The sequence below is a fragment of the Pseudopipra pipra genome, chromosome 26 (assembly GCF_036250125.1).
Source record: "Pseudopipra pipra isolate bDixPip1 chromosome 26, bDixPip1.hap1, whole genome shotgun sequence".
In the NCBI taxonomy this organism is placed as follows: Eukaryota; Metazoa; Chordata; class Aves; order Passeriformes; family Pipridae; genus Pseudopipra; species Pseudopipra pipra.
The window spans coordinates 1,766,513-1,901,158 of NC_087574.1; the positions used below are offsets into that span (position 1 = coordinate 1,766,513).

Genomic DNA, 134,646 nt, shown 5'->3' on the forward strand with positions numbered 1-134,646 from the left:
GCCGGGGGTGTCACAGCCTGGCATCCCCATCCCCCAGCCTGTCCCGGAGGTGCTTTGTGTCCCCCTCAGGGCTGGAGGGGTGTCCGGGGAGGGGGGTGTTTTTCCTGGAGCCGGAGGGTGGCACTGCGGCCCCTGCACAGGCACCGACACCGGATCAGGGTGTCAGCGCTGGAGCGCGGTGTCCCCGCACGGAGCACGGGCACAGCCGGGGGGGACCCGGCCCATCCCGGGGTGCCAACGCCCGGTGGCTCCAGCCTGCTGGAAGAACCCAGGGATTAAGGTAAGACAGCACACTGCTTTGGGGGAATGCGCATCCCAAGGCTTTGGAAAGAGCTGGGACCCCCCAGGATCGCTCCCGACAGCCCTGGCCAGGAGAGGTTACCCCGCGGCGGGGATGGGAACAGGGCTGAGGGCTGGGAGCGCTGTGCCTCTGCCTGATGCTTCGTTCCCTGCCTGCACCCCCTGCTCCTCCCGGGACTGCCAGGCCACCCTGGCTGGGTGCAGAGGCTGCCCTGTGCTTGCATCCCCTCTTTCATCCCCGCTCTGGGATGTTCCCGGCTCTGCAGCTTGGGGAATTCACCCTCCCCGTGCCCCGGCTCGCTGGGGCAGCTTGTTTCCTCCCTTTCTGTGCAGGCAGCTCCAACTCTGCCCAGCTCCTGCCTGCACAGACACCGGCAGAGGCTGGTCCCACAGAGTCCTGGGGATGCTGCCAGTCCCACGGTTCTGGCAGTGAAGGAGAGCTGGGGAGGGACTTTGGACAAGGCCCTGGAACGACAGGACAAGAGAGAATGGCTTCCTACTGACAGAGGGCAGGTTAGATGGGATATTGGGAAGGGATCCTTCCCTGGGAGGGTGGGAAGGCCCTGGCACAGGTTGCCCAGAGAAGCTGTGGCTGCCCCTGGATCCCTGGAAGTGTCCAAGGCCAGGCTGGACGGGGCTTGGAGCAACCTGGGCTAGTGGGAGGTGTCCCTGCCCATGGCAGGAGGGTGGAATGAGATGGTCTTTAAGGTCTCTTCCAACCCAAACCATTCTGGGATTCTGGGATTCCATGATGCATCCAGCATCACAAGCCCAGGTACCTCAAACACTCCAGGGTCCCTCAGGCTGGACCAAGCACTGCCCTTATCCCACCCTGTCACACCAAGAACCCATTTTTCCCACCCAAATTCATGTTGTGAGTACCTCTGGGTACTCCAAGCTCCCATTCCTGTGCAGGGGGACAGGAGCAGTGCCCTTGTGCCCCCTCAGTTCTGGGCTGAGCACCCTGCAGTGCCCCCAGAAGGGCAGGAGCCACATCCCAGAGTTTCCACACTCATGTGCCTCATTCCAGATTTCTCTGGGCTCTAGGCAAAGTAAAAACAGGCATGTGCAGCTATCACAGGCTTCCCAGTGGTGACAAGGCTGGGCTTGGGGCAGCTGCAGCTGCTGGAACCCCCCAAACTTCCTCTGAATTTCCTGCTGCAGCCAACGGAACAAGTGGAAAGTCCCCACAGTCACAGCAGGGGACGTTCCCTGTCCCTTCTCTCCTCACCAGCCAAAACCACTGACCCCTGGATGTACAGGGGGTGTTCTTTTCTCATGGATAGGGGCTGTTGCTTTGCTGCTGAGCTCCCAACAGGCTCCTGGTGCAATCTCTGCCTTGCAGCAATCCCCTGGGAGCTGACATGGGGCTCTTCACTCTCTCCTTCCCTTGCCTTTATCCACTCTGAGCCTGGCTGAGGCTCCAAGTCAGCAAGAAGAGCCCTGGGGTTGGTTTTTAGCTGAAGAAATCAAAGTTACACCTCCCAAAGCACACCTTTGGCATCTCCTGTGCAGAGCTAATTCTGCACCACCTCTCTTCCATAAGCCAACCCCGGGCTCCTGCACTGCCTCATTCACACGGTCTGGAATAGAAAAGGAAAATTATTTTGAGAAGCAGAATTGAGCTAAAACTTCACTTCCCAGCACCCTGGGTGCTCAGGTCTGCAGTCTTGGCCCTGGTTTTATGGATTGTGTAGGATGCTGGTGATGACAAAGAGCCCCAGGGTGAGGGGCTGGAGGCAGGGAAGGGGATTGCTGTGGGAAATCACCAGGGAGGGATGCCAGGCTAGGGAGGAGAGGTGCTGCAGCTCCACTAAAGCCCACACCAACACTGGAAAGTCCCTATGGAGTGTTTTGGGACAGCAGAAGGGACAGAGACGGTGGTGTTGGAGAGATGATGAGCCCCTTTTGACCAGGCTGAGCGCTGGGGTGGTTGGTCCACCCTCAACACAGCCCTGAGTACCCCAAAAGGGGTGAGCCCTGCAAGCTGGGTCCCCCTCTGTGCTCTCCTCCTAATCCTGGGTGCCTACCAAGCACCCTGTGTACCTACCAAGCACCCTGTGTACCCCCAGAACTGCTTGGGCATGTCAGGAGCACCCAAAAGCATCAGGAAGGGCATGAGGGGAGACAACCCCATGGCAAACCCCTATTTCTGTGACACCCTGGTTCTGGTTCAGCTCCCCATGGGCAGGATGTGCAGTGAGGGCACAGAGTGAGGTGTGTTGGTGTCCCAGCAGGGTGACCCCGTGTGGCTCTGGCCATGCCGGCCACGGGATGCTCCTGGTGTGCAAAGGAACACGGTGCTGGTGCAAGAGGGTGGGTGTGGGGGGATGGAGAAAAAACTGCCAGACACCCCTCGCGTGTAAGGAGGAGCCACGGTCAGCGCTGGGTGCTGCACAATGGGAATACCGTTCCCAAAGAGCCACGGGCTTGGAGACAACATTGGCAGCGGGGTTGGCACCGACTGTCCCCCAACCCCGCCCTCGCAGTTGTCCCGCTGCTCTTTCCAGTTGCCTGTCACTGCTGGGAGAGACCGGCGGGGAGGTGCTGGCCAGGGTCGCCTCCACCTCCCCTCCAGCTCCCCCACGTCCCGTGTGGTGCCGAAGCCAGCCCAGAGCCACCTCCACCTCTGGGACACCGCGTCCCCGGCCGGGAGCATGGCCAGGGCGGGGGGGTCCCGTCGGGCAGGACCCCCCGAGCTGCGGGAGATGCGGCTGCGGGGGCTGCGGGCGCCGCCGGCCCCGGGACCGGCGCGGGGGGGGGACACACGAACGCCACAGCTGAGACGGGCCGAGGCTACCTGAAGGACCCCGCATGTCCTCAGGTTTCACTCATGACCATCTGACAGCAGCGGCAGCTGCTCTGCCAACAGGCACTCGCGGAGCCAAAGCCTCCTCCAGGAGTCGAAGGGAGAAGGAAATTCTGGCCCCAAAAAGTCTCTTCCTTGGGATTTCGCTCTCTCTCCACCCAACAGTAAGTACTGGGTTAGGCCCTGGGCTGCTGCCCGCTCACCTGGGCAGGGTCTGCGGGGTCTTGGATGTCCCCAGCTTTGCCATTCTCGCTGTGCCTGCAGTGTATAAGCAATGCCTGGGGTGTGCAGTCTTGGTGCTGGAGGTGGATGGGAGCAGGACACCCCCCAGAGTCACTGGGGTGGTATTTAGGGCTGTAGGCACCTGCTGGACCCCCCTGCATGGAAAACAACCCGTGAGAGGGGAGAAAGTCCCCGCAAAGGTGCAGGCAGGGCACGGGGAGGAGTGTGCCAGCAGCCAGGGGACCCTCAGTGGCCACTGACCTGTGCTGGGACAAGAGGGGACGGTCAGGGACGTGACGGGCGACTGGTTTCTGAGCCACCTTCCCACCCGAGCAAGGGAGCTACAGGCAGGGCTTAAAAGTCGCAAGTCTCCTTTCTCCTGGCTTCTCCTCCTGGAGGTCTAAATATAAACCTCGGCTTGGCCAAGCCAAGGTTGCAGGAAAGGTCTGCGGGTGCTTCTCAGTGTCTCCTTCTGGGAAGGCACCTGTCCCTGCAGAGCCACTGTCCCCCGTGGGGCAGCAGGGAGGGACCCCCGTGGGGAGAAGGGGAGGACATGGGACCCCTCTGCCGTGCTGGAATGGCAGTGATGGGATGGCACAGGGGTGGGAGGCCTTTCACAGGCGGGGGCCACGGGAGCACAGGCACAGCCCAAAGCTTCGGGGTGCTGGGGAGGCAGGATGAGCCCAGTGTGGGGTTCAGGGCTCACATCCTCCTGCCATGGGAAGCAGAAAAACAGGCAGTGCCAGGGTGGGAGTCAGATCATTTTTGGGTGCTGTATTCCCCCATGTGCCTGTGGCTGTGCCAGCTTCCATCACTCGCTGCGTGGGCAGGACCCACCGTGCACCTTGTGACGTTCTGGGGTTTATCCAGGGGCAATCACCCCCCTGGCCCCCCATCCCTGACTGCTTCCTCACTCCCCACAGCCGGGGCTCAGTTGCAGAGTGAAGTTTGCAGACAAGCAGGAGCATTTCCTCCCCTGCCCACACTGCCGCTGATGGAGTTGTCAGGGATCAGCCTGGGAATGTGGCAGGCAAAGGATTGAACTTCAGGGAGGCAACAACTCCATAAAACCCTGGGAACAGCAGGAAATCCCAGTCGGCCCCGTCACACAGGAGACATCCTGAGTGGGTTGATGCCGTGAGGGCCGGAACTGCCTCCTCCAGCCCTTGCCAGGAAAATGCCTGATTGAAAATGGTTTTGGGGCCAAAAGAGAGTATTTCCAGGAACTGGTTAAATAGCACAAAGTCCTGACTTGATTCTATAGTGCTAATATTTGAACAGAATGTTCTGTTTTCTGGTGTGGGCAGAAGGTCAGGACAGAAGGGCTCTGTGGAGCTTTTTGGTCAGCTCCAGCTTCATTTGGAGATTTGCTGGATTTGGGGTAGGAGAGCAAGCAGCAGCGGGTCATGAAGAGAAATCCATCATCATTTCTGTTTCCAGGTTAGACTAATGAGGTTGTTTCTGTGCAGGGGAGGAAGGGGGAGAAAGTGGTGGATGCTTTGGGGAATTATGAGGGCAAAGATCCCAGCTGTAGCTGCGGAGATAGTGGGAAGGGTGCCCAGGCTCTGTGCCTGTCCAGCTGCCTCCTTCCTTGGTTACTCACGCAGCCCTTGGAATATCTCATCTTTGGGTCCTCATTCTCCATCTCCATGTGGATTTGAATGGCATCCCTTGGGAGCTGGAGGGCAAGAGTGGTGGTGTGGGGGTCAGCACCCAGAGGGCTGTGACAGCTGCAGGTGCCCCGTGCGGGTCCTGATTTCCAGGGTGTCTGGTCCGAGGTATTGGGGTACAGAGGCTGCGATGGGAAAACGGGCATCCTTCAGCCCTGGGATGCTGCAGGGATATTGCAAATCCCACTGGAGCAGCAGGTCTGGGACCTGCTGCCAGTGCTGTGTTGGTGATCCCTGTGGGAGCCGGTGTCAATTCTGGCATCCCTTGGAGGTGCTGCGTCCCTGCCCCCCGTGCTCCCCGAGTGTGGGGGACCCCGGGGGGATAGCAGGTCATTCCAGCCCCACGCCATCCTCCCTTCCACCACGCTGTCCCCTCGCTGCCTTCGCGGCACAGCTCAGATCTTTTCCAAGCCCGACACGAGAGCTGCCGGCAGGGAGGAGCAGGAGCTCGGGATGACACCCGAGTGCCGGCAGTGGGCAGTGGGCAAGCGCAGGGTCCCCTCTTTAACCCTTCCCCGCCTGCTCGAGCCTCCACCTCTGCCAATCCCCCCCCAAAATAAACCCAAATCGCCCTCCACCCCGGTGTCCCCTTTGCAGCGATCCCCTCCCGGGGGTCACAGGGATAGCGGGATGGCGGGAGGGGGGGATGGGGTGGCATCCCCCGCTCCGGGCAGGAGGGGGTTAGTGCGTTGCTACAGAGTGTTGCAACCTCCTATTTCCATCTGCGGCCGGGGAGAGTATCCCAGGACTTCACAGCTCCCGGTCTGTGTGTGCCACCCCCGCCCCCAGCACAGCAGGTACCCTGGGGTGGGCCGTGGGCACACGGGCATCGAGTGCCACAGTCCCCGGCAACTCCAGGACAGCAAAACTCAGGGAATCGTATGAAATTAATTTCCACGTGGCTTATGATGCTGGTGGCACCTGCAGGACTCAGGATTTCGGGGGGGACAGTGGTTTATGTCCCAGGGGCGCTGGTGCCCCCTCAGCACGTTGAGCATTAAGGATTTGACTCCCTGTCAAATCCTCCAGGGACAGGACAGGCTCAGCTGTGTCTTTCCAAGGAGCTGGGGCCGGGGAGCAGCACCTTGTTTGGCAGGTGCAGAGCAGTCGTGGTGGTGGGGACCCCGTGGAAGGTGCTGCTGCAATGGGCTGTGACACTCAGGGTTGTGCATCGTGTCCTTCTCCTCCCTGTAAATCCCCCAGCGCTGGCACAGCCCTCAGCTCACTGGTGTCCTTGTCCCAAGATGGAGTGGGTTGGCTGCTGCCAGGAAAGGGGCTGGAGAGTGCTAGGAGGTCTCCTCTTGGTTTGCTCAAGACAGGCAGTCTCCAGCAGGCAGAAAACAGCAGAGCAGCATCACTCCCTTAGCAAGGGAACTCATTCACCGTGTGCTTAAAAGCACAGTCATGGGATAATTGGGGTTGGAAGAGACCCTAAAGATCATCTTGTTTCACTCCCCTGCCATGGGCAGAGACACCTTCCACTAGCCCAGGTTGCTCCAAGCCCCATCCAACCTGGCCTTGGACACTTCCAGGGATGGTGCAGCCACAGCTTCTCTGGGCAACTTGTGCCAGGGCCTCCCCACCCTCCCAGGGAACAATTCCTTCCCAATATCCCATCTAAACCTACTCTCTGTCAGTGGGAAGCCATTCCCCCTTGCCCTGGCACTCCAGATCTGTGTCTAAAGTCCCTCTCCACCTCTCGAATTAGGCCCAGGCAGCCACACCACGGGTGTGTGACCTGTGGTAGCACAGGTCTGGTCTGGACCCCCCTGAGGGACTGTGGTGGCACGTGGGGAGCAGGAACCTGCTGCAGCATCTCAGTGCCCCTGTTCTGGCTGGGGAAAGGCACCTCCTGTTGCTGGGCTCGCTCTGGAATTCCTTTCCAAAGGCTTTCAGGCCATCCCTTTCGCTGGGGGCTAAGGGGGGTTGCAGCAGCACAGCTTCACCCGGCGCCTCGGGATGACGGATGCTGTTGGAAGCATCCCACATTCCTACTGGCACACTTGGCTTGGGCCACGCTTCAGGCACAGGAACAAACCACACCCAGAGGAGGGTAAAAAGCCACGGTGGTGACAGGAGGCAGCACAGGGGACGTGTCACTGAGGGCAGCCAGAGGTGCCTGAGCCACCCAGGCCACGGGGCTGCCCCGCCCAGCGCTTTATAACCCCAGGAATTCAAAGGATAATGCTGAAAAATGAAAAACTAATTTTTTTTTTTCTCATTCTCTAGCTCTTCTGAGCCAACTACTATTTGATAACACAGTGGGAAAAGGCTTGGGGCAACTCCTGATTTCCTCATTTGTGTTGTTTTCTCCTTGTGAAAACTGAGCCCCCTCTGCTTTTACAGCAAAGCAGCCTGAAAATACAGTGAATTTCTAGAACTGCCACAGTGGTGGAGACCCAGCATCCCACAGCAGTGTTGTAGGAGCCATTTGTTCGCAGAAGAAAATTTTGGAGACTTCACTTATCTTTCCAGATGGTGTTTGTAACGTAGTCACAGCAAGGCACTAAGGGATGACAATTTACCCGGGGATGGTAAACATCAGACTCCTAAATGGCTCATTATCGTGTTACAGAAAGGGGTGTAAACTTGTTTATAAAATGGCTCGTTTTGTCTGGCACAACTGAGGGTGTTTATCTGAGTTACTGACAGAAATACATATAATCCTGAAAACAGTAATGTGGCTCCAGGCCCTGCTCAGCAGCCAGTAAATCCCCCACCTGCAGGACTTAGCATGAACCTCTCCACCCCCAGTGCTATTTGTGGACAGAAAAAAACCCATTTTACATTAGAGTTTTTCAGTTTTCCCACATTTTTCCCCCCCAAACTTATGGAAATTACATAAGGAAATAAACAAATAAACACACCAGGGGACTTTTTCAAGCCATGACACCCCCTAGGACCACGCTGGAAGGTTTTTTTTTTTCTTCAACCATCAGACCTTACAGCCAAGTTTTTTGTCACCCTGTACATTTGTGCTGTCCTGACCATACCAAGTGTCTGTGCCCTTGGCTGGGTTTCAAACAAATGCATGTTCTCCTGGCAGTGGCCTCCTAGTCCATGGGATTTGGGGTTTTTCAAACCTGTTTAATGTGTGTAGGGGTGGAGAGGGGACCCACTAAGGAGGATTCATGGGTTGGGAGAGCAAGACCCAAGGCATGGCTCAGGGGTCTTGGAATCAAGGAATGGTTTGGGTTGAAAGGGACTTTAAAGACCATCTCATTCCACCCCCTGCCATGGGCAGGGACACCTTCCACCAGCCCAGGTTGCTCCAAGCCCCATCCAACCTGGCCTTGGACACTTCCAGGGATCCAGGGGCAGCCACAGCTTCTCTGGGCAACCTGGGCCAGGGCCTCCCCACCCTCACAGGGAGGAATTTCTTCCCAATATCCCATCTATCCCTGCCCTCTGGCACTGGGAAGCCATTCCCTGTGTCCTGTCCCCCTATCCCTTGTCCCCAGTCCCTCTCCAGCTCTCCTGGAGCCCCTTTAGGCCCTGGAAGGGGCTCTCAGGTCTCCCTGGAGCCTTCTCTTCTCCAGGTGACCCCCCAGCTCTCCCAGTCTTTCTCCAGAGCAGAGGGGCTCCGGCCCTTGGAGCAGCTCCGGGGCCTCCTCTGGACTCTCTCCAGCAGCTCCACATCCCTCTTACGTTGGGGGCCCCAGAGTTGGATGCAGAATCCCCCCCTCACCTGCTGCCCACACTGCTGGGGGTCAGCCCAGGACACAGTTGGCTTTTTGGGCTGCAAGTCTCCTCCTGGGCCGGTGGGGATGTGCAGCAGGGAGTGTGGACAGTGTTTGTGGCAGCCCTTGGGACACATGTCACCCATGGCTGAGCTGTGACTCATCCCCAGACCTCTCAGGGCCAGCTGGTCCCCGTTGCACCGTCCTGCCCCACCCCGGGGTGTCCCCATGGGGATAAATAAACGGGGTGCAGAGGGTTGGGTTATCCCGTGTGCTTCAGCCTCTGGGTGCTGGTGGGGTGGCAGTGGTGCCTCCCAGCAGGGTCTGGGCTGCAGGTAACAAAGGAGGGGGTGCTGCAGGATTGGGCTTTGCTTGTGCTGGGATGGGTTTGGACTGTGTGTGGGTCTGGTTTCCTGAGCTGCTGGGTGCTGGCTCATCTCCCCTGGTGCTAACACAACTCCAAGAGTGTGGGCCAGCCCTGGGCTCACTTGGCACCATCTGTCCCCTGCTCATTTCCTTTGTCACACGAGCCCCTTGTTCCTCACTAATCCCTGCTCCAGGGCCCCCGTGCCGGGCACTGGGAGCACTTGGCTGAGCATCACCTGGCTCTGCTGGTTCTTGCTGAGTGAAGCTGATTTACACTTGCTGGTGGCCATTCTGATTGTCTTCTCACTTGGATTTATGTCCCTGTTGGTCTCTCTGGTGTTTTTACAGTGTGACCTGTTATGTGGCTGAATCTTGCAGGGCAGGTTTATGGGTAAACTTAACTTATAGCTCCTTGAGCTGTGTTTGAATGCTGCAGATGGTCAGGGGGTCCCACTGCTGCCTCCCAAGTTCTGGGTATCCGTAGGGCTGAGATCTCTCAGGAGCAACTTGTCTTCACTTGAAACACCCCCAGTTGTACCTGTCCTTGTTAACCCAGCCCTGAGTATGGTGGGGAAACAGCTGCATCCCTCTGGACTGATTCCCCAGGAGACTCCAGGTTTGCAGATGCTCTCCCAAAGCAGAGGGAGGGGCAGAGCCCCAGGGCCAGGGTGACCCCAGCCACTCTTTGTCCTCCCCACCACGTGTCTGTATGCAACAGCCAAGAACATCCTTCCCCCTCTTCCTCAGCCCACGGGAGGTTATTTTCTGTGCAGGGATGAAGTGCCAGCTCTGGGTGAGGTGACTGTCCCAGCAGTCTTAGACAGGACCCTGCCACCCTCCCATCTGTGCTGGTTAAACAGAACCAGCACCTCTGGTACCTCCCAAACCACCCCTGTTATTTCGGAGGCTGATTCATTTACGTGTTGCCTCAGAGCACCAAAAATATCAGAGGAAACTGAATTTTTTTCCAAGTCAAGGCCAGGCACTTCTGAGCAAGAAGCTGCTCCCATTTGCTTGCTGGTAATTGCTGATGCTGGACTGGGGGGTGAGATGCTCATCCATGGTGTGTCACAGGAGGTGTGTCCAAAAGCTGCAGCTCACGTGTGTCACAGCATAAAGGAGTTACTCAGCTTAGCTGGGCTGCCAAAATTTAAGAAGGCAATAAATAGCAGATCAGAGCTTTATGACTGATTTCTCACCAGGATAATCAATGGGCAGGAGTCTGCCTTTAATTCAGAACCCTCAGAGGTCTCAGGTCTTGGAGAGCTGGGGCAGAGCCCTGTGGGACCATGGGGGTGATTCGTGCCCAGGGCAGCTCCTGTCTCTGGGCCTGAACTGCTTTTACCTGTTGGAGAGGCAAAGAGTTTGATCTGGGTTATTTATAGGAGCTGCTACAAATGTGCCAGGATGTGCCAGGCCGGGAGCAGGGGCTGCTCACCCCATCCCCATGGCCAGGGAGGCTGGTCCCAGGGTGAGACACCTCTCATGGGGTGGTGGGACTGGGCTGTCTGTGTCCCACCCCCTCTGGTGTGGGAACTGGGAGAGACAGAGGGGCTGGGCTAAGCCCCTCACACAGCCTGTGTTCAGCTCTTGGCTCCTCTTTTTGGGAGCAACAATCGACCAGAGACGCTGGTGGCTGCAGGGCTGTGGTGTGTGGGAGCTGGGCATGGGCTTAAGTCCTGTGTTTGATCCCTGGAGTCACCCCACTATCTCTGTGTGGACACAAAGGGGTCAGAGCAGGACCAGGTGCTGCAAAAGACCCCGAAAAGCCAGGAAGCATTTTCATACTCAGGGCAACATCCCCTTTGAGGCCTCCCAGTGTAGCCTTGTGGGATGGTGCCCACCCCCAGCACCTCCCTCCACGGCCCTGCTGGCACCTTCCCTTCCTTTCTGCTCCCCTTCCCAGATCCACAGCGCTGGCTCTGCCTCCTTTCTCGCCCCCTGTCCTCCCTCCTCTCCATCACCCGAGGACAGAGCTTTCCCTGTCTCTCTGACCCCTCAGCAGCCAAGCCTGTCTCTGCTCCATCAGCCACCGGCACGACACGATGGCTTCGAAACAGCGAGAGGAAGAGCAGACACGGGCAGGAGCAAAGCCGGTGCTGCTCCCTCCAGCTCCCCTCCTGCTCCCTCTCCCGCCGGGACAGGAATGAGCAGAGTCATGGGGCTGCAGAAACCTGAGCCCGGAGCTGATCGCTGGTGGCAGCTGGAGGCAGAGCCGGGCACAGCGAGGGGACACGGCGGTGCTGCCCGTGGGAGGCTCCAGGGAAAGCGTGGACCAGGCAGCACCCCCTGCACTGAAGGGCTGGACAGCAGCGTTGCTGCTGGAGGGGCTGGAGCCCCACTACACATCCCGTAGCACAGGCTTGTCCTAACAGCTCTGCAAAACCCTGTTCCCAGGGAAACTGAGGCCACCTCGAGCAACAAGCTCCTGTGAGTCCTCAGAGCTGCCAGAAGGTGAGGTGGGAAGGACCCCCACGGGTGCTGTGGGTCCTGCATGTCTGAAGGATGCTCCAGGGAGTCAGACTCAGTGATCCCGATGGGTCCCTTCCAACTGGAGGTGTTCTGTGACCCCATGCACCAGTGCATCCCTGCTGGGACTTGGGGTGATAGAGCCAGACACAGCTCCAGTTTCTGGCTTGAGCTTTGAGGCCACTGGTATCGAGGAGCAAGTTTCTAGAGCTGCTCAAGTAGAGCATGAAATGGGTGTAAATCCAGAATAATTCCATGAGGAGCAGCAGTGGTGGCACCTGCTGCCCCAAAAATTCTCTTCTTGCTGGCTTTGATAAGGTCTCACCTTTGGGTCCAGCTGGAGTGGGGGGAGATGGGCTGTGCCCTTCTATAGTGGCTGCTCTGGGCTCTGATTTGCATCAGTTTGGGCCACAAGCTGGGTTGGAGCTGGACTCTGCTTTGCAGTGATGTGACTCAGTCCATGCTATTAAATAACCTTGTACAGCAATGGCAAAAGCCTCCCTAAAACAGAATCACAGAATCCTTCGGCTTGGAAAACCCCTCTGAGATCATCCAGTCCAACCATTCCCCAGCACTGCCAAGGCCACCACTAACCCATGTGTCACATCTACATATACATCCCCCAGGGATGGGGACTCCACCACTGCCCTGGGCAGCTCTGCCAGGACTGGACAACCCTTTCTTGTAGAGAAATGTTCCCAATATCCAATCTAAACTTCCCCTGGCACAACTTGAGGCTATTTTCTCTCCTCCTGTCCCTTGTTCCCTGGGAGCAGAGCCCGACCCCCCCCCGGCTCCCCCCTCCTGCCAGGGAGTTGCAGAGAGTGAGAAAGTCCCTCCTGAGCCTCCTTTTCTCCAGACTGAGCCCCCCCAGCTCCCCTGTGCTCCAGACCACAGATTTAAATACAAAAATTGACGCTCTGTCCACTTGATTTTGTTTTTAAAAGTTGCCCTTTCTGAAAGGCAGCAGGTTGCTGCCATCCCTGCAGCAGCTGCATTTTGAATGAGCACCAAAGCCATGGTGCCAAAATTCAATTCAGCAGCGACAGCAAGGGACTGTGGTGGTTTCTAAAATGCAGTTACACTGTTCTTCTCAAAACCAAAACCTCCCTGTGTCATTGCTTTATCCCCTGGCTTTACCATCACCACAGGAACATCGTGATACCATTACACACCCAGAGTCTCTCTTCCCATCAGGGCTGTAAATGTCCAGTTCTCCCCAGCCACAAAGGGTTGAGGGTTTGCAGCTCTCAGCACGGCAGAGCTGGGCTCTGAGGAGTATTGATCCTAAAGCTTTTCAGGGTCAGGTGCTTGGCAGCATCACAGAAAGTTTTGGTTTGCCAGAGGGATGCTTGTTTTGGGGAGGGTGAGGCACAGAGGTCCAGTGATCCCGGTACCCCTGCAAAGCAAGACTGAGCATTAAGGAATATTGGGCTCATCTCCTGCACAAGCTGGGGGTTATGGGTCAACATCAAGGCAAATCAAGGTGAACCAAGGTACAGGGGCTCAAAGCAAGAACCTTCCTGGTGTTGAGGAACTCTGTGTCAGGTGTCTCAGCCTCTCTCGGGCCATGGCAGACGCATCCTCTGGGTGCAGCCACCCCTCCCCTCCCCACTTTCCCCTTTCCAACCATTTTTGTTGTTCTGCTGCAGAGGAGCCATCCTTAGCTGTCCTGAACCACCCAGCCTGTTCCTGTCTGGGGATTCCTCCCTGTAACATTAGGAAGTGCCATTATTGCTTTGCTTTTTGGCTCAAGGTAAGACTTTAACCCCTTCCTGTCGGGAGCAGAGCCACCCAGCACTGCAGGTTCCTTGTGTTCCCCGTGGCTGGGTGCTGTGACATGGCCATGACCCTGCAGGACTCGGATCCTCTGGCTGAGCAACCTCTTCCTTTGGGCACCACACATCCCTTGTGTGAGGAGCAGGAGGGAAGCTGTTGCTGCCCTGCCAAGGGGAGGCAGCTGGAGCAGTGCCACTGCTGCCCAAGGTGTTTTGTTTTGTTGAACAGCCGTGCTCTAGGTTGTGAAATCTCATGTCTAACACATCCAGCTGGTGCCAGGGACACCAACTGCTCAGCTCATATGGTGCTCGGCTTCACAGGGCCTTCTGATCAGAGGTGGAATGGGGTCTGGGAGGAGAAAAGCTCACTTGGTGCTCTAACCAACCCTAACCTCGCCCCAGCGGGTGAGGGAGGGGATTGTCCCACTCTGCTCTGCACTGGGGTGGCCTCCCCTGCAATACTGTGGCAGTTTTGGGCACTTGGTGTGTTCAGCTGGAGGAGACTGAGGGAAGACCTCACTACAGTTCCAGCTTCCTCAGGAGGGGCAGAGGAGGGGCAGAGGAGGGGCAGGCCCTGAGCTCTGCCCTGGGGGGATCAGGGATGGGACCCAGGGAATGGCCTGGAGCTGCGTCAGGGCAGGGTCAGGTTGGGTATTAGAAAGAGATTCTTTCCCCAGAGGGTGGTTGGGCACTGACCAGGCTCCCCAGGGCAGTGGGCACAGCCCCAAGGCTGCCAGAGCTCCAGGAGGGTTTGGATGATCCTCTGGGGCACAGGGGGTGACTCTTGGGGATGGGCCTGTGCAGGGCTAAGGGTTGATCCTTGTGGGTCCCTTCCAACTCAGCACATTCTGTGATCCTGAGGAGAAACACATGGGATGCTCTATCCGTGAGCGATCCACACATAATAACCCTTCACGCCAGCCCAACATTCCTGCCACAAACCCACTCGCAAAAACCCCACTGAGATCCTCCACCACCTGGGCAGAAACACCCCCAAACCCATTGGCAAAACCCCACCGAGACCCTGCCACCACCTGGGCAGAAAGGCCCCAAAGCCCCGCTGTCCCCCCAGGCTGGGCGCGGCCGGCCCGGAAGCAGAATGCGAGGATGGCCAGCCTGCCCTTCATCCCGGGCCCCGAGAACCTGCGCCCCTTCACCCCGGCCTCGCTGGCCGCCATCGAGCAGCGCATGGCCGAGGCCGAGGCGCTCCGGATAAAGAGGCAGCATGTGGAGATGCCCGAGGAAGAGGAGGTCAAGCCCAGCAGCGACCTGGAAGCCGGCAAGAACCTGCCCCTCATCTACGGCGACCCCCCCCCGGAGCTCATCGGGACCCCGCTGGAGGACCTGGACCCTTTCTACAAGGACAAGAAGGTGAGGGGCAAAGCTCAGCCCATGGGTGGGCTTGGTGTTAGGTGTAAGTCCCAAGGAAAAGACCAAAGCAGGGACCTTCTCTCCCTTTTACCGTGCCCCAGGGTCTCCTCTTGATCATCCACTGCCCTAGACTGTGGTTGCTTCTCCCTGTTCCTTGGGAAAGCCCCAAGCCTTTGGAGTTGCAAACACACGTAGAGGTCTCTCGTCTAACAGCAGCTCTTGGTCTGTGGGTGTGTCAGGGGTGTGCAGAAGGGTTAACCCATCTCCTTCCCCTCTTTTCTCCACAGACATTCATAGTCCTCAACAAAGGGAAGTCCATCTTCCGCTTCTCAGCCACCCCTGCCCTCTACATGCTGGGGCCCTTCCACCCCATCCGCAGAGGAGCCATCAAAGTGCTCGTCCATTCATATCCTTGATCTCTGGGATGCTGCTCTGCTGCTCAAACCCTGGTGCTCAGAGTGCAAACAGACCTGGGAGAGGGCTGAGAGAAGGGTTTCATGATGGTGTGGTGAGGAAACCTCTTGGGTTGCCCCCCAGCATGGCCAGGACCCACTGACCAGCCAACCAGTCCTTTAGGAGTGGGGGCTTGAAGGCTTTGGGCACCTTGGTGGCACCAAGAGCTCGGCCTTGGTTGGAGAAGGGAGGAATCTGTTTGGTTGAAGAAGGGAAGAAATCTAAATGGTGGAGCTTCCTAGGAAGAGGTTGAAGGTGTTTGAGGCCTGGAGAGACTCAGAAAGGAAGGGAAATGTTTACGGGTCAGGGGATCCTGTCCCACCTGGGAAGTGGGTGAGTTGGGGAGCTCAAAGGATTATTTGGGAGAGGGAAGGGAGAGGAACTGGGACACTGCAGTGCAGGGGAGGAGACACCTTGGGCAGTGCTGGGGCTTTTGGTGTGAGACAAGCAGAGATGGAAAGGCAGGAAAGGACCCCAAGAGCAGGAGGGGTGCTAGGGTGGGTGGGAAGTGATCCCAGCAGAGCTCTGGTGGCAGCAGGGGTTGGTGGCCAGGAGTGGGGCAGAAAAAGAGGAGGTGTTTGTGGCAGAGGGGTCAGAGAGGCAGGGAAAGCTCTGTCCTGGGGTGATGGAGAGCAAGGAGCACAGGGGGCAAGAAGGGAGGCAGAGCCAGCACCAGGGAGCTGGGAAGGGGAGCAGAAAGGAAGGAAGAGGCCAGGATCACACATGGGAGCAGAGGGTCCAAGGGAAAAGTGTGGGCACAGGAGGAGCAGGTCAGGGGGAGGGAGCAGGTCAGGTGGGAGCCAGGACAGGAGGAGCAGGGATGCTTGGCTTCATAACCGTGGGAAGGGGATGACCCAGGCAACAGCCACAGCATTTCTCCTTGACCAGGTTTTAAATTATTCAGCATGTTCATCATGATCACCATTTTAACCAACTGTGTGTTTATGACCATGAACAACCCCCCGCCGTGGTCCAAGAATGTGGAGTAAGTCCCTGTGACCTCCCCCGGCCATGGGGGCCACCCCAGCTTGACAGGACCAAGGCTGAGAGAGGGGTGTTGAGTTCCAGGCACCCTTCAGAGCAGGAGGGGTGTCACTGGAAAATGCTGGTGACCCTCTTGGTCTCAGGAGGAATCTATGTCAGGCATTGCAAAGAGTGTTTCAGAGCTACCCAAAACGTGGTGGGGGTCCCATGACAGGAGTCCACTGTAGAGCAGGTTGGGTTGGGTCGGGTCATTGGTGACATTCTGGAGAGGGTGAGCAGATCGACCTGTCCAAGGGTCATGGACAACCTGTCCCAGGTGAGAGGGGGATATCCAGCATTTCCTGCTGTGGTTCTGCACAGTCAGGTCTCAGCGGGGTTTTACAGAGAGCATGGTGGTGTTGGGACATGAGCAGGGATCAGAGGTGTTGCAGAATAGTCCCCAGAGGGATGGGTACCTCAAAATGTCCCAACTTACCTTATGAGGTGAGGTGAAAAGCTCCCCCAGTGCTGAAGCACCCCAGAAACTGAGCAGCCCTCCAGACTCCGCTCCCCAGGGTGGTCCCATTGTCAGGGGTGGACAAAACCTCATCCTGAGCCGGCCCTTGGACCTTGGGGAGCATCCCCCGAGTCACTGCTCCCGTTCCAGATACGCCTTCACTGGGATATACACCTTTGAGTCCCTCATCAAGATCCTGTCGAGAGGTTTCTGCATCGACGACTTCACATTCCTGCGCGACCCGTGGAACTGGCTGGACTTCATGGTCATCTCCATGGCGTGAGTTTGGTGGGATGGGGGATGACGGGAGGTGTGCACACTGCTGAGTGCCTGGCAGAGACCCTGAAGCCCTTTCCTCTCCTGTCCTGCAGCTACATCACTGAGTTTGTGGACCTGGGGAACATCTCTGCTCTCAGGACCTTCCGCGTCCTCCGCGCCTTGAAAACCATCACTGTCATACCAGGTGGGACTTAACGAAGGGCTCTCCCCTCTGTGTCCTCCCCTGAGCTCAGATGGTCCCACCTTTCACAGCAATTCCTTGTTCTTTTGACAGCTCTAGGAGAAAACAGAGGAAATAAGGTATTCCATGCTTACAATTTTCCACAAAATTCAGCTTTTGGGTCGTTTGGCAGGAAAAGCCCCTGATGAGCCAGACATTATTTTTAGGGCTCCTTGGAGATGCCTTAAGGGGGTTTGTGCTCACAGTGGGTTTATGGGCTCGATAAACCAAATAGCTCAATTCTTGGAGCCACAAACTCAGTTTTATCCCCACTGCTGAGCTTGCTTGGATTGAGATATTTAATGGCTATTGGTGCAAGAGCCACGTGGTGAGTGTTTAGTATCACCCCAAACCTCCTGCCTGTGGTGTGAGGAGCACGTTACCAATTATCTCTGATGGCTGTTCCCCAAATCTGATACCACCCTGCTTTGGTACCAGCTGATGCAACCAGTGATCCCACAGAAGGGATCACTCAGACCCCTTGAAGAAGCACGAGACTGAACTGGAACTGATAATCCCTTGTGGTGAATAAATTCTCGTGTCCCTGCAGCCTCCAGATCTTTAGGGTTCACATTTGAACATTTTTTGCCTTCATCAAACAGGCTAAAAATTGCGTTTAGCAAAATGTAAACTGCTGCTTTTTTAGGGAATGACATCCCCCAGAGGCTCTGCAGAAATAGCAGTTGCAAAAATAAGCTGGTTTGAGAATGGCTGACCTTGGCCATTTCCCAACCAGACAAACCCTTGAAGAACAGGGTTTTACCTCAATAGTTTGGGGAACAAGGAGCAGGCGTGATGAGAGGGCTGAAAATCATGTCTTTGGAGAACTGCCTCCACATGAGAAAGCTCTGTGCCCAGAGATGCTTTTAGGATCAATGCTGGGATGTCCCAGCATCACCCATCACCCGTGCAGACCTTGGGTGATGGGAACACCATCCTCCCTGGCAAAAGCCCACCAAGGATCCGTGGATGAGCCTCCTCTGTGGAGGAAGCAGCGATGCTGGGAGGGGGAGATGAATTAGTCCAGATGCTTAATGCAGATGTCACTTTGTCACCTTCACTTGGACACACTGGGGATTCTCCAGCTTGAAGGATCAGGATGGAGGGTCTGGCTGGGTTTCTGACCACCCAAGGGACAGCAACACATGTGGTGTTGGACCACACAGGCTTTCCTGGAGCTGAGGGAGGTGCTCAGCATCGTGCAGCTGGGCCAGCAAGAGCTTTTCCATGTGCCACTGTAGTGGTTTGGGCCAAAAAAGGCCAGATTGTGACATTTGGGGGAAACAGAAAGTCCAAAGGCTGGGGTGAGCTTTGGCTCATGATGTCTCAAGGTTGGGATGGGGAGCCTTGACCAGCACCAGTCCAAGGGGGAGAGTTTTGGGGGAAGGGTTTTTACTGCTCAGCAATGTGTGGGGACAGAGGGACAGCTGGGATGTGACATGGGACACGGAGCTGGGGGTCTGAGCCCATGGAAGGGGAACTTGGTGACGCCACATATCCCCACCAGATCCAGCAGCTTTTGGGAACACCACAGCACGTTCCCCCACAATTAGCAAAGGAGCAATTAGCTCAGTGGTGACACGACTTCTCCTCAGGGCTGAAGACGATCGTTGGGGCTCTGATCCAGTCGGTGAAGAAGCTCTCAGATGTCATGATCCTCACGGTTTTCTGCCTGAGCGTGTTCGCCCTGATCGGCCTCCAGCTCTTCATGGGCAACCTGCGCCAGAAGTGCGTGCGGTGGCCCCCTCCCAACATCACCTTCCTGGGGGACTTGGAGCTGGACAACGACACGTTGGTCAACTCAACATTTTACGACTTCGTGGATGACTTTGCCAGCAACTTCACCGGCAACTTCACCGGCAACTTCACCGGCAACAGCACCTTTGATTTCGAGGCCTACATCAGTGATGAAGGTAAGTAAATGCTCATGCAGCCCCTTCTCTCCACACCCATCACCCTGGTGGGCTCCTCTGTTTCCCTGCTCTTCCTGTGCCAGAACAAGATGGTTTGCTCACTTGGATCTTCCTGCCAGGGTGCTTTGCAAGGAGATGTGGCTGATGGGTGAAACGGGTTGTGCACACACACAGGAGGCACAGATGGGATCAAATCCACCTTGACAGGGAAAATGTGGTCCTCCTGGACAAGCTAAACTCCTCCAGAAGTGTTTCACCATTGGAAAAACCAGTGTCTCCATCTCTCACTGGCTCGTGAGGGCACAATCTCCCACTGGAGTGGTCAAAGCAGGGAGACCAAACCCTGCAGGAGCAGATGGGGCCTCAGGTGGAAATAGAGAGGGAAGGATGCAGGAATGACATTTCTCACCCACTTTCACAGCTGCATCATAGCTGGGTCCTTCCCCAGGTCCACAGTGCCCCGTGAGCATTGCAACACCACGACAGCCACAGGAGGGGAAGGAGGGAGAGGTGGGACCAGCACAGTCTTCAGGCAGTCATCCAAAACTGCTACTTTCCTATCCCTTCTTTGAAAATTTGGTCCCAAAGTGTGGGATTTTGTTTGTTCTTTGGTTTTGAGTTTTTGAGTCTGCACTGGAGTTCTAAGGAGGAGCTTTAAGGAGCCCTGGTCTGTGAGCAGGGCGAGCTTCTCCACTGGGCAGGGGATGGGAGTAACAGGAGGAAGGCAAAAGCCATGGAGCAGTAGCAGTTTCACAAGGTTTTTCTGGGACTCCTGCAGTCCCCCATGCTCACTGTTCCCGGGGAATGTCCTGCTTTTCCCAGCAGAACAGGCCAGCCCTGATCCTTTGACCACATGTTAACCCACTTTCCCAGGAGCGCTGACCCTGGCCAGCTCCAAAGCTGTTCATGGGCTTGGGAGTCCTCTGATTAAACACTGCCATGAACTGGCACCAACACAAAGAGTAAAGTCAGAAGAGATACCCCAATGTCCAATGCCGGGATTCAGTGACATTCCCTGGGACTCAAGGAATTTCCCTGACAGCAAGTTGCTACCAAGAATTTGAAAATCAATAAAATTTATTTATGTATTTATTTATTGTTATGTCTTGCTCTTTCCCCAACTCCAAAGCCAATTTCTACTTCCTGGAGGGAGCCCTCGACGCCCTGCTCTGCGGGAACAGCAGCGATGCCGGGTGAGTGCAGTCCCTGCTGGGGGCTGAGGGCCCCTCTGGATCCCTGGGAGGGGATGAGGGAGGTGGTGCAGCCAGTTTGGGATGGGACGGGTCTGGGAATGTTGCTCTGCAGGCGAGCAGTCTGGGCATCCCAATGGATCAGCCTGGGAGGGATATCAGTCTGGGCATCCCAATGGTATCAGCTTGAGGGGGGATATCTGTTTGAGCATCCCAATGGATCAGCTTGAGGGGGGATATCTGTTTGAGCATCCCAATGAATCAGCTTGAGGGGGGATATCTGTTTGAGCATCCCAATGAATCAGCTTGAGGGGGGATATCTGTTTGAGCATCCCAATGGTATCAGCTTGAGCAGATATGGACCCAGGCATCCTGACTGTATCAGCCTGGAGGGGGTATCAGCCCAAGCATCCCAACTGCATCAGCTTGGGCGGGTATGGGTTGGAACATCCTGCTGGTATCAGTTTGGGGGAGTATCAGTCTGGCCATCCTGACTGTATCACCCTGGGGGGAATTTGGTCCAGGTACCCTGGTGGTGTCAGCTTTGGGGAAGGTGGTATCAGTCCAGACATCCAACTGTATCACATTTGGGGGGCATCACTCCGGGCACCCCAACTGTATCAGCTGGGGGGGTTGTTGATGGGAACATACCGATGGTGTCAGCTTGAGATGGTGTCTCTCAGGGCATCCTGACTCTATCAGCTGTGGGGAGGGTGATATCAGTCCAGGCATCCAAACTGTATCAGCCTGGTGGGAAGGGTCCCCCCAGTGCATCTCCACGTCCCCAGGGCTGGAGGGTTTGGCTGTGGGTGCCAGAAGGGGCAGTTTGGGGGGCTCACACCAGCTGCCCCCGTGGCTCCTTTGGCAGGAAGTGCCCCGAAGGGTACGAGTGCATGAAGGCAGGGAGGAACCCCAACTACGGCTACACCAGCTACGACACCTTCAGCTGGGCCTTCCTGGCCCTCTTCCGCCTCATGACACAGGACTACTGGGAGAACCTCTTCCAGCTGGTAGGCACCACATTTCTGTCCTTGTGCAAGAGCTCCTCTTGTTTCAGTGCTGCCCCTGGTCTGAGACAGGTGAAAAGTCATTGACTGGAAATTTGTGGGTCCTTGTCTTGTGGTTTATGGATCCAGAGGTGGTGCCTGGTCCCATCCAGTTCCCTGACCTGAGAGTTCAGTTTATTTTCCAGGGCAAAGCCCGGGTGTGCTGCAGTGGTGCTGTCAGCTCTGTCATGGAAATCAGGGATTTATAAGGGTATTTATTGCAGCTCTGGCTTGAGCTGAGGGAGAGGGTAAGGAGGGCAAGACATGTCACTTGTCCCCTCATTGAGTCATCCTCTAGGGAGACACCACAAAACCTGGGTCCAGAGGTTGTTCAGGCTGTTCTATGTCCTCTGGAAAGGATTATACCCAGATCCAGAGTGAGAAAAGGACCACTTTGTCCCAAGGGTGAGACCTGAGAAGCTGGGGGCTGAGGGACATCAGCCCCTCCCAGCACAGCGAGTCACTGATGAAATGCTGTCCCACCTCCACACGTGCTCACAGCCCTGGGAACAAGAGGGCTGTGCTGAGACTTATGGCTGCTTCCCACAGTTCCTAACCCAGTGCTGCAGGAAGGTCCACTGGGCAATGACCAGCCCTTGGGGAAGCTGGGAGCAAAGTATTTTCCTCCTCCCACAAATGGGAGGGTGTCCCAGTGCAGGACATTTCCTTGGAATCGTCGCCAAAGCGATGCCATGACAGCCCTGCCTCCTCTTCCCACAGACACTGCGTTCAGCAGGGAAAACCTACATGATCTTCTTCGTGGTGGTCATATTTCTTGGTTCCTTCTACCTCATCAACCTCATCCTGGCAGTGGTGGCCATGGCTTACGCTGAACAGAACGATGCCACGCTGCTGGAGGAGCAGCAGAAGGAGGAGGAATTCCAGCAGCTCTTGGAGCAGCTGAAGAAGCAACAAGAGGAGCAAGAAAAGATGGTTGGTGGGAAGTGTGGAGGCCGAAATCTCAGGAATGGGGGAGAAAAGGGAGTGTGGTGGTGCATCAATTTATGTAAAATCCAAGCATGAGGCCCATTTGGTTCATAGGAAGGGAAGATAATCACTGAGTAACTATTCTGTGGGTCACAGATGAATCAAAAAGTTGAGATACAATCCTGTGGGGTAAAAAAAAAAAGGCTGAAAATATTTAATTTCCACATCCAAATCCCAGGACAGGGAGCACTGGGAGGCAGCAGAGAGGAGCAGCATGGAGGGGGAGTGGTGTTTGAGAGGAGGAGGTGAGGGACAAGGCATGAATGTCACCAGAACTAACACTGAATCTCCCTGGAGCACATCAGGAGCCTGGCAGGGAGCTCGGGCACAGAGTCATCAGGGTACAAGGGTGGTGCCCAAGGAAGATGGGGCAGCTGCAGCAAAGCTCAATGTGTTTGCAAACCGTTTGCTTTGGCCTGGAGACAGAAGAAAGGGCTTGAGAGACCCTGAGTCTCACTGGGGAAGTTCTGGTGCCCTCGTGGGAGCCAAGGAAACCGGGTATGGTGGAAGATGAACCTGCTCATTGCAGGAGGGTTGGAAATGAATGCTCTTTGAGGTCCCTTTTTCAAACCATTCTGGGATTCCATAAATGCCAGGTTGGGAGAGTCCTCCAGGATCATCTGTTCCAACCTCTCTTGGCAAAAGCATGACCTAGACAAGAGACATTTGCTCTGTTGTGATCCCAGGGTGTTACCTTAGCCCCTTTTTGGTCCTTGGGTGTGTTTTTTCAGCACAATGTGCCTGTAAAAACATGGCCAAAAGCCTCTGTGATGTCTGGGACCATCTCTAATCATCATTTTGATCTATGTCAGCAACATCCACGGGAGCCATCCCTGCCAATCTGTTAGTTTGGGCAAAACACCAGCTCCCTTGCATGCAGAGAGACACAAAACAATGTTTGACTGTCTCTAGAGCTTATCTGTGCTGAGCCACAACATCCTCTGAGGAAGTGGCTTGTTTTTATCTGGCTGCTCCTGTTTGCAGGATGGGGCTGAGCAAGCCCTGCCCGAGGGACTCCAGGGTTGGAGGGTCAGGCTGAGCAAACTAACCGGGAGTTGGCCAGAGGCTTTATTAAGGGATGTTACTCCTTTCTAGGCCCATAGACAAATTAAAAAGACAGAGAGAATAAGGCTGAGTGTGAGGGTAAAGCACCTACGAGAAATGGGGGCTCGGGTCTGTTTAATATGCCATGACTGAGTGTGGAAACTGTGTTGGGTCTCAGCGATGTGCAGTGGGAATAGGGATGTTCCCAATCCTCTGTGGCATCCTTAGGGTGTAGTAAACTTCAGATGTTAATAGCAGTGTCAGAAAGAAAAAAAATAAAAATAATTTGTTGTGCAATAATACAACACCTGGGGGGGGAAAAGTAATTAAATTTTGATCCAAACATTCACAAATTCAGTGCAAGTCCAAAAATCTTGGAGATCACACTTCAGAATTATCTTTGAAGATTTTTCCTCTTTCCCATTTGGAATGAAAGCATGTTTCAAAGGCTAAATTTTCCTGCAAGACAGAACTGAGGTTCTGCATAGTTTTGTCCTTATGAATTATTCCTCTTGACCAAATTTGAACAGATTTAATTCCTCAGTGCAAGTGAAAGGGAAAGGCTTGGAACTGCTGGTGAGCTACTGCAAAGATGTGTAGAATTCCTGAATGGTTTGGGTGGGAAGGGACCTTAAAGCCCATCCAGTCCCATGGGCAGACCTTCCACCAGCCCAGGTTGCTCCAAGCCCCATCCAACCTGGCCTTGGACACTTCCAGGGATGGTTTTCCCAAGCCCTCCCCAGCCTGGTGCCCGCTGTGGGATGGTCCCAGGGCCGTGGGCAGGGGGTGATGGGGCTGTGGGTTGTTGTGCAGTTGCAGGACCGGCGGTCCAGCAGTGGTTCCCTGCCCAGCACTGTGGCCGAGAAGGAGCAGAAGGAGCACGACTCGGACCTCAACAGTGACCAGGACAAGGCCAAGGACTGCAACGGGCAGGTGATCCCCAAGATCACCCTGCAGAGATCTGATACAGTGATTGATGTACGTGCTTGGCTCTCCCTCTGCCATCCCCGAGGGTGCCCACCCTGACAAACCCCCCTGGAGGGATGGGCCTGTGCCCAGCTCATTGTGGGTTGGGTCCTACGAGCCTCCAGCCCACCTGGGGCTCCCACCTTGCACCCCGAGGTCTCTCCACACCGTGCCCTTTTCTCTGCCTGCTGTCCTTCAGTGCATTAAACAGCTTCTCCCCTTCCATCCCTTCTCTCCTTCTAGTTCAACCCAACTTTTGAGCCAGAGAAACAGGACCACAACCACCTCACTGTGGGCAACCAAGACGGGCCAGGACTCGAGAAGAGGGTGGGAAGTGCCATCAGTGTCATCTCCAACGCTGTAGAAGGTACATTTCCCCCAGCCTGGGTGAGGGCTGTGGGTGCCCTGTGGTGTGTTGGTAGGTTTGGGTTGGTGACAGTGGCTGTCCCAAATCCCCAGCCCCACGCAAGGGATGACTCTGAGCCTGAGGTCTCCATACAGGGTCAGGGCACTGCAGTGATGCCCAAGCAAGGCTTTTCATCCTAGCTCACTTGGATGATGCCTGGAGGCAATAATCCAATATCTCACACAAATTAGGGATTACAGTTGATTAGAGAAGTCTCCAGAGCCAATTTCCCAGGAGCTGCTGCCTCAGCTTCAGCAAAATATGCCATGAACTCAGCAACAGCAGGCTCTGTCCTCCCTGGGAACGGGAACAAAACCCTCTGGCCACCCCAGAGGAGTTCCCTTGGATGTCCCTCCAATCTCAGTGTGGCAGGGACACCTCAAATCCTGCCCAGGGGCTGAGAGCAGGATGAGACCAGCAGCTCCCTGACTGATCTACCTTTCCATCCCTCTCCAGCTGGGAGGGTAAAGTCTGCAATGTCGCTGTGCCTGGGCATGGGAGGGCTCCTCCTTTTGGGAGCCCCCATATTAAACTCATAGGTGGTCTAGGGCTGGTTCAGGGCCTCAGGAGAAGTCACTTCTAGAGGGCACTTGCCCACCAGGGTGAGGACAGGATAACCCTGCACTGACATCATCATCCTTTCCTGCCCTCAGAGCTGGAGGAAGCTCACCAGAAGTGCCCGCCCTGGTGGTACAAATTTGCCCACACCTTCCTGGTCTGGAACTGCTGTTTGCCGTGGGTGAAGTTGAAGGAGTTTGTCAAGATGGTGGTGATGGACCCCTTCGTGGACCTGGGCATCACCATCTGCATCGTGCTCAACACACTCTTCATGGCCATGGAGCATTACCCCATGACAGAGGAGTTTGAGAACGTGCTGTCTGTGGGCAACCTGGTAGGCAGCTCTGGGCAATCCATCCTTCCCATTTAGGGGCACAGCAGCCCCATCTCCCACCCCGTGGGCAGATCCCCCCCTCTGCTGCTGTTGTGATATTCAAACAGTGTGGATTCCTGCCTGAAAACACATCCCTGAGAAAGCACTGCAGGGGTCTGACCACAGCATCCCCGCTCAGGGCTGGACCCCAGGATGGTCCAGATCAAGGGAACTGGTGTGGGGGGGATCCATCATTCCCTGCTCTCCTCCTGCTGCAGCCTCTGCCTGCCTTGGTGCATCTCCAGTGTGGCCACGGCCTTGCAGAGCTCTCCTGAGCCATCCTCTACATCACAACCCAGGGTCAGGCACGAGCTGCTGCCAGCCCTGGCTGACACCACGCTGTCCTCGTGATGCTGGGTGGCCACGGGGCAGAGAGGGGGAATTCCATACTGTGGGAGCAAACCAGTCCCCACTGAGCAGGAAGAAACAACGCTGGCAGCACTAAAAATAATAATAATCAGGGCTTTTCCATGTGAAATCACTGCAAATCTGAGCTGTCCTGATTTTATAGGTGTATTTAACACCCAGCTGTGGTTGCTCCTGCTCTGAGCTCAGGGCAAGTGGCTTTGAGCTGCATGGAATCTGCTGGTGGGACAAGACCAGGAGGCCCCTGATAGCAGGGGGAAATGCATTAAGGGATGGGAGAGCTCCCATCTCTTCTCCTCTCACCTTGCCCTGCTCCAGCACTTGCTGAGACCTCTCTGAGCACAGGCCCTGGAGTGACAGATGCCAGTGGCTGTGCCCAGGCGGGCAGGACGCCGTGCAGCACATTTCTGCTTTGTCTCTGATTTCAGGCAGGAAATACAAGGGGATTAATGGGCTGGTGCTCAAGGCACGGTCGCGCTGCAGGATGGCTCCAGCCCTTCCTTTGGGCCAGCAGCTTTTCTGGCTGGGCATGATTTGCTGGGAAAGGGCCAGGTAGGGATGGGAGCAGGAGAAGTAGCTCCCACTGAGATGTGGTTTCCCCCCAAATTTCTTGTCTGTGCCAGAATTAAAGCTGCAGTGCTGCTGCCTGTCCCATGTAGGCTGTAAAGGGCAAGAGCAGGGGTCAGCTGGCAGGAGCAGAACAGGGGGTGTTTGTGAGCTGGCATTCAAAGGGCATGTGGGGGCCATCCCTTGGGATACTGGAACAGGAGCAGAACAGGGGGCATTTGTGGGCTGGCATTCAAAGGGCACACAAGGGCCATCCCGTGGGATGCTGGAGCATGAACAGAGCAGGGGACATTTGTGGGCTGGCATGCAAGGGCCATGTGAGGACCATCCCCTGGGATGCTGGAGCAGAAGCTGGGATGTTGCAGCCTCTCCTCCCTGCCCAGTGGAGGCACAGACCTGTGTGTCCCAACACTATCCACATCCAGGCCAAATCTGTCCCCGGGCCCCTCTGCACGTGCTGTGTCATGGAATTGCATCGAGGATGGTAATTGTCACATCGCTGAGCCCTCTCTGGAGTAACGTGATAATACACAGAGCTGTTGTAGTCCCAGGGAAGGAGTAATGTGTAAAATCCAGATCAGCTGTCACAAGGCTCAGGGAGGGACAGGGGCATCCCAGTAGCAGCCCAGTTCCCAGTGCTGGGTGTCTGTGATTCACCAGTTATTCAGAAGGGGTCCCTTTGCCAGTGAAACTTTTATTTTTAATTTCCAGCAGCTAACTCACACCTCTGTGTCCCTCCAGAAGCAATCAGTCACCAGTACTCCCAGTCTGGCTTTACCAGCCACACTGGGCAGCAGCTGGGGAGCTTGTTCCCAGCTGGGACTGGACCTAAAGGGGCAAAATTCTTTGGGAATACACCAAAAAAGAGAGGTGCTGCCCACCCCCACCCCAAGGCTCTGCACTGCTCTACAACCAAAGTGACAGGGTGCTGCTTCCCACAGGTCTTTACAGGGATCTTCACGGCGGAGATGGTCCTGAAGCTCATTGCTCTGGATCCCTACGAGTACTTCCAGCAGGGCTGGAACATCTTTGACAGCTTCATCGTCACCCTGAGCCTGGTGGAGCTGGGCTTGGCCAACGTGCAGGGGCTCTCCGTGCTCCGCTCCTTCCGCTTGGTAGGTGCCAGGGAGGACTCAGTGCCTGGGGGCTGTGGCTGTGATTGGCACCCGGGTGGAGATGGCTCGTTCAGCCTCCTCTAGAGTGGTCACCAACTAAAGATAACACTGAGAGTCAAGCTAAATATTTAGGAAAGTCAGAGCCTGTGCTCTTCCCAGAGTGTTTGACCCCTCCTGCCTTCATAAAACAGCCACGTGGAGGTGTGACCGCAGCGTCACAGCCTTGCTGACACCCTGTGGCAACGGCAGCCCCAAGCCAAACCAACACCCCCCCAGCCAAACCAACACCCCCCAAGCCAAACCAACACCTCCCCTCCTTGCTCCCCACAGCTGAGGGTCTTCAAGCTCGCCAAGTCCTGGCCCACCCTCAACATGCTCATCAAGATCATCGGCAACTCCGTGGGCGCCCTGGGGAACCTCACGCTGGTTCTGGCCATCATCGTCTTCATCTTCGCCGTGGTGGGGATGCAGCTCTTCGGGAAGAGCTACATTGAGTGCGTGTGCAAGATCTCCGTGGACTGCACCCTGCCCCGCTGGCACATGAACGACTTCTTCCACTCCTTCCTCATCGTCTTCCGCATCCTGTGCGGGGAGTGGATCGAGACCATGTGGGACTGCATGGAGGTGGCCGGCCAGACCATGTGCCTCATCGTCTTCATGATGGTCATGGTCATCGGGAACCTCGTGGTGAGTTCTTAGGGCTGGGGTGGAAGGTGGGGGGCAGGGGCAGAGGGTGTGGTGGGGTGGGGACAGAGTCACAGAACCACAGACTCACAGGATCAGCCAGGTTGGAAAAGACCTCTGAGGTCATTGAGTCCAACCCATGACCCAACCCCACCTTGTCAACTAGACCAGAGCACTGATGCCACATCCAGTCTCTTCTTAGACACCTCCAGGGTCGGTGACTGCTCCCTGGGGAGCCCATTCCAATCCCAATCACTCTTTCTTCCTACTGTCCAACCTAAACCTCCCCTGGCACGGCTTAGGACTGTCCAGCTCAGCTCATCTACAGGGCTGGTTGGAGCTGGACAGGAGCACTGGAACAGGGCTCTACCTCCCTCCCATGGGCCTGGTGGGACGTGCTGTGTGTCAGCCCTGTGTGAAACAGGGTGAGAAGCGATTTCTGAGGGACCTTCAGCTGAAACCAGATCAGGGACTGAGGGGGAAACTGAGGCACGGAAAACAACAACGGGCTTTAGACAGAGCCAGGAGCAACTCTGGGACAAAAGAGGGCTCAGCTTCAAGCTGCCTTTCTTCTCCACTTGGTTTTTCAGGCTTTCCTCCCTGTTTGCCCCCCTCCTGCAGTGAGGGATGGAGGCAGTGCTCTATCCAGCACATCCCAAGGCTGGCCCTTTGCTTTCGGCAGCAGCCCCCTCCCAAGGCTCTTGCAGATTCCCAACATTCCCAGTCCTCACCTCAGTGCAGGAGGTGATACCCTGGACCCCTCTGCACCTCCTTCCATGGGTCCTGGTCCTCATCACCCCCTCCCTGCCTCCCTCCCTCCCCACTAATCCAAGCTGCTCACTGACTGTCCTGCAGGTTTGCAAGTTCCAGGAGAGCATGAAATCCTTTCTAAACTTGGTAACCCTCTCGCTGGCAGCTTTGGAGCTTGTTTTCCAGCCTGTGTGGGCCCTGCTCTCCCTTCTTGAGGAGCAGGGCAGGGGAGGGAAGCGGCCGCCTGCCCGAGTCGCTCCTGTTACTTGCCGGGGTTGTGTAAGCCTTTTGGAATTTGCTTTGAAAAACTATCTGCCCGGGGAGCTGCTGACGCCTCCGTCCCCAGGGCGGCTGGCAAAGCCCTCCAGAGGGGTGAAAAGAGCCCCAGGGAGAAACACAGAGCACCCCATGGCTTGGGTCAGGGACCGGGCAGCCTGGAGTGTCCCACTTCCAGGACAGAAAGTTGGGATTTGGGTGCTGCTTGGTTTCCCTGGCTAATGAAAAGTATTGAGGCTTTGAACTGGTCCCCAGAGCAGGACAGAGCTCGCCCCAGGGTGTCCTGGTGTGCTGGACAGACAAAGGGAGCAGCCCTGTGCACCCCTTGAGCTGCCCATCACCCACCATTCAGCAATGGTTTGTGATGCCACCTTTGGAGGGGCACCCATTCATTTGGATTGTAATGCTGAATGAGGCTGAAAATCACCCATAAACAGCTGGAGCCTCTGCAGAACCATCTGCAGAGAGTCCAGGAGACTGGGAATCACAGCTGGGCCTGTGGAAATATTTCTTCTTCTGGAGCTTGTTTTTGGAATAGGACAGCCCATACACCCCTCCAAGACACTCTCCTGGAAAAGACAGGGGGGCAGTAGTATTTTCAGCTGGTGGGGCCAGCAACAGCCCTTCCAGAGGTGCAGGGGTTCCCCTCTCTGAACTGCACCCCAGCCCTGGCAGCTCCTGCAGGGAAACATGGAGCACAAACACGTAGAGAGCCGTCTCTGCCCCCTTCATCCCCTCTGCCAGGCTCTCCTGGCCCTGTCTCAGGTATTTCCAAGTCCTGGAGCCTGTCCCAAGTATGCCAGAGCCTCCCAAGTATCCCAGAGCAGGGAGGTGTGTGTTTCTCTCCGCTTCCCCTGCAGGAGGAATAAGGTGACGGGTTGGTCGTCCTTTACTGTTAATGACACTTTGAGCATTTCCTTTGGGGTTATTAAGGGAAAAGGGAGGAAGTCAGTCGGGTGACAAGGTAAGGGACTCCTGTCCAACAAAGCCAGAGCCAACGGCAGCTATTAGCTGTAATTGGTACTTAACGTAAGCATTAAACTGATGGGCCTGGGGGATTTATTTAAAGACGAGGTTTAAGGCATATGGTATGAGCCATGTGAAAGCAGCAGTGACCTTGGATAGCAGCTAATTCCCGGCTCAGATACTCTGCTGGCACAACAGGGCACAAACATCAACAGCTGTGGGCTGGGCCCATCTCTGCTCCAGGCAGTGGGTGCCTGGCTGGGTGCTGGGGTGCCTGTCCCAATCCTCTTCCCATGGGCTGCTCCAGATTTCTGGCATGCAGTGAGTCAAACTGTGCCAGGGGAGGCTGTGGAGGGGCCCAGTCATGTTTTGGGCATGGTGAAGTAGGAGAGATCTAAAGGAAGCAGAAGAGCCCGTGTTTGGAGCTGTACAGAGCATTTGCATCCCATGAGCTGAGATGAAATCCCACTTTCCATGGAGCAGAGCAGTTTCTGGGAGACAGGGATGAGGGGGGGGGGCTCAGGCTCCTCTGTGGCACCGGGGTGTGGGAGACCCTCAGGAGCATGCTGGGCATCTGAACTACCAGGGAAGAGGAGAGGAAGAGTTGCAGCAGGGAGGACAACGAGCAGGAGCTTTCTGCCTGGGGAGAGAAATGACATAACCATAGAATCAGAGAATCCCAGAATGGTTTGGGTTGGAAGGGAACTTAAAGATCTTCGCATTCCAACCCCCTGCCATAGGCAGGAACACCTTCCACTAGCCCAGGTTGCTCCAAGCCCCGTCCAACCTGGCCTTGGACACTTCCAGGGATGGGGCTTCCCCACCAGAGCTGAGTTGCATCCCTGTGGGTGGTGGGGAGTCCCACATGGGGACCAGCCAGGCCAAGAGCTCCAAGAGACCAAAGGGAGGGACATGGTGAAGCTGGTTTGAGAGGGGCTGAAGCCATGACTGGTATCACTTACAAATGGATCAGCAGGACCCAGGCAGCTGGGGGTGATGCTGAGGGCATCAGAGCCCAGGAGGAAGTGAGGAGGAGCATGTCCATGTCCTCCAGGAGATGAGGTTGGCACCCCTGCAGTCCCCAGAGCTGGGTGAGGGGAGGACAGAGCCCACGACACGCTCAGCGAAGGGGTTTCTCCACAGCCCCTTTGGGTGGTCCCTGCGGAGCTGAGGCTGGCGCTGGATGTCAAGGCTGGTGTTTTTGGGGTTTTGTGTCCCCCCCCCAGGTGCTGAACCTCTTCTTGGCTTTGCTGCTGAGCTCCTTCAGCGCCGACAGCCTGGCGGCGTCGGACGACGACGGCGAGCTGAACAACCTGCAGATCGCCATCGGCAGGATCAGCCGCGGCATCGCCTTCGCCAAGGCCGCGCTCCTCACGCTGCTCCGGCGGCTCTGCAAGGGCAAGAAGGTGGCCCCGGAGGAGGAGCAGGAGCCCAGCAAGAGGGAAAACTCCGTGCTGAACCACGTGGACACCACCCAGGAGACCAAGTCGGGGGGGTACCTGGACGGGATCGCCGGCAAGGAGCACATCTTCATGGACGAGCTGGATCACATGAACTTCATCAACAACCCCAACCTGACGGTGCAGGTCCCCATCGCCTCGGAGGAGTCTGACCTCTACGAGGAGACCAGCACCCAGTCTGAGACCGAGGACACCACCAAGGTAAGGAAGGCAGGTGGAAAGGTCTCACCCCAAACCAGGGCTTGCCCCGTTCTTGCTCTGCTGCTTAAAGAACGATGCTCGTTTGAGTTACTTTTAGATTTTCCACAGTGTGTGGCAGGAGCCAAACTTGGGGTTTCCCAACCTGGCATTTCCCAGTGTAACCTGGAGTTGGGGGTCGGGTCCAAGCAGAGGTTTGGCCTGTTTGGGGTCAGATTATGGGGTTATTGCTAATGCCAGAGGGGCCCTCACACCCCAGGGATGGTGCAGGGACCAGAGCGCTCAGTTTGGGGTTAAAGATGTTCCAGAGGAATCTGATGCCAGGAAATCTGCTGATGGCACTATCATTGGATCCACTGCTAATGCCTCCAAAAGCATCACCAGGGGGGTATGAAACCAGATGGAGGAGCTTAGCAGGAGTGAACATGAAGCGATGCAGGTTGGATCCAAAGCTGATCAGACAGCTGAGATCAGCACTGAGGTGTGGGGGGAGCTGTCAGGGTTCATGGGACGCTGATCACCTCACTGGGAGGGTGGCAGGGGGACAAGAAACTCAGGAATAGTGGACACAGAAAGGAGGGTGATGGGCTGGTGGGAAATTGCTGCTCACCCCGAGGTCCTGGGGAAATGTGGGGAGGCTGAGGGTGCTGGGGTGGAGAGGGCAGATAAATCAATCTGGAGAGGGGTTTCATAGGAATAAAAAGCAGTTCTGATGGGGGGTTTGTCATGACTGTCAATGGCAAATGTGCCTGCCCAGGAGCTGGGGGGCCTGTGGGAAGCTCTGTCCCAACTAGTCCTGTTGTGTGCCAGGGTAGAAGGCAGCATGGTGCTGCTGAGCCCCTGGATGTGACTGCATAGGGAGCCCAGGAAGAATGAACCAGAGTTCCCAAAACCCTGGAGCCACTCGCCTCCCCCCCTTCTGCAGGATCCTCACAGCTCAGCGCAGTGACAGCGGCTCTGCAAAAAGAGGAGACTATCCTGATTCTTTGTTTTTAGCTGGGAAAACTGTTTTCAGCAGCTGGGGCTGCAGGAGGGGACAGAAGGAAAGGTGGTGGCTGGCTGTGACCCACTGTGACCGTGCTGCTAAGCTGTACTCAGAGGGGACGTGTGTGCCTGGAGCACCTTGGTCAAAGCAATGGGCAAGGAGGGGTTGTGCTGTCATTCCCTTTATTGTTGCCAGCAGGAGGGCTGAGAGTTGGCATTTTCCCCCAAATTTTTCCTACTACAACTGCAGTCCCGTGGCACTAATCCCCTGCACACCCAGCCCGTGCCAGAGCACACTGCACAGAAGTGATGCTAATGCCAACCTGGCCACCACAGGGGGACACACCCAGCCTGGGCTGTGAGGTCCCCAGGGACCTCAGTTCACTGCCACCATTATGTGCTTCCTTTAGGCCCTGGAAGGGGCTCTCAGGTCTCCCTGGAATCTTCTGCCTTTTAGCCAGGCAGAAAAGGGCCTGGGAGTTTGGATTGACAGAAAGCTGAACAGGAGCCAGAGTGTGCCCAGGGGGACAAGAGGGCCAATGGATCCTGGCCTGGCTCAGGAACAGTGTGGCCAACAGGTCCAGGGAAGTGATTCTTGCCCTGGACTCAGCACTGGTGAGGCCACCCCTGGAGTGCTGTGTCCAGTTCTGGGCCCTCAGCTCAGGAAGGACATGGAGGGGCTGGAGCAGGTCCAGAGAAGAGCAACGAGGCTGGGGAAGGGACTGGAGCATGAGTGCTGTGAGGAGAGGCTGAAGGAGCTGGGGGGGCTCAGCCTGGAGAAGAGGAGGCTCAGGGGAGACCTCCTCACTCTCTGCAACTCCCTGACAGGAGGGGGGAGCCAGGTGGAGGTCGGGCTCTTCTCCCAGGCAACCATCAGCAAGACAAGAGGGCTGGGTCTGCAGCTGTGCCAGGGGAGGTTTAGTTTGGAGAGAGTAATCAGCCATTGCAAAGGGCTGCCCAGGGAGGGAGTGGAATCACTGTCCCTGGAGGTGTTTAAGGTGAGACTGGATGTGGCATCAGTGCCATGGTCCAGGAACCACAGCAGGGTTGGATCAAGGCTTGGACTTGATGATCCAGGAGGTCTTTTCCAACCCAGCTGTTTCTATGATTCTCTTCTCCATGCTGAACACCCCCAGCTCTTCCAGCCCATGTATATATAAGGTGAAATGGTAATTAGAAATCAGGTCTAATTGGTGGGAGCCCTGAGCTGGCCCCCGGGGAGGGTTGGTGCCGGCAGGGTGTGCTCACATGCCGGAGATCAGCTCCAGGTGGAGCCAAAGCCCAGCACACCGCCTGGCACCGAGGACAGCCCACCGTGAGGAGTGAAAACCGGGGGGTTTCTCTGCATGGGCTGCTCAGAAGATGCTGATAAATGCTCTCCTCCTTCCTGAGTAGCTCCTTTGCGAGGCAAAGGTGTTTTCAGGGTGAAACGAGAGCAGCAGGATCCTCGCAGCTGCTCTGCTCCAGCACTTTGGCATCTCATGGTTGTTTCATCCTTTGCAGCTCAAAGCAGTGAGGAGGGGACAGGCTGGTCTGTGGATGTGCAGGATGAGTGCAGGGGCTCAGGGCTCCTCCTGGAGGCTTTTTCCCTGGGGGTCCCATCCTGCTGGGCAGGGTGATGTGTCCTGGGATATGTTCTGGGCTGTGGTGCATCACAGGGATATTGTCAACAGAGCTGAGGGACCTGGGGGGGCTCAGCCTGGAGAAAAGGAGGCTCAGGGGGGACCTTCTGGCTCTGCAACTCCCTGACAGGAGGGGGGAGCCAGGGGGGCATCGGGCTCTGCTCCCAGGGAACAAGGGACAGGAGGAGAGGAAATGGCATCAAGCTCTGCCAGGGGAAGTTTAGGTTGGATATTGGGAAAATTTCTCTGCAGAAAGGGTTGTCCAGCCCTGGCACAGCTGCCCAGGGAGGTGGTGGAGTCCCCATCCCTGGAGGGATTTAAAAGCCATGTGGCACTTGGGGACACGGGTCAGTGGTGGCCTTGGCAGTGCTGAGGGGAGGGTGGGTTCAATGATCTCAGAGGGTTTTTCCAACCTGAAGGACTTTAAGTGCTCTGAATTATGGGGGTCCCGGGGGTATGCAGCACCCGAATGCCAATGCTCAGGGCTGGCAAGGATGCCAAAAGCCCTGGATTTGGGTGGAAACCCCCAGCCAGGGTGGATGTGCTGTACCAGGTCTGTGATGGAAGTTGCTCTGCAAACCTGCTGGTTTGGGGGAGCGTGGGGGGGCTCAGAAGCCCCCAGGGATGGGGCTTGGGGGCTCTTGCCATGGGACCAGCACAGTTATCCCCATCCCCACTCGAAAGGACCTGCCCTGAGCACCAGCCACAGAGCTCCCGGGTTCCATGAGCTGTCCAAGTGCCCCTCTAGGGACACCTTTCCCCCCATCTCCAGCGTGGCTGCTCTGGTTTGTCCCCACCTCATCCCTCTGCAGGATTGTCCTGGAGCAGATGGTCTCTGTGTCCTTCCCCGGGGTCACAGCCTGCCTGGCCCCACGCCGAGGCCTCCTAATCCCCTTGGCCCTCCTCTCCCCTCCTCCAGCCCCAGCAGAGGGTGGTCCCACTGATCCTGGAGAGCCACCAGCTGACAGGTCGTGCCACCCCCAGAGCCGTGTCCTGCTCCTCCGGGCAGTGTCCTGCGCCTTCCCCAAGGCAACATCTGCTCATGGAGATGTGGCTGTGGCCGCTGGAGCTGCAGGCAATGCCGGTGCCTCAGTTCACTCCAGGGGCTCTTCCCTGCTTTTTGGAGGATGGAGCAGCTCTTTTATGCACTTCCAAAAGCACAAGCAGCCTCAGGGGAGGATTTTCTCCTTCCCACGAAAACCAACACCATCCCGTGTTGGAGATACCTATCCAAGATCTTCTGGTTCCTGCTGCTCCCAGGTAGGACAGGCAGGGTTGGGGATCTGCTCTTTATTCAAGTGCTGCAGAAGGTCTTCTCGGAAAGCCAAAAAAAAAAAAAAAAACACAGAGGAAAAAGAATCCCAGGGGCTTGCCAAGGTTTTCTCTTGTCATCAGCCCCTCCGGGCCTTGCTGAGTGGTGTCTGGGAAGTCAGCCAAGCTGAGCTGTGGAGCAGGATGGAGCTGGAGAGAGGTATTTGGGTGAACCTCAGGCAAAGGGCCCTTCGGCACGAGCCGAGCCGGCAGGATGTGAGAGGAGTGCCATGGTGGCTTCTTAGGTTTCTGTAGGTCTTATTGCACCAAAGGGGGTTTGGCAGAGGAATTCCTCAATGGGGACATGCAGAGCAGGAGGAGGAGGTGAGAAAATCAGCCTGAGGTGTTGGTACAAGTAGATGGGAGGTGGACCTGCTGTGCTGGGAGGAAGGTGGGGTGAGGGGACCTTTTGCTCCTCTGAAGCTGGATGAAAAGTGAAGCTTGTGAAAGCTCAGGTACCAACAACCCTCCAAGGTTTGCAGCCCTGGACAATTCAACAGCTTCACTCTGGGCTGTGTTTCCATAGGGGAGGGACTTGGGGCATCCTCCAAGCCATGGGGTCCCACCAGCCAGGTCCCACCAGCTGTCCCAGTACTGCCAGGTCTCTCCAGGGGCAGGAGGAGGGTGGCTGGAGGCAGCCAAAGCCCAGGAGTGTCCCTCCTGCAGGGCAGCCCAGCCTGAATCCTCCTGTCCCTCTGCAGAACCCCCTGTGCAGCGACAACGCCTCGTCCCTGTGCAGCACCGTGGATTACAAACCCCCCGCCCCCGAGGAGGAGGAGGTGGCAGAAGTGGCCGAGGAGAGCAACGAGCCCGAGGAGTGTTTCACCGAAGGTGAGGGGCCAAGCAGGGCAGGAGACCCTGTGGAGAGGGGCAGGGGGGTGTGGAGGGGCCAGTGCCAACCAATTCTTGCAGCATAAGGACCCCCGGCTCACTGAGCTCAGCCCAAACTCCAAATCCTCCTGTACCACCCCAGAGACGATCCCCATGGGGCTCCCCTCTTCCACCCCACCCAAGCCCAGCAGGGTCCTGCTCCAGCCTCCACCACTGACAGTTTGAAATGCCAATAAAAACCATGGATAGTGTCTCCTTGGTGGAAACACCCTGGCCAGGAGGTGACCCCCAGCTCTGTGTCCCACCCCCAGCCTGCGTGAAGCGGTTTCCCTGCCTCTACGTGGACATCACCAGCGAGAAAGGGAGGATATGGTGGAACATCCGGAAAACCTGCTTCCGCATCGTGGAGCACGACTGGTTCGAGACCTTCATCGTCTTCATGATCCTCCTCAGCAGTGGGGCACTGGTAGGTCCCACCTTCCGCCTGGTCCCACTTGCTCTGCAGCAGCTTCCCAGCACGGGGAGCACGGGGAGGTGGGCAGGACCCGGGCTCTGGGCGTGTCCTGGTTGTCTCCTGTGCCGAGTCACACAGCTGTGGGCAGATGTTGGATTGAAAAGCCCGTTTGGCTCAGGTCTGTCCAATGCACAGCCTTGCAAGGGGGTCTAAACATACTCTAAGAGTTGTGGTGTGGCAGCTCCTCCCCAGCATCCAGGGGCTGTTGGTCCATGGGCTCGAGGGATGTGACTGCAGCTCCCACTCCAGTTATTGATGTCAGCCACAAACTACCTTCTGCACCTTCTATTCGGCCTCACGTGGGCACTTGGTGTGTTCAGCTGGAGAAGAGGAGACTGAGGGGAGACCTCACTGCAGTTACAGCTGCCTGGGGAGGGGCAGAGGAGGGGCAGGGACTGAGCTCTGCTCTGGGGGGACCAGGGACAGGCCCCAGGGAATGGCTGGAGCTCTGTCAGGGCAGGGTCAGGTTGGGTATTAGAAAGAGATTCTTCCCCCAGAGGGTGGTTGGGCACTGACCAGGCTCCCCAGGGCAGTGGGCACAGCCCCAAGGCTGACAGAGCTCAAGGACTGTTTGGATGACACTGCCAGGCACAGGGTGTGACTCTTGGGGAAGGTCCTGTGCAGGGCCAGGAGCTGGACTCGATGATCCTTGTGGATCCCTTCCAACCCAGCATATTTTGTGATTCCGTGACCTGGATGTCCGTTTAAATCCACCTCATTAATAAGCTGTGTGTCAGCCCATTGGCCTTCTGAATTTTTGGGCTGGATCAACCCAGAGGCCCCTGGAAAGACCAACCTCTCTGCAGGTTTGGAGGTGAAGAGAGAGGGAGGGAGAACAGAGGGACTGAGGGGGTTTTCAGACATACTTTACATGTCTGCATCGTGCTCTGAGGTGCAGTTTGGGGATGTCTGAGGTTGTAGCTGGTGCCGGAATTGACAGCTGTGCTAAACGAGCTGTGCAACACCTGGTCACCACACCCGTACCTCTGGCTGCTGACACCTCACAAACCCCGGGGGTGGAGCAGTCACCCAAAGTCCTGAGGGCGTTTTCAAAGCATCCAAAGGTGTGGGTTGGTGTCCTGGCTTTTGACTTCAGATGGGTGGGAATCTGATGGAGCTGGACTTTTTTGCTTCAAGTCAAACACCACCCCACAAAGCCAACAGGAACTTGCAAACAAGTTGATTGGGTACATGAATAAATGCCACCCATCATCAGGCTCTCAGCTTCCCAACGCTTCCCCCAGCCCTAGGGAAGCAGGTGGATGTGGCTGCCCTGGGAAGCAGCGGGTCTGATGGCAGAATGACTGTCACGTAGCTCCGTGCCTCTTGCAGGCGTTCGAGGACATCTACATCGAGCAGCGGAAGGTGATCCGGACCATCCTGGAATACGCAGACAAGGTCTTCTCCTACATCTTCGTCATCGAGATGCTGCTCAAGTGGGTGGCCTATGGCTTCAAGGTGTACTTCACCAATGCCTGGTGCTGGCTGGATTTCCTCATCGTTGATGTACGTGATGAGCACCTCTAGAGCCAGAGCCAAGGGGTTTGGGGGCATTAGGGGATTGCAGCAGGCTGTTGGAAATGAACCCACACTGTATTTGAAAGGATAATGGTGTGGCTGTGGAACAAGGGCTGAGAACATTTGTTAAAATAATGGTCTTCCACGGGATGGACCATTTCTTTCCCTGGTTGCAGAAACCCTTTCAAACCACCTCTGTTTTACACCAAAGCCAAGAACAGCCTGTGCTGTTCTACGAGATCCCAGCAGGGATATGAAGGGACATGGGGTCTCCTAAATGCTCCGTGACAGAGCAAGCTGTTCTTCCTGTGCAGTATTTCTGTGTCCCCCATCAGCTCCACCCTCACACTCAAGAGGTGGGGACATCCTGCCCCATCCCTGGAAGTGTCCAAGGCCAAGTTGGACACTGCTTGGAACAACCTGGTCTAGTGGAAGGTGTCCCTGCCCATGGCAGGAGAGTGGAACTGAATGAGCTTTGAGGTCCCTTCCAACCCAAACCATTCTGGGATTCTGTGATCCTTGAGGTGACTGGTCACCACAGACCCCAAGGACTCAATGCCTATGTCCCAAAACTAGAGCATGGCCACCAGCCTGAGGAAGTGTTGGGGAGAGAGGGAAGGCAGGAGCTGGAGGACGTGGCTTAGTTGTGTTTCCACCTGAGATGGTGCTAATCCCTTGGGCTGCTCCTTCCAGGTTTCCCTGGTCAGCCTGACAGCAAACTGGCTGGGATACTCCGAGCTGGGAGCCATCAAGTCCCTGCGGACACTGAGGGCTCTGAGGCCGCTGCGTGCCCTGTCCCGATTCGAAGGCATGAGGGTAAGTGACTGCCCTGTGTGCTGCTGGCTCTGACATGACACGCAACACTGCACCCTTCAGCAGCCACCTGCACCAGGGACACGTCCCAGCTGGTTTTCAGGGGCCTCCAGATCAAAGGGATCGATGCTTTGGTCCAGTCTGAGTGCACTTGGTGCTGCTGGGGCACGGGCACATGAAGGTCCAGGTCATCACTGGCCTGATGCCCCAGCCAGGTTCCTCCAGGGGCTCTTCTCCCCTTGCAGGTGGTGGTGAACGCCTTGCTGGGCGCCATCCCCTCCATCATGAACGTGCTGCTGGTCTGCCTCATCTTCTGGCTGATATTCAGCATCATGGGGGTGAACCTCTTCGCGGGGAAGTACTACAGGTGTGTCAACACCACCACGGGGGAGCTCTTCGACATCAGCGTGGTGAACAACAAGAGCGACTGCATGGCCCTGCTCCACACCAACGAGGTCAGATGGGTCAACGTCAAGGTCAACTTCGACAACGTGGGCTTGGGATACCTCTCCTTGCTGCAGGTGGTACGTACCAAGGGCAGCTGCCACCATCCGAGGTGCAGGGCAGCGTGGTTGGCATCAGGGCTGGAGTGGGATGCTGCCCTGATGCCCACATGGGGTCTGTGAGCTGCTTCTTAGCTCCAAAGCTGGGTTTTAACACCAAAAAACCACTACAGAGCCAAGGAGGAAAGGGGCAGGGTAGAGGATGGGAGGGGAAGGTGTCAGCAGGGAGCTGCTGCAGAGGATCAGTAGCCCCAAGCCTGGAGCTGCAAAGGGACCCCTGCACAGCACAGGATGCAGGAGTGAGGAGGAGAGGCTCTCTCTTACCCCCCTCACCCATTTGGAAAGTCCAGTCTGCCGTAGCTGTGGGCTGTGGAACTTCTGCACAGGGAGGGTGACGACTGGAAAAAGGGGGCACGTGTCCCCTGCAGGTGGTGGGCGAACGCAGCCGAGTTCCACAGAACTCACCCCAGGCAGCAAAGGGGAACTGCTCAGCACAGATTTAGTAAAAATAGAGCTGTGGGCTCCATTATGGGCCGGGCTGGGGCTACTCCCATCAGATCCACTGGCAGCTGCAGAATCGGAGCATGAGCCAGGCTGATTAACCTGCTTTTAAATTCAGCTTCCTCTTCAGTCTTGTTGTTCCATCAGATTCAGGAAACAAGATGTTCAGGCCTTTTGTTTAACAAATCAGCAGCAAAAGGCTGTAACAGACGCAGTGTAGTCCCCGTAAAAGGTGCAGTGCAGACCCCCACCCTGCTGGGATGGAAATCCAGCTGATTATGGAAACAGTGGCACAGAAGTCAGGGCTGTGGAGGTGGCACAGCTTGGGAGTGGGAGGGAGCCAGGGTGCAGCTCTGCTGTTGGGAAAATGTACTTTGGTTTGGGGAGAAGAGTCAATAACTTCTTTTCCCAGCCTGGTTGGCAGCAGTGTTTTGGGAAACACTGGTAATCTCAGCTCCAGAACAGCCCAAGCATGTGCACGGGCAAATCTCCCTGTTTCTGCATTGGGACATTTTTCTTGTGGATTCAAGTCATGTCCCCCTCTCCTGCCAGTCGCATGGAGAAGCTGTAACTCCAGGCTGAGCAGGAGTGCCCAGAGCTAAACCCCAGACACGCACCCATCACACTCCCTCCCCTCCCAGCCCCAAATACCTCCCAGAAAATATGTTCACCACTTTCAGAGAATCATAGAGTCATTTAGGTTGGAAAATACTCTCAGATCATTGAATTGGACCATTCCTGTTCCCTCAGGCAACCTTCAAGGGCTGGATGGACATCATGTACGCTGCCGTGGACTCACGTGAGGTGAGGGGACACACAGGGAGGTCTCACAACCAGCACCAAGTGCCATTCCAGGGGTTGACTCCCCATAGCAGACTGGGAACAGGGTCCTGGAGCTGAGGTTCAGCTCAGCACAGGCTGGGATGGATCCTCAGCTGCAGCATCACCTCTGGCTCTGCCCTTTGGTGCTGGGGGCTGCCTGCATCCCACCCATGGCTTCAGCAGGGACATGGGCTTCAGACTGGGGACACCCACAGAATTTATCATATCATGGAATCCCAGAATGGTTTGGGTTTGAACAGAACTTAGACTGTCCAGTCCCACCCCCTGCCATGGGCAGGGACACCTTCCACTATCCCAGGATGCTCCAAGCCCCATCCAACCTGGCCTTGGACATTCCAGGGATGGGGCAGCCACAACATCCCCCCTGCTGAGGTGCACAGCCTCAAAAAGAGCAGCCAGCTGAGTCCCTGTGCCACCCATGTCACTGTCACCTGCATCCCAGCTGCAGCCTGGCCCCCACACCAGGTTCCCACCCCACCCAGATACAGCTGGGGCTGAGTTCACTCCTTTTGGCTTCAGTTCAGAGTCCAAAATCCCTGCTCAGCCTGGAGGGCTCATCCTTCACCCTGCTGTGAGCTGATGCCCTCCATGTCCCCTCCAGCTGGAAAAGCTTATCCCACCCTGCAGAAAGTGCCTGGCTTGCCTTGAGCAATAAATGGGTTATGAAAACAAAGCAGCCAACATTTAACCTCTGGGTTAAATGGGTTATTAAAAAAAAACAACCATCTGTTCTGAAGAGTGTCATGCAAAGGCTGTTTCTACCATGATCCATCCCCAACAGTGTCCATGTGGACACACACTACCATGAGTTGATGCAGCAACTGTTCCTGCTGTTCTCTAACAAACCAGGGAGGGTCATCCCACACACCCACGGGCCCAATCTCATTGTTTTCATTGCCTTTTTTTAGCACCAGAAACAGCAGCTCTGCTCACCCCAGGGATAGCTGCTGGTGCTCAGCTTCCAGGGCCCTCTGCAAACAGAGCTCAGGCTCCTGCCTCCCAGAGCACCTGGGGCAAAGAGCTGGTTTGGGAGCAAACCCACCCTGTCCTGCCAAGAGCTTTCTTCGAAATGGGGGAAGCCAGTGAGGACAGCTTGGCACATCTCCAGCCAAATGCAGAGCAGAACTAAGGGATGCCCCTTGAGATGAGTGTTGCCCAAGGCTGCCAGGCTGAGCCACCCCCATGTGCTGGCATGGCAAATTAACCCACTTTCTCCTTTCCCCTCTTGGCTGTACTTCAGTCCTTGGAATGCTGACTGTTGGGAGGAAACTCACTTTTGCTCATCGATATCTCTGCACCTGGGCATCCTTTCCTATTCCACAGCCCGTGCTGTGGGATCAGGGGTCAGCATTTCCTTGTCCCACCAGATGGTGTCACATGGGTGTCCCTTCCTGTGGTTGCTCCCACAGGGATCACTCAATCCACAGGGCCAAAAGTTGTGGAGCAGCCACCCCACGGCTCTGTTCCAACACCACGACCCCTTCTCCGGGGTTTTGGGACACATTTTTGGGAGAGGATTAACCTCACATCTCCCCTCTCTCTTGGACAGATTGAAGAGCAGCCACAGTATGAGATCAACATCTACATGTACATCTACTTCGTCATCTTCATCATCTTCGGCGCCTTCTTCACCCTCAACCTCTTCATCGGCGTCATCATCGACAACTTCAACCAGCAGAAGAAAAAGATGAGTATTTTCTGGGTCCTGCAGTGCTGTTCTGTCTGGGGTGCTGCTCCAGGATGGAGGGTGAGGGGACCAGAGCCACCACGCCCAGGGCTCAGATGGATCCCTGGACTCTCATCCATTAGTGGCTCCCTGTGCTGGACAAAGGGCACACAAGGCTTGGTGTCCTGGTCATAGCATTTACACAGGACTTAATTCATGGCTGCAGGGGGTGGAGGCAAATGGAAACTGCATTTTCTTTTTCCTGTGCTATCACTTTTCCCACCCTGTGACCATTTCTCATTAATTTTCTATGCATCAAGTTGATGCTCAAGTCCTGCTTTCGAGCAAGTAGCACAGGACTAACACCTCAGGGGTGCTGGAGCGGGGAAGCAGGAGGAGGGAGGGCAGGACGTTGTTGGTACTGAGTGAGGTCCCAGCAGGACCACTGAGCCAGTGCAGAGAGCAGTGCCTGGCAGGAGCTTGGCTGGGGACACTTGGTGGGCAGGGACATGGTCAGAGATGTTTGGTGGGCAAGGACATGGTCAGAGATGTTTGGTGGGCAGGGACATGGTCAGAGATGTTTGGTGGTGAGAGGTGAATTCCAGAGACTAACAGCAGCGATTCCCTCTATACTTTGGAGGCAAAGACATCTTCATGACAGAAGAGCAGAAGAAATACTACAATGCCATGAAGAAGCTCGGCTCCAAGAAACCCCAGAAGCCCATCCCCAGGCCGTCGGTAGGTTGGGTTAATCCCCCTGGAGTGGAGCATGCAGGGAACACTTCAATCCATCAGCTGTCCCAGAGGGAATGAGAAGGATCTGGGGAAGATCATTTGCAGGGCAAGGAGCCACATCCTGGCTCCCTGTTGCTACTCTTCAGACAGGAGCTCGCTAAGAGCTGGGGCTTCAGAAGAAGTTGACATCAGGCCACCTCCTTTGGGTCTGCCCTTCAGCCCTGGCTTTGCTGGCAAGGGCATTGAGGCCATGTCTTTTGCGAGGACTTGGGTTTTCTCCTAGCTCAGCTCCCAGCTCCTCTGTGGAAGAGAGCTGGGCTTGGGGAAAGCTCAGCTTTCAACCCCCCTGGGAGGGACACTGGTCCAGCCAATGCATTCACAGCTGAAATTTGGGGTTGGGTTTGGTAGCCTTGCACAACTGAGGCCTTTTTTATGTGTTTATTTGTGCCCTGTTAACTGTGGATATAACTAGAAAGTGACTGTTCCCCGTGCCCACACCTCCTGATCATGGTGTTACCAACGGGCTCCATCCTGTGAGGTGCTGGGTATCCTCCCCCCATAACTTCTGGGGCTGTGAGACCGGTACCAGCCACAACCCTGAGGCTTTAAGTGCTCTTTTAAATGCGGTTCCTTCTTCTCTTTCTGTTTGTGTCTTTTATTTTGTGTGTGTCTGTCCTGTGGTCCCACCTCACCTCTGGTGCTCCATCATCACCCTATGGCAGAACAAGTTCCAAGGGAAGGTGTTTGACTTTGTTACCAAGCAAGTGTTCGACATAACCATCATGATCCTGATTTGTCTTAACATGGTGACCATGATGGTGGAAACAGATGATCAAAGCGAGCTCAAAACATCTGTGCTCTACAAGATAAACCTGGTCTTCATCGTCATCTTCACCGGGGAGTGTGTGCTCAAGATGTTTGCCCTGCGTTACTACTTCTTCACCATTGGCTGGAACATCTTTGACTTTGTGGTGGTCATCCTCTCCATCCTAGGTGAGTCCTGCTGGTCCCTCCAGTTCCTCAGGGATCCCACTGGATAATGAAGACTGGAAATGGTCTCACCAATCCACAGCCACTAAGCTGCTACTGGCCCCCTCTTACACCCATGCTTTGAGCAGGGCCAAGCCAGCAGGACCCTGAGACAAGAGGGGTGTGAGGCCACCCCATGCCACCAGCTGGGTGAGGGGCTGGGGATGTCTCTCACTCCTCCTTGGTGTTATTCCCCCTTCTCTCCATGCTGCTGAAATGGAGCAGCCAGTGTTTAACCCTTGTGTCAACCCTGTGCTCTGAGTTTATTTTTTATATGTCCCCTCTGTCCCCAGAGGAGCAGAGTGTTGTGTACCATCAGGGGTGGCCTCACATCCCTGTGTCTGCCCAGCTCTGGCACATGATGGTGGCTGCAGAGCAGGGCAGACTCACCTCTCCTTCATCCCTTCCCAGGTATCGTCCTCTCCGACATCATTGAGAAGTACTTCGTGTCACCCACCCTCTTCAGGGTCATCAGGCTGGCCAGGATCGGCCGTGTCCTCCGGCTGATCCGAGGGGCAAAAGGCATCCGGACTCTCCTCTTTGCTCTGATGATGTCTCTGCCTGCCCTGTTCAACATCGGCCTCCTGCTTTTCCTCGTCATGTTCATCTACTCCATCTTCGGGATGTCCAACTTTGCCTACGTGAAGAAGGAGTCGGGGATCGATGACATCTTCAACTTTGAAACCTTCGGGAACAGCATCATCTGCCTCTTCCAGATCACCACTTCAGCAGGGTGGGACGGGCTCCTCAACCCAATCCTGAACAGCGGCCCCCCGGACTGCGACCCCGAGCTGGAAAACCCTGGAAGTTCGGTGAAAGGGAACTGTGGGAACCCCTCCATCGGCATCTTCTTCTTCTGCAGCTACATCATCATCTCCTTCCTCATCGTGGTGAACATGTACATCGCCATCATCCTGGAGAACTTCAACGTGGCCACGGAGGAGAGCAGCGAGCCCCTCTGCGAGGACGACTTTGAGATGTTTTATGAAACCTGGGAGAAGTTCGACCCGGACGCCACCCAATTCATCGCCTACAGCACCTTGTCTGACTTTGTGGACACCTTACAGGAGCCACTGAAGATTCCCAAGCCAAACAAGATCAAACTAATCACCATGGATCTCCCGATGGTTGCTGGGGACAAGATCCACTGCCTGGACATCCTCTTTGCCCTGACTAAGGAGGTGCTGGGAGACTCGGGAGAGATGGATGCCTTGAAGGCCAGCATGGAGGAGAAGTTCATGGCTGCAAACCCCTCGAAGGTTTCCTATGAGCCCATCACCACCACTCTGAAAAGGAAACACGAGGAAGTGTGTGCCACCAAAATCCAGAGGGCCTTCCGGAGGTACCTCCTGAGGCGCTCGGTGAAACAGGCGTCCTACATGTACAGGCAGAGCAAGGATGAGGACACCCTGGGCGAGGATGCGCCCGAGAAGGAGGGTCTGATTGCCACCAAAATGCAGGAGATCTACGGGAACAGTGGGACAGAGGTGGAGACAACCCCTGCCATTGGCCTCGAGCCCATTCCCAGCTCAGAGACGCGAGGTGCTCCTGAGGAAGCAAAAGCTTGGCAGAAGGAGCGCGTGGTGAAGGAGTCGCTGGTGTAACAGGAGCTTCCACCTCTGGCCCAGCCTGAAAAGGCTTCATTTGTATCTCCTGCCCAAGAGCTCTTCCATGCACAGATCACCAGATCTTATATATTGAGCTAATTTCAGATGTTTCAAGCAGCCACCTTTCGAAGCAGGATCTCCTCCCGGGTTTTCCAGCTCACTGCACTTGCAAAGAGTTTAATTATTTTTCTTATGAGAACTGAATGTGAAAGCTGTTGTTGGTGAAAGAGAAACATGTTAGTTTTGAAATGATCTCATCACGGTAACAATGTTTTTCAGACATTAACAAAAGAGTATGTACATTTAAGGTAATTATTTATTAATGTTATTTCACAATTAAGAGATTTTCTTGTATATTATTCTTCCAGAGTGCAGCCAAGCAACCAGTGAAAGATGAGCCAAGTGAAATAACATTAAGAATAATTACAGAAAACACAAGGTTTTGTGAACAAAAATCTCCAAAGTCTTAAAGTAGCACCTTTCTTTTGAACCTTTGAATAAGCTTGATGATTATTTTTTTGTTACCTACAAAGAAAGTGCAATTATGTCTTAAAAATTGGTTTGCATAGCCAAAACAAAGCATCTGCAGAAATGTTCTCAGGGTTAAATATCAGGTTTTCGAGGTCTCTGAATATGCATTGAAACCATAAATCATTCAGGGCTCTGTGATACGAATGTAAACACTATTCATAGTCATGTTTTTTCTCTGTTTTCCTGTTTCATCCAGATTTTGTGGCAGGAAAGCAATGGGCAAAGGTAGGGTTTGGAAAACCTCCTCCAAGAATCCCCAGTCTCTGTGACAAAACCTTCTAGGGTTTTTTCTAGCCCCGTTGCAAGAGGAAATGTCCTGTTGGAGTGCTCTTGGTTGGCGTTCCCAATGTCCTCTTCGTTAGTGTTAATTAAGGAGATGGACCCCCAGGGATCGGAGCAGGTGTTTGGATGATCCTTTCCATGAGCTGCTTCAATGGGGTCCCTTAAATCCCACACAGGCCCCGGGGGGCTCAATGCAATGAATGCTCCTACCAGGGTGTGAATCCCAAAGTCCTCAAGCAGAGATTCCTTCCCTTGGCTGGGGCTCCAGAGGGGATCCTGAGGCACGTGCTGGGGTCTCTGTAGAGCTGGATGGGGCCATTCAGGTCCTCACCAGGAAATCTCTGGGTAGAGGAGTGTTTTCCTGTGGGGAAAAAGGGTTTTGCTGCTCTTTAAACAGGTGGGCAAAAAGAAAGAAAACCAAGAAAAATGGCACTGGCACAGGTTGCCCAGAGGAGCTGTGGATGCCCCATCCCTGGAAATGTTCAGTTCCAGGTTGGATGGAACTTGGAGCAACCTGGTCTAGTGGAAGGTGTTGACCTTGCCTGGTCTAGTGGAAGGTGTCCTTGCCCATGGCAGGAGGCTGGAACTTTAGATTGAAGATGAGCTTTAAGGTCCTTCCAACCCAAACCGTTCCACGATTCTACGAAAAACACACAAAAGGCCCCGAGTTCACCTCTGACCACCTTCTGCCTTCAAAAGGGAAAAAAAATCCTCATGAGATCAAAACCAACCACGAACCAAAACCTCTTCCACTTAAAACAAGGGCTGCTTCCTGAAACCAAAGGGTCTGTCTTTTTTGTATGATTATAATTAATTTCTTTCCTCGGGCTGATTTGGGCGCTGAGCCGTTCCGGATGCCCCACGTTCAGGCTGGCCAGGAGCGGTGCTGAGCTTGCTTGTACCCACGTGTCATCCCATAGCCTTGTGCCTTCTTTTCTGTGTTGTTGCTCCCTGGAACAGGAGCCTGAGCTGGTGTCAGCGGCGTTTCCGTGGGGAGCATCCCTGGCACGGCGGTTCCCAGCCCGTTGTGGTTCACAATCGATGCTGCTTGTACGTACGTGTCGTCAGTGATGGGAAAAGTGCCACAGAGCAGGATTTGTGTGAGCTAAAGCCGTTTTACTTTGTACATTTCTTAAAATAAACAACTGTAAATGATCTGTTATTACGATACCAAGTGCGTTGGGGTGTGTTAGAGGGGGGAAATGTTCTCCCTGAGCTGGGAGGGGTGAACGGCCCCTCCCTTTGCTCCAGGGCTTGGCCTTGGACCTGCCATCCTCAGCAGAGGCTGGTGGTCTGATCCTGCACTAGAGACCCCCAGGCACGCCCAACCCAGCCCCCAGAGCTTCTGCTCTGCTGACGAATCCATCCCCTGGAGCCCTCAGTGCTCACAGCGATGAACCCAACTCTGGGAGCTACAGGAGATGCTGCTGCAGGTTCCAAGGAGAGGGGTGGGCTTGGAGGAGGTGCAGACCCCCTGAGCTGCCCCACGGCAGGCTCTGTGGGGCCAACCCCCCCCAGCAGCCATGTGGGAGCAGGTCAGCATCACGGGGAGAAGGCAGTGGTGGGCGAAGGAGGTTCCTGCGTCAGCGTGTGGCTGGAGGAGGAGACACCTCTGGGACTCGGTGACACCCCCGAGGGACATGGCATGGCTGTGTTTTTGCTCTTGCTGGAACAGCTCGTCCCAGGGCTGCTGTAATTCAAGTTGGGAGCAGCGTGGTACCAACGCAGCCAGGGGGCTGGAGCGGGGAGGTGGCACAGCCCTGGAAAGGACAGCGGTGAAACCCAAACCCTGATGAACAGGGACGGGCTGGTGAAGGTGCAGCTGCCCAGCAGTGGCTCTGGACTGTGGGTTATGGAGTCAGGGTGGTCCAGGAGCTTCTCCTGGCATGGGGGACACAGGACCCTCCCCACAGGACCACCAGGTCCCTCTGCATCCCATGTCACATGTTACTGCAAACACAGGGGACTTCCAGGGGAGACCAAGCCCCTCCAGCCCAGGTCTGTGCCTGTTCCAGGGTGCCAAGGACCCCCGGGCAGTGCAGTGGGTGATTTGGCCATTGTCACTGCAAACCCTCTTTAGCTTGTGCCCTGCTCCTGGTTTTACCTTCCAGGGCTTTCCCAGGTGCTTCCAGCATCCCAGCTCCCATCTCCAGCCCCAGAGCCTGCTAAAACCCCCTCCAGTGCCCACCAAGCACGTGGGCATCCCAAGGCCTTTGCCTTGCTGGGATGTCATGGCCAGGCTCTGCTCTTCCAGCAGGACCCGGGGGGTGATGGCAGCAGGGACTGAGTGACACAGCCCCTTCTCCTGCAGTGCCAGGAGAAGGCACCCCTCCCATCATCCCTTTTTCCCCCACGGAGCCAGTATTTCTCTGGAAAACTTTATTTCTCTTCTTTTCTGTCCCTTTGCACACAAGGTGAGGCTCAAGCTGGTTCCCAGCATCCGCCGGATGCTCGGGACTGGCAAAAAAACCACCAAACTTGCAGAAGATGAAGGTTTGGGGAGGCCCCAGGCAGTGGCACCCAGACTCTGGGGACCAACACGACTGGCAACAGTACCCAAAGGTGTTTTTCACTTGAAGTCACAGCTCAGTGCTCACCTGCAGCCACTAAAGTGCTGCAGCTCAGGGGGCACAGCACGGAGGGAAACCATGTCATGCATCAAAATTCACCTTGGGGTGCCTCGCTGTGCTTCCCCAGAGTCTGTCTGTCTCCAAAGGATTCTTGGAGAAGGGTCTTGGTCATGGAAAATGGGGTGTGAAGCACCCACAACACCCAGGCATGGCTGGTGGCCAGGGAGGTGAGACCTTATTTTGGCCATCTCTTCCCCCCTTCTCTTCTCCCTGGAAGTGTTTAAAAAACCTGTGGACGTGGCACTTGAGGACATGATTTAGTTGTGAACATGGGTTGACAGCTGGACTTGATATTGAAGGTCTTTTCCAACCTTAACAGTTCCATGATTTTATGACTCTGGATTTCACTTTTCCCTGGAAGGGCAGCTGCAGGGACTCTCTGGGGTGCAGCCATGGCAGTACATCCATAAGTACATCCACAATTAACTCCATAAACATCCTCTGTTCCTACCCCTGCTCCAACTCTTGGCAACTGGGCCAACATCAACCCCTGCCCACCACCCGAAGGACCAAACACCCTGGAGGGGATCTTTGGAGCTTGGGGGAAACACTGGAGGTCACCCCCATCCTCTATCCCCCGGGGATGTGGCCAGGAAGAAGTCACATCCTGCTCCTTGGACTCATCCCCTGTGCTCATCCCAGGGTTGGCATCACCAAGTGCTTTGCAGCCAGGGCTCCTCTCCAGCTCTGCTGCAGATCCACAGCAGTCCTGGTCACCTCCATCAAATATCAGCACCAGGGTGGGCACAGCCTGGGGACACGAGGATGGGCAGTGCCCAGGGACACGGGGCTGGACAGTGCCCAGGGCACAGGCACCTGCTGGCCCAGCGTCTGCACTGCATTCAAAACCAGCCCCGGGGGGAAAGTCCCCAGCAGGAGGATTTACATGAGCAGGAAAGGGGCCGTCTTGCGCAGCAGCAGCTTTGCCATTTTTAGGTGCCGGGGCCGGGCCGGCGGGAGCAGCCGCTGCGTTTTGCAGAAGCAAAGGCTGGATGTGTCTCCCTGCCCCGTGGGGTGAAACATGGCTGATCTGTGCATGAGGCTCTGGGTGCTCCAGGTGAACCTCTGGCTGCTGGCTCTGGTCACAGGTAGGCATCAAAGGGGGTTTGCACTTCAGAGCGAGGAACCGTGTGCCCAGGGGATGCACTGGCATGAACTCTGTGCCCAGGGGATGCACTGGCATGAACTCTGTGCCCAGAGGATGCACTGGCACGTGTTCCCTGCTTGGGGGCTTCACCCAGCTCTGCCTTTCACTGTGTTAAACTTTGCTCTGGCCTCTCTCAGTCCTGCTCTGGGCTGGAAGCCTCCCAGGTGCAGCAGAGCCCGGGGGGACACACAGGGCTCAGGACTCAATGCCCGCCTCAGGTTTTAGGTTTTGCTTCCCCCTGTGGTGTGGAGACAGGGCACGTTTTTGGCTGGTCAGCTGGCTCTGGCAGGAGCCCAGCGCCAAGTGGGTGCAGGGCCTGCCTGGCTGTGGTGGCAGGTGTCAGGAAAGAAGGGTTGTTGTGGTCTTTTTAACCATTTTTTGCTCTCAAAGACCTGAGGATGGGGCTGGCACATCACTGAGGCCATGGCCAAGCCACAGCCCTTTGCTCTGTGGGGTTCAGTGTCTGGGAGCAGAGGAGAAATGGGAGGAAAATGGCTTTTGGGGGAGATTTGTGGGCCCTGTGTGAACATCCCTGTGCGGTTCCCCTTGGCATCCCCATGCAGAAGCAGCAGCTAAACCCAGGACATGACTCCTGTCCCCTTCCATCGCCCCTTGCCTGCTGCAGGGACACCCACGAGAACCTGCAGCAGATCCCACACAGATTCCTTGGCAGGGGAAACTTGAGCCCATGGGAGGAAGGGCATTTAAAGTGTTTCTGTGTTGGCCACACAAGTCCAGTAGGGATTTGAGGTCGCAGGGTTTCAGCGTGGCTCTCATGGTGACTTCAGGGGAGGAAAGGGGAAGCTCAGCCCACCTGTGGCTGCAACAGAACTCCTGGTTTGGAAGGGTGTGAAGGCTTTCAGGGTGAGGAGCCAGCCTGGTCTTCATTTAGAAACACCAACAGAACACGGAGAGCAAAGCCCTGTCTCACTGACTGGTGGCACCACAGGTGACAGGGACACGTACCCAGCACACAGCCTGGTCAAGGCACATCTCCCCATCCTGGAAAAAATGAAATGGGGCTGGAAGGGAGAGTTCACCTGCAGAGATGTCAGTGCTGGAGGTGAACAGGGCAGCACAGACCTGGAAGGGTTTCTGGGGCAGGGAGAGGGGCCCAGGGCCAAGCCAGGATGTGCCTGGGGCAGGGAGTCTGCAACAAGGTGGCATAGGTTGGGGTGAAGCTCGGGCTGGGGAATTGAACCTCTCTTCTTCTTCTTTGTCTTCTTCTTCTTCTTCTTCTGGGGGGTGGTTTGCAGCTGCCCCAGCGTGCTGGGAGGTGGTGCAGCCCCCACCTCCGTGCCGGCTTCTCCACGGCGAGGTTTGGCAAATCTTCACCAGAGGCAGAGTGGGCACTGAAGCGGGGCAGTAAACAGGGCTGGTGCTTCCTGCGCAGCTGCAGCAAGAGGAACCGAGGCACAGGGGCACTGGAGCTGCGGGCAGAGGCACCCATGGGGGCTGGGGGGGTCCCCACCTCACCCCGCTTCCTGCGCTGCATCGCAGGCCCCACAGCTCCAGCCACAGCCCTGGGCCCGAGGGGCCGTGTGGTCACAGGGTCTGAGAACCCCCCTGGCCACCACAGGGCTCCGAATCCAGGGGAAGTGTTTCTGTTTGATTCAGAGTGTAAATAGAGAGGGTGAGTGTCTGGACCCTTCCAGAGAGGCATCAGCCTCGGGATCATTAATAGTGAAGGTGGTTTTCACTGGGGTGTCAACCCAAAAACAACTTGGACAAGATTCAGGAGATAGGATGGAAACAGAAGGGTTTGTACCCAAATCTGCACTGCCCCTTGTCCCCTGAGCAGGGCTCTGTTGATGCTCCCCAGCACTCCCCATATGGAGTGGGCACGAGGGACCCATGGCTCATGCCATTCCATGGGGGACACCCTCCGTGAGCTCCTGGCCATTATCTCAGGGCTCTTCTGTCTTGCAGGTGGGATCTCAGCAGACAAGAACAACACCAGCGACAGCCCAGGTATGGCTCAGACCCACTGGGCTCTTCCCCCACGTGTGTCCCCAGGGTCCCTCCCACCCGCACTGGCCACGGTCCCTGCAGGCTGTGACCTCCTCCATGGCACAGCCCCAGCCCTGCACCTTCCTCTCCCCCCACAAAGCCAGATCTGGTTTGTCTTTCCTAAGCACCCACACATTTTCCCTCTGCATTTGCAGAGGATGTTGCACAAATAAGCCTTTCCTTGGCGTCAGGCACTGGGCTCGTGCCGCAGCACTTGTGCCATTCCCCCCCACGGGGCTCCAAGCATGAAGTTTGCAACCCAAAGGAGCCCTCAAACTCACCACTCTGGGACCAAAACATGGCAAAAAAACAAACAAACAAAAAAAAACCAAAAAAAAAAAACAAACAAAAAAAAACCCCAACAAAATACAGCAAAATGCAAAAACTGTGGAAGTCTGAGAGAAGTCAGATGGGGAGATGGGGTTGTCCCAGCAATGCTCTGTGGTGCCAGCACTGGCTGTAATCTGGGAGCTGGGGTTAACAGGATGTACACAGAGAGTGGTGGGAGCAGCACCAAAGTATTGGAGTGAAGCCATTCCCACAGAAAATGGAGTTTCCATTAAAAGTGTGTTTCCACCAAAAGGCTCCAATTTCAGACAATCACAGAATATCCTGAGCTGGGAGATGATCCTGGGTCCACAAGGATCATCAAGTCCAACTCCTGACCCTGCACACAACACTCCAAATCCCACCATGAGCCTGGGAGCATTGCCCAAGCAATCCTTGAGCTCTGGCAGGTTTGGGGCCATGACCACTACCCCAGACAGAGATAATTCAAAAACAAAGCTGAATGCTCAAGAGCAGTATAATCCATGAAAGTGGGGAGCTCCTGATGTGGGAGATGCTGGGGGCTCTCGTGGGTGCCAGGTCTGTGAGTGCCCCTGTCCCTGCAGGCAGCGTGTGCCCCTCCGTGCACCAGCACCCCCGGTACGTGGCGGTCAAGAAGAACATGCCCATCTACTTCATCTGCTACTCCAACAACTCCAAAATCATGCAGTGGTACAAGACAGCAGAGGACAGTGAGAACATCTGTGGGCTGGATGATAACACCCCCCAGTACACCATCAACAGGACAGACACCTTCATCAACCTCACCATCCTCAGTGCCACCTTTGAGGACAGTGCAATCTACGTGTGTGACAGAAAGAACGTCCTGGAGAAGAAGCACCTGCATGCGTGTGGGACACAGCTCCGAGTCTTGGGTGAGTGGGAGCTCCCAGGGAATGTTCTTTCTCCTCCTCCTCTCACCCTTCCACCTCCATGCGAACCCCACATCAGGTTCCTACACACCCACCTCTGCCTGTGCTGGTGGGACCCCTCAGATACAACCATGGGTTGTTGCTCCATGGCACCACGTGGTTCCTCACTGCCAGCACCAAACAGCAGGACAACCCTCCCTGGTTTGCCCTGGCATGTCCATCCTGCAAAAATACACCCCAGGGACCACGTTTCTCTAATAAATCAGATTTATCCTGCTCCTGGCCAGTGGTGGGTTCTGCCCAAATTGTCTCATCCCAGAGATGGTCCCTGATGCCAATCCTGGGGGCAGTTTACAGTGCTCTGGTCTCTCCCAGTCTGGAGGACATGTCACCCTGGTCCCTCCATCCACCCTTGCTGACACACCAACCTGTGGCCATGGTGAGCTCATCCCCAGTCCCTGGGAGCCTGGCACAGAGGTGAGACCTGGGCTCTCCCCATGATGTTGCTCCCAGGTCACAGCAGCCTCAAGCAGATGCAGAACAGGAACACCCTGAAAGATGCCATCATCATCATCCAGTCCATCCTGCTTGTCATCTTCATCAGCATCCCCATACTCCTCTTGCTGGATAAAGTAAGTGACAGTGTCTCCAGCAGTGGGGATGTCCCCAGCTGTGCCACTGTGGTGCTCACACAGTGTCCTCCATTCTGGGCAGGACAGTGAGGGGGATGGGGATGGACCAGCACCCATTTTGGGGCTAAAGTGGGAAAACAAGCATCTAAAATTCTGGGTGGGACTACGTGGATTTGCCTGTGGAAGTGGTGGGACCTGACCTGGGGGACCAAGGCTGGGGACAGGGGATCCTGGTGGGGGCTGACACCAACCTGTGACTCTCCTCTCCATAGGGTGAAGGCAAGAAAGGCCCAGAGGAGGACCACACCTATGAGGTAATTAATTACAGAAGGACCTTTCTAACATCAACCTGGGCCTTGAAACAGGGAGTTGTGCCCTTGCTGGGTGTCTGCTGGGTGTCACCAGCCCCTGTAGCCTTCCTCCTTGGGAACCTTCCTCTCAAGTTCACATCAGCCATAAAGAGCTGCTCGTAGAACCAAGCCAAGCTCAGAGCACAGCCAGCCATCTGTCTCCATCTTCTCCCTGCCAGAAGCTGCTCCAGTCTTGGGGAGAACAGCCTGGAAATGGATCCCCACTCAGAGGTCCTAAGGGGGGGATGTGCTGTAGATGGAACCATGGTCCTCCTGCCACGTCTCAACCTCCTTCTTATCTGTGCAGGGGCTGGAGGTGGAGCAGATGGCCACCTACGAGGACATCACTCCTTTCCGGGACATGAAGGCCAAGTGGACAGTGGGGGAGCACCCGGGTGAAGAGTGAGGGGTCCTGCACCCACGGCCAGGCTGGCACCAACACCCTGCCAGGACCCTGCCAGGACCTGTGGGGGTGGATCCCCCAGACCACAGCTCTGCCGGGCACCTGGATCCCGGGCTGCAATCCTGGGATTGCAAACCACCTCCAGCAGCCCTGCCCGGGGCTGGGATCCTGCTGCCCTCGGGCACTCGCTTTGCTGTGCACACGAGGCTGCCCTGCCCCGGCTGTCGCTCTCCCTGCCCCACTGATGAACCCCTAAACTAGAAATGAACCCCTGTGTAGAAATTAGGAGCCACCTGTGATCCCCCCAGCACCAAAATGGCCCCACAACCTGGGCAGACCCACCACACCTGAGCAGCCCCGTACCCTGGGCAGCCCCACACCACAGGCAGGCCCATACCCTGGGCAGCCCCACACCTTGGGCAGCCCCACACCTGGGCAGCCCCATACCCTGGGCAGCCCCACACCCTGGGCAGCCCCACACCACAGGCAGGCCAACGGCCCAGCCCTGAGCTCCTGCGTGGTTAATGCAATGGAAGTACCAGGGGAAAGTGAGTGTCCTCCAGTCCCACCATCCCTGGGAAGGAGAGGACCAGGCATGACCCATCTCCAGCTGCAAGGACCCTCCTGGGCTGTGAGCCCCTGCTGCAGCCCTGGCAGAGGAGCTGAGGTGTGCAGCACCATGTGAGTATTATGAGGAGTGAATTTGGGGCCACTCTTTAGCTGTCAAGTCATGGATGTGTCCACAGGCCAAGCTGGCAGATATCTGAGATGGAGGAGCCTCCAAAAGCACCTCTTTCTCCCCAAAGACTACAAGGGAAGTTGGGGAGACAGGTCTCAGCCAAAGGCTTGCTCCTCCCCAGGCAAGAGCTGGCCCATGTCACAAGGACATCCCCGTGGTGAGGGACACGTGTGGCCTCAGAACCTACAGGAAAGCTGTAAATTGTGGGACACAAACCTCCAACTGCATTTTGAAGCCCAAATAAAGGTAATGGATAAACCTCATCCTGCTCCATCCTGCTGTGCCCGGTCCAGGGCTGTCCCTTAAGCCTGGTGCCAGTGCCCTGGGATGCCCTGGGAACAAGGAGCAGTTTTTCATGGGTCCAGCTTAGCTAGAAACCAAACTTCACCCCTTCAAGCGTCACCCTGAGGGTGGGCAGGGATGGAAAGGAGCATCTCCAGGATCCAAAGCACGAGAACAGGGCCCAGGGCCAGGAGCTCCACTCGTGGCTGCATCTGGTCTTGCAGGAGAGGCTAAAAAACATCCAGAGAGGAGCAGAGCGGTGCTAATTGGGTTTGTTAATAAAACTATCTCGGCACAGCAGCAGCAGCTGCAGGGGGGGTGGGCTCAGGGCCAGCTGGGCACCTAAACCAGGGCTGGGGGGCCAGAGGGGTTGGCTGGAGGAGGCAGCACAAGGGGGTGACAAGAATGTTGTGGCTTAAACTGCTGTCACCCTCAGAGAGCCCAGGGCCCCCATGCCCCTATGGCTCAACATTTGGGCCTCCAAGAAGCAGCTGGAACTGCTCCACACCCCAAAACAGCCAGAGGAGGGTAAAATTATGAGCAAACAGGGCTTTTCAGAAGGAACAGGATGGTTCTTGTTTACCAACAAACCACCTCCATGGAAAACCACAGTTCTGTTTAAATAGCACAAAACCAGCACTTTGAAATTGATTTTTACTAATTAAATAAAACTACCCCAAACTAGTTCCACCACATGTATATAAAAGTTGCTTAAACATATTTTACTTATTAAATTGGTTTTAAAGAAAGGAGCATTCACAGTGAGAGAAAAGAACTGGCTGTTCCTGGTTTCCATGTTTGCCAAGATTTTAGGAGTAGCAGAGCTTGTCCCTCCATCCGTTGCTTTCAGTTTCCAAATGGAAGAGGAAGGCATATTTTCTGGCCTTCCCAGCTCCCAGGGGGTTCCTCAGCTCTGTGTATGCAACTAATTCAACTGACTGAGCTGAGTAATACAAAAAATAAGGAGAATCTGCTGTTTGCAGCTGGCAAGGAACCACCAGTGTCAAAAGCAGTTTCAGTGACACCAGTTCTGCTCTGCTGTTCCAGAGGCTTTGGCTTCCTTTAAAATGCCAGAAGCAAACCAATATTTCTGTGGTGTCACTGGTTTATTTTAAATGTTTAGACTAGATTCTAGGGAGCCTAGAGATGTGGTTTGGCTTCATTCTGTATTGAGATAGGTCTGTGTTTAAAATGCATTTAATGTAAATAAATATATGTCAGTATATACCGTCCAGTCTCTGTGTTTTGTCCTGATTTCTATCATAGAATCCCTGAATCATTTAGGTTGGAAAAGCCCTGTGAGATCATGGAGTCCAACAATTCCCCCAGCACTGCCAAGGCCACCACTGACCCATGTCCTGAACTGCCACATCCACGGGGCTTTTAAATCCCTCCAGGGATGGGGACTCCACCACTGCCCTGGGCAGCTGTGCCAGGGCTGGACAAACATTCTGGGGAAGAAATTTTCCCTAATATCCAACCTAGACCTCCCCTGGCACAGCTTGAGGCCATTTCCTCTCGTTCTTGTGAGAAGAGACTGACCCTCCCACCTGCCCACAACCTCCTTCCAGGTGACTGCAGAGAGCAGGAATCCCTGTTTCCCTGCCACCAGTGGGATCCTCAGGCAGGCAGACAGGGTTGCAGCCCCGGACCTTTCCAGCCTCACCTTTCCAGATGGATTCAGGGAAACTGAGCAGCTCCAGCTGCAGTAAATAAATCTGAAATGGAATTTATTTTCAGAGCAGTGAGCTGGCAGAGGTAATCACCCATCACCTAAAAGCTCTGCAGAGCCTGGGCTTTGGGCTGGCAGCAGCTCCTGGGTCAGGATTCACTTGGCTGTGCTCACCCATCGGGGTGGGAAGGTCCTCCCCACACAGCCCCCAGGCTGGGGGTCACCAGAACCCAGGGAGCAAGGAAAGCTGTTTTCACTTGTTGAGATGCTCAGGGTAAGGTGGGTGGACACGGGACCAACCCCCAACCCGAAGAGAATTGAGGGACATTTTTTTCCTCTTTCGAAAAACAAAAGGAACTCGGAAATCACAGGAGGACACGGGATGCTTCAGGGTTGCAAATGCAGGCGTTCGGAAGCTGGAAAAAGGGCCGAGCTGAGGTCTGAGAGCCGCTTATGCAACCGCAGTCAGCCCAGCGCTGCAGTCACGCACTGCCTTCGCCGGCGCTTCTGCATCACTGACTGCCCAGGCACGGCCGGGGACGAACCCGGCCCCGGGGCAGCCGCACAGCCCGGCCCAGACACGGCCGGGGACGAACCCGGCCCCGGGGCAGCCGCACAGCCCGGCCCAGACACGGCCGGGGACGAACCCGGCCCCGGGGCAGCCGCACAGCCCGGCCCGGCCCCGCCGAGCTCGGCTGCGGCACAGACCCCGCGGGGTCAGCACCGCTCTCGCTGCCAGAGCTGCAGAGGCAGCGAGGGACAGGCAGGGCACAGAGCAACGAGGTGCTGCGGTGGCACCTTCAGTCCTGCGGGCTCAGTTTTGGGTACCACGATATAAAAAAAAAAAAAAACAAACACGTAAAGCAATTAAAGAGCATCAAAGGAGGCCACGAGGGTGGGGAAGGGGATGGAGGGGAAGCCTTATGAGGAGTCTGAGGTCACTCGGTTTGTTCAGCTTGGAGGAGACTGAGGTCAGACCTCGTTGTGTCTTCAACATCCTCCTGAGGGGCAGCAGAGGGGCAGCTCCGATCTCTGCTCTCTGTGACCAGCGACAGGACTCGAGGAAGTGGCTGAATCTGAGTTGGGGGAGGTTTACGTTGGATATCAGGAAAAGGTGTTCACCCAGAAGGTGGTTGAGCACTGGAACAGGCCCCCCAGGGAAGTGGTCACAGCACCAAACCTGTCTGAGTTCAAGGAGCATTTGGACAAAGATCTCAGGGACAGGGTGGGATTGTTGGGGGTCCAGTGCAGGGTCAGGAGTTGGACTCAATGATCCTGATGGGTCCCTTCCAGCTCAGGATATTCTGTGATTCACAGGCAGCAGTGCCCAGGCTGGGCTGGGGAGCTGCTGCTCTGCTCATCTCTGACAAATATTGACATATTTAAACACGATCTGGAGTAGAAAAACACAAAAACACACCCAGATGTTGCTGGCTATTGGGTGACAGGACACCTGATACTGCAGGACCCACTGTTCCCTCTTCTCTAGGGACTGACATTTACCCTGTGACACCACCACGTCTCCAGCAGCAACAGCCGGGGGGGCTTCTTGGAACACACCGAGCTCTGCCCCATGATTATTAACCAGCTCTCCACCCTCTGCTCCAGCTGCCCTGGGGGTGATGCTGCTACTTTGAAACCAGAGCCACACTGGGGAGCACAGCAAACCCAGGGCCTGGGGGGAGCCAAATTACCTCCTGACCAGGCACAGTCCCTGAACACCAGAAAAAGGGCCAAAAAAGGGCGGCTTGGGGCAATCAGTGCTCTGTGGGGAGCACTGGAATTGCCAATCCAGGTTCTGTCTTGCTTTTCTCAAAAGCAGGGATAGTGTTCTGTGTCCTCTCCTCTTCAAGGCCAAGTTGCGCAGGGTTTGGAGCAACCTGGTCTAGTGGGAGGTGTCCCTGCCCATGGCAGGGGGTGGAACTGGATGGTCTTTAAGGTCACTTCCAACCCAAACCATTCTGTGATTCCATCAGTCCCTTCCCCATCTCCTCCACTTCCTTTCCAAACCCACCCTCTCCTTAATCCAGAGGTATTTCTCAGGTAAGAGCAGGAAGATGCTCATAACCACATCTTCCCACAGCCTTATCCAGCTGAGGATGAGAGAAACCTCCCAGAGCTCTGGCATCTGGATTTGCAGTGGGCTGGCTGGGATCCAAACGAGCACCTGGACAGGACAGCTTCATGTCCCACCTTTGGCAAACCAGCTCAGCAAAATTATTTGCTGAACTTTCAGCTTTTTGGTAGAAAGCAATAACTTGGCAGAAGTAGGACTCGTGTGACAATATCCATCTAGGTGTATCTTCACTAAAACAACATAGAGGAAAACATCACAGAAGAGTTGGAAAAGTCTTCTAAGACCATCCAGTCCAACCGTCCCCCCAGCACTGCCAAGGCCACCACTGACCATGTCCCCAAGTGCCACAACCACACATCTTTTAAATCCCTCCAGGGATGGAGACTCCACCACTGCCCTGGGCAGCTGTGCCAGGCCTGGACAACCTTTCCATAGAGAAATTTTCCCTAATATCTAAACTAAACCTCCCCTGGTGGAACTTGCCAGTTGCTTTAGGCCAAAGTGTCCCCAGCTGGCCAGTCAGCCCTGTGGACTGTGGGCCAAGGCTGCAGAGCCCTGCAGGAACATTGAGTGGACACCACAAATTCCACCATGTAAAAAGCACTGATCTGATCTGGGATGGGTCTTGCAGTGATCAGGAAACCTTTAATTGCAATAAACAGCAGAATATGGTGAAATCATGGAACACTGATTTAATCCCCAGGCAAACAACCTCCCCAGCCTGCACTCATGTGTGTAACGAGTGTGATGAGGTGACACCCCCCTGAGCACTTGTGCATTTATTCAGTGGGAAGATATGGAGCTGTTGTTGTGATCATGGACACACAGATCCATTTTAAACAGACCCCCTGCTATATAAGGGGGTGCCTCCACAGTTTCCTTTACCGGATGAAAGGAGGAAACATTCAGTGTCAAGGAACACCTGAGCAACTCACCGGGCAGAAATGGCTCCAGGTACATTTTATTTCAGCTTTAAGGGACTGGCAATGCTGCTGCATGTGTAGGGTGATGGGAGATGACAATGGGGTGGGTTCTGTGGTGAGCTATACCCTCCTTGCCATCCCTAAATTAAAATATGGAAATTTATAAATCCATGAAATTTTCCCCTGCAGTGTGACTTTAATCCATGAATTAATCTTCAGCCTAAACGGGGCAAGGGTGGAGAACATGAAGAACAAGGTCAAGTCACAGTTATAATAGTTATTATTACCATAAATGTTGGCATGGATATTCAAACTCATATTCCAAGCTTAGGACAGGGATCAGAATTATGTCTAATTCTCATGTCCAAGTCCCACAGGGTCCAGGTCATTCCTCCTCCAACAGATATTTGTCTGAGATGAACTTTGTGGTCTTTGTAAGCACAGATGGACACTTGTGTGAAACGTTGTGGGTTGGAAAGCTTTAGGCTTGACAAATGTCACCAAATCCTACAGGTCTGTCCCAGAGAGCAAAAGCAGCTGGTCACAGAACAGGGAATGTCACCAGCTCTCATCCCAGTGAGTGCAGAAGGTGCCACCTCATCAGACCACAGCTGAAGTGGGGTGCTCCCAGGCCCTCACCTGGTCTCACCATCCCCTGCCTTTCCACAGGCCAAGCCTATGGAAGAACACGAGTGTGTCAGGGAAAACTGCAGGGACACACCTCAGTTTTCATGGAGCAGCCATGACTCCAGGCAGGAGTCTGCTGCTGAAAACACTGAGAGCAGTACAAGCCCTGAGGGCAGGTCTAGTGAAAGGGTTTCACTTGGGATGGTCCTGGGGTTGGACTCAATGATCCTTGTGCATCCCTTCCAACTCGGGATGTTCTGTGATTCCCTTGATTCTGGGGAGGGTTGAGCTCACCCACAGCATCCAACAAGGACCAAGCAAGGCAGGTGAGGGCTCAGCCAGCACGGACAGAAGAGGCTGGGAATGAATTCCCAGATGCCACCCCCTCCTCAGCACAGTCCCCTGCTAACAGCCTCCTCTCTGCTTTGCTGCAGGGTCCTGGTTTTCTCCTCTGGCCATTGCCCTGATCACTCTGGGACTGCAGTGGCCACAGCAAGTTGCCACCTTCCCGGCCATGCCCCTTTCCAGCCTGTTTGCCAACGCTGTGCTGAGGGCTCAGCACCTTCACCTCCTGGCTGCAGAGACCTACAAGCAGTTTGTAAGTGGTGTGGCCTCAGGGCACCTTCTCCTGTTACTCAGGATTGTAGGACTTCCTACAGACAGAGACTTTTCTGCTGTTGGTGTCTTTGTCAGCTCTCAGTGAGGAGAAAGAGTCCACAAGTTGTGGAAAGACACCAGAACAGGTTATAAGTAGTCAGAATCTTTTTCTGTCCAGCATTAAATTCTGAAAATGGTATTTGCTTCATATCTAGATTTGTATGTCTGTAATTTCAGCTGTGGACTGTAAACCTTGTGTCAGGATCAGCCTATTGACTCAGTCATGGCCAAGCAGGTTGAAATGAAGAGATGAGTTTAAATGCCTCAAACTTCTGTGTACTTTCATTCTAAGAATTTTCTAGGGCTCTCAGAGGCACTTACACAATCAGTATCTCCAGCTCCACATTCTGGCACTTGTCAAGTCTGAACATCTCCCATTCTGTCCTCTGTTAGTATCTTGCACTAATTAGCTGTACAATGCTTAAGTTTTACTATTTAATATTAAAGGGAGACTGCCATTCCATCCTTGTGCTCTCTCCCATCAGCCTGGAGACTCTCTCCTCCTCTCAGCTCCCTGTCCCATCTCTGACCCCCTCCTCAGGGACGTTTCTGCCCATGTCAAGACCCACTGCTCAGGATAAGCTGGGAGGTGGCACTGATATTTTGCAAGATTTCCCCGTGTCCATCACCTTTGGCCCTGGGAGAGCCTGAGTGCTTAAAACCACCCAGTGTCTGCTGCTGCCAGGTGCTGGCCTGAGATGTCCCTTTGGCAAGAGCTTTCCTCAGGGATCATCTGCTCCCTGGGAGTACCAGGTGTGTTCTGAGTTCACCTCAGCACCTTTCCTTCATGAGAGGAAGACCTTTAGGGCCAGTAACTATTGTGCCAACACACAAACTCCTGTTTCCCACCCTGTCCAGAGGTACCTCGTGTTTCACATTTATTCTTTGCAATGAGTAACCATGCAGGACAGCTTGGGAAGTGTCTGTGGTCTCCTCCAGCACACAGGTGACAGATCTGAGTGTATCTGGGATGTCTCTGCAGGAACGCAGCTATATTCCAGAGGACCAAAGACACACCAACAAAAATTCCCAGGTGGCATATTGCTACTCAGAGACCATCCCTGCTCCCACGGGGAAGGACGACGCCCAGCAGAAATCGGTAAGTTCTCTCCCACAGGGCAAGCACAGACCTGTCTGAAGAGTCCTCATGGCAGGAACAGAGGGTTTCCATCTGTGAGGACTTTGGTGCTTCCTCCCTCCTCTCCCTTTTTCACTATTTAAACCCTGCATGAAGAAAGGAGGACTCTTCTGGGTTACATTATAAACCATATTCTCCTCTCAAGCATTGTCTGCACAGCACCTGGGTCTGGGTGGTGCTTCTCAGGCTGAAAACTTGTCTGCTGAAGCTGCAGGAGCAGTGACACATCTCAGGGTCACTCCAGGCTGTCCCAGAGGGAGCAGGACACTCTACCAAACACCCCACACACAGCTTTTACCCTTCGTTGTCCTAATTCCAGGACATGGAGCTGCTTCGTTTTTCCCTGGTTCTCATCCAGTCCTGGCTGACCCCGGTGCAGTATCTGAGCAAGGTGTTCACAAACAACCTGGTTCTTGGCACCTCAGACAGAGTGTATGAAAAACTAAAGGACCTGGAAGAAGGGATCCAAGCTCTGATGAGGGTAAGTCACAGCACATGGCATGACTGCAGAGTAAGAGAATTCCTGGGCACGGGGCACTCGGCTCTCGGGGACAGCACAACAAAGTTCGTTGTCAAGGTTCACTCTACCCCTTAGTAAATGGTTAAAGCACACTGAGGAAAAGCAGACAAAAATCCCAAATCAATCAATCCAAATCAAAACAAACCCAAAACTACCTATGTGGAGGACTGGTGGGGGAGGCAAAGGGTAGGACAAGGGTAAGGATGAAAACAAATACAGCTTAAAGGCACAACAGCACTTAACAGCATTTAACTTAAACCATAACTGAAGTTAAACAATTTAGCAAAGGGTTCATACAGGATTTACTACACCACGACAGTAACTCACAGTACTAACTCACAAATCTAAAGTACATCAGAATCCCGGAGAGCAGCATTCCCAGGGCATTTTCTATGGCATATGCACACAGACATAAAGAGTCTGGACAAGGTACCTGTGAACAATTCCCCTGGGATTCATGGAAATCCTCCCTTGGGATGCCTTTGCACCTTCTCAGCAGGTGAAGGGCTGAGCCTTGAGGAGTGGGGGGATCAGCCCCGTGGATTGGGATCCTCCAAGTGCAGCAAATGGGAGAGTTGGGGGCTCTGAGAGGCCCCAGCACAGGGAGGTCGCTGATCACAGGAGAGCTCAAAGGGTCTCACTCAGCACTGCTGGTTATAGGGCCCACACAGAGGGGGCTTTAGCCACAGGAATTGCCCACCCTGGCCACAATTCAGGCCAGTGGCTTTCTTTGAAAGTTTGAGAACAAAAATATGATTCCACTTGGGTTGTTATTCAGGGGAAAAAATAAGTTTCCAAGGCTGTTTGTTGAAAAAAGCAGGAGCTCGGCAGACAGCACCAGCTCCTGCGAGCACAGTGTTTCTGATAAGGTCAAGAGGAGCTCGGCCCAGGTCACGGAATCACAGAACCACAGAATATGCCAAGCCCACAGGGACCCACAGGGATCATTGAGCCCAACTCCTAGCCCTGCACAGGACCATCCCCAAGAGTCACACCCTGTGCCTGAGAGTATCGCCCAAACTCTCGAGCTCTGTCAGGCTTGGGTCTGTGACCACTTCTCAGGTCCATCAAGGCTCAATGAGCATTTCTCAGACCGTAAAGCGGCCTGGGGAAGCACCACCACGGGGGAAAACCCCCTCTGACCTCTCCCAAAGCTCAGCTTGGTGGATGCTCATCCCCAGCCCTGCTCCATCCTCCCCCAGGAGCTGGAGGACCGGAGCCCACGGGGGCCCCAGATCCTCAAACCCACCTACGAGAAGTTCGACGTCCACCCGCGCGGCGAGGACGCGCTGCTCAAGAACTACGGCCTCCTGTCCTGCTTCAAGAAGGACCTGCACAAGGTGGAGACCTACCTGAAGGTGATGAAGTGCCGGCGCTACGGAGAGGGGAACTGCATCGTCTGACCCCCGGGATGGATCCCCCTCCCGCCCCCGGCCCTCGGCCGCGGCTGCCCTGCTCCCGGGGGAGAAAATCGGAGAATAAACCCGCTACTGCCAACAGGCCTCTGCTTTTTGGGGGGACAGGCTCTTGTGGGAGAGGGAAGGATGAGCTGCCACCGGGACAGGGTGGATTTGGAGCAGGACAGGGGGGATTTGGGGCTGGGGGGTGAGGATTTGGGGTGGGGAGGGCGGACTTGAGGCTGACAGGGTGGATTTGGGGGTGGATTTGGGGCTAGCGGGTGGGTTTGGCTTTGGGGGGGCAGAGGTGGGGCTGAGGGAGGTGAATTTGAGGCTGGGGGTGGATTTGGGAGTAGATTTGGGGCTGGGCAGTTGATTTGAGGCTGGGGGAGTGGATTTGGGGGTTGCTTTGGGGCTGGCAGTGGATTTGAGGTTGGAAGGTGAGGTTTTGAGGCTGGGAGGCGGATTTGGGGCTGGAGGTGGATTTGGGTCTGAGGAGGGTGGATTTGAGTGCTGGGTGGTGAGAATTTCGGGGCTGGGGGTGGATTTGGGGTTAAATTTGGGGCTGAGGGAGTGAATTTGGGGATGGGGGTGTGGCTGGAGTGGTGGATTTGGGGCTGGGAGGGTGGGTTTGGGGCTGTAGGATGGACTTGTGGCTGAAGAGTGAGGATTGGGGGCTGAAGAGCAGATTTGGAGCTGGAGGGGGATTTGGGTCTGAGGAGGGTGGACTTGGGGCTGGGGGGACTGGATTTGGGGCTGGGGAGATAAATTTGAGGCTGGAGTAGATTTGGGGCTGGGAGACAGATTTAGGGCTAAGGGGAGTGAATTTGGAGCTAGGAGTGGATTTGGGAGTAGATTTGGGTCTAGGCAGCAGATTTGAGAGTGGAGGCTGAGGATTTGGGGCTGAGGATGGATTTAGGGCTAGGGGGTGGATTTGAGTCTGAGAAGAGTGGATTTGGGGCTGAGTGGTGATGGTTTTGGGGCTGGGGGTGGATTTAGGGGTAAATTTGGGGCTGAAGAAGTGGATTCAGGGCTGGGGGTGTGGATTTGGGGCTGGCGGTTGGTTTGGTAGTAGATTTGGCACAGGGGTGTATTTGGGGCTGGAAAGGTGGGTTTGGAGGGTAGATTTGGGGCTGAGGGGGTGAATTTGGGGCTGGGGGTGGATTTGGGGGTAAATTTGGGGCTGAGGAAGTGGATTCAGGACTCGAGGGGGTGGATTTGGGGTGGGGGGTGGATTTGGATAGTAGATTTGGCACAGGGGCAGATTTGAGGATGTGAGGGTGGACTTGGAGAGCAGATTTGGGTCTGAAGGGGGTGGACTTTTGTCTGGGTGGTAGATTCGGGGCTTAGGGAGTGGATTTGGGTCTGAGGAGGGTGGATTTGGGAGCAGATTTGGGTGGACTTGGGGCTGGGGGGACTGGATTTGGGGCTGAGGGGGGTAGATTTGGGGCTGAGGGGGGTAGATTTGTGGCTGAGGGGGTGAATTTGGGGCTGGGGTGGATGTGGGGGTAAGTGTGGGTCCGAGGAGGGTAGATTTGGGAGATTTGGGGCTGAGGGGGTGAATTTGGGTCTGGGGTAGATTTGGGGGGTAAATTTGGGGCTGAGGAAGGTGGACTTTTGTCTGGGTGGTGGATTCGGGGCTGAGAGAGTGGATTTGGGTCTGAGGAGGGTGGATTTGGGAGATTTGGGGCTTAAGGGGTGAATTTGTGTCTGGGGTAGATTTGGGGGGTAGATTTGGGTCTGAGGAAGGTGGACTTCTGTCTAGGTGGTGGATTCGGGGCCAAAGGAGTGGATTTGGGTCTGAGGAGGGTGAATTTTGGGCTGGGGTCGGTTGGGGGTAGATTTGGGTTTGAGAAGGGTGGATTTGGGAGTAGATTTGGGTGGACTTGGGGCTGGGGGACTGGATTTGGGGCTGAGGGGGATGGATTCAGGGCTGAGGGGGATGGATTTGTGGCTGGGGGGTGGATTTGAGGCACTTTCCCCTCACGCTCCAGGCCGAGGCAGGAGCGGGATGGCCGGGCCGGGCCGGGCCGGGCCATGGCGGCTCCAGCGCTGCCGTGACCGAGGGGCTGGAGCTGCGGGGAGCGGGGCCTGGGACCTGCCCGGGGCCACAGGAACAGGGCCCGGGACCCCTCCAGATCCCCCCGGATCCCCCCAGGGCTGGGGAGGAAGGCCCGGGGCACCCCCAGGGCTGAGTGATCTCTCCTTCCCCTCGAGGCAAGGCCTCAGCCCTCCCCATCTGTACTGAAGGCTTTACTAAATGTGCTGCTACCACACGAATAATTTATTTTTAAATCCTTCCCTTTTTTTTCTCCTCTATTTTTTTGGTTTGTTTTTAATAATTTTTCAGTTCCCTTGTCTCCGTCACAGGGGTGTTGGGCTAGCCCAGGGGGGATTCCAGCCCCAATTCCATGGCCAGTTTGGAGTCTTCCCGGCAAAAGTGCCCAGAGCCGAGCACAAGGTGGAAGAGCTGGAACCAAACCCCATTAATTTGCCTGCAAAATGCTGTGCCAATACTTCACTGAATAGTAAATCCACACAAAGCACAGCAGAAAGCAGGAGGCAGGTGGGGGTGAGGATGAGTAAGAAAATTGGGATTCTCTTAGTCAGGATCCAGCCTGGAAAAGTGAAGGCTCCAGGGTGACCTAATTGTGGCCTGAAGTGGGTCTACAAGAAACATGGAGAGAGACTACTTACTCCTTGATGCTGCAATTGCCTCAGCTTAAATCCTGAGAAGAAATTACATCTTGGAATTGTACAGTAAAACTACTTTTGGGGGGTATCTTTGTGCAGAAATGCACATATATATTTTAGATGGGATGGAAAAACATTCATTTAGGGTACAGGATTGTTACGGGGCAGCCTGACACATGACAGCATCCAGGGCTGCTCTTTATGGAATCTGTGGGAGGGAAAATCCTGGCAAAGCCACAGTAGGTTAAATCAAATGATTTTTTAATAAGTTCTTAAATAAATCAAACTTCGCATCTAAAAACACACTTTGCAAGCTTCCTTTTACCCAGGGGGAATGACTGGTAAAAGCTTTGGAGAATCCCTGCAGGTGATTGTGGGATCTGAACAAAAATACCTCAGTACCATGGTAAAACTGCTCATGGTGCTTGGGGGGTGGGTTCTGTGGGCCAGCCCCAGCACGAGCGTGGCAGTTTGGTCGAGGCCTTCCTTGGTGACCAGTTTGTAACCAAGGAAGGGCCCAGATTTACCCGGTATTCCCTACGATTTTTACGTAAGCCAGGCTGGTGAGGAGGGGGCACAGCATGGCCAGGTTTGAAGCTGGCTCCCTGCCAAGTCTCCAAACCATATCAAGGAGCCAGCCCTGAGCAGGGGATTTTCGTCTCACTCCATCTAGAAACACCATGGCTTATCTGGGGAGGCTTTTTGTCCAGGTTACCCAGCTTACCTGAGCAGGTACAGGCATTTCTCAGCACAACCCTCATGGCAACGACAGCAAGGGAAGCCCTGGCTTGTGAGGGTCATGATTTGGGTCCTGCTCCTCTGCTGTTGGAGTAGCTGAAATGAGGGCACAGAGAGGTGTCCCCAAATCCCCTGGGTTGTTGTAGCTCATTGCCAGCACTCAGCTCCATCACTGCTTGCACTCCTAGTGTCATTTATTGTGACCCTGATGTTTCCATTTTTCCCCCAAAAAGGGACGTTTTGCAATTTCTTGTCTGCACATTGGCTTGAAAGGAGCCAAGTCCAGAGTGGTCTTGGCCTCTCTGGAGCTGCTCCTGTGGTGAGCCAGCCCCGGGGCTGCCTCTGGCACTGGAACAGGCCCCAAGGCTGCCAGAGCTCAAGAAGTGTTTGCACAACACTCTCAGACACATGGTGGGATTGTTGGGGTGACTCATGCAGGGACAGGAGCTGCACTCGATGATCCTTGGGGGTCCCTTCGAGCTCAGGATATTCCATGGTTCATTCCTCCTGCAGTTTTCCTGGAGCAGTGTCTGACCAGCCTTGTGACACTTTGTTCCACCTGGTGACACTGAGTCACCTGGTGTCCACGGGCAGAACTGGCTCCCTTCCTTACTGAAGAGTAGCAGCAAAACTGGAGTATTTTGGAGTGTGATATAACCAATATCCATCACAATTTTTTTTATAAGTCCAGGAGACGAAATGTCTCCTGGTTTGTTCTCTCTTCACATTCTCCTCTGTACAGCCCCTGCTATCAGCCTCTTTTAAACCCATGGAGAGCTGACCTAACTGGTCCTGACCGTAAGAGAAGCAAGCAGCAGAGTCAAACAGAAACCTCTGTTCTCCCAGCAATCATCCTTCACCTCCCTGCCCTCTCACTCCCCTTCTGTGGAGCACTCACTCTCCACAAAGCACCAGCCAGACTGATGGAAAGGGAATTTGGAAGGAATTGCTGGGTGTCCTTCTGGTTCATTGCCTTGTGGTGTCAGTCAACCTTTCCAAAGCAGAAATGTTCCTGAGTGGTGAATTTCAGGGAGACTGCCCCTTGTATGTGGTAAAAATATGTTTCCAGGTGCAGAGGGATGAAGATAAAATTTGTTTTAGGGAGGGAAATTTGCCCTTGATTTCTCTTTGCAGGTCAATGAATTGTCTTGGGAACAGTTGGAGCTCAAAGAAGTTTTGTCTGATCTCAGTTTTGATGATGCCACTGAATTAGAGCAGCTCTGTCTTCACATCGTTTCCAAAAGTTTTGCAGTGTTTGATTAGGGATGAAATTTGAACTCCATGAGACACCACGTGCGTCATAAACAACATTTGCTTTTCTTCCAGATATGTAACAATGAAAGAAATGAGCAATAAACCTAATGTTGCTAAAATTAAGACCCCAAATATATGCTGGCTTTGGAGAAAAATTGTTTTCCTGTCAACTTATTGAGGTCATCTATATCTGGAACCAGTGGAGCTGCACGAGTATTTAGACAGAATAGCAGGTGTGTGCAGCAATTCCAGAACAACAAAAGGAATGAGCCCTCCCTGCAGGAACCCACATACGGCTCAGAGTCTCTCGAATCCATGGGAAAAAGCTGGAAGTGGAAGGCGTCTTACCAGCAGGAGTAGCTGTGGGACTGACAGTCTTTTGCACAGGCACAGGAAAAGTATTTCTCTAAGTGAAAATTGTTTTAAAGAAATAAGCCTAAGTCTTGTAGTAATGTGTTCAGACTTTTGTGCCAAGTGAGCCAGAGGTGTTGAACCCCAACTATAAGTAATTGGAGCATTATCATTATGTAAAACAAAGAATCTTTTTCATTTCAAACATGTTTTTCATTAAAATAAATAAAATTCTGTAGCGTGGTGTGACGAACGAAACTCAGAGGCAGGACAAGCAATGGGAAGAGGCACCAAGCTCACCAAATCATGAGGCTGAGGGGTTGGGGGGGTGTATTTGATAACAAATCCCTTGGAGCTGATCATTCCTCCTTATCTTCGTGCTGTTCAAAAACTGAGTTGTCAGAGTGGGGTTTAACCCACCAGCTCCATCCCAGGGGTTCAGTGCTTGCCAGTTCAAACCACAGTCCCACTGCTGGCACTGGACACCCGAGCACAGCCTCCCTCCCACACACACACGGGAACAGCCACACACACACACAGGCGCTTCCCCCGTCTCACAGGACACTCTGGCTGCAGAAAATGAGATGTATTCGTAAAGACAAACCAGCTGGACAAAAAGGGGCTGTGGGAAGGGACCCTGCCACACGAGCTGACCCCCTGGACATTGCAGCCCTGGCAAGGCTGCGCGCTCCGGAGCCTGCGCGGCGGCAGCGGCTGCTCAGGACACCTGGGGCTGCCTGGATCACCCCTTCCTATTCCCTAAGGAGGAGCTTTGGAGGGCCCAGGGCATCCCACCCCCCTGTTCCCAGGTCCCCAGGGAGTAGCTATGGGGGTCCTAACCCATCCCACCTCCCTCTTCCCACCCCCCTGTTCCCAGACCCCAGGGAGAAGCTTGGAGGGTCCCAGGGCATCCCACCCCCTCCCCCATTCCCAGGTCCCAGGGAGGCTCCTCAGGGTGTCCTGAGCACGGCAGCCGCCTGCAGCATCCTCTCTGCAGAGAGGGGTCACGGAGTCAGTGGCCCAGATTTTGGGGTGCTGGAGGCAGGGCAGCGTCCGGGCAGGAGCATCTTGGGGCTGGGCAAAGGCATTTCCTCAAGTTTCATCCACCTGGAATAACAGCAAGGAAATCACATCCATGGAAATAACATTCGAGGAAAGAGCCAAGGAAAGAGCAGTAAGGAAATAGGATCTAAGGAAATAACAGCCAAGGAACTGGGTTCCAAGGGAATAGCCAAGGAAATAACAAAAAGGAAGCAGCATCTAAGAAGATAACAGTTAAGGAAATATCACCCAAGCAAAGTCTCAGCAGTTCCTCTGTTGGAACAGGGGCTGGAGCACTGGCATCCCACTTACTTCTTCTCCACCTTCTTGCAGGTGAAGTTCTTCACATTCAGTCTCTTTCTGGGAGGCATCTGTGTTCCCCTGCTCTCTCTCTTTCTGGGATTCTTCTTCCTGTTTATCAAGCTCATCCATGATGTATTGAGCCAGCAGCAAATCCCCCTCGCTGAGCTCAGGAAAGCCCTGGGAAGTGCCATGGAAGAGAAGGATTGGGAGAGGTGAGGATGAGCAGGCAGTGCAGACAGACAGGCAGCACTGGCACCTGCTCCCTGCCCTTACCTCTACATCCTCTAACTTCTTGTACTTGTTCTTCCTCCACCTCCGTCGCAGAATTACAAGGAAACTGAAAACAAGAGAAAAAAACAGGAAAAGAAGCAGGCGGGTTTGGAGAGGGAGGGCAGCAGCAGGGCCAGCACCTCCCCCTGCTCAGGGGGCCTTTCAGGAGAGCCTAAGGAAGATTGGGAGCCCCAGCAGGGATTGCACTGACTGGCCAAGCTCATCCAAGCCATCCAGGGCCGAGCATCACTGGCACAGAGTGATGCTGGTTGGGATGTGCTCTGACATGTGTGCCCATTGCTCCACTCTGGGCTCCTTTGCTGGGTCTCTCCCCAAAGCAACGTGTTTTAAACACAGGCAGGGGAGTCTTTGGCAGCGGCTCCCGCATGGCTGGGGGGCCTGGGGATGAGTTGCTCTTCAGAGTAAAGACTGTTGGTGGCACAGCAGTGGCACGGGCAGGCAGTAATTAATTACCTTCTCCACACAGTGCACAGGCATCGGCAAAACACTGCACAGGGTCGGGAGCAGAGCTGGGGAAGGAGAAAGGGAGACTTGTAACATCAGAGTTTCCTTGTGATACTCTGCAAAACAACAGAGGCCAAAAGGTTCTTCCTCCAACCCAGCCCATTCTACACACGTGCAAGTCTGTGCCAGCAGCCACAATTTTTAAAAGAGTCTGTCCCCCCTTCCCAGTTTCCCTCTTCTCCCTGCCTCTGGAATGTGAATGAACACCCAGAGCTCTCCTAACCCCATTGCTGCATGGCTGAAGGCAGGAGAGCAAAGCAAAGCTGTGGAGAGTAGGGAAGGAGGCCAGGACAAGGTTCCCCCAAGCAGGCTGAACCCTGCTGAGCTGGGGGTGTGGATGCTGCCACAAGCTCCAGGGTTGGCCAAACATCTCCTGTGCTACTCGGCACGTGCATGGGGCTCCTCAATTGGGCTCTGCAGCTACAGAGCTTGACTGACAGCTGTGTCTCCAACAAGATACTGGCTTACCTTAAGGACACACATCACTGTCAGAGAAATGACAGCGAGGACAGACAGCAACACCACCAGTGTGATTGTGTCATCCAAGGCCTCTGGTTTCTTCTGGGACAAAAGGAGACAAGATCAGCAGGGGAGAGAGTTGCTCCTTCCATTCCCCATTGCCCTGAAGGACACATCCAGGAGTGCCCAGCAGCTCTCCTACCTTCCCTCTGTGTTTCTTGCCCTTCTCCAAGGCTGTGCGTCTGGAGATGTTCTCATCTATTGGGCACTGGCCCATGAAAGCAGAGGCTCCCTCGTTCTCTTGTCTCTTGCTGAGCAGACTTAGAAGCAGCTCAGTCTTGGAGACTATCTTGGCACAGGCCAGCTGCAGCCTGGGCAGGCTGCAGTCCTTCCTCAGGGCTTGTTCTACATGGGCAAGGAATATCTGCAGGCCTTCATCCGGCACCAGGTGATGGTAGCCTGTGATTTCAAAGACATCTTCTGGAACCGGTAAAACGTCTGGCCCCTCAGGGCTACCTGGCTTGTTGAGGGACCTGAACTCTTCCTCTTCTTGCTTCCAGGCTGTCTCCATGGTGTCAGGCAGGAGGGGGAAGTGCCCACCTCGAGAGGAAGGCTCTCCTTCAGCCCTGTCCTCTACCCTGCTGATTGCAGCGGGGCCGTTGTTAACCAGTGGGTCAGACAGAAAATCCAGGTTCCTGTTTAGACCCTGCTGGGCTTTGCTTTCTCTGCCTGTGGGCTCTCCCTGGGCTTTGGCAGGGCCCAATGCTTGAGAGAAAAGCGGATTTTGGCCAACCCAATACTGGCTGTTGGTCTTCTTGTGCTCTCTCTTGTTCCAAATGTAGTTCTGCCTTGGAGACAGAGCTACATCCACACCTTTGTGGTGTCCAGAGACGGAGTCTTCATCAGTGGGGTTTAACCCACCAGCTCCATCCCAGGGGTTTAATGACTGCCAGTTCAAATGGGAGTCCCGCTGCTTTTGCTGGCTGGCCTTCTTATTGTGCTCTTTCTGAGTCCACCCATAGTTCTGCATTAAAGATGGTGCTTCCTCCTCCTCTTCTGCCTTGTGCAGATTATTCCTGAGCTCAACCATCAGCTCATCATCAGCTGTTTTGCCTTCCTGCCTGGAGAGGTGCTCAGGGGGATATGAATCTGATCTGGAATCCTTGAGGCTGCTGACATCCCCCTCAGTGCTGCTCAGGGTCAGGGCAACCCCAAGAGTTACAGTTCCATGGTCTCCCAGCAAAGGCTGCTTGGCCCTGAGGTTCAAGACTGGGCTGCTCTTTGCTTTTCCAGAGGGCTCCACTTCCATTACTTCTCCCTGTGTCTGTGCCACAGGACCTGTGTGAGCTGGAGAACACCAAGACAGCAGATCAGCAACTCGGCACAAACACAGGGGCAGAGGTTTACCCTGAGCAGCAGGAGCTCCTCTCTGAGACAAGGGAGTGGGTGAGGGGAGTGGTGGATGTGTTGGGGAGGGGAGGAGACTCCTTAAATCACTCTGATTGTCCCCTCAGGGCAGAACAGGAGAGGTTTCTTTTCTGGTGTCTCCCAGGGCTCTGTTTGGATGGGAGGGAAACATCCCAGGGAAATGGGTTTGCTGTTGGAGACTCTCCCACAGCTCAATGTGAGCCAGTGCTGGGTTTCTAAATTCCCCAGAAATCTTTGAAACTCCGAGTGAGCCTGGCAAGAGAATCAAGCCTGCCATGGGATTGTGGAATTCACCTGGAGCAGGAGCTGCAGGCTGTGCCTGGGCTGGGGCAATGGCTGGGTGGGGTGGTTGGTCACCCCGAGACTCTGCAGGAGCCAGTGAAGAGAGAGAGAGCCCAGAGTGAAGATCAGCCCAGGGGCTGCTGAGGCACTGACAGTGTTTGGTGTTCATGTAATGCCCTGCAAAGCACATGGGGGCTCCTGCCCTCTCTCCTGCACATGGGCAGGGGGGTGACACAGAGCCTGCAGAGCCTGTTGAGGGGCATCCACGCTCCTTCTGGGTCTTGGGCTTCCCAGGGTGGGTTTGGGGCAGGTTGGGGCCCACGTCACTGTGCCAGAGCAGCACAAACACTGCTGCACCCTTTGGCCACGCGTTTGCTGGGTCTGGGACCCCTCTGGCCCCTGAGCTGTGACTGGCCAAGCTATGGTGGCACTGGAAAGGCTCAGGAGGTTCTCAGGGGAAATTGGGGGTTAGAAGCAGTGCCTGGGAAGGGCACGGGGCAGGCCTGCTTTCCTTGGCCACATGCACAGGGTGGGTTGGAAGCTCCTGTGTTTGTTTAGCCCAGAGAGCTCTTTCTTATCCAGACAGTATTTGACACACCAGATATGTGTAATGACCAGGAACTTTCCAACCTGTGCTTGTTCCAAGTCTTCTCCAAGGGGAGATCAGGAATTGCCCCAAAACGGGGCCGTGCTGCAGCATCTCCTCAAGCTGGAGGCAACTGGGCACATTTGAGGGCTACACCAAGCTCAGCAGGACACCTACCAGCACACTGGGCACTGCTGCTGCTGCACAGGTTCTCGCAGAGGAACTGGATGGTCCTGCACGGGGTCTCGGTGCTGGCATGCTCCTGGCAGAGGCAGCAGGCCACATCCTTGGGCAGTTTGCTAAAGACAAGAGGTTATTGATTGGAGGAAAACCCAGCGTCCCAATCCATGTCTCTGAGGCCATGGGGGGCAACACACAGATAAGGCCTGGGGGATGTGCTTCCATGTCTGCCACAGCTCTGGAAAACTTCCCTCACGTGAATCCCAAAACATCAAACACGTGATTTTTCCTTTGAAAGTGGAACTGGTCCCAAAAAAACATTTGAGAGAGAAACAGACCCACCGTGATCTAAACCCCCCTTTGAAATTCTGCCTTGGAGCTGGGGAGGTTGGGAGGTTCCCGCAAGTCAACAGGAACCCTAAAGCTTCCTGGGGTTGTTGTGATTTAGTGGCAGAGGGATTTGTTTCCCAGGCAGACCCCCTGTCTCAGCACTGAGGCTCTGCTGGTGGCTGGCCCTCAGTCCCACCTACTCACAGGGTTTCCAAGTGCACTATTGTCTGCAGGAGCAGCAGCAACGTCTGCGGAGTCACTTGAGTTGCACTCAGGTCCCTGCGAGCATTTCAAAGACCACATTCAATTTTCAGGTGACATTCCCACAGCTCTGCTCTGAGAGCAAGCCCAGGCCCCTGAGGAGCGTGGGGGTGCTGGCAGAGGGATCCACTTCTGCCTAATCAAAGACAAGCCATTCAAGACCCGACCGGCCTTCTGCTTTGCCCTGCTCCAAACCATGGCCTGGCAATCAGGAGGGGACCCTGCAGCTCTCGGGGCAGACAGATGCCAACAGAAAGGATTCTCCAGCTCCAAACCCTCCTGCTCTTCCCTGGGGGCAGCTCCAGTCCGTGAAGGAGGCAGGAGCCCTGGACTGCTGCCACCAGTGCTCAGGCAGCACTGGAGTATTCCCAGAGCCCTCTGGCCACTCTGTGGCCCCAGACCTGGAAGGTCTCTCGTTTCTGAAAGTTTCTGTCCCAGCTGCTTGGGTGCTTTGCAGCTGGGGACACACCACAACTGATTGGACTTGTTCTGCCAGTGCCAGGGACAGTTGTGCCTCCAGCACAAAGAGGCTGGGAGAAGAGGGAGGTTTGCTCCTGGATCTCTGCTTCCTGAGAACAGGCCACTGGAGAGACACAAAGATCTCTGTTGATCTGCTCCAGAGGAGTCAATACTTACAGATAGTTGAGTGAAGGCAGCTTGAAGAATGCTGGGTCAGCAATCACGGTCAGGGGGTTGTGGCTTAGGATCCTGAAAAAGCAGCAGAGAGCTGTGAGGGGTGATGGGAAGGACGTGAGCTCTGTGGGTCAGGGCAGGTGGGGATGGCCTGGCTGGTTCAAGGAAGCCCTGGAGAAGAGAAGCAGGTCGAGGGAAAGGGGCTTTCCGGCTGCAGACTCCTGGTGCTCCCTGGCTGACATCCACAGTGGGATTCAGTACTTTACACAGGGCAGAGCAGCTCTGCCCCACTGTCCCTGCGGGGTCTGGCTCTGATGGGCCTTTGGACCTTGTCCCACTTACAGCTCCTCTAGAAACTGCATCCCGTGCCATGCCTGGAAAGTGCTGCTGTGGATCTGTGTGAGGCCATTCCCACTGAGGTTTCTGGGGAAAGAGAAGATGACAGAAATCAATTGGGTCTGTCCTACAGGATGCAGGGGCAAAGAAGGATCCCTTTGCAGGAAATGTGCTTTTACCAGGGGACATTTAGTGACCGTGCTGAAAACAGGAGCATTTTCTAACACAGAAAGGGTTCTAAACAGAAAGACTTCACTAAAGACACCACAAAGAAACTTCCTGACTCACAGAAGCCTCAGGAAAGGCAGTGGCTCAAAAGCACCTTCCTCAATCAACAGGATCCTATTGGCAGACAAGTCCCTGTTGCAATGAGAAGACAAAATGTTCATTCCATGGGCACTGTCCTTTTGACTTGCATTTGCAGCCTGGAAGCCGGGAGGACAAAGGCCACTTGCCCAGGGCTGGGCTGAGCAGCAGGGCCCCAAGGGAGGGGGAGGCAGTAGCCCGGCATGATGGGCAGGGGCCGGTGCTTACAGGTGCTTCAGCAGGAACAGCCCCTCCAGGGAATGGCTCTTCACTGCCTGCAGCTCATTGTCCCTGAGGACTCTGCAATGACACAAACGGACAATGGTCCAGCAGCCGCTCCACCGCAGGCAATGGCATGTTCCTGGGAAAATACCCTGCAGCAGCTTTCCTGAAGCAACTCTTGGGGTCCCTGCAGGGATGGTCCCCACTCATGGCCAGCAGGCCCTTGCTCCTGGCTGGAGCTGAGCGGAGCCTGATCCCTGGGCAAACAGCCCCGGGGATGGTCCCGTGCCTGGCACACAGCTCACGGCATTTCTTGGCATCCTGGGAAGGCCTGGGGAGTCACAGCCCTCCGTGCGGAGCAGCCCAACTTTGACTTCACTTGGGAAGGAGTTCTGTGGTGCTGCTGCTCCAAAACCAGACCAAAGGATGGGAAACAGCCCAACTGCGGGCATTTGAAATGCTGCCTGGCACTTACAGAGTCTCAGTCCAGGGGTATTCCTTCCATGCTTGTTCATCCAAAGTAGCAATGGAGTTGCCAGTGAAATCTCTGCAAAGGAACAACAGACAGCGTTACCCCTGAGGAAAAGCCCTTCCCCTGCCCATTTGGCTGCTGAGCTGGAAGTGGGATTTCCCTGGAGAAGGCACGGCTTGGCCAGCCTGGCTTCACCCTCCCAGTGCAGCACAACCCCCCAAAGGCACCGTGTCTCCTGGCAGTGACTCTGCCGGCTGTCCCGGCTGGGCTTTCCAGCAGTAAGAAGGCAGTGAGCAGGGGAAGCTGGGGGGGTGTGTGGGGCAGGCAGGACTCACAGGACGGTGAGGGCCCGTCGGCGGGTGGCCGGGGGCACGGTGGCCAGGCCGGCGTGGCGGCAGTCCAGCAGTCCACGCCTCTGGCAGCGGCAGGGGTGCGGGCAGAGCTCCTTGGACTCTCCTGGGCAGGGAGTCACTGCCAGCAGCAGGGCCAGCAGGAGCAGAGCACACACGACACGTGTCGGCAAGTCCATGGCGAACCACGACTGGCTGGAGTCGCCTGGGATGCAGAAAGAAGGGCTTGCCTTGGTGGTGTTCGTGTCACAGTGGGGATGCTGATGTCACAGTGGGGATGCTCTTGTCACAGTGGGGATGCTGATGTCACAGTGGGGATGCTCTTGTCACAGTGGGGATGCTCTTGTCACAGTGGGGATGCTCTTGTCACAGTGGTGGTGCTGCATCAGAGCTCACAGCTGGACTGGAGTTCAGGCGAGCCTGTCACCAAAAGACTCTGCCACAGAGCCATAAACCCATGGAATCCTGGAATGGATTGACTTGGAAGGGGCCTTAAGGCTCATCCAGTCCCCCCTGCCCCTTCCATGGGCAGAGGCACTTTTCACTAGAGCAGTTTGCTCCAAGTCCTGTCCAGTGTGGCCTTGAACACTTCAGGGACAGGATGGGGGAGCCACAGCTTCTCTGGGCAATCTGTGCTGGTGCCTCAGCACTCTCACAGGGAAGAATTCTCCCCCAATACACGATCTAACCCTGTTCTCAGTCAGTGTGAAGCCATTCTCATTTGGATTGGGTTTGCGTGGGCAGGTTTTGGGAGTGGAGGGGAGGCTACAGGGGTGGCTTCTGTGAGAAGCTGCAGGAAGCTTCCCCCATGTCCAGCTGATCCAATGCCAGCCAGCTCCAGGGTGGACACGTCTCTGGCCAAGGCTGAGCCAATCTGAAATGGAGGTAATGCCTCTGGGATAACATCCTTCAGAAGGGAAAAAATGTTATTGCACAGATGTAATTGCAGCCAGAGTAGAGTGAGAATCTGTGAGGGGAACAGCTCTGCAGACCCCAAGGTCAGAGGAGAAGCAGGGGCAGGAGGTGCTCCAGGCTCTGGAGCTGAGATTCCCCTGCAGCCCCTAGTGAAGACCCTGCTGAGGCAGCTGTGCCCCTGCAGCCCAGGGAGGACCATGGGGGTGCAGAGATCCACCTGCAGCCTGTGGAGGAGCCCACGCTGCAGCAGGTGGATGCCCGAAGGAGGCTGTGAACCGTGGGAAGCCTGTGCTGGAGCAGGGAAAGGACTCTGGCTCCTGTCCCTGAGCAGTGGCCGAACAAGGTGGGATGAACTGACCGTGTCCCCCATTCCCGTCTCTCTGCGCCGCTGGCGTGGAGGAGGCAGAGCCCGGGAGGGAGAGAGGGACGGGGGAAGGTGTTTTTAAGATTTATTTTACTCCTCATTATGCCCCTCTGATTCTGTTGGCAATACATTGAATTACTATGCCCAAGCTGAGCCTGTTTTGCCCATGACGGCAATCGCTGAGTGATCTCTCCCTGTCCTTAACTCAGGAACCTTTCTTTCCCTGTATTTTCTCTGCCCTGTCCAGTGGCGCAGGGTGGTGAGAGAGGGGCTTTGGAGGGCACCTGCCATCGAGCCGGGGTTAACCCACCACACGAGTGCTCTGGGAGACCGAGGGGAGCTTTGGAAAACCGGGGAAAGCTCGACATTCCCGCCAGGAGAGGCTGAGGGAGCCGCAGCCCCGCAGGGCGGGAAGCGTTGGGACCATGAGAGGCGGCAGCTCCACCTGAGCGTGGCAGCACCGGGAGGGACCCCCGTCCCAAAGAAGCCGAGGGGAGCTTTGGGAACGGCGGCCAAAGCCCAAAAGCCCCCCAGCAGCGCCAGCAGAGGCGCCGCGGCCTCGGCAGGGAAGCGCCGCAGCTGCGCCTCAGAGGCAGCTCCGCCTCAGCGCGGCGGCCCCGGGAGCCGCCCCCCCCACGCCCTCAGCACAAAAGCGCGGGCAACCGGGTCGGGCCGGGCCGGCTCGGGCAGCGCTTGGGCACGGCGGGCTCCAGGCACAGGGGCACAGCACCACGGAGGGGGGAAAACGCCACCAACACCATCCAGGCCAACCGGGGACCTTGTCAGCTACACCGGAGCCCTGAGTGCCACGTCCAGGCCTTCCTTGAACACTCCGGCAATGGGGACTCCACCACTCCCTGGGCAGCCCGTGCCAAGGACTGACCACCCTCGCCATGCACAAATTCCTCCTCAGGTCTCTGTTTCCTCTCTCATATACCCTGACAACTATTGGAAGCCTATTCAGAGCCACATTTAACAAAGCTGTCTCACAAGGTTGTGCCTTAACCCTCTCTGAGATGATGGCCCTGCTCGATGACACCAGCCCCTCAGGCAGGGTCAGTGTCCAGCTGGTGTCAGAAATCCTCTCACCTCGGAAGCCCTTTTTGCCCTGCAGGAGCTCAGGAGTCACAAAGTCCTCCAGAGCTGCAGGGAGGGACGAGGCTGCCTGGAGGAGTGAGACAGGAGCCTCTGAGCGGTGGGAAATACCCTCGCCCAAAAACTTCCCAATTGTCACTCCTGAACATTTCCCTCCTCTCCCAGGGGTTCCCCGGTCCACCAAGAGCTCCCTCTCCGTTTCCACCGCTCAGTTCAGCTCCCAAGGGTGTGCAGGGGCATCAGGAGTGAAAAGTCTCCAACCATCAGCCTGGGAGCCAGGCGGGTGTGAGGGAGCAGGGCAAAGGGATGCCAGGAATGGAAACAAGTCCCTGCTTGGGGCAGCAGCAAATCCCCTCCCAGCCGGTCTCACCTTCCCAGGAGGTGGTTTTGCACCTTGAGGGCTGGGACAGTGATGCTGTGGATGAAGGTCTGTCCAGGTGTGAGGAGTTCCCCAGGGTGAATCAATCCACCCACGCTGGTTGAGAGGGTCCCCTGGGACGCTGCCCTGAGGGCCAAAGGAGTCCAGGAAGACTGGACATTCTCCAAGAGGGAAACCTTAGGGCACAGGCAGGAACAGGCTGTGCCCATGTGCCAGAGGACAAGCTGGCAGAGAAGCACAGCAGCTGAGGAGGGAGCTTTGGCTGGGACTGAGGGAAAACACAGAATTTACAGCTTTGGAAGAAGGGGCAGCAACGCAGGAGAACGGTGAGGATGTCCCCAAGTTATGCAGGGAGAAAGTTAGAAAGGCAAAAGCCCAGCTCCAACTTAATTTGGCCACTGCTGTAAGAGAGAACAGAAAAAGCTTTTACAAAGACATCAACAAAGAGAGGAGGAAAAAGGGGAATCTCCATTTTTTATTGGATGCAGGGGGAAACATTGGCACAGAGGATGAAGAAGAGACTGAGGGCTTGATGCCTTCTTTGGGGTGCCCACAGCCTCCTCTGTGGGGAGGGATAAGTGCGCCGGCTCTGGGGGTTCACTGCAGTGACTGGCACAGGCACCTCGTCCTGGGCTGCCGGCACTGCCCCACTGTGGCTGCTTCCCTGGGCTGCTTTGGGCTTCCCTCTGCAGGAAGAGCAAGGAAATAACAGTCAAGGAAATAGCATCCAAGGAAAGCCTTGGCAGTTCCTGGACTGGAACAGGAGTTAGAGAACAAGCATTGCCATTGCTCTTCCTTCCTCCTCACCTCCCTGAAAGTCTTCTCTTCCTCACGTGCCTTCTTTCTGTTGTATCGCTTTCCGGAATGCTTTTTCCTTGGCATCAAGGACATCCATGATGTACTGAACAAAGAGCAACTCAGCTTCGCTGAGCTTGGGCATTCTCTGGAAAGTGCCACGAAGAGGAATGACTGGGAGAGGTGAGGATGAGCAGGCAGTGTGGGCAGAGGGGCAGCCCTGGAATGTGCTCCCTGCCCTTCCCTGCTCTACAGCCTCTCCCTGGCTGTACTCCTTCTTCCTCCCTCTCCACTGAAGTTTCTCAAAGAACCTGAAGAAATCCAAAGGGAAAATAAGGATCAAAAGTGAAGGCAGCTGTTGATGGTGGTTGAGGGCAGAAAGGCTGGGTGTGCCCTGCCCTGTCGGGGAAGCAGCCACTGGAGGAGTCGGGAAGTGACATTTCCAGCAGGGCAAACCATTGGAGTTTGCAAGGGAGATGGGGGAAAAAAAGGCTTTTGGGCATCATCTCCACAGAATTCCCTGCTGCCAGTCCATGAACAGGGAGGTTTGGCCAGGGAGGGCAGCAGCAGTGCCAGCACCTCTCCCTGCTTCTGGCAGGTGTTTCAGCAGAGCCTGAGGAATTTGGGGAGCCCCAGAAGGGACAGTGCTGGCTGGCGTAGCTGGGAATGAGCCCTGGGTGGGAAAGGCATCTGGAAAGGATGGGAGTAAGTTCTTTAAAAGCCTCTGTGGGGAGCAGGGCAGGGAGAAATAGGGCAGAGCCGTCCCCAGAGGAGAGTCTTGCTGGGAACTGGAGCAGAGAGGGATTTCCTTGTGGTGGCAGCAATGTGGGACCCCCCGAGCCCAACCCCACCCCAGCAGAGGTGCAGAGAAGGGCTGGTTGGGATGTGCTCTGACATGTGTGCCCATCGCTCCCACTCTGGGCTCCTTTGCTGGGTCTCTCCCAAAAGCAACGTGTTTTAAACACAGGCAGGGGAGTCTTTGGCAGCGGCTCCCGCATGGCTGGGGGGCCTGGGGATGAGTTGCTCTTCAGAGTAAAGACTGTTGGTGGCACAGCAGTGGCAAGAGCAGGCAGTAATTAATTACCTTCTCAGCAATGATTTCCTACGGCATTGGGGTTGGGAACCATCTGCACAAGATCCGAAGCACAACTGGTGAAGGAGAAAGGGAGACATGTAACACCAGAGTTTTCTTGCCATACTTTGCAAAACAAGAGAGGGCAAAAGCTGTCCTAACCCCATTGCTGCATGGCTGAAGGCAGGAGAGCAAAGCTTTGCTGTGGAGAGTCAGGAAGGATGCCAGGACAAGGTTCCCCCAAGCAGGCTGAACCCTGCTGAGCTGGGGGTGTGGATGCTGCCCCAAGCTCCAGGGTTGGCCAAACATCTCCTGTGCTACCCGGCACGTGCACAGGGCTCCTCAACTGGGCTCTGCAGCTACAGGGCTTGACTGACAGCTGTCTGTCAAAGGAGTTATTAGCTTACATGGAGGACACACTTCAGCATCACAAAAACAGTGGTGACGGCAGACAGGAGTACCACAAACGATATTTCTTTGTCCCTGGGCTGTCGTTTCTGGAGGGAGGAAAGGAGATAAGATCAGCAGGGGAGAGAGGGTTGCTCCTTCCATTCCCCATTGCCCTGAAGGACACATCCAGCAGTGCCCAGCAGCTCTCCTACCTCCCTTCTGTGTTTCTTGCCCTCCTCCAAGGTTGTGTGTCTGGAGATGGTCTTTTCCATAGGACACTGTCTCGTGAAAGCAGAGGCTCCCTCGCTCTCTTGTCTCTTGCTGAGGAGATTTAGAAGCAGCCCAGTCTTGGAGACCATCTTGGCACAGGCCAGCTGCAGCCCGGGCAGGCTGCAGTCCGTCCTCAGGGCTCGCTCCATGTGGGCCATGAACACCCGCAGGCCTTCGTCCGGCACCAGCAAGCGCAGGGAACGATCGACCGTGGTTTCAAAGTCCTCTCCTGGAACTGGCAAAACGTCTGGGCCCTCAGGGCTACCTGGCTTGTTGAGGAGCCTGGAGCCTTCCTCTTGTTGCTTCCAGGCTGTCTCCATGGTGTCAGGCAGGAGGGGGAAGTGCCCACCTCGAGAGGAAGGCTCTCCTTCAGCCCTGTCCTCTACCCTGCTGATTGCAGCGGGGCCGTTGTTCACCAGCGGGTCAGACAGAAAATCCAGGTTCCTGTTTAGACCCTGCTGGGCTTTGCTTTCTCTGCCTGTGGGCTCTCCCTGGGCTTTGGCAGGGCCAAACACCTGGTAGAAAAGTGGATTTTGTCCAACCCAATACTGACTGTTGGTCTTCTTGTGCTCTTTCTTTTTCCAAATGTATTTCCTTATTGGAGATGGAGCTACATCCACACCTTGGTGGTGTCCAAAGACAGAGTCTTCATCAGTGGGGTTTAACCCACCAGCTCCATCCCAAGGGTTTAATGTCTGCCAGTTCAAATGGGACTCCATCTGCTTCTGCTGGCTGGCCTTCTTATTGTGCTGTTTCTGAGTCCAACCATAGTTCTGCTTTGAAGATGGGGCTTCCTCCTCCTCTTCTCTATCCTCCACATCCTCCATCCCCATGGTTTTCTCAGTCTGTTCCACAGCATCGTGGTAGTCTTGAATATTGACAGACCTGGAGAAGCGACGGCCCTTTGCTGTGGAGTGCGAAGGGGAGTGTTTTGAAGGCAGTGTGGATACTTTGTGGTGTCCAGAGTCGTCCTCAGGGGGGTTTAACCCACCAGCTTCATCCCAGGGGTTTAATGCCTGCCAGTTCAAATGGGAGCCCTTCTGCTTTCGTTCCCAGACTGTGATTGACTTTTCCTCCACATCCTTCTCCCTGACAGGCTGGGGCTGGCGTGAGACGATGCTTTTCACAGTCATGATGCTTTTAGCCTTGGGCAGATTATTCTTGACCTCAACCATCAGCTCATCAGCAGCTGTTTTGCCTTCCTGCCTGGAGAGGTGCTCAGGGGGATATGAATCTGATCTGGAATCCTTGAGGCTGCTGACATCCCCCTCAGTGCTGCTCAGGGTCAGGGCAACCCCAAGAGTTACAGTTCCATGGTCTCCCAGCGAAGGCTGCTTGGCCCTGAGGTTCAAGACTGGGCTGCTCTTTGCTTTTCCGGAGGGCTCCACTTCCATTACTTCTCCCTGTGTCTGTGACACAGGACCTGTGTGAGCTGGAGAACACCAAGACAGCAGATCAGCAACTTGGCACAAACACAGGGGCAGAGGTTTACCCCGAGCAGCAGGAGCTCCTCTCTGAGACAAGGGAGTGGGTGAGGGGAGTGGTGGATGTGTTGGGGAGGGGAGGAGACTCCTTAAATCACTCTGATTGTCCCCTCAGGGCAGAACAGGAGAGGTTTCTTTTCTGGTTTCTTCCAGGGCTCTCTTTGGATAGGAGGGAAACATCCCAGGGAAATGGGTTTGCTGTTGGAGACTCTCCCACAGCTCGATGTGAGCCAGTGCTGGTTTCTAAATTCCCCAGAAAGCTTTGAAACTCCGAGTGAGCCTGGCAAGAGAATCAAGCCTGCCATGGGATTGTGGAATTCACCTGGAGCAGGAGCTGCAGGCTGTGCCTGGGCTGGGGCAATGGCTGGGTGGGGTGGTTGGTCACCCTGAGACTCTGCAGGAGCCAGTGAAGAGAGAGAGAGCCCAGAGTGAAGATCAGCCCAGGGGCTGCTGAGGCACTGACAGTGTTTGGTGTTCATGTAATGCCCTGCAAAGCACATGGGGGCTCCTCCCCTCTCTCCTGCACATGGGCAGGGAGGTGACACAGAGCCTGCAGAGCCTGTGGAGGGGCATCCACGCTCCTTCTGGGTCTTGGGCTTCCCAGGGTGGGTTTGGGGCAGGTTGGGGCCCACGTCACTGTGCCAGAGCAGCACAAACACTGCTGCACCCTTTGGCCACGCGTGTGCTGGGTCTGGGACCCCTCTGGCCCCTGAGCTGTGACTGGCCAAGCTATGGTGGCACTGGAAAGGCTCAGGAGGTTCTCAGGGGAAATTGGGGGTTAGAAGCAGTGCCTGGGAAGGGCACGGGGCAGGCCTGCTTTCCTTGGCCACATGCACAGGGTGGGTTGGAAGCTCCTGTGTTTGTTTAGCCCAGAGAGCTCTTTCTTATCCAGACAGTATTTGACACACCAGATATGTGTAATGACCAGGAACTTCCCAACCCGTGCTTGTTCCAAGTCTTCTCCAAGGAGAGATCAGGAATTGCCCCAAAACGGGGCCGTGCTGCAGCATCTCCTCAAGCTGGAGGCAACTGGGCACATTTGAGGGCTACACTAAGCTCAGCAGGACACCTACCAGCACACTGGGCACTGCTGCTGCTGCACAGGTTCTCGCAGAGGAACTGGATGGTCCTGCACGGGGTCTCGGTGCTGGCATGCTCCTGGCAGAGGCAGCAGGCCACATCCTTGGGCAGTTTGCTAAAGACAAGAGGTTATTGATTGGAGGAAAACCCAGCGTCCCAATCCATGTCTCTGAGGCCATGGGGGGCAACACACAGATAAGGCCTGGGGGATGTGCTTCCATGTCTGCCACAGCTCTGGAAAACTTCCCTCACGTGAATCCCAAACCACCAAAAATGTGATTTTTCCTTTGAAAGTGGAACTGGTCCCCAAAAAACATTTGAGAGAGAGAAACAGACCCACCGTGATCTAAACCCCCCTTTGAAATTCTGCCTTGGAGCTGGGGACGTTGGGAGGTTCCCGCAAGTCAACAGGAACCCTAAAGCTTCCTGGGCTTGTTGTGATTTAGTGGCAGAGGGATTTGTTTCCCAGGCAGACCCCCTGTCTCAGCACTGAGGCTCTGCTGGTGGCTGGCCCTCAGTCCCACCTACTCACAGGGTTTCCAAGTGCACTATTGTCTGCAGGAGCAGCAGCAACGTCTGCGGAGTCACTTGAGTTGCACTCAGGTCCCTGCGAGCATTTCAAAGACCACATTCAATTTTCAGGTGACATTCCCACAGCTCTGCTCTGAGAGCAAGCCCAGGCCCCTGAGGAGCGTGGGGGTGCTGGCAGAGGGATCCACTTCTGCCTAATCAAAGACAAGCCATTCAAGACCCGACCGGCCTTCTGCTTTGCCCTGCTCCAAACCATGGCCTGGCAATCAGGAGGGGACCCTGCAGCTCTCGGGGCAGACAGATGCCAACAGAAAGGATTCTCCAGCTCCAAACCCTCCTGCTCTTCCCTGGGGGCAGCTCCAGTCCCTGAAGGAGGCAGGAGCTCCAGACTGCTGCCACCAGTGCTCAGGCAGCACTGGAGTATTCCCAGAGCCCTCTGGCCACTCTGTGGCCCCAGACCTGGAAGGCCTCTCGTTTCTGAAAGTTTCTGTCCCAGCTGCTTGGGTGCTTTGCAGCTGGGGACACACCACAACTGATTGGACTTGTTCTGCCAGTGCCAGGGACAGTTGTGCCCCCAGCGCAAAGAGGCTGGGAGAAGAGGGAGGTTTGCTCCTGGATCTCTGCTTCCTGAGAACAGGCCACTGGAGAGACACAAAGATCTCTGTTGATCTGCTCCAGAGGAGTCAATACTTACAGATAGTTGAGTGAAGGCAGCTTGAAGAATGCTGGGTCAGCAATCACGGTCAGGGGGTTGTGGCTTAGGATCCTGAAAAAGCAGCAGAGAGCTGTGAGGGGTGATGGGAAGGACGTGAGCTCTGTGGGTCAGGGCAGGTGGGGATGGCCTGTCTGGTTCAAGGAAGCCCTGGAGAAGAGAAGCAGGTCGAGGGAAAGGGGCTTTCCGGCTGCAGACACCTGGTGCTCCCTGGCTGACATCCACAGTGGGATTCAGTACTTTACACAGGGCAGAGCAGCTCTGCCCCACTGTCCCTGCGGGGTCTGGCTCTGATGGGCCTTTGGACCTTGTCCCACTTACAGCTCCTCTAGAAACTGCATCCCGTGCCATGCCTGGAAAGTGCTGCTGTGGATCTGTGTGAGGCCATTCCCACTGAGGTTTCTGGGGAAAGAGAAGATGACAGAAATCAATTGGGTCTGTCCTACAGGATGCTGGGGCAAAGAAGGATCCCTTTGGAGGAAATGTGCTTTTACCAGGGGACATTTAGTGACCGTGCTGAAAACAGGAGCATTTTCTAACACAGAAAGGGTTCTAAACAGAAAGACTTCACTAAAGACACCACAAAGAAACTTCCTGACTCACAGAAGCCTCAGGAAAGGCAGTGGCTCAAAAGCACCTTCCTCAATCAACAGGATCCTATTGGCAGACAAGTCCCTGTTGCAATGAGAAGACAAAATGCTCATTCCATGGGCACTGTCCTTTTGACTTGCATTTGCAGCCTGGAAGCCGGGAGGACAAAGGCCACTTGCCCAGGGCTGGGCTGAGCAGCAGGGCCCCAAGGGAGGGGGAGGCAGTAGCCCGGCATGGTGGGCAGGGGCCAGTGCTTACAGGTGCTTCAGCAGGAACAGCCCCTCCAGGGAATGGCTCTTCACTGCCTGCAGCTCATTGTCCCTGAGGACTCTGCAATGACACAAACAGACAATGGTCCAGCAGCCGCTCCACCGCAGGCAATGGCATGTTCCTGGGAAAATACCCTGCAGCAGCTTTCCTGAAGCAACTCTTGGGGTCCCTGCAGGGATGGTCCCCACTCATGGCCAGCAGGCCCTTGCTCCTGGCTGGAGCTGAGCGGAGCCTGATCCCTGGGCAAACAGCCCCGGGGATGGTCCCGTGCCTGGCACACAGCTCACGGCATTTCTTGGCATCCTGGGAAGGCCTGGGGAGTCACAGCCCTCCGTGCGGAGCAGCCCAACTTTGACTTCACTTGGGAAGGAGTTCTGTGGTGCTGCTGCTCCAAAACCAGACCAAAGGATGGAAAACACCCCAACTGTGGGCATTTGAAATGCTGCCTGGCACTTACAGAGTCTCAGTCCAGGGGTATTCCTTCCATGCTTGTTTACTCCAAGTAGCAATCGAGTTGCCAGTGAAATCTCTGCAAAGGAACAACAGACAGCATTACCCCTGAGGAAAAGCCCTTTCCCTGCCCATTTGGCTGCAGAGCTGGAAGTGGGATTTCCCTGGAGAAGGCACGGCTTGGCCAGCCTGGCTTCACCCTCCCAGTGCAGCACAACCCCCCAAAGGCACCGTGTCTCCTGGCAGTGACTCTGCCGGCTGTCCTGGCTGGGCTTTCCAGCACTAAGAAGGCAGTGAGCAGGGGAAGCTGGAGGGGCTGTGTGGGGCAGGCAGGACTCACAGGACGGTGAGGGCCCGTCGGCGGGTGGCCGGGGGCACGGTGGCCAGGCCGGCGTGGCGGCAGTCCAGCAGTCCACGCCTCTGGCAGCGGCAGGGGTGCGGGCAGAGCTCCTTGGACTCTCCTGGGCAGGGAGTCACTGCCAGCAGCAGGGCCAGCAGGAGCAGAGCACACACGACACGTGTCAACAAGTCCATGGCGAACCACGACTGGCCGGAGTCACCTGGGATGCAGAAAGAAGGGCTTGCCTTGGTGGTGTTCGTGTCACAGTGGGGATGCTGATGTCACAGTGGGGATGCTCTTGTCACAGTGGGGATGCTGATGTTACAGTGGGGATGCTCTTGTCACAGTGGGGATGCTCTTGTCTCAGTGGTGGTGCTGCATCAGAGCTCACAGCTGGACTGGAGTTCAGGCGAGCCTGTCACCAAATGACTCTGCCACAGAGCCATAAACCCATGGAATCCTGGAATGGATTGACTTGGAAGGGGCCTTAAGGCTCATCCAGTCCCCCCTGCCCCTTCCATGGGCAGAGGCACTTTTCACTAGAGCAGTTTGCTCCAAGTCCTGTCCAATGTGGCCTTGAACACTTCAGGGACAGGATGGGGGAGCCACAGCTTCTCTGGGCAATCTGTGCTGGTGCCTCAGCACTCTCACAGGGAAGAATTCTCCCCCAATACACAATCTAACCCTGTTCTCAGTCAGTGTGAAGCCATTCTCATTTGGATTGGGTTTGCGTGGGCAGGTTTTGGGAGTGGAGGGGAGGCTACAGGGGTGGCTTCTGTGAGAAGCTGCAGGAAGCTTCCCCCATGTCCAGCTGATCCAATGCCAGCCAGCTCCAGGGTGGACACGTCTCTGGCCAAGGCTGAGCCAATCTGAAATGGAGGTAATGCCTCTGGGATAACATCCTTCAGAAGGGAAAAAAAGTTATTGCACAGATGTAATTGCAGCCAGAGTCAAGTGAGAATCTGTGAGGGGAACAGCTCTGCAGACCCCAAGGTCAGAGGAGAAGCAGGGGCAGGAGGTGCTCCGGGCTCTGGAGCTGAGATTCCCCTGCAGCCCCTAGTGAAGACCCTGCTGAGGCAGCTGTGCCCCTGCAGCCCAGGGAGGACCATGGGGGTGCAGAGATCCACCTGCAGCCTGTGGAGGAGCCCACGCTGCAGCAGGTGGATGCCCGAAGGAGGCTGTGAACTGTGGGAAGCCTGTGCTGGAGCAGGGAAAGGACTCTGGCTCCTGTCCCTGAGCAGTGGCCAAACAAGGTGGGATGAACTGACCGTGTCCCCCATTCCCATCTCTCTGCGCCGCTGGCGTGGAGGAGGCAGAGCCCGGGAGGGAGAGAGGGGTGGGGGAAGGTGTTTTTAAGATTTATTTTACTCCTCATTATGCCCCTCTGATTCTGTTGGCAATACATTGAATTACTATGCCCAAGCTGAGCCTGTTTTGCCCATGACGGCAATTGCTTAGTGATCTCTCCCTGTCCTTAACTCAGGAACCTTTCTTTCCCTGTATTTTCTCTGCCCTGTCCAGTGGCGCAGGGTGGTGAGAGAGGGGCTTTGGAGGGCACCTGCCATCGAGCCGGGGTTAACCCACCACACGAGTGCTCTGGGAGACCGAGGGGAGCTTTGGAAAACCGGGGAAAGCTCGACATTCCCGCCAGGAGAGGCTGAGGGAGCCGCAGCCCCGCAGGGCGGGAAGCGTTGGGACCATGAGAGGCGGCAGCTCCACCTGAGCGCGGCGGCCCCGGGAGGGACCCCCGTCCCAAAGAAGCCGAGGGGAGCTTTGGGCACGGCGGCCAAAGCCCAAAAGCCCCCCAGCAGCGCCAGCAGAGGCGCCGCGGCCTCGGCAGGGAAGCGCCGCAGCTGCGCCTCAGAGGCAGCTCCGCCTCAGCGCGGCGGCCCCGGGAGCCGCCCCCCCCACGCCCTCAGCACAAAAGCGCGGGCAACCGGGTCGGGCCGGGCCGGCTCGGGCAGCGCTTGGGCACGGCGGGCTCCAGGCACAGGGGCACAGCACCACGGAGGGGGGAAAACGCCGCCAACACCATCCAGGCCAACCGGGGACCTTGTCAGCTACACCGGAGCCCTGAGTGCCACGTCCAGGCCTTTCTTGAACACTCCGGCAATGGGGACTCCACCACTCCCTGGGCAGCCCATGCCAAGGACTGACCACCCTCGCCATGCACAAATTCCTCCTCAGGTCTCTGTTTCCTCTCTCACACACCCTGACAACTATTGGAAGCCTATTCAGAGCCACATTTAACAAAGCTGTCTCACAAGGTTGTGCCTTAACCCTCTCTGAGATGATGGCCATGCTCGATGACACCAGCCCCTCGGGCAGGGTCAGTGTCCAGCTGGTGTCAGAAATCCTCTCACCTCGAAAGCCCTTTTTGCCCTGCAGCAGCTTGGGAGTCACAAAGTCCTCCAGAGCTGCAGGGAGGGACGAGGCTGCCTGGAGGAGTGAGACAGGTGGCACTGAGCAGCAGAAAATGCCCTCACCCAAACACATTCCAGGTGGCACTCTTGAACATTTCCCTCCTGTCCCAGCGTTGCCTAAAAGCGGCACATCAAAGAAACTTCTAAGACTCAATTTGTGAGTTGTAGAAATCAGGCAGGCTTTAATCAGCTCTGAGATGCATCACTCATCATTTTGCCAAAATGCACCTGCTTAAAAAGGAACTGGGTGTTGCCTGGCTGGGGGCCTCAGTTCCCCTCCTCATTGTTTCCTTCAATCACTTGGCTCAGCTAAAGGGAGTTTCTATCTTGTACATACTCTCAGTTCTTATACATTTCTGAATTCCAATGTCACGCGGGGTTCCCAGGGCCACCAAGAGCTCCCACTCTGTTCCATCGCTCTGTTCAGCTCCCTGGGCTTTCACAGAGCCCAACACCTCATCGAAAAGCTGTTTATGTCCAACCCAATCCTGGCTCCCTCTCTCCTTGTGCTCTTTGTTTGTGCTTGAGCTTCAGGACCAACCACAACCTTGTCAGCTAGAACAGAGCACTGAGTGCCACGTCCAGGCCTTCTTTGACCACCTCCAGGGATGGGGACTCCCACTCCCTGGGCAGCCCATGCCAATGCCTGAACAGCCCTTCCATGCAGCAATTCCTCCTGATGTCTGGGTCACCTTCTTGAAAAGCTTCTCTCCGTCACTTGACTTCTTCCTAATGTGTCTTCTTCCAGAATGCTTTTTCCTTGGCAACAAGGACATCCCTGGTGTATTGAAGGAACAGCAACTCGGCTTCACTGAGCTTGGGCACACCCTGGAAAGTTCCCAGAGCTCTCCTAACCCCACTGCTGCATGGCTGAAGGCAGGAGAGCAAAGCAAAGCTGTGGAGAGTCAGGAAGGATGCCAGGACAAGGTTCCCCCAAGCAGGCTGAACCCTGCTGAGCTGGGGGTGTGGATGCTGCCCCAAGCTCCAGGGTTGGCCAAACATCTCCTGTGCTACCCGGCACGTGCATGGGGCACCTCAACTGGGCTCTGCAGCTACAGGGCTTGACTGACAGCTGTGTCTCCAACAAGATACTGGCTTTTACAGTAAGGACACACATCACTGTCAGAGAAATGATGGCGAGGACAGACAGCAACACCACCAATGTGGTTGTGTCATCCACAGGCTCTGGTTTCTTCTGGGACAAAAGGAGACAAGATCAGCAGGGGAGAGAGGGTTGCTCCTTCCATTCCCCATTGCCCTGAAGGACACATCCAGCAGTGCCCAGCAGCTCTCCTACCTCCCCTCTGTGTTCCTTGCCCTCCTCCAAGGCTGTGCATCTGGAGATGTTCTCTTGTAGAAGACGTTGGCCCCTGAAAGCAGAGGCTCCCTCATTCTCTTGCCTCTTGCTGAGCAGCAAGACTTAGAAGCGGGTCAGTCTTGGAGACCATCTTGTGCTGAGGAGCCAGAGTCTGACTGGGAATGTTTTAAAGCCTGGAGAGAAATTTATGGCGCATGACAGGACTCTATCTTATGGACTTGCTTGTTTATATCCAGTTTTAAACACTGTTTGCTGTGTTTTCCTCATATGACTGTATTAACCCCATTTTCCTGGATAGCCCGGGGCATGGCCAGGCTTGCCCAGAGCTGTTTTCCTGCCATAAGTCGTTCGCTCCCTCATTTTCCCGCTCATCCCGCACTGATGGGCTGAGCAGTGCTGCAGTGCGGGTGAGTCCCCATTGGGCCCTAATGCCCGACTCCTCCCACGCTCCTCCTCCCTTCCCGAGTTCTCCTATCCTGTTATGCCCTGGGGTGTCAATCTCATGCTCCTCCCCTGTTGTTTCAAGCCCTTCTGACCCCAGACTCTATGTAAGTCCCTGCTCTGCCTCAATAAATTGCCATTGCACCGCAACCTTCTGCCTTGTTGAGCTCATTTGTGCAGTGTTGCGGTCCCATTCCCTCACCCACCGGACCGTTGTCTGGCACCAGGGGATGATGGACCACGATTTCAAAGACCTCTCCTGGAACCAGCAAAACATCTGGGCCCTCAGGGCTCCCTGGCTTATTGAGGAGCCTGGAGCCTTCCTCTTGTTGCTTCCAGGCTGTCTCCATGGTGTCAGGGATGAGAGGGAAGTGCCCACCTCGAGAGTAAGGCTCTCCTTCAGCCCTGTCCTCTACCCTGCTGATTGCAGCGGGGCCGTTGTTACTGCAGCAGGGCCGTGTCTATTCACGGGACCTGTCGCCGGCCCAGACGCAGGGGAGCCTTGAGCCCCTGACGAGCGGCAGCTCCACCTGAGCGTGGCAGCACCGGGAGGGACCCCCGTCCCAAAGAAGCCGAGGGGAGCTTTGGGAACGGCGGCCAAAGCCCAAAAGCCCCCCAGCAGCGCCAGCAGAGGCGCCGCGGCCTCGGCAGGGAAGCGCCGCAGCTGCGCCTCAGAGGCAGCTCCGCCTCAGCGCGGCGGCCCCGGGAGCCGCCCCCCCCCCGCCCTCAGCACAAAAGCGCGGGCAACCGGGTCGGGCCGGGCCGGCTCGGGCAGCGCTTGGGCACGGCAGGCTCCAGGCACAGGGGCACAGCACCACGGAGGGGGGAAAACGCCACCAACACCATCCAGGCCAACCGGGGACCTTGTCAGCTACACCGGAGCCCTGAGTGCCACGTCCAGGCCTTTCTTGAACACTCCGGCAATGGGGACTCCACCACTCCCTGGGCAGCCCATGCCAAGGACTGACCGCCCTCGCCATGCAGAGACACACTTTAAGGCTGTGTGTCTGGAGATGGTCTTTTCCACAGGACACTGTCTCGTGAAAGCAGAGGCTTCCTCGCTCTCTTGTCTCTTGCTGAGGAGATTTAGAAGCAGCCCAGTCTTGGAGACCATCTTGGCACAGGCCAGCTGCAGCCCGGGCAGGCTGCAGTCCGTCCTCAGGGCTCGCTCCATGTGGGCCATGAACACCCGCAGGCCTTCGTCCGGCACCAGCAAGCGCAGGGAACGATCGACCGTGGTTTCAAAGTCCTCTCCTGGAACGGGCAAAACGTCTGGGCCCTCAGGGCTACCTGGCTTGTTGAGGAGCCTGGAGCCTTCCTCTTGTTGCTTCCAGGCTGTCTCCATGGTGTCAGGCAGGAGGGGGAAGTGCCCACCTCGAGAGGAAGGCTCTCCTTCAGCCCTGTCCTCTACCCTGCTGATTGCAGCGGGGCCGTTGTTCACCAGCGGGTCAGACAGAAAATCCAGGTTCCTGTTTAGACCCTGCTGGGCTTTGCTTTCTCTGCCTGTGCTCTCCCTGGGCTTTGGCAGGGCCCAACGCCTGGGAGAAAAGCAGATTTTGTCCAAATTTTGCCTCTCTTCTTGTGCTCTTTGTTTGTCCACATGTAGTTCTGCCTTGGAGATGGAGCTACCTCCACACCCTTGTGCTGTTCAAAGACAGAGTCTTCATCAATGGGGTTTAACCCACCAGCTCCATCCCAGGGGTTCAGTGCTTGCCAGTTCAAACCGCAGTCCCGCTGCTGGCACTGGACACTCGAGCACAGCCTCCCTCCCACACACACATGGGAACAGCCACACACACACACACAGGCGCTTCCCCCGTCTCACAGGACACTCTGGCTGCAGAAAACGGGACTTATTGGGAAAGCATTCCCGATAAAAAGGAAAGACAAAACAGCTGGACAAAAAGGGGCTGTGGGAAGGGACCCTGCCACACGAGCTGACCCCCTGGACATTGCAGCCCTGGCAAGGCTGCGCGCTCCGGAGCCTGCGCGGCGGCAGCGGCTGCTCAGGACACCTGGGGCTGCCTGGATCACCCCTTCCTATTCCCTAAGGAGGAGCTTTGGAGGGCCCAGGGCATCCCACCCCCCTGTTCCCAGGTCCCCAGGGAGTAGCTATGGGGGTCCTAAGGCATCCTGTCTCCCTCTTCTCACCCCCCTGTCCCCAGGACCCAGGAAGAAGCTGTGGAGGTTCTAAAGTGTGGTGGGGGAAAAACGTTTTCCCCCTAGAGTTAAAAAAATGGTAACTCCCCAGGGAGTGCTGTCCCTTGGGGTTGAACCAATCAGCGCTCCTGCAAAATATAAACATTTCACAAGCAGATCGGACTTTTATTGGAGGGAGAAGAGAGTGATCCATTGTAAATACTGATTTATCATTGGAGAGATAGTTAAGGTTATGTCTATGATGTATTATAATATTTATTTGTCTACTCATTGTAATATAATCCCCTTCCCCCCATATTGTCTTGTGTTTGGAAAACCCATCTCACACTGGGCTGAGATGTGGGAGGGGGGCTTGGACTCGGGAATTGCATTTTGGGGCTCTCAAACCAGGACATAAAGGCATCCCACCCCGCTGTTCCCAGGGAGAAGCTATGGGGGTCCTAAAGGCATCCCACCTCCCTCTTCCCACCCCCCTGTTCCCAAGTCCCCAGAGAAGCTATGGGGGTCCTAAGGCATCCCACCTCCCTCTTCCCACCCCCCTGTTCCCAGTACCCAGGAAGAGGCTATGGGGGTCCTAAAGGCATCCCTTGTTCCCATGGCCCCACGGAGAAGCTTGGAGGGTCCCATTCCCAGGTCCCTGGGAGGCTCCTCAGGGTGTCCTGAGCACGGCAGCCACCTGCAGCATCCTCTCTGCAGAGAGGGGTCACCGAGTCAGCGGCCCAGATTTTGGGGGGCTGGAGGCAGGGCAGCGTCCGGCCAGGAGCATCTTGGGGCTGGGCAAAGGCATTGCCTCAAACTTCTTCCACCTGGAATAATGACAGAGGCCTGAATGATGCTCTCAGACTGCAGGTTGGCAGGCCAAAAGATTTTATTATAAACAAACTTGTTCTGTTTATCTACTTTTCCTCTGCCCACGCACTAATATAATACATGTCATTGGTTAAGTGTTCTTGTTCACGGGTCTGTGTCTCATCACTAATTGGTTTCCAGCTTCTGTCCACGTGCCCCATTCTGTCTCCTGACAGCTCACCGGCATCTCTTCTCATGGCCAAACACATTCCTCTCTCTGCAGCTGGTTTTCTTCTCTTTCTCACACTTTCTTCCTTCATGAGGTTTTACTTGTCCCTTTGCCAGGCCACAGCTGTAGCTCAAGGTCAAAGCTGCCTTACTACAGAAGAACAGCAAGGAAATCACATCCAAGTAAATAGCACGGAAGGAAAGAACATTTCAGGAAAGGGTCAAGGAAATAGATACTGTTTCCTTTCTGTTCTTTCCTTGGCTATTCCCTTGGATCCTACTTCCTTGGCTATTTCCTAGGTTATTTCCTTAGATCCTGTTTCCTTACTGCTAAGAAGAAAACAGTTAAGGAAATAGCACCCGAGCAAAGTCTCAGCAGTTCCTCTGTTGGAACAGGGGCTGGAGCACTGGCCCATGAAAGCAGAGGCTCCCTCGCTCTCTTGTCTATTGCTGAGCAGACTTAGAAGCAGCCCAGTCTTGGAGACCATCTTGGCACAGGCCAGCTGCAGCCCGGGCAGGCTGCAGTCCTTCCTCAGGGCTTGTTCCACATGGGCCATGAACGTCCACGGGCCTTTGTCTGGCACCAGGTGATGATGGACCACGATTTCAAAGACCTCTCCTGGAACTGGCACAACATCTGGGCCCTCAGGGCTACCTGGCTTGTTGAGGAGCCTGGAGCCTTCCTCTTCTTGCTTCCAGGCTGTCTCCACGGTGTCAGGCAGGAGGGGGAAGTGCCCACCTCGAGAGGAAGGCTCTCCTTCAGCCCTGTCCTCTACCCTGCTGATTGCAGCGGGGCCGTTGTTAACCAGCGGGTCAGGCAGAAAATCCAGGTTCCTGTTTAGACCCTGCTGGGCTTTGCTTTCTCTGCCTGTGGGCTCTCCCTGGGCTTTGGCAGGGCCCAACACCTGGAACAAAAGCAGATTTTGTCCAAATTTTGCCTCTCTTCTTGTGCTCTTTGTTTGTCCACATGTAGTTCTGCCTTGGAGATGGAGCTACCTCCACACCCTTGTGCTGTTCAAAGACAGAGTCTTCATCAATGGGGTTTAACCCACCAGCTCCATCCCAGGGGTTCAGTGCTTGCCAGTTCAAACCGCAGTCCCGCTGCTGGCACTGGACACCCGAGCACAGCCTCCCTCCCACACACACACGGGAACAGCCACACACACACACACAGGCGCTTCCCCCGTCTCACAGGACACTCTGGCTGCAGAAAACGGGATTTATTGGGAAAGACAAACCAGCTGGACAAAAAGGGGCTGTGGGAAGGGACCCTGCCACACGAGCTGACCCCCTGGACATTGCAGCCCTGGCAAGGCTGCGCGCTCCGGAGCCTGCGCGGCGGCAGCGGCTGCTCAGGACACCTGGGGCTGCCTGGATCACCCCTTCCTATTCCCTAAGGAGGAGCTTTGGAGGGCCCAGGGCATCCCCCCCCCAGTTCCCAGGTGCCCAGGGAGTAGCTATGGGGGTCCTAAGGCATCCTGTCTCCCTCTTCTCACCCCCATTCCCAGGACCCAGGAAGAAGCTCTGGGGGTTCTAAAGTGTGGTGGGAGAAAAAAGTTTTCCCCCTGGAGTTAAAAAAATGGTAACTCCCCAGGGGGTGCTGTCCCTTGGGGTTGAACCAATCAGCGCTCCTGCAAAATATAAACATTTCACAAGCAGATCGGAAAAGACGGATGTTGTAGTTAGTTGTTGTTGAGAGTGGCTGGGTTATTGTGAAGCCACGAGGAGAAGGGGCCCAGAGCCCCATTGGTGGCTGCAGGAACTTGGAACAGTGTTAGACTGGGCCAGGTATCTGTAGCTAAGAGCTGGAGGAGTTTCTCCACTGTGAGCAGCAGCAGGAGACACTGAAAAGCAGTGGCAGAAACAGCACTGAGCAGAGAACGGTGGCAAAGAACCAAAAGAGATAAGAAGCAGCAGCAAAGCCGGCATTGCAGCCAATTGAGGAGAGACACAGAGAGATGTCTGATGGAGACAGAGCAGGACTAAGCTCTACAGAGAGAGAGAGTTTGGGATAAGAACTGAAACTCCCCAAACCCGTTGGAGACCTCCTAGAGAGGAGGAGGAAATGGACTCTATTTTAGAGAGGAGTCTTGGACTGCAGCACGCACCGGAGAGAGGAGCTGAGAAGCTCAAGACGTCCTGGAGCTGGACTGGGACAGACAGACGGAATGGGGAGGGCGTGACCTTGGCCCCTCGCTGCTGCTGCTGCCAAGCTGGCAGTTTTGAGACAGAGCACAGGAGCTCTGGTAGAACTCTGGAGGCAAAAACTTTCAACTGAAAGCTGCCCGAGACGTTCTGACTCAGGGTAAACTCCCTGAGGAAAGGGACCGTCACAAAGACCTCCTGCACTTCGTGATATGACGTGGTGACGTGAGCTTTTCCCTGATATCGCAGTCCATGGGAGAGAGAGGGGAGAGGAGACCCCCTTGTGTGTATTGGAAAGAGATCCAGCTACAACAGTCCAGCTACAGCTGCTGCATGGAAGACAGAAGAGAGGCTGCTGCCCTGAGAGTGGAAAGGATCTTTCCTTTTCCCTTCTGGATTTTTACTGGAGGGAGAAGAGAGTGATCCATTGTAAATACTGATTTATCATTGGAGAGATAGCTAAGATTATGTCTATGATGTATTATAATATTTATTTGTCTACTCATTGTAATATAATCCCCTTTCCCCCATATTGTCTTGTGTTTGGAAAACCCATCTCACACTGGGCTGAGATGTGGGAGGGGGGCTTGGACTCGGGAATTGCATTTTGGGGCTCTCAAACCAGGACATAAAGGCCTCCCACCCCCCTGTTCCCAGGGAGAAGCTATGGGGGTCCTAAAGGCATCCCACCTCCCTCTTCCCACCCCCCTGTTCCCAGTACCCAGGGAGAGGCTATGGGGGTCCTAAAGGCATCCCCTGTTCCCATGGCCCCAGGGAGAAGCTTGGAGGGTCCCATTCCCAGGTCCCAGGGAGGCTCCTCAGGGTGTCCTGAGCACGGCAGCCGCCTGCAGCATCCTCTCTGCAGAGAGGGGTCACCGAGTCAGCGGCCCAGATTTTGGGGTGCTGGAGGCAGGGCAGCGTCCGGCCAGGAGCATCTTGGGGCTGGGCAAAGGCATTGCCTCAAACTTCTTCCACCTGGAATAATGACAGAGGCCTGAATGATGCTCTCAGACTGCAGGCTGGCAGGCCAAAAGATTTTATTATAAACAAACTTGTTCTTTTTATCTACTTTTCCTCTGTCCACGCGCTAATATAATACATGTCATTGGTTAAGTGTTCTTGTTCACGGGTCTGTGTCTCATCACTAATTGGTTTCCAGCTTCTGTGCACGCCCCCCATCCTGTCTCCTGACAGCTCACCGGCATCTCTCCCACGAGCACAGCCTCCCTCCCACACACACACGGGAACAGCCACACACACACACAGGCGCTTCCCCCATCTCACAGGACACTCTGGCTGCAGAAAACCAGATGTATTGGGAAAGCATTCCCAGCTGGGAAAGACAAAACAGCACAAAAAAGGGGCTGCGGGGAGGGGACCCTGCCACACGAGCTGACCCCCTGGACATTGCAGCCCTGGCAAGGCTGCGCGCTCCGGAGCCTGCGCGGCGGCAGCGGCTGCTCAGGACACCTGGGGCTGCCTGGATCACCCCTTCCTATTCCCTAAGGAGGAGCTTTGGAGGGCCCAGGGCATCCCCCCCCCAGTTCCCAGGTGCCCAGGGAGTAGCTATGGGGGTCCTAAGGCATCCTGTCTCCCTCTTCTCACCCCCATTCCCAGGACCCAGGAAGAAGCTGTGGGGGTTCTAAAGGCATCCCACCCTGTGGTGGGAGAAATAAGTTTTCCCCCTAGAGTTAAAAAAAATTGTAACCCCCAAGGGGGTGGTTACCCTTGGGTTTGAGCCAATGAGCGCTCCTGCAAAATATAAACATTTCACCTAGACCACAAAAGGAGGCTGTTGTAGTAGTTGTTGGAGGAAGTGGCCACGAGCAAGGGGCCCGGAGCTCCCTTGGGGGCGAGGTGCCCCCCCAGCCCCATTGGGGGCTACAGGAACCTGGAACAGTGTTAGACTGGGCTAAGTATCTGTAGCTGAGAAGCTGGGAGGTTTTTTTCCTCCACCGTGAGCAGCAGACGGAGCAGTGGCAGAAACAGCACTGACTGGAGAACGGTGGCAGTGAGCCAGAAGAGATAAGAACTGAAGAAGCAGCCAACAAGCATGCAGCTAAGCAGAGAGACAGAGTTGTCTGAACGAGAGAGGACTACACTCTACAGAGAGAGAGTTTTGGGGTAAGAACTGAAACAAAAACCCCCCAAAACCCTTTTGTGACCTCTCCTAAGTGGAGGGGGTGGACTCCTACTGGATGGAAGTCCTAAAATGCAGCAGGCACTGCAGGGAGAGAGAGGAGCTGAGAAGCTCAGGCGTCCTGGAAAGCTGGACCCGGATGGCCAGAAGGAATGTAGAGGAGGGCCTCGCCCCCCCTGCCGCTGCTGCTAAGGTAGCAGCCTGAGACAGAGCACAGGAGCTCTGCAAGGGAGCTTGAATCCCCTGAGGACAGGGACCGTCACAAAGACTCCTGCACTTCATGGTATGATGTGGTGAAGCGACCTTTGTCCCAGCGAACACAGCCCATGGAAGAGAGAGACCCTCGCTTGGAGTCGAAGGGCTGAGAGGGGCTTGGAGACCCCCCGCGTGTGTAATGAAAAGAGATCCAGCTACAGCTGCTGCATGGAAGAAGAGACTGCTGCCCTAGAGAGACTGCTGCTCTGAGAGTGGAAAGGATCTTTCCTTTTCCCTTCTGGACTTTTATTTGGAGGGAGAAGAGATTTGATCCATTGCAAATACTGCTTTATCACAGAAAAGACAGTTATGATTGTGTATGATGTATTGTAATATTTGTACAGTGATTGTAATATAATCCCTTCCCCCCATATTGAGTCTTGTGTTTTTGTCTGGAAAACCCATCTCACACTGGGCTGAGATGTGGGAGGGGGGCTTGGACTCGGGAATTGCATTTTGGGGCTCTCAAACCAGGACATAAAGGCATCCCACCCCGCTGTTCCCAGGGAGAAGCTATGGGGGTCCTAAGGCATCCCACCTCCCTCTTCCCACACCCCTGTTCCCAGGGAGAACTATGGGGGTCCTAAAGGCATCCCACCTCCCTCTTCCCACACCCCTGTTCCCAGGAAGAGGCTATGGGGGTCCTAAAGGCATCCCACCCCCCTGTTCCCATGGCCCCAGGGAGAAGCTTGGAGGGTCCCATTCCCAGGTCCCAGGGAGGCTCCTCAGGGTGTCCTGAGCACGGCAGCCGCCTGCAGCATCCTCTCTGCAGAGAGGGCTCATGGAGTCAGCGGCCCAGATTTTGGGGTGCTGGAGGCAGGGCAGCGTCTGGCCAGGAGCATCTTGGGGCTGGGCAAAGGCCTTGCCTCAAACTTCTTCCACCTGGAATAATGACAGAGGCCTGAATGATGCTCTCAGACTGCAGGCTGGCAGGCCAAAAGATTTTATTATAAACAAACTTGTTCTTTTTATCTACTTTTCCTCTGCCCACGCACTAATATAATACATGTCATTGGTTAAGTGTTCTTGTTCACGGGTCTGTGTCTCATCACTAATTGGTTTCCAGCTTCTGTGCACGCCCCCCATCCTGTCTCCTGACAGCTCACCGGCATCTCTTCTCATGGCCAAACACATTCCTCTCTCTGCAGCTGATTTTCTTCTCTGTTTCCAGTACCCAGGAAGAAGCTATAGGGGTCCTAAAGGCATCCCACCTCCCTCTTCCCAACCCACTCTTCCCAGGTCCCAGGCAGAAGCTATGGAGGTCCTAAGGCATCCCACCCCCTTGTTCCCAGGTCCTCAGGGAGAATTTATGGGGGTCCTAAAGGCATCCCACCTCCCTCTTCCCACTCCCCTGTTCCCAGGCCACAGGAAGAAGTAATGGGGGTCCTAAGGATCACCTCGCTGGTCCTCCACGGCTGAACAGCAGACTGCAGACCATCAGGTCAGTGCCAGCCTTCGCACCAGACAGGTGAGCAGCCGGGGACATCCCTAACTCTGCACCCATCTCCCAACCCCCATAAGAGAGGAACAAATTGACAAATTTAATTAGGAGCTGAGGGAGTCTTTCTCCACCGGAGACAGGAGCTGAGAAGCTCAGAGACGCCCTGTGAGCTGGACCAGGACGGAATGCGGGGGAAGGGGCCTTTTCCCCCCTGCCACGTTGGCAGTTGGAGACGGAGCAAAGGAGCTCTGTCAGAACGCTTGGGGCAAAGACTGAACTGAGAGCTGCCCTAAACGTTCTGACTCAGGAGGAACTTGAATCCCCTCAGGAAGGGACTTTCACGAAGGTGCCCTGCACTTCGTGATACGACCGTGGTGAAGCCAGTTTTTGTCCCTGCTGGCAGTCCACGGGCCAGACCTTCGGTTGGAGCCGAAGGGCTGAGAGGGGTGAGAGAAAACCCCTAGACTGGGATGAAGAGACAAATTTTCCAGCTACGACAAATCCAGCTACGACTGCTGCCGAGAAGAGGAGAGACACTGCTGCCCTGGAAGTGGGAAGGATCTTTCCATCTTCCCTTCTGAACTTTTCTTGGAGGGAAAAGGAGGGACTTAATCCAATGTAAATATTGCTTGACCATAGGAGAAATACTTTCCCCTGATACTGAGTCTTGTCTTATGTCTGGAAAACCCTCTAACACTGAAGCAAATTGTGGGTGTGGGGCTTGGACTTGAAAATTGGACGACACCATGGAACTGTAACTCTTGGGGTTGCCCTGACCCTGAGCAGCACTGAGGGGGATGTCAGAAGCCTCAAGACTCCCCTGCCTGTGTTTAAAACACGTTGCTTTGGGGAGAGACCCAGCAAAGGAGCCCAGAGTGGGAGCGATGGGCACACATGTCAGAGCACATCCCAACCAGCCCTTCTCTGCACCTCTGCTGGGGTGGGGTCGGGCTCGGGGGGTCCCACATTGCTGCCACCACAAGGAAATCCCTCTCTGCTCCAGTTCCCAGCAAGACTCTCCTCTGGGGACGGCTCTGCCCTATTTCTCCCTGCCCTGCTCCCCACAGAGGCTTTTAAAGAACTTGCTCCCATCCTTTCCAGATGCCTTTCCCACCCAGGGCTCATTCCCAGCTACGCCAGCCAGCGCTGTCCCTTCTGGGGCTCCCCAAATTCCTCAGGCTCTGCTGAAACACCTGCCAGAAGCAGGGAGAGGTGCTGGCACTGCTGCTGCCCTCCCTGGCCAAACCTCCCTGTTCATGGACTGGCAGCAGGGAATTCTGTGGAGATGATGCCCAAAAGCCTTTTTTTTCCCCCATCTCCCTTGCAAACTCCAATGGTTTGCCCTGCTGGAAATGTCACTTCCCGACTCCTCCAGTGGCTGTTTCCCTGACAGGGCAGGGCACACCCAGCCTTTCTGCCCTCAACCACCATCAACAGCTGCCTTCACTTTTGATCCTTATTTTCCCTTTGGATTTCTTCAGGTTCTTTGAAAAACTTCAGTGGAGAGGGAGGAAGAAGGAGTACAGCCAGGGAGAGGCTGTAGAGCAGGGAAAGGAAGAGAGCACATTCTGTTCTCTCTTACAGCAGTGGCCAAATTAAGTTCCAGCTGGGCTTTTGCCTTTCTAACTTTCTCCCTGCATAACTTGGTGACATCCTCGCTGTTCTCCTGCGTTGCTGCCCCTTCTTCCAAAGCCGTAAATTCTGTGTTTTCCCTCAGTCCCAGCCAAAGCTCCCTCCTCAGCTGCTGTGCTTCCCTGCCAGCTTGTCCTCTGGCACATGGGCACAGCCTGTTCCTGCCTGTGCCCTAAGGTTTCCCTCTTGGAGAATGTCCAGTCTTCCTGGACTCCTTTGGCCCTCAGGGCAGTGTCCCAGGGGACCCTCTCAACCAGCGTGAGTGGATTGATTCACCCTGGGGAACTCCTCACACCTGGACAGACCTTCATCCACAGCATCACTGTCCCAGCTCTCAAGGTGCAAAACCACCTCCTGGGAAGGTGAGACCGGCTGGGAGGGGATTTGCTGCTGCCCCAAGCAGGGACTTGTTTCCATTCCTGGCATCCCTTTGCCCTGCTCCCTCACACCCGCCTGGCTCCCAGGCTGATGGTTGGAGACTTTTCACTCCTGATGCCCCTGCACACCCTTGGGAGCTGAACTGAGCAGTGGCAACAGAGAGGGAGCTCCTGGTGGACAGGGGAACCCCTGGGAGAGGAGGGAAATGTTCAGGAGTGACAATTGGGAAGTTTATGGGCGAGGGTATTTCCCACCCCTCAGTGGCTCCTGTCTCACTCCTCCAGGCAGCCTCGTCCCTCCCTGCAGCTCTGGAGGACTTTGTGACTCCTGAGCTCCTGCAGGGCAAAAAGGGCTTCCGAGGTGAGAGGATTTCTGACACCAGCTGGACACTGACCCTGCCCGAGGGGCTGGTGTCATCGAGCATGGCCATCATCTCAGAGAGGGTTAAGGCACAACCTTGTGAGACAGCTTTGTTAAATGTGGCTCTGAATAGCCTTCCAATAGTTGTCAGGGTATGTGAGAGAGGAAACAGAGACCTGAGGAGGAATTTGTGCATGGCGAGGGTGGTCAGTCCTTGGCATGGGCTGCCCAGGGAGTGGTGGAGTCCCCATTGCCGGAGTGTTCAAGGAAGGCCTGGACGTGGCACTCAGGGCTCCGGTGTAGCTGACAAGGTCCCCGGTTGGCCTGGATGGTGTTGGCGGCGTTTTCCCCCCTCCGTGGTGCTGTGCCCCTGTGCCTGGAGCCCGCCGTGCCCAAGCGCTGCCCGAGCCGGCCCGGCCCGACCCGGTTGCCCGCGCTTTTGTGCTGAGGGCGTGGGGGGGGCGGCTCCCGGGGCCGCCGCGCTGAGGCGGAGCTGCCTCTGAGGCGCAGCTGCGGCGCTTCCCTGCCGAGGCCGCGGCGCCTCTGCTGGCGCTGCTGGGGGGCTTTTGGGCTTTGGCCGCCGTTCCCAAAGCTCCCCTCGGCTTCTTTGGGACGGGGGTCCCTCCCGGTGCTGCCACGCTCAGGTGGAGCTGCCGCTCGTCAGGGGCTCAAGGCTCCCCGCGCTGGGCCGGCGGAGCGGCGGGGCTGGGGCTCCCCTGCGTCTGGGCCGGCGACAGGTCCCGTGAATAGACACGGCCCTGCTGCAATAACAACGGCCCCGCTGCAATCAGCAGGGTAGAGAACAGGGCTGAAGGAGAGCCTTCCTCTCGAGGTGGGCACTTCCCTCTCATCCCTGACACCAGGGACACAGCCTGGAAACAACAAGAGGAAGGGTCCAGGCTCCTCAATAAGCCAGGGAGCCCTGAGGGCCCAGACGTTTTGCTGGTTCCAGGAGAAGTCTTTGAAATCGTGGTCCATCATCCCCTGGTGCCAGACAACGGTCCGGTGGGTGAGGGAATGGGACTGCAACACTGCACAAGGAAGTCTGACAAGGTAGAAAGTCAGGCTGCAATGGTAATGTATTCACGCAGAGCAGGGACTTATATAGGGTCTGGTTCAGAAGGGCTTGGTAACAGGGGAGGAGCATGAGATTGACACCCCAGGGCATAACAGGATAGGAGAACTCGGGAAGGGAGGAGGAGCGTGGGAGGAGTCGGGCATTAGGGCCCAATGGGGACTCACCCGCACTGCAGCACTGCTCAGCCCATCAGTGCGGGATGAGCGGGAAAATGAGGGAGCGAACGACTTATGGCAGGAAAACAGCTCTGGGCAAGCCTGGCCATGCCCCGGGCTATCCAGGAAAATGGGGTTAATACAGTCATATGAGGAAAACATAGCAAACAGTGTTTAAAACTGGATATAAACAAGCAAGTCCATAAGATAGAGTCCTGTCATGCGCCATAAATTTCTCTCCAGGCTTTAAAACGTTCCCAGTCAGACTCTGGCTCCTCAGCACAAGATGGTCTCCAAGACTGACCCGCTTCTAAGTCTTGCTGCTCAGCAAGAGGCAAGAGAATGAGGGAGCCTCTGGTTTCAGGGGCCAACGTCTTCTACAAGAGAATAGCTCCAGATGCACAGCCTTGGAGGAGGGCAAGGAACACAGAGGGGAGGTAGGAGAGCTGCTGGGCACTGCTGGATGTGTCCTTCAGGGCAATGGGGAATGGAAGGAGCAACCCTCTCTCCCCTGCTGATCTTGTCTCCTTTTGTCCCAGGAGAAACCAGAGCCTATGGATGACACAACCACATTGGTGGTGTTGCTATCTGTCCTTGCCATCATTTCTCTGACGCTGACGTGTGTCCTTACTGTAAAAGCCAGTATCTTGTTGGAGACACAGCTGTCAGTCAAGCCCTGTAGCTGCAGAGCCCAGTTGAGGTGCCCCGTGCACATGCCTGGTAGTACAGGAGATGTTTGGCCAACCCTGGAGCTTGGGGCAGCATCCACACCCCCAGCTCAGCAGGGTTCAGCCTGCTTGGGGGAACCTTGTCCTGGCATCCTTCCTGACTCTCCACAGCAAAGCTTTGCCAAGGAAAAAGCATTCTGGAAGAAGACACATTAGGAAGAAGTCAAGTGACGGAGAGAAGCTTTTCAAGAAGGTGACCCAGACATCAGGAGGAATTTCTGCATGGAAGGGCTGTTCAGGCATTGGCATGGGCTGCCCAGGGAGTGGGAGTCCCCATCCCTGGAGGTGGTCAAAGAAGGCCTGGACGTGGCACTCAGTGCTCCGTTCTAGCTGACAAGGTTGTGGTTGGCCCTGAAGCTCAAGCACAAACAAAGAGCACAAGGAGAGAGGGAGCCAGGATTGGGTTGGACATAAACAGCTTTTCGATGAGGTGTTGGGCTCTGTGAAAGCCCAGGGAGCTGAACAGAGCGATGGAACAGAGTGGGAGCTCTTGGTGGCCCTGGGAACCCCGCGTGACATTGGAATTCAAAAATGTATAAGAACTGAGAGTATGTACAAGATAGAAACTCCCTTTAGCTGAGCCAGGTGATTGAATGAAACAATGAGGAGGGGAACTGAGGCCCCCAGCCAGGCAACACCCAGTTCACATCCCCACTGTGACATCAGCATCCCACTGTGATGTCAGCATCCCCACTGTGACATCAGCATCCCCATTGTGACATCAGCATCCCCACTGTGACAAGAGCATCCCCACTGTGACATCAGCATCCCCACTGTGACACGAACACCACCAAGGCAAGCCCTTCTTTCTGCATCCCAGGCGACTCCAGCCAGTCGTGGTTCGCCATGGACTTGCCGACACGTGTCGTGTGTGCTCTGCTCCTGCTGGCCCTGCTGCTGGCAGTGACTCCCTGCCCAGGAGAGTCCAAGGAGCTCTGCCCGCACCCCTGCCGCTGCCAGAGGCGTGGACTGCTGGACTGCCGCCACGCCGGCCTGGCCACCGTGCCCCCGGCCACCCGCCGACGGGCCCTCACCGTCCTGTGAGTCCTGCCTGCCCCACACACCCCCTCCAGCTTCCCCTGCTCACTGCCTTCTTAGTGCTGGAAAGCCCAGCCGGGACAGCCGGCAGAGTCACTGCCAGGAGACACGGTGCCTTTGGGGGGTTGTGCTGCACTGGGAGGGTGAAGCCAGGCTGGCCAAGCCGTGCCTTCTCCAGGGAAATCCCACTTCCAGCTCAGCAGCCAAATGGGCAGGGGAAGGGCTTTTCCTCAGGGGTAACGCTGTCTGTTGTTCCTTTGCAGAGATTTCACTGGCAACTCGATTGCTACTTTGGATGAACAAGCATGGAAGGAATACCCCTGGACTGAGACTCTGTAAGTGCCAGGCAGCATTTCAAATGCCCACAGTTGGGGTGTTTTCCATCCTTTGGTCTGGTTTTGGAGCAGCAGCACCACAGAACTCCTTCCCAAGTGAAGTCAAAGTTGGGCTGCTCCGCACGGAGGGCTGTGACTCCCCAGGCCTTCCCAGGATGCCAAGAAATGCCGTGAGCTGTGTGCCAGGCACGGGACCATCCCCGGGGCTGTTTGCCCAGGGATCAGGCTCCGCTCAGCTCCAGCCAGGAGCAAGGGCCTGCTGGCCATGAGTGGGGACCATCCCTGCAGGGACCCCAAGAGTTGCTTCAGGAAAGCTGCTGCAGGGTATTTTCCCAGGAACATGCCATTGCCTGCGGTGGAGCGGCTGCTGGACCATTGTCCCTTTGTGTCATTGCAGAGTCCTCAGGGACAATGAGCTGCAGGCAGTGAAGAGCCATTCCCTGGAGGGGCTGTTCCTGCTGAAGCACCTGTAAGCACTGGCCCCTGCCCACCATGCCGGGCTACTGCCTCCCCCTCCCTTGGGGCCCTGCTGCTCAGCCCAGCCCTGGGCAAGTGGCCTTTGTCCTCCCGGCTTCCAGGCTGCAAATGCAAGTCAAAAGGACAGTGCCCATGGAATGAACATTTTGTCTTCTCATTGCAACAGGGACTTGTCTGCCAATAGGATCCTGTTGATTGAGGAAGGTGCTTTTGAGCCACTGCCTTTCCTGAGGCTTCTGTGAGTCAGGAAGTTTCTTTAGTGAAGTCTTTCTGTTTAGAACCCTTTCTGTGTTAGAAAATGCTCCTGTTTTCAGCACAGTCACTAAATGTCCCCTGGTAAAAGCACATTTCCTCCAAAGGGATCCTTCTTTGCCCCAGCATCCTGTAGGACAGACCCAATTGATTTCTGTCATCTTCTCTTTCCCCAGAAACCTCAGTGGGAATGGCCTCACACAGATCCACAGCAGCACTTTCCAGGCATGGCACGGGATGCAGTTTCTAGAGGAGCTGTAAGTGGGACAAGGTCCAAAGGCCCATCAGAGCCAGACCCCGCAGGGACAGTGGGGCAGAGCTGCTCTGCCCTGTGTAAAGTACTGAATCCCACTGTGGATGTCAGCCAGGGAGCACCAGGAGTCTGCAGCCGGAAAGCCCCTTTCCCTCGACCTGCTTCTCTTCTCCAGGGCTTCCTTGAACCAGACAGGCCATCCCCACCTGCCCTGACCCACAGAGCTCACGTCCTTCCCATCACCCCTCACAGCTCTCTGCTGCTTTTTCAGGATCCTAAGCCACAACCCCCTGACCGTGATTGCTGACCCAGCATTCTTCAAGCTGCCTTCACTCAACTATCTGTAAGTATTGACTCCTCTGGAGCAGATCAACAGAGATCTTTGTGTCTCTCCAGTGGCCTGTTGTCAGGAAAGCAGAGATCCAGGAGCAAACCTCCCTCTTCTCCCAGCCTCTTTGTGCTGGGGGCACAACTGTCCCTGGCACTGGCAGAACAAGTCCAATCAGTTGTGGTGTGTCCCCAGCTGCAAAGCACCCAAGCAGCTGGGACAGAAACTTTCAGAAACGAGAGGCCTTCCAGGTCTGGGGCCACAGAGTGGCCAGAGGGCTCTGGGAATACTCCAGTGCTGCCTGAGCACTGGTGGCAGCAGTCTGGAGCTCCTGCCTCCTTCAGGGACTGGAGCTGCCCCCGGGGAAGAGCAGGAGGGTTTGGAGCTGGAGAATCCTTTCTGTCGGCATCTGTCTGCCCCGAGAGCTGCAGGGTCCCCTCCTGATTGCCAGGCCATGGTTTGGAGCAGGGCAAAGCAGAAGGCCGGTCGGGTCTTGAATGGCTTGTCTTTGATTAGGCAGAAGTGGATCCCTCTGCCAGCACCCCCACGCTCCTCAGGGGCCTGGGCTTGCTCTCAGAGCAGAGCTGTGGGAATGTCACCTGAAAATTGAATGTGGTCTTTGAAATGCTCGCAGGGACCTGAGTGCAACTCAAGTGACTCCGCAGACGTTGCTGCTGCTCCTGCAGACAACAGTGCACTTGGAAACCCTGTGAGTAGGTGGGACTGAGGGCCAGCCACCAGCAGAGCCTCAGTGCTGAGACAGGGGGTCTGCCTGGGAAACAAATCCCTCTGCCACTAAATCACAACAACCCCAGGAAGCTTTAGGGTTCCTGTTGACTTGCGGGAACCTCCCAACGTCCCCAGCTCCAAGGCAGAATTTCAAAGGGGGGTTTAGATCACGGTGGGTCTGTTTCTCTCTCTCAAATGTTTTTTTGGGACCAGTTCCACTTCCAAAGGAAAAATCACATTTTTGGTGGTTTGGGATTCACGTGAGGGAAGTTTTCCAGAGCTGTGGCAGACATGGAAGCACATCCCCCAGGCCTTATCTGTGTGTTGCCCCCCATGGCCTCAGAGACATGGATTGGGACGCTGGGTTTTCCTCCAATCAATAACCTCTTGTCTTTAGCAAACTGCCCAAGGATGTGGCCTGCTGCCTCTGCCAGGAGCATGCCAGCACCGAGACCCCGTGCAGGACCATCCAGTTCCTCTGCGAGAACCTGTGCAGCAGCAGCAGTGCCCAGTGTGCTGGTAGGTGTCCTGCTGAGCTTGGTGTAGCCCTCAAATGTGCCCAGTTGCCTCCAGCTTGAGGAGATGCTGCAGCACGGCCCCGTTTGGGGGCAACTCCTGATCTCCCCTTGGAGAAGACTTGGAACAAGCATGGGTTGGAAAGTTCCTGGTCATTACACGTATCTGGTGTGTCAAATACTGTCTGGATAAGAAAGAGCTCTCTGGGCTAAACAAACACAGGAGCTTCCAACCCACCCTGTGCATGTGGCCAAGGAAAGCAGGCCTGCCCCGTGCCCTTCCCAGGCACTGCTTCTAACCCCCAATTTCCCCTGAGAACCTCCTGAGCCTTTCCAGTGCCACCATAGCTTGGCCAGTCACAGCTCAGGGGCCAGAGGGGTCCCAGACCCAGCACACGCGTGGCCAAAGGGTGCAGCAGTGTTTGTGCTGCTCTGGCACAGTGACGTGGGCCCCAACCTGCCCCAAACCCACCCTGGGAAGCCCAAGACCCAGAAGGAGCATGGATGCCCCTCCACAGGCTCTGCAGGCTCTGTGTCACCTCTCTGCCCATGTGCAGGAGAGAGGGCAGGAGCCCCCATGTGCTTTGCAGGGCATTACATGAACACCAAACACTGTCAGTGCCTCAGCAGCCCCTGGGCTGATCTTCACTCTGGGCTCTCTCTCTCTTCACTGGCTCCTGCAGAGTCTCGGGGTGACCAACCACCCCACCCAGCCATTGCCCCAGCCCAGGCACAGCCTGCAGCTCCTGCTCCAGGTGAATTCCACAATCCCATGCCAGGCTTGATTCTCTTGCCAGGCTCACTCGGAGTTTCAAAGCTTTCTGGGGAATTTAGAAACCAGCACTGGCTCACATCGAGCTGTGGGAGAGTCTCCAACAGCAAACCCATTTCCCTGGGATGTTTCCCTCCCATCCAAACAGAGCCCTGGGAGACACCAGAAAAGAAACCTCTCCTGTTCTGCCCTGAGGGGACAATCAGAGTGATTTAAGGAGTCTCCTCCCCTCCCCAACACATCCACCACTGCCCTCACCCACTCCCTTGTCTCAGAGAGGAGCTCCTGCTGCTCGGGGTAAACCTCTGCCCCTGTGTTTGTGCCAAGTTGCTGATCTGCTGTCTTGGTGTTCTCCAGCTCACACAGGTCCTGTGGCACAGACACAGGGAGAAGTAATGGAAGTGGAGCCCTCCGGAAAAGCAAAGAGCAGCCCAGTCTTGAACCTCAGGGCCAAGCAGCCTTCGCTGGGAGACCATGGAACTGTAACTCTTGGGGTTGCCCTGACCCTGAGCAGCACTGAGGGGGATGTCAGCAGCCTCAAGGATTCCAGATCAGATTCATATCCCCTTGAGCACCTCTCCAGGCAGGAAGGCAAAACAGCTGCTGATGAGCTGATGGTTGAGCTCAAGAATAATCTGCCCAAGGCTAAAAGCATCATGACTGTGAAAAGCATCGTCTCACGCCAGCCCCAGCCTGTCAGGGAGAAGGATGTGGAGGAAAAGTCAATCACAGTCTGGGAACGAAAGCAGAAGGGCTCCCATTTGAACTGGCAGGCATTAAATCCCTGGGATGAAGCTGGTGGGTTAAACCCCCCTGAGGACGACTCTGGACACCACAAAGTATCCACACTGCCTTCAAAACACTCCCCTTCGCACTCCACAGCAAAGGGCCGTCGTTTCTCCAGGTCTGTCAATATTCAGGACTACCACGATGCTGTGGAACAGACTGAGAAAACCATGGGCATGGAGAATGTGGAGGATAGAGAAGAGGAGGAGGAAGCACCATCTTCAAAGCAGAACTATGGTTGGACTCAGAAACAGCACAATAAGAAGGCCAGCCAGCAGAAGCAGATGGAGTCCAATTTGAACTGGCAGACATTAAACCCTTGGGATGGAGCTGGTGGGTTAAACCCCACTGATGAAGACTCTGTCTTTGGACACCACCAAGGTGTGGATGTAGCTCCATCTCCAATAAGGAAATACATTTGGAAAAAGAAAGAGCACAAGAAGACCAACAGCCAGTATTGGGTTGGCCAAAATCCACTTTTCTACCAGGTGTTTGGCCCTGCCAAAGCCCAGGGAGAGCCCACAGGCAGAGAAAGCAAAGCCCAGCAGGGTCTAAACAGGAACCTGGATTTTCTGTCTGACCCGCTGGTGAACAACGGCCCCGCTGCAATCAGCAGGGTAGAGGACAGGGCTGAAGGAGAGCCTTCCTCTCGAGGTGGGCACTTCCCCCTCCTGCCTGACACCATGGAGACAGCCTGGAAGCAACAAGAGGAAGGCTCCAGGCTCCTCAACAAGCCAGGTAGCCCTGAGGGCCCAGATGTTTTGCCCGTTCCAGGAGAGGACTTTGAAACCACGGTCGATCGTTCCCTGCGCTTGCTGGTGCCGGACGAAGGCCTGCGGGTGTTCATGGCCCACATGGAGCGAGCCCTGAGGACGGACTGCAGCCTGCCCGGGCTGCAGCTGGCCTGTGCCAAGATGGTCTCCAAGACTGGGCTGCTTCTAAATCTCCTCAGCAAGAGACAAGAGAGCGAGGGAGCCTCTGCTTTCACGAGACAGTGTCCTATGGAAAAGACCATCTCCAGACACACAACCTTGGAGGAGGGCAAGGAACACAGGAGGGAGGTAGGAGAGCTGCTGGGCACTGCTGCATGTGTCCTTCAGGGCAATGGGGAATGGAAGGAGCAACCCTCTCTCCCCTGCTGATCTTATCTCCTTTCCTCACCCCAGAAACGACAGCCCAGGGACAAAGAAATATCGTTTGTGGTACTCCTGTCTGCCGTCACCACTGTTTTTGTGATGCTGAAGTGTGTCCTCCATGTAAGCTAATAACTCCTTTGACAGACAGCTGTCAGTCAAGCCCTGTAGCTGCAGAGCCCAGCTGAGGAGCCCCGTGCACGTGCTGGGTAGCACAGGAGATGTTTGGCCAACCCTGGAGCTTGGGGCAGCATCCACACCCCCAGCTCAGCAGGGTTCAGCCTGCTTGGGGGAACCTTGTCCTGGCCTCCTTCCCTACTCCCCCCCGTTTTGCTTTGCTCTCCTGCCTTCAGCCATGCAGCAATGGGGTTAGGACAGCTTTTGCCCTCTCTTGTTTTGCAAAGTATGGCAAGAAAACTCTGGTGTTACATGTCTCCCTTTCTCCTTCCCCAGTTGTGCTTCGGATCTTGTGCAGATGGTTCCCAACCCCAATGCCGTAGGAAATCATTGCTGAGAAGGTAATTAATTACTCCCTGCCCATGCCACTGCTGTGCCACCAACAGTCTTTACTCTGAAGAGCAACTCATCCCCAGGCCCCCCAGCCATGCGGGAGCCGCTGCCAAAGACTCCCCTGCCTGTGTTTAAAACACGTTGCTTTGGGGAGAGACCCAGCAAAGGAGCCCAGAGTGGGAGCGATGGGCACACATGTCAGAGCACATCCCAACCAGCCCTTCTCTGCACCTCTGCTGGGGTGGGGTCGGGCTCGGGGGGTCCCACATTGCTGCCACCACAAGGAAATCCCTCTCTGCTCCAGTTCCCAGCAAGACTCTCCTCTGGGGACGGCTCTGCCCTATTTCTCCCTGCCCTGCTCCCCACAGAGGCTTTTAAAGAACTTGCTCCCATCCTTTCCAGATGCCTTTCCCACCCAGGGCTCATTCCCAGCTACGCCAGCCAGCGCTGTCCCTTCTGGGGCTCCCCAAATTCCTCAGGCTCTGCTGAAACCCCTGCCAGAAGCAGGGAGAGGTGCTGGCACTGCTGCTGCCCTCCCTGGCCAAACCTCCCTGTTTATGGACTGGGAGCAGGGAATTTTGTGGAGATGATGCCCAAAAGCCTTTTTTTCCCCATCTCCCTTGCAAACTCCAATGGTTTGCCCTGCTGGAAATGTCACTTCCCGACTCCTCCAGTGGCTGTTTCCCCGACAGGGCAGGGCACACAGCCTTTCTGCCCTCAACCACCATCAACAGCTGCCTTCACTTTTGATCCTTATTTTCCCTTTGGATTTCTTCAGGTTCTTTGAGAAACTTCACTGGAGAGGGAGGAAGAAGGAGTACAGCCAGGGAGAGGCTCTAGAGCAGGGAAGGGCAGGGAGCACATTCCAGGGCTGCCCCTCTGCCCACACTGCCTGCTCATCCTCACCTCTCCCAGTCATTCCTCTTCATGGCACTTTCCAGAGAATGCCCAAGCTCAGCGAAGCTGAGTTGCTCTTTGTTCAGTACATCATGGATGTCCTTGATGCCAAGGAAAAAGCATTCCGGAAAGCGATACAACAGAAAGAAGGCACGTGAGGGAGAGAAGACTTTCAGGGAGGTGAGGAGGAAGGAAGAGCAATGGCAGCGCTTGTTCTCTAACTCCTGTTCCAGTCCAGGAACTGCCAAGGCTTTCCTTGGATGCTATTTCCTTGACTGTTATTTCCTTGCTCTTCCTGCAGAGGGAAGCCCAAAGCAGCCCAGGGAAGCAGCCACAGTGGGGCAGTGCCGGCAGCCCAGGACGAGGTGCCTGTGCCAGTCACTGCAGTGCACCCCCAGAGCCGGCACACTTATCCCTCCCCACAGAGGAGGCTGTGGGCACCCCAAAGAAGGCATCAAGCCCTCAGTCTCTTCTTCATCCTCTGTGCCAATGTTTCCCCCTGCATCCAATAAAAAATGGAGATTCTCCTTTTTCCTCCTCTGTTTGTTGATATCTTTGTAAAAGCTTTTTCTGTTCTCTCTTACAGCAGTGGCCAAATTAAGTTCCAGCTGGGCTTTTGCCTTTCTAACTTTCTCCCTGCATAACTTGGTGACATCCTCGCTGTTCTCCTGCATTGCTGCCCCTTCTTCCAAAGCTGTAAATTCTGTGTTTTCCCTCAGTCCCAGCCAAAGCTCCCTCCTCAGCTGCTGTGCTTCTCTGCCAGCTTGTCCTCTGGCACATGGGCACAACCTTTTCCTGCCTGTGCCCTTAGGTTTCCTTCTTGGAGAATGTCCAGTCTTCCTGGACTCCTTTGGCCCTCAGGGCAGCGTCCCAGGGGACCCTCTCAACCAGCGTGGGTGGATTGATTCACCCTGGGGAACTCCTCAGACCTGGACAGACCTTCATCCACAGCATCACTGTCCCAGCCCTCAAGGTGCAAAACCACCTCCTGGGAAGGTGAGACCGGCTGGGAGGGGATTTGCTGCTGCCCCAAGCAGGGACTTGTTTCCATTCCTGGCATCCCTTTGCCCTGCTCCCTCACACCCGCCTGGCTCCCAGGCTGATGGTTGGAGACTTTTCACTCCTGATGCCACTGCACACCCTTGGGAGCTGAACTGAGCAGTGGAAACAGAGAGGGAGCTCCTGGTGGACAGGGGAACCCCTGGGAGAGGAGGGAAATGTTCAGGAGTGACAATTGGGAAGTTTTTGGGCGAGGGTATTTCCCACCCCTCAGTGGCTCCTGTCTCACTCCTCCAGGCAGCCTCGTCCCTCCCTGCAGCTCTGGAGGACTTTGTGACTCCTGAGCTCCTGCAGGGCAAAAAGGGCTTCCGAGGTGAGAGGATTTCTGACACCAGCTGGACACTGACCCTGCCTGAGGGGCTGGTGTCATCGAGCATGGCCATCATCTCAGAGAGGGTTAAGGCACAACCTTGTGAGACAGCTTTGTTAAATGTGGCTCTGAATAGCCTTCCAATAGTTGTCAGGGTGTGTGAGAGAGGAAACAGAGACCTGAGGAGGAATTTGTGCATGGCGAGGGTGGTCAGTCCTTGGCACGGGCTGCCCAGGGAGTGGTGGAGTCCCCATTGCCGGGGTGCCTGGATGTGGCACTCAGGGCTCCGGTGTAGCTGACAAGGTGTTGGCCGGTGCCAGGTTGGCCTGGATGGTGTTGGCGGCGTTTTCCCCCCTCCGTGGTGCTGTGCCCCTGTGCCTGGAGCCCGCCGTGCCCAAGCGCTGCCCGAGCCGGCCCGGCCCGACCCGGTTGCCCGCGCTTTTGTGCTGAGGGCGTGGGGGGGGCGGCTCCCGGGGCCGCCGCGCTGAGGCGGAGCTGCCTCTGAGGCGCAGCTGCGGCGCTTCCCTGCCGAGGCCGCGGCGCCTCTGCTGGCGCTGCTGGGGGGCTTTTGGGCTTTGGCCGCCGTTCCCAAAGCTCCCCTCGGCTTCTTTGGGACGGGGGTCCCTCCCGGGGCCGCCGCGCTCAGGTGGAGCTGCCGCCTCTCATGGTCCCAACGCTTCCCGCCCTGCGGGGCTGCGGCTCCCTCAGCCTCTCCTGGCGGGAATGTCGAGCTTTCCCCGCTTTTCCAAAGCTCCCCTCGGTCTCCCAGAGCACTCGTGTGGTGGGTTAACCCCGGCTCGATGGCAGGTGCCCTCCAAAGCCCCTCTCTCACCACCCTGCGCCACTGGACAGGGCAGAGGAAATACAGGGAAAGGTTCCTGAGATAAGGACAGGGAGAGATCACTAAGCAATTGCCGTCATGGGCAAAACAGGCTCAGCTTGGGCATAGTAATTCAATGTATTGCCAACAGAATCAGAGGGGCATAATGAGGAGTAAAATAAATCTTAAAAACACCTTCCCCCACCCCTCCCTCACTCCCGGGCTCTGCCTCCTCCACGCCAGCGGCGCAGAGAGACGGGAATGGGGGACACGGTCAGTTCATCCCACCTTGTTCGGCCACTGCTCAGGGACAGGAGCCAGAGTCCTTTCCCTGCTCCAGCACAGGCTTCCCACGGTTCACAGCCTCCTTCAGGCATCCACCTGCTGCAGCGTGGGCTCCTCCACAGGCTGCAGGTGGATCTCTGCACCCCCATGGTCCTCCCTGGGCTGCAGGGGCACAGCTGCCTCAGCAGGGTCTTCACTAGGGGCTGCAGGGGAATCTCAGCTCCAGAGCCTGGAGCACCTCCTGCCCCTGCTTCTCCTCTGACCTTGGGGTCTGCAGAGCTGTTCCCCTCACAGATTCTCACTCTACTCTGGCTGCAATTACATCTGTGCAATAACATTTTTTCCCTTCTGAAGGATGTTATCCCAGAGGCATTACCTCCATTTCAGATTGGCTCAGCCTTGGCCAGAGACGTGTCCACCCTGGAGCTGGCTGGCATTGGATCAGCTGGACATGGGGGAAGCTTCCTGCAGCTTCTCACAGAAGCCACCCCTGTAGCCTCCCCTCCACTCCCAAAACCTGCCCACGCAAACCCAATTGTAGAGGATTGGTTAGAAATGCGAGGACATATGAACATGGCTAAGGCTATGGATGAGCTGCTAAAGTATAAGACGCAGTCTGACTAGGCCCATGAGAAAGTGTGAGATAGCAGGGCCGTGAGAAAGCAGCAGCGTCCTTGGGTATTCTAAATTGGGCTGAAAAACAGGAGCTAGGCATTACCAAAACAGAGACACTTAACGAGCCACCTGTGTAAACAATGAAAGACAGTTAAGATGATATCACCACCTAACTGAGCACCAATAATGAGCCTAATTTCTGTAATATTCATGAACCTATTATAGAGTGTATATTAAGCTGTTGTCAATCTACAATAAACGAAGTTCCTGGATTCTCACATTGAGGTGTCTAGAGCTTTCCGTCGCGACACCCAATCCAAATGAGAATGGCTTCACACTGACTGAGAACAGGGTTAGATTGTGTATTGGGGGAGAATTCTTCCCTGTGAGAGTGCTGAGGCACCAGCACAGATTGCCCAGAGAAGCTGTGGCTCCCCCATCCTGTCCCTGAAGTGTTCAAGGCCACACTGGACAGGACTTGGAGCAAACTGCTCTAGTGAAAAGTGCCTCTGCCCATGGAAGGGGCAGGGGGGACTGGATGAGCCTTAAGGCCCCTTCCAAGTCAATCCATTCCAGGATTCCATGGGTTTATGGCTCTGTGGCAGAGTCTTTTGGTGACAGGCTCGCCTGAACTCCAGTCGACCTGTGAGCTCTGATGCAGCACCACCACTGTGACAAGAGCATCCCCACTGTGACATCAGCATCTCCACTGTGACATCAGCATCCCCACTGTGACATCAGCATCCCCACTGTGACATCAGCATCCCCACTGTGACAAGAGCATCCCCACTGTGACATCAGCATCCCCACTGTGACATCAGCATCTCCACTGTGACATCAGCATCCCACTGTGACAAGAGCATCCCCACTGTGACATCAGCATCCCCACTGTGACATCAGCATCCCCACTGTGACACGAACACCACCAAGGCAAGCCCTTCTTTCTGCATCCCAGGCAACTCCAGCCAGTCGTGGTTCGCCATGGACTTGCTGACACGTGTCGTGTGTGCTCTGCTCCTGCTGGCCCTGCTGCTGGCAGTGACTCCCTGCCCAGGAGAGTCCAAGGAGCTCTGCCCGCACCCCTGCCGCTGCCAGAGGCGTGGACTGCTGGACTGCCGCCACGCCGGCCTGGCCACCGTGCCCCCGGCCACCCGCCGACGGGCCCTCACCGTCCTGTGAGTCCTGCCTGCCCCACACACCCCCTCCAGCTTCCCCTGCTCACTGCCTTCTTAGTGCTGGAAAGCCCAGCCGGGACAGCCGGCAGAGTCACTGCCAGGAGACACGGTGCCTTTGGGGGGTTGTGCTGCACTGGGAGGGTGAAGCCAGGCTGGCCAAGCCGTGCCTTCTCCAGGGAAATCCCACTTCCAGCTCAGCAGCCAAATGGGCAGGGGAAGGGCTTTTCCTCAGGGGTAATGCTGTCTGTTGTTCCTTTGCAGAGATTTCACTGGCAACTCGATTGCTACTTTGGATGAACAAGCATGGAAGGAATACCCCTGGACTGAGACTCTGTAAGTGCCAGGCAGCATTTCAAATGCCCACAGTTGGGGTGTTTTCCATCCTTTGGTCTGGTTTTGGAGCAGCAGCACCACAGAACTCCTTCCCAAGTGAAGTCAAAGTTGGGCTGCTCCGCACGGAGGGCTGTGACTCCCCAGGCCTTCCCAGGATGCCAAGAAATGCCGTGAGCTGTGTGCCAGGCACGGGACCATCCCCGGGGCTGTTTGCCCAGGGATCAGGCTCCGCTCAGCTCCAGCCAGGAGCAAGGGCCTGCTGGCCATGAGTGGGGACCATCCCTGCAGGGACCCCAAGAGTTGCTTCAGGAAAGCTGCTGCAGGGTATTTTCCCAGGAACATGCCATTGCCTGCGGTGGAGCGGCTGCTGGACCATTGTCCCTTTGTGTCATTGCAGAGTCCTCAGGGACAATGAGCTGCAGGCAGTGAAGAGCCATTCCCTGGAGGGGCTGTTCCTGCTGAAGCACCTGTAAGCACTGGCCCCTGCCCACCATGCCGGGCTACTGCCTCCCCCTCCCTTGGGGCCCTGCTGCTCAGCCCAGCCCTGGGCAAGTGGCCTTTGTCCTCCCGGCTTCCAGGCTGCAAATGCAAGTCAAAAGGACAGTGCCCATGGAATGAACATTTTGTCTTCTCATTGCAACAGGGACTTGTCTGCCAATAGGATCCTGTTGATTGAGGAAGGTGCTTTTGAGCCACTGCCTTTCCTGAGGCTTCTGTGAGTCAGGAAGTTTCTTTAGTGAAGTCTTTCTGTTTAGAACCCTTTCTGTGTTAGAAAATGCTCCTGTTTTCAGCACAGTCACTAAATGTCCCCTGGTAAAAGCACATTTCCTCCAAAGGGATCCTTCTTTGCCCCAGCATCCTGTAGGACAGACCCAATTGATTTCTGTCATCTTCTCTTTCCCCAGAAACCTCAGTGGGAATGGCCTCACACAGATCCACAGCAGCACTTTCCAGGCATGGCACGGGATGCAGTTTCTAGAGGAGCTGTAAGTGGGACAAGGTCCAAAGGCCCATCAGAGCCAGACCCCGCAGGGACAGTGGGGCAGAGCTGCTCTGCCCTGTGTAAAGTACTGAATCCCACTGTGGATGTCAGCCAGGGAGCACCAGGAGTCTGCAGCCGGAAAGCCCCTTTCCCTCAACCTGCTTCTCTTCTCCAGGGCTTCCTTGAACCAGACAGGCCATCCCCACCTGCCCTGACCCACAGAGCTCACGTCCTTCCCATCACCCCTCACAGCTCTCTGCTGCTTTTTCAGGATCCTAAGCCACAACCCCCTGACCGTGATTGCTGACCCAGCATTCTTCAAGCTGCCTTCACTCAACTATCTGTAAGTATTGACTCCTCTGGAGCAGATCAACAGGGATCTTTGTGTCTCTCCAGTGGCCTGTTCTCAGGAAGCAGAGATCCAGGAGCAAACCTCCCTCTTCTCCCAGCCTCTTTGTGCTGGGGGCACAACTGTCCCTGGCACTGGCAGAACAAGTCCAATCAGTTGTGGTGTGTCCCCAGCTGCAAAGCACCCAAGCAGCTTGGACAGAAACTTTCAGAAACGAGAGGCCTTCCAGGTCTGGGGCCACAGAGTGGCCAGAGGGCTCTGGGAATACTCCAGTGCTGCCTGAGCACTGGTGGCAGCAGTCCAGGGCTCCTGCCTCCTTCAGGGACTGGAGCTGCCCCCGGGGAAGAGCAGGAGGGTTTGGAGCTGGAGAATCCTTTCTGTTGGCATCTGTCTGCCCCGAGAGCTGCAGGGTCCCCTCCTGATTGCCAGGCCATGGTTTGGAGCAGGGCAAAGCAGAAGGCCGGTCGGGTCTTGAATGGCTTGTCTTTGATTAGGCAGAAGTGGATCCCTCTGCCAGCACCCCCACGCTCCTCAGGGGCCTGGGCTTGCTCTCAGAGCAGAGCTGTGGGAATGTCACCTGAAAATTGAATGTGGTCTTTGAAATGCTCGCAGGGACCTGAGTGCAACTCAAGTGACTCCGCAGACGTTGCTGCTGCTCCTGCAGACAACAGTGCACTTGGAAACCCTGTGAGTAGGTGGGACTGAGGGCCAGCCACCAGCAGAGCCTCAGTGCTGAGACAGGGGGTCTGCCTGGGAAACAAATCCCTCTGCCACTAAATCACAACAACCCCAGGAAGCTTTAGGGTTCCTGTTGACTTGCGGGAACCTCCCAACGTCCCCAGCTCCAAGGCAGAATTTCAAAGGGGGGTTTAGATCACGGTGGGTCTGTTTCTCTCTCTCAAATGTTTTTTGGGACCAGTTCCACTTTCAAAGGAAAAATCACATTTTTGGTGGTTTGGGATTCACGTGAGGGAAGTTTTCCAGAGCTGTGGCAGACATGGAAGCACATCCCCCAGGCCTTATCTGTGTGTTGCCCCCCATGGCCTCAGAGACATGGATTGGGACGCTGGGTTTTCCTCCAATCAATAACCTCTTGTCTTTAGCAAACTGCCCAAGGATGTGGCCTGCTGCCTCTGCCAGGAGCATGCCAGCACCGAGACCCCGTGCAGGACCATCCAGTTCCTCTGCGAGAACCTGTGCAGCAGCAGCAGTGCCCAGTGTGCTGGTAGGTGTCCTGCTGAGCTTGGTGTAGCCCTCAAATGTGCCCAGTTGCCTCCAGCTTGAGGAGATGCTGCAGCACGGCCCCGTTTGGGGGCAACTCCTGATCTCCCCTTGGAGAAGACTTGGAACAAGCATGGGTTGGAAAGTTCCTGGTCATTACACATATCTGGTGTGTCAAATACTGTCTGGATAAGAAAGAGCTCTCTGGGCTAAACAAACACAGGAGCTTCCAACCCACCCTGTGCATGTGGCCAAGGAAAGCAGGCCTGCCCCGTGCCCTTCCCAGGCACTGCTTCTAACCCCCAATTTCCCCTGAGAACCTCCTGAGCCTTTCCAGTGCCACCATAGCTTGGCCAGTCACAGCTCAGGGGCCAGAGGGGTCCCAGACCCAGCACACGCGTGGCCAAAGGGTGCAGCAGTGTTTGTGCTGCTCTGGCACAGTGACGTGGGCCCCAACCTGCCCCAAACCCACCCTGGGAAGCCCAAGACCCAGAAGGAGCGTGGATGCCCCTCGACAGGCTCTGCAGGCTCTGTGTCACCCCCCTGCCCATGTGCAGGAGAGAGGGCAGGAGCCCCCATGTGCTTTGCAGGGCATTACATGAACACCAAACACTGTCAGTGCCTCAGCAGCCCCTGGGCTGATCTTCACTCTGGGCTCTCTCTCTCTTCACTGGCTCCTGCAGAGTCTCGGGGTGACCAACCACCCCACCCAGCCATTGCCCCAGCCCAGGCACAGCCTGCAGCTCCTGCTCCAGGTGAATTCCACAATCCCATGCCAGGCTTGATTCTCTTGCCAGGCTCACTCGGAGTTTCAAAGCTTTCTGGGGAATTTAGAAACCAGCACTGGCTCACATCGAGCTGTGGGAGAGTCTCCAACAGCAAACCCATTTCCCTGGGATGTTTCCCTCCCATCCAAACAGAGCCCTGGGAGACACCAGAAAAGAAACCTCTCCTGTTCTGCCCTGAGGGGACAATCAGAGTGATTTAAGGAGTCTCCTCCCCTCCCCAACACATCCACCACTCCCCTCACCCACTCCCTTGTCTCAGAGAGGAGCTCCTGCTGCTCGGGGTAAACCTCTGCCCCTGTGTTTGTGCCAAGTTGCTGATCTGCTGTCTTGGTGTTCTCCAGCTCACACAGGTCCTGTGGCACAGACACAGGGAGAAGTAATGGAAGTGGAGCCCTCCGGAAAAGCAAAGAGCAGCCCAGTCTTGAACCTCAGGGCCAAGCAGCCTTCGCTGGGAGACCATGGAACTGTAACTCTTGGGGTTGCCCTGACCCTGAGCAGCACTGAGGGGGATGTCAGCAGCCTCAAGCATTCCAGATCAGATTCATATCCCCTTGAGCACCTCTCCAGGCAGGAAGGCAAAACAGCTGCTGATGAGCTGATGGTTGAGCTCAAGAATAATCTGCACAAGGCTAAAAGCATCATGACTGTGAAAAGCATCGTCTCACGCCAGCCCCAGCCTGTCAGGGAGAAGGATGTGGAGGAAAAGTCAATCACAGTCTGGGAACGAAAGCAGAAGGGCTCCCAATTGAACTGGCAGGCATTAAACCCCTGGGATGAAGCTGGTGGGTTAAACCCCTCTGAGGACGACTCTGGACACCACAAAGTATCCACACTGCCTTCAAAACACTCCCCTTCGCACTCCACAGCAAAGGGCCGTCGCTTCTCCAGGTCTGTCAATATTCAGGACTACTACGATGCTGTGGAACAGACTGAGAAAACCATGGGGATGGAGGATGTGGAGGATAGAGAAGAGGAGGAGGAAGCCCCATCTTCAAAGCAGAACTATGGTTGGACTCAGAAACAGCACAATAAGAAGGCCAGACAGCAAAAGCAGATGGAGTCTCATTTGAACTGGCAGACATTAAACCCTTGGGATGGAGCTGGTGGGTTAAACCCCACTGATGAAGACTCTGTCTTTGGACACCACCAAGGTGTGGATGTAGCTCCATCTCCAATAAGGAAATACATTTGGAAAAAGAAAGAGCACAAGAAGACCAACAGCCAGTATTGGGTTGGCCAAAATCCACTTTTCTCCCAGGTGTTGGGCCCTGCCAAAGTCCAGGGAGAGCCCACAGGCAGAGAAAGCAAAGCCCAGCAGGGTCTAAACAGGAACCTGGATTTTCTGTCTGACCCGCTGGTGAACAACGGCCCCGCTGCAATCAGCAGGGTAGAGGACAGGGCTGAAGGAGAGCCTTCCTCTCGAGGTGGGCACTTCCCCCTCCTGCCTGACACCATGGAGACAGCCTGGAAGCAACAAGAGGAAGGCTCCAGGCTCCTCAACAAGCCAGGTAGCCCTGAGGGCCCAGATGTTTTGCCCGTTCCAGGAGAGGACTTTGAAACCACGGTCGATCGTTCCCTGCGCTTGCTGGTGCCAGACGAAGGCCTGCGGGTGTTCATGGCCCACATGGAGCGAGCCCTGAGGACGGACTGCAGCCTGCCCGGGCTGCAGCTGGCCTGTGCCAAGATGGTCTCCAAGACTGGGCTGCTTCTAAATCTCCTCAGCAAGAGACAAGAGATCAAGGGACCCTCTGCTTTCATGAGACAGTGTCTTCTACAAGAGAAGATCTCCAGACGCACAGCCTTGGAGGAGGGCAAGGAACACAGAAGGGAGGTAGGAGAGCTGCTGGGCACTGCTGGATGTGTCCTTCAGGGCAATGGGGAATGGAAAGAGCAACCCTCTCTCCCCTGCTGATCTTGTCTCCTTTTGTCCCAGCAGAAAGCAATGAAACAGTCCCAGGAGAGATTCCAGTTTGCGATATTGGTGTTGATCTTCTACATCACATATTTTATATTGCATTGTCTCATTGAGGTAAGCCAGTAACTCCTTTGACAGACAGCTGTCAGTCAAGCCCTGTAGTTGCAGAGCCCAGTTGAGGAGCCCCATGCACGTGCCGGGTAGCACAGGAAATGTTTGGCCAACCCTGGAGCTTGGGGCAGCATCCACACCCCCAGCTCAGCAGGGTTCAGCCTGCTTGGGGGAACCTTGTCCTGGCCTCCTTCCCTACTCTCCACAGCAAAGCTTTGCTCTCCTGCCTTCAGCCATGCAGCAATGGGGTTAGGAGAGCTCTGGGATTTAATTCACGTTCCGGAGGCAGGGGGAAGCAGGAAGCTGGGAAGGGGGTACAGCCTTTTCTAAAAATTGTAGCTGCTGGCACAGACTTGCATGTGTGTAGAATGGGCTGGGTTGGAGGAAGAACCTTTTGGCTTCCGTTTTTTTGCAGAGCCTGACAAGAAAACTCTGATATTACAAGTCTCTCTTTCTCCATCCCCAGACATGCTCCGAGCCTCATGAAGATGATTCCCAACCCCGATGCCGTAGGAAATCATTGCTGAGAAGGTAATTAATTACTGCCTGCCCGTGCCACTGCTGTGCCACCAACAGTCTTTACTCTGAAGAGCAACTCATCCCCAGGCCCCCCAGCCATGCGGGAGCCGCTGCCAAAGACTCCCCTGCCTGTGTTTAAAACACGTTGCTTTGGGGAGAGACCCAGCAAAGGAGCCCAGAGTGGGAGCGATGGGCACACATGTCAGAGCACATCCCAACCAGCCCTTCTCTGCACCTCTGCTGGGGTGGGGTCGGGCTCGGGGGGGTCCCACATTGCTGCCACCACAAGGAAATCCCTCTCTGCTCCAGTTCCCAGCAAGACTCTCCTCTGGGGACGGCTGTGCCCTATTTCTCCCTGCCCTGCTCCCCACAGAGGCTTTTAAAGAACTTGCTCCCATCCTTTCCAGATGCCTTTCCCACCCAGGGCTCATTCCCAGCTACACCAGCCAGCGCTGTCCCTTCTGGGGCTCCCCAAATTCCTCAGGCTCTGCTGAAACCCCTGCCAGAAGCAGGGAGAGGTGCTGGCACTGCTGCTGCCCTCCCTGGCCAAACCTCCCTGTTCATGGACTGGCAGCAGGGAATTCTGTGGAGATGATGCCCAAAAGCCTTTTTTTTCCCCATTTCCCTTGCAAACTCCAATGGTTTGCCCTGCTGGAAATGTCACTTCCCGACTCCTCCAGTGGCTGCTTCCCCGACAGGGCAGGGCACACCCAGCCTTTCTGCCCTCAACCACCATCAACAGCTGCCTTCACTTTTGATCCTTATTTTCCTTTTTTTTTTATCAGGTTCTTTAAAATACTGTGGCGGAGAGGGAGGAAGAAGGAGTACAACATGGCAAAGGCTGTAGAGCAGGTAAGAGCAGGGAGCACGTGCTGGTGCTGCCCGTCTGCCCACACTGCCTGCTCTTCCTCACCTCTCCCAATCATTCCCCTCCACGGCACTTTCCAGCACTTGCCTGTTTCCCATCTTTTCAAAGTCAAACCCAGAGTATTCCCAGCAAGTTGAAGTGTGTAGGAAAATCTCTTCCTCCACACCCCAGTACTCTGCATTGCACAGCTCATCCAGGGATTTGTTTTCCTGGGAATCGAGGGCCTGGCGGATGTTTTTAAGACAAGCAATACCTGTGCTGCTTCTTCAGGTCTTGTTCTGATATAGGAACTGTTGAGGTTTCCTTGGATGCTATTCCCTTGGTGGCTATATCCTTGGAACCTAGTTCCCTAGTTCGCTAACTGTTATTCCCTTGTCATTTTCTTAGTCTTATTTCCTTGGATCCTATTTCCTTGGAGTCTGTTTCCTTGGCTATTTCCTTACTGATGTTTCCTTGACCCTTTCCTTGAATGTTATTTCCCTCACTGTTACTTCCTTGGATGTGATTTCCTTTTTGTTATTGCAGATGGAAGAAGTTTGAGGCAATGCCTTTGCCCAGCCCCAAGATGCTCCTGGCCGGACGCTGCCCTGCCTCCAGCACCCCAAAATCTGGGCCGCTGACTCCGTGAGCCCTCTCTGCAGAGAGGATGCTGCAGGCGGCTGCCGTGCTCAGGACACCCTGAGGAGCCTCCCTGGGACCTGGGAACAGGGGGGTGGGATGCCCTGGGCCCTCCAAAGCTCCTCCTTAGGGAATAGGAAGGGGTGATCCAGGCAGCCCCAGGTGTCCTGAGCAGCCGCTGCCGCCGCGCAGGCTCCGGAGCGCGCAGCCTTGCCAGGGCTGCAATGTCCAGGGGGTCAGCTCGTGTGGCAGGGTCCCCTCCCTGCAGCCCCTTTTGTGCAGCTGTTTTGTCTTTCCCAGTTGGGAATGCTTTCCCAATAAATCCCGTTTTCTGCAGCCAGAGTGTCCTGTGAGCAGGGAGGAAGGGGGGAAGTGTCTGTGTGTGTGTGTGGCTGTTTCCCAGTGTACAGACTGGGGAATGAGAGGCTGGAGAGCAGCTGCGGGAAAGGGCCCTGGGGGTCCTGGTGGGTGCCAGTTGGCCATGACTCAGCAGTGCCCTGGCAGCCAGGAGGGCCAACCCTGTCCTGGGGGGCATCAGGCCCAGAGGGAAGGGACTGTCCCGCTCTGCTCTGACCTGGGGCGGCCTCACCTGCAATACTGGGGGAGTTTGGGGGGACACAATATAAAAGAAGACACTGAATATTAGCATTCAAAGGAGGCCATGAGGATGATGAAAGGCCTTGAGAGGAAGCCGTATGAGGAGGCTGAGGTCACTTGGTTTGTTCAGCAGGAGAAGAGGGGACTGAGGTCAGACCTCACTGGTGTTTCCAAATTCCTCCCAAGGGGCAGTGGAGGGGCAGCTCCGATCTCTGCTCTCTGTGGTCAGTGACACGACCCAGGGAACTGCTGGAGCTGTGCCAGGGGAGGGTCAGGTTGAACCTCAGGAAAAGGTCCTTCCCCCAGAGGGTGGTTGGCACTGACCAGGCTCCCCAGGGCAGTGGGCACGGCTCCAAGGCTGCCAGAGCTCCAGGAGGGTTTGGAGAACGCTCTGAGGGACAGGGTGGGATTGCTGGGGTGTGTGTGCGGGGCCAGGGGTCGGAGCGGACGCTCCCTGCGCTCCCTCCCAGCTCAGGACATCCCATCCCATCGTGTCCCTGCGGCCCCGTCCCGGTGCCCGCGCGCGCCCCCGCGCGGTGCCCGCGGGAAGGCGGGAGGGGCGTGGCCCGGCTGCGCGGTGACGTCACGAGGGGCGGGACGTGCGCGCTCCCGGCATTTCCGGGTTCCCCGGGCGGAGGCGCGGAGCCGGTGAGGGGGGGCGGGAGCGGGGGGGGAACGGGGGGCCGGTGTGAGGGGGGTCTGACATGGCGTGAGGGGTGTTGGGGTGCGGACGGGGCGTGCGGGGTGTTGGGCGTCCGTGGGGTGCAGGGGAGGGCCCGTGCGGTGCAGACGGGGCGTGCGGGGAGCGGGGGTCTGATAAGGGGTGCAGGGTGATTGAGGTCTGACAAGGGGTACAGAGCGATGGGGGCACAGGGTGAGGGGTCTGACAAGGGGCACAGAGTGGTGGGGATCTGACAGGGTGATTGTGGGTTGACAGGGAGTGCAGGTGATCGGTGTCTGACAGGGGGTGCAGGGAGGGATCTGACGAGGGGTGCAGGTGATGGGGGCCATGGGGTACAAAGTGATGAGGTGTCTGATGGGGCGCAGGGTGAGGGGGTGCAGAGTGGTGCAAGCAAACACTGCCCCCCTCCAGCTCCCCACGGCCACTGACCCTTCCCCACACCAGCCCTGCCTGCATCTCCCTGGGCAGGGCCCGATCTCCCCCCAGCCCACCCGTGCCAGGCCCCACACAGGTCAGGGTTAGGGTGGGGTGGCAGCAGGTCAGGTGCACCCCTGTGGGGTTCCACAGCAGGTTGGTGCCTGGTCCTCAGTCCCCTCCTGCCAGCACTGACACCCCAAACCTCTCGGCCTGTTCCTCCACCAGCCCGAGATCCCACTGCCTGTGGGATCCCTGCAGCTTTCCCTGGTTTATCAGGCATTCCATCCTCAATAAACCACGGGTTTTTCACTGAAAGTGACCAGCTCTGGGTAGTTCTTGTGAAAATACAGAGTTTAAAAAGTCGTCTCCTTGTTGCCTTCCCTTCCAGTGACCCCCTGTGTCCCATCCCCACGGATGCGAACCCCCCGCTGCGCCGGATGGCACCGGGAAAACCAACTGGGAAACTCCAGCGCCGGGAATCCAAAGGGACACGAAAACTGGGAGTATTAAATCTGGGAACACCTTGCCTCGACACGGTGGGGGTTTCAGAACCTGCTTCGCCCCTGCGCGGCGGCTCCCTTGGAAAATCAACTCCAGCTCTCCCTGCAGCTCAGGCAAATTGTAGCCTGGTGCAGGAGTAGGCAACAGGTTGAAGGGAATTCCCGGTTTGGAGTGTTGGGAAACACAGTCTCACCATCCAGGCTGGGAGCTCAGTGGCTGCTCCTCCTGCCCCGGCTGCTCCTGGGTGCCTGTGGGGCAGAACTCGGAGGGTTCATCAGCGACGACGCTTCCCTGGCCACCAGCAGGTTTGTGAGCTGCGAGGAGATGGTTCCGTGGGGATGAGGGTGGTGTGATGGACCTGTTCCTCATGCCAGGCCTGTGTTCCTGCCCTGGGAGTCACAGCAGTGCTGCCTCAGGCCAGGCTGGGCTCAGGGAAGGAACCAAAGTCAGACCATGAGGGTGATCTGCCCAGCCTTAACCCTTGCCAGCCTGTTTCCAAGGGGTTTTATCCTCCACCCAGCCACCTCACCAGCCATGCCAGCTGCCTCCCCTGCTGCCAGGCTGCCTCTGCCTGGGCTCAGCTTGTGTTTTTAGCGTGGCCAGGGTGGAATGCAGGAGCTGGGTGGGAGGACAGGTTGTCCCCACATTGGCCCTTGGACCCACCATCCCGTCAGAGCCCCCATGTCCTGGGGCAGAAGGTGACTGGCACGGCCCTCGTGCTTGGAAAATGACTGGCCCCGTGTCCAGGCCTTGAGTCACCAGCTCACGCCGCCGTCGTGGGCTGTTGTTTTCCACCCGCTGAGCACAGGCAGTGACCTGCTGTTTATTTATAACTCACTTCTTGGGAGACTGAGGAGCCGAGCTCTGGGACGGGGGGCTCTGCCTCTGCTGGCACAAGGCTTGATTCCAGCAAGAATCCCAAAGAATCTGGCTGTTTTGCAGCAGTTTGGGAAAGCAGCAGCTCTGCCCTTGCACCAGTGTCTCTCCTCCTCGGTAGGTCAAACTCCTTCTCTGGGGCTGTTCCTCACTTGTTTGATTTTCACTCGAGCTGCGGGGGTGGTGACTGCTGGGAAACCTCGTGGGTTTTCTCTGCTGTAGATGGGCTTGTCTGTGTTTGCACATCCATCCCGTCTCTTGTGCCTTCAAGATCACAGGGAACAGCCGTGGCTTTCCAGGATCTGCCTGGTAGTGCTCCAGAGCCCCCTGGTTCCTTCTAGAGCCAGTGCCAGGGCTGCTGATCCGATTTCCCTGTGTTCCCCAATTTCCTCCCAGCACAAGTCTTGGGTGAAATCCACCTTGGAGCTGGTTCCTTGCACTCATTATTCAGGAAAATGTTGTCCCAACATAAGTGGTGCCGCGTGGATTCGTGGCGCTGGAACAAACTGGTCGGACTGGTCGTGGTGGGAGTGGAGAGTCCTGTGGTGAAGGCGGCGAGTGCCCTCAGTGTCTTACCTCCTGCAGTTGCTGGAGGAGGTGATGCTGGCAAAGGAACATGTCTTTTGGGGGAATAACACTCGCTTTGTAAAACTTAGGCAAGGTCTTTGTAAAACTTAAGAGGAGGTCTTTGCAAAACCACCGCTGTCATCCCTTTCCCTGTGACCAGCTCAGGATGTCAGGGTGGCCAATGCCAAGAGCAGGGGTGGTGGCTGCAGTCCTGGAGCTGAAACACCTGTGCTGCCTGTCTGGGCATGAGAAATGCTACCCTATGCCCACCCTTGGGTCTTCTCCCACCCTCAGTGTCTCAGGTGGGATGTGTCTCTTGTTCACAGGGTGTAGCAGGATGTGGTGGGAAAAGGGGCAGAGTTTGTCCAGCCCCAAGGAGCCTGAGCCTCCTGGATGGAGGGCAGAGATGGGGATGGCTCCCTGCTGTCCTTATCAACCACTGCTGCCACTTAGGGGTTGCCTCGCTCCCCAAACACCCCAGCAGCCTCTTGAGCCAGAGGTCAACTTCCCTGTAATCCCTGCACTCTCCCATTTCTGTGTTGCAACTCAAAGGGAGGAAATCTTATGACAAGTTGTGGCAAAAACAGTTTCCTTTTCTCTGAAATTGCCTGTGAACTCTGGAGACACTGAGGATCAATCCGGAGTTTGGCCCCAAAGAGCTCTTGTCCTGCTGCTCCCAGCACCAGTGGCTGGTGGGGTACCTGCAGGGGCTGCTCTTGGTCTGGGCTGCTCCTGATTTAAACTGCTCTGGATTTGGGCTGCTCTGGGTTTAAACTGCTCTGGATTTGGAGCACCACTGCCCTTGGGAGTGGCCATGGCCATGTAGGAGCTGCTCAGTAAAGCACAGTTCTGCCCAGGCTTGGCAGGAGAGGGGCAGGTTGATGTCGTCAGCTCTGCTCAGGGAAAGCTCTGGGATTTTTGTGTTGGCTTGGAAATAAAACCTAAAAACATCGATGCCCATTCCAAGGCCATTGTCTGCCAGGGGAATATCCAACCCTGTGGCCAGTGCTGGGTTCCCCTTCTCTTGGATGTCAAGTGATTCCAACTTAAGGGAATGGCTTAATAGGACAAGAGGGAATGGCTTCCCACTGCCAAAGGGCAGGGTTAGATGGGATATTGGCAAGAAATTCTTCCCTGGGAGAGAGGTCAGACACTGGCACAGGTTGCCCAGAGAAGCTGTGGCTGCTGCGTCCCTGGAAATGTCCAAGGCCAGGTTGGACAGCGCTTGGAGCAACCTGGACTAGTGGAAGGTGGGATTGGGTGAACTTTGAGGTCCCTTCCAACCCGAAGGATTCTGGGATTCTGTGAATAAATTCCTCCTCCAACCTCTCACATCCTTAGGAAACTTCGGGCCATAGCAGATGCTGGAGCAGCTCTTGGACCCTTTTCCATGCTGGGATCCATGGTTTTTGGTCAGGGATCCAGCTGTGCCATGGGTGTCTCTCTGACAGCCACGTGTTCTGCCCTCAGGGGCTCCAGGGACAGCTCGGTTTCGGCAAATGGCTCCCAGAGAGGAACAGGGCAGGAAGCCAAGAGTCAGAAGTCAAAGGTCCCTTGTTGTCTGCAAACCCCCTGCAGTGGCAGGTGACCCAGCCAGGCTGCCACTGCCTGCTCACATCTGGTTTTCCAGGGTTTCCCATAGTGGGAGGGCACTGATTTTTCTCTGTCTCCCACCAAAGCCTCAGAGCAGCCCTGGCATCTGCACCCCCTGGAGTGGGAAAGTCCTGGGATTTATCAGCCTCATGGAGAACCTGCAGCCTTCCAGTGCTTAAAGGGGCTTATAAAAAAGGTGCAGAGTGACTTTACACAGGCAGACAAGTGACAAGAAAAGGGGGAATGGGTTTAAACTAAAAGAGGAGATTCAGATTGGATATTGGGAAGAAATTCTTATCCATGAGGGTGGGGAGGCCCTGGCACAGGTTGCCCAGAGAAGCTGTGGCTGCCCCTGGATCCCTGGAAGTGTCGAAGACCAGGTTGGACAGGGCTTGGAGCAACCTGGGCTAGTGGAAGGTGTCCCTGCCCATGGCAGGGGGTGGGACTGGATGGTCCTTAAGGTCCCTTCCAATCCAAGCCATTCTGGGATTCCATGATTCCTTCCCATCTTCCCAGATGGCTCTGTGCCCAGAGAGTCTGTCCCAGCTGGGTTGGGCAGCAGCATTGCTGCTCCTCCTCCTCCTCTTCATATCTTCCCACAGCCTGCTAGGGGGTGACACCCCCTTGTCCAGGCCACCTCATGCCACTCCCATGGTTTTTGGGTGCCATCCTTCAGGCTCAGGCATTGCAGGTGACACAGGGAGAGGGGCAGCCGTCCCTTGCCCTGCGTGTGGTGCTGCTGGCTGGACCTGCCTGGCAGCTCACCCAGCCTGGGGACTGCCTGCTGGAACCTCGCAGGGGTTAATTACTCCCTCCCAGGCTCTTGGCCATGCTCTGTTTTGCCCAAAACTCTCCTGGTCCCTGGAAAGTGTGGTACCTTTTCATGAGGTCGTAGCTCACTCCCAGCTCGGATCCAGCAGCATCCTGGCCATGAGCACCTGCAGAATTCCTCAGTGCATGATCCACCCCTTTTGCGTGGCACCAGAAGCCCTTCAGCTGGCAGGTGAGTCAGGTGTGACCCCACTGGGTGCTCAGACATCTCCTCCTCATCCCCAGGTGACATGTGAAGGCAGCGCCCGGCACCGGGAGCGGCAGCAGTGGAGATGCATTCCAGCCACCTCGATGATCCCAAGGAAGCCATACAGGTGAGCCAGACCCGCCCCAGTGCTCCCCACACAGCTCCAGGTGCTGCCCAGTGCAACTCCAGTCACTGCTGGGGACGTGGTAGGACTTGTGGGTGCTGCCAGCTGGGATTGGGATGGTTTATATTGGGATTGGGATGGGTTGTCTGGGCAGGGGGATTAAAGGAAATAAAGTGTGTGTGGGTTAAAGTCACACCAGGGCTTTGCAAGACCCCACATGGGTGGGGCAGGGAAGGTGCTCAGCCCTGATACCTGGGCGAAGGGATGTTGTCACCCCCCCAGTTTGGGGTCTCTTCACCCAGCTTTGGGAGTTTAAACACCTTTAACAATATCAACAGCAGCAGTTAAACCTGAGTGTTTAGTTCATCCCACAGCAGGATGACTCCATGTGTGGCTGATAAAATCATTTGCACTCTTTAATCCTCTCAGCCCGTGGTGCTCCTTCCTTGGGCCAGCAGACCTGGGGGGCAGCTGGAAAACAGCACCCCAATAAGGGACACACTCCCCCCACTGTTGTCCTTGAGCTCCAGCTGCTGGAAATCTTATTTAGATGCTGAAAAAAATATCCCAGGCTGGAAATTTAATATGGGTTTGTGCAGCCAACCCAGGCTCGAATCAAAGTCTGCCCAAGCCCTGGTCAGGGAATGTTCAGCGTTTGCCTGGAATGCTGCCTGATGCTGAAACATGGTGGGGCCCCAGAGGAATTTGTGGTGTTTTCCAAGTGCCTGCTTGTAAACACAACCTGGATTTGAAATAAGGTTGGTTGAGACACCCAGGCTCAGCTGCATGAGGAAAAAAATCCTTTCCACCAGCGTAAAGTTCGCTGAACTTCCTGCTTTTGACTGGTGGGAAAGGGAAGCAAAGCTGCTGGAGGGTAAAAATCCCAAGTTCCAGCTTCAGAACCTGCTGAGTCTCTTCAAAGGCAGGAGCTGAACCCCGGTGTCCTTCCAAACCCCTCTGTTTTGGGGCCCCATCCCAGCAGTGCCCGAGGTTTAACCAGCACGGCCAGCGAGGTCGATGGCTTTGATTTCTGCTGGTGGGACCCGTCAGCGTGTCACATGTCACATGCTGCTTGGGCTGACCTGCACGAGCTCAGGGGCTCTGTTCCCTCCTCTGAGCTTCTCCTTTCTCACCCACACTTACTTAATCCTCGTGTTTCCCCCAAGAAAGTGCCTTCCCTACCCCCTTAAGCC

General features: G+C 55.7%; 8 protein-coding genes and 2 long non-coding RNA genes across 16 annotated transcripts in view; 7 read left to right on the top strand and 3 right to left on the bottom strand.

Moving 5' to 3' along the window:
* The first annotated feature begins 3,049 nt into the window (after window positions 1-3,049).
* Window positions 3,050-47,757, top strand: SCN4A (sodium voltage-gated channel alpha subunit 4). 2 transcript variants are annotated; one of them, XM_064636703.1, is made up of 26 exons: window positions 3,050-3,273; window positions 14,367-14,665; window positions 14,953-15,071; window positions 16,014-16,103; window positions 16,749-16,877; window positions 16,970-17,061; window positions 18,693-19,010; window positions 20,140-20,203; window positions 21,069-21,210; window positions 21,967-22,179; window positions 24,091-24,255; window positions 24,487-24,610; window positions 25,303-25,541; window positions 27,455-27,628; window positions 27,959-28,315; window positions 31,531-31,965; window positions 36,581-36,710; window positions 37,022-37,176; window positions 38,557-38,730; window positions 39,436-39,558; window positions 39,801-40,079; window positions 41,310-41,363; window positions 42,952-43,089; window positions 43,702-43,806; window positions 44,526-44,796; window positions 45,244-47,757. In XM_064636703.1, the coding sequence occupies exons 2-26, from the start codon at window positions 14,402-14,404 to the stop codon at window positions 46,434-46,436; spliced, it is 5,547 nt and encodes a 1,848-aa protein (XP_064492773.1). In that variant the 5' UTR covers window positions 3,050-3,273; window positions 14,367-14,401; the 3' UTR covers window positions 46,437-47,757. The 2 variants fall into 2 exon arrangements, with proteins under 2 accessions (XP_064492773.1, XP_064492772.1); XM_064636702.1 differs by lacking the exon at window positions 3,050-3,273 and adding an exon at window positions 4,624-4,771.
* Window positions 47,758-50,804: 3,047 nt separating this feature from the next.
* On the top strand, window positions 50,805-57,866 carry CD79B (CD79b molecule). Its single transcript, XM_064636613.1, has 6 exons — window positions 50,805-50,970; window positions 52,959-53,000; window positions 53,933-54,241; window positions 54,752-54,870; window positions 55,143-55,184; window positions 55,528-57,866. Exons 1-6 carry the CDS (start codon window positions 50,904-50,906, stop codon window positions 55,624-55,626), a joined length of 678 nt encoding a protein of 225 aa, XP_064492683.1. The 5' UTR covers window positions 50,805-50,903; the 3' UTR covers window positions 55,627-57,866.
* A 3,397-nt stretch (window positions 57,867-61,263) lies between these two features.
* Window positions 61,264-65,755, top strand: LOC135402815 (somatotropin). The gene is made up of 5 exons (XM_064636274.1): window positions 61,264-61,347; window positions 62,378-62,541; window positions 63,583-63,699; window positions 64,058-64,219; window positions 65,461-65,755. Exons 1-5 carry the CDS (start codon window positions 61,338-61,340, stop codon window positions 65,659-65,661), a joined length of 654 nt encoding a protein of 217 aa, XP_064492344.1. The 5' UTR covers window positions 61,264-61,337; the 3' UTR covers window positions 65,662-65,755.
* Window positions 65,756-70,071: 4,316 nt separating this feature from the next.
* Window positions 70,072-78,855, bottom strand: LOC135402808 (leucine-rich repeat-containing protein 37A-like). Its single transcript, XM_064636269.1, has 14 exons — window positions 78,662-78,855; window positions 78,330-78,401; window positions 77,861-77,932; window positions 77,615-77,686; window positions 77,333-77,413; window positions 76,994-77,065; window positions 76,301-76,375; window positions 75,764-75,885; window positions 73,493-74,637; window positions 73,300-73,392; window positions 72,781-72,836; window positions 72,310-72,373; window positions 72,046-72,213; window positions 70,072-71,799 (listed from the first exon to the last, which is right to left on the bottom strand). The coding sequence occupies exons 1-14, from the start codon at window positions 78,853-78,855 to the stop codon at window positions 71,785-71,787; spliced, it is 2,301 nt and encodes a 766-aa protein (XP_064492339.1). The 3' UTR covers window positions 70,072-71,784.
* A 3,011-nt stretch (window positions 78,856-81,866) lies between these two features.
* On the bottom strand, window positions 81,867-89,608 carry LOC135402809 (leucine-rich repeat-containing protein 37A2-like). Its single transcript, XM_064636270.1, has 12 exons — window positions 89,415-89,608; window positions 89,082-89,153; window positions 88,613-88,684; window positions 88,367-88,438; window positions 88,085-88,165; window positions 87,746-87,817; window positions 87,053-87,127; window positions 86,514-86,635; window positions 83,899-85,388; window positions 83,704-83,793; window positions 83,309-83,373; window positions 81,867-82,535 (listed from the first exon to the last, which is right to left on the bottom strand). The coding sequence occupies exons 1-12, from the start codon at window positions 89,606-89,608 to the stop codon at window positions 82,259-82,261; spliced, it is 2,682 nt and encodes an 893-aa protein (XP_064492340.1). The 3' UTR covers window positions 81,867-82,258.
* A 2,391-nt stretch (window positions 89,609-91,999) lies between these two features.
* On the bottom strand, window positions 92,000-94,470 carry LOC135402867 (uncharacterized). Its single transcript, XR_010425243.1, has 2 exons — window positions 93,135-94,470; window positions 92,000-93,032 (listed from the first exon to the last, which is right to left on the bottom strand). It is a non-coding gene; the product is annotated as an uncharacterized LOC135402867 (long non-coding RNA).
* Window positions 94,471-107,783: 13,313 nt separating this feature from the next.
* Window positions 107,784-114,897, top strand: LOC135402888 (leucine-rich repeat-containing protein 37A2-like). Of its 2 annotated transcripts, XM_064636415.1 has the most exons (11): window positions 107,784-108,125; window positions 108,387-108,458; window positions 108,856-108,927; window positions 109,102-109,173; window positions 109,364-109,444; window positions 109,712-109,783; window positions 110,403-110,477; window positions 110,895-111,016; window positions 112,142-113,631; window positions 113,737-113,826; window positions 114,157-114,897. In XM_064636415.1, exons 1-11 carry the CDS (start codon window positions 107,932-107,934, stop codon window positions 114,223-114,225), a joined length of 2,409 nt encoding a protein of 802 aa, XP_064492485.1. In that variant the 5' UTR covers window positions 107,784-107,931; the 3' UTR covers window positions 114,226-114,897. The 2 variants fall into 2 exon arrangements, with proteins under 2 accessions (XP_064492485.1, XP_064492486.1); XM_064636416.1 differs by lacking the exon at window positions 110,403-110,477.
* A 98-nt stretch (window positions 114,898-114,995) lies between these two features.
* Window positions 114,996-115,660, top strand: LOC135403043 (uncharacterized). The gene is made up of 2 exons (XR_010425300.1): window positions 114,996-115,290; window positions 115,412-115,660. It is a non-coding gene; the product is annotated as an uncharacterized LOC135403043 (long non-coding RNA).
* Window positions 115,661-119,050: 3,390 nt separating this feature from the next.
* On the top strand, window positions 119,051-127,414 carry LOC135402905 (leucine-rich repeat-containing protein 37A3-like). 4 transcript variants are annotated; one of them, XM_064636436.1, is made up of 13 exons: window positions 119,051-119,374; window positions 119,636-119,707; window positions 120,105-120,176; window positions 120,351-120,422; window positions 120,613-120,693; window positions 120,961-121,032; window positions 121,651-121,725; window positions 122,142-122,263; window positions 123,389-124,878; window positions 124,981-125,076; window positions 125,540-125,604; window positions 126,378-126,444; window positions 126,986-127,414. In XM_064636436.1, exons 1-13 carry the CDS (start codon window positions 119,181-119,183, stop codon window positions 126,998-127,000), a joined length of 2,493 nt encoding a protein of 830 aa, XP_064492506.1. In that variant the 5' UTR covers window positions 119,051-119,180; the 3' UTR covers window positions 127,001-127,414. The 4 variants fall into 4 exon arrangements, with proteins under 4 accessions (XP_064492506.1, XP_064492503.1, XP_064492504.1 ...); XM_064636433.1 differs by having other exon boundaries at window positions 126,378-127,414; XM_064636434.1 differs by having other exon boundaries at window positions 124,984-125,076; window positions 126,378-127,414.
* Window positions 127,415-128,262: 848 nt separating this feature from the next.
* The window catches only part of PLEKHM1 (pleckstrin homology and RUN domain containing M1), a 22,360-nt gene continuing 15,976 nt past the window's right edge, over window positions 128,263-134,646 (top strand). The window contains exons 1-3 of one of the 2 annotated variants that reach the window (XM_064636597.1): window positions 128,263-128,323; window positions 129,163-129,580; window positions 133,368-133,456. In XM_064636597.1, coding sequence (XP_064492667.1) covers window positions 133,415-133,456 — 42 coding nt within the window. In that variant the 5' untranslated portion in view covers window positions 128,263-128,323; window positions 129,163-129,580; window positions 133,368-133,414. Of the gene's footprint in view, window positions 128,324-129,162; window positions 129,581-129,648; window positions 130,269-133,367; window positions 133,457-134,646 lie in introns of those variants that run through there. The other variant, XM_064636598.1, reaches the window with a different exon arrangement.

What these genes read in the sequence shown, in the direction of transcription:
- SCN4A (XM_064636702.1), top strand. Translation starts at nt 4,738, where the DNA reads ATGAAGAGAAATCCATCATCATTTCTGTTTCCAG. An exon ending in CTGCCGTGGACTCACGTGAG is followed by an intron (nt 41,364 to 42,951) that starts GTGAGGGGACAC and finishes TCTCTTGGACAG; the next exon opens with ATTGAAGAGCAGCCACAGTA. An exon ending in GGTCATCCTCTCCATCCTAG is followed by an intron (nt 44,797 to 45,243) that starts GTGAGTCCTGCT and finishes ATCCCTTCCCAG; the next exon opens with GTATCGTCCTCTCCGACATC.
- CD79B (XM_064636613.1), top strand. Translation starts at nt 50,904, where the DNA reads ATGGCTGATCTGTGCATGAGGCTCTGGGTGCTCCAGGTGAACCTCTGG. An exon ending in CAACACCAGCGACAGCCCAG is followed by an intron (nt 53,001 to 53,932) that starts GTATGGCTCAGA and finishes CTGTCCCTGCAG; the next exon opens with GCAGCGTGTGCCCCTCCGTG. An exon ending in AGGAGGACCACACCTATGAG is followed by an intron (nt 55,185 to 55,527) that starts GTAATTAATTAC and finishes TTATCTGTGCAG; the next exon opens with GGGCTGGAGGTGGAGCAGAT.
- LOC135402815 (XM_064636274.1), top strand. An exon ending in ACGACGCCCAGCAGAAATCG is followed by an intron (nt 63,700 to 64,057) that starts GTAAGTTCTCTC and finishes TCCTAATTCCAG; the next exon opens with GACATGGAGCTGCTTCGTTT. An exon ending in GGATCCAAGCTCTGATGAGG is followed by an intron (nt 64,220 to 65,460) that starts GTAAGTCACAGC and finishes ATCCTCCCCCAG; the next exon opens with GAGCTGGAGGACCGGAGCCC.
- LOC135402808 (XM_064636269.1), bottom strand. Translation starts at nt 78,855, where the DNA reads ATGGACTTGCCGACACGTGTCGTGTGTGCTCTGCTCCTGCTGGCCCTG. An exon ending in CGACGGGCCCTCACCGTCCT is followed by an intron (nt 78,402 to 78,661) that starts GTGAGTCCTGCC and finishes GTTCCTTTGCAG; the next exon opens with AGATTTCACTGGCAACTCCA. An exon ending in CAGTGATGTGTGTCCTTAAG is followed by an intron (nt 72,837 to 73,299) that starts GTAAGCCAGTAT and finishes CTCCTTCCCCAG; the next exon opens with CTCTGCTCCCGACCCTGTGC.
- LOC135402809 (XM_064636270.1), bottom strand. Translation starts at nt 89,608, where the DNA reads ATGGACTTGTTGACACGTGTCGTGTGTGCTCTGCTCCTGCTGGCCCTG. An exon ending in CTGTTCCTGCTGAAGCACCT is followed by an intron (nt 88,439 to 88,612) that starts GTAAGCACTGGC and finishes TCATTGCAACAG; the next exon opens with GGACTTGTCTGCCAATAGGA. An exon ending in GCAAGAAACACAGAAGGGAG is followed by an intron (nt 83,794 to 83,898) that starts GTAGGAGAGCTG and finishes TCCTCCCTCCAG; the next exon opens with AAACGACAGCCCAGGGACAA.
- LOC135402888 (XM_064636415.1), top strand. Translation starts at nt 107,932, where the DNA reads ATGGACTTGCCGACACGTGTCGTGTGTGCTCTGCTCCTGCTGGCCCTG. An exon ending in ATGCAGTTTCTAGAGGAGCT is followed by an intron (nt 109,445 to 109,711) that starts GTAAGTGGGACA and finishes CTGCTTTTTCAG; the next exon opens with GATCCTAAGCCACAACCCCC. An exon ending in GCAAGGAACACAGGAGGGAG is followed by an intron (nt 113,632 to 113,736) that starts GTAGGAGAGCTG and finishes TCCTCACCCCAG; the next exon opens with AAACGACAGCCCAGGGACAA.
- LOC135402905 (XM_064636433.1), top strand. Translation starts at nt 119,181, where the DNA reads ATGGACTTGCTGACACGTGTCGTGTGTGCTCTGCTCCTGCTGGCCCTG. An exon ending in CTGCCTTCACTCAACTATCT is followed by an intron (nt 121,033 to 121,650) that starts GTAAGTATTGAC and finishes AAATGCTCGCAG; the next exon opens with GGACCTGAGTGCAACTCAAG. An exon ending in CAGCAGTGCCCAGTGTGCTG is followed by an intron (nt 122,264 to 123,388) that starts GTAGGTGTCCTG and finishes GGTGTTCTCCAG; the next exon opens with CTCACACAGGTCCTGTGGCA.